General features: G+C 33.9%; 7 protein-coding genes across 12 annotated transcripts in view; 5 read left to right on the top strand and 2 right to left on the bottom strand.

The window, feature by feature from the left end:
- Positions 1-3,192, top strand: part of LOC133174143 (mediator of RNA polymerase II transcription subunit 22-like) — an 11,030-nt gene extending 7,838 nt beyond the window's left edge. The window contains exon 4 of the mRNA XM_061309200.1: positions 2,802-3,192. Coding sequence (XP_061165184.1) covers positions 2,802-3,020 — 219 coding nt within the window. The 3' untranslated portion in view covers positions 3,021-3,192. The remainder of the gene's footprint in view (positions 1-2,801) is intronic.
- A 15,423-nt stretch (positions 3,193-18,615) lies between these two features.
- LOC133174016 (serine/threonine kinase-like domain-containing protein STKLD1) lies at positions 18,616-29,690 on the bottom strand. 2 transcript variants are annotated; one of them, XM_061309057.1, is made up of 20 exons: positions 29,656-29,690; positions 29,486-29,572; positions 28,907-28,951; positions 28,541-28,615; positions 28,249-28,353; positions 27,998-28,068; positions 27,023-27,150; positions 26,296-26,495; positions 25,622-25,689; positions 25,002-25,105; positions 24,628-24,867; positions 24,457-24,518; positions 23,004-23,070; positions 22,741-22,869; positions 22,115-22,243; positions 21,824-21,955; positions 21,460-21,612; positions 19,909-19,991; positions 19,412-19,493; positions 18,616-18,676 (listed from the first exon to the last, which is right to left on the bottom strand). In XM_061309057.1, exons 1-19 carry the CDS (start codon positions 29,680-29,682, stop codon positions 19,419-19,421), a joined length of 1,980 nt encoding a protein of 659 aa, XP_061165041.1. In that variant the 5' UTR covers positions 29,683-29,690; the 3' UTR covers positions 18,616-18,676; positions 19,412-19,418. The 2 variants fall into 2 exon arrangements, with proteins under 2 accessions (XP_061165041.1, XP_061165042.1); XM_061309058.1 differs by lacking the exons at positions 18,616-18,676; positions 19,909-19,991 and adding an exon at positions 21,232-21,311 and having other exon boundaries at positions 19,331-19,493.
- A 1,999-nt stretch (positions 29,691-31,689) lies between these two features.
- LOC133174194 (L-fucono-1,5-lactonase-like) lies at positions 31,690-44,832 on the top strand. The gene is made up of 8 exons (XM_061309262.1): positions 31,690-31,796; positions 38,816-38,977; positions 39,922-39,998; positions 40,403-40,560; positions 42,160-42,207; positions 42,443-42,556; positions 44,349-44,415; positions 44,538-44,832. The coding sequence occupies exons 1-8, from the start codon at positions 31,754-31,756 to the stop codon at positions 44,727-44,729; spliced, it is 861 nt and encodes a 286-aa protein (XP_061165246.1). The 5' UTR covers positions 31,690-31,753; the 3' UTR covers positions 44,730-44,832.
- A 17,479-nt stretch (positions 44,833-62,311) lies between these two features.
- Positions 62,312-74,319, top strand: LOC133174045 (uncharacterized). Its single transcript, XM_061309086.1, has 10 exons — positions 62,312-62,330; positions 62,837-63,005; positions 64,877-64,995; positions 65,184-65,297; positions 67,505-67,678; positions 72,236-72,351; positions 72,476-72,590; positions 72,995-73,003; positions 73,214-73,366; positions 73,634-74,319. Exons 1-10 carry the CDS (start codon positions 62,312-62,314, stop codon positions 74,317-74,319), a joined length of 1,674 nt encoding a protein of 557 aa, XP_061165070.1.
- Positions 74,320-88,938: 14,619 nt separating this feature from the next.
- On the bottom strand, positions 88,939-117,089 carry LOC133174325 (retinoic acid receptor RXR-like). 5 transcript variants are annotated; one of them, XM_061309417.1, is made up of 8 exons: positions 116,976-117,089; positions 99,379-99,784; positions 98,250-98,407; positions 97,146-97,184; positions 95,616-95,764; positions 93,907-94,033; positions 91,725-91,949; positions 88,939-91,588 (listed from the first exon to the last, which is right to left on the bottom strand). In XM_061309417.1, the coding sequence occupies exons 1-8, from the start codon at positions 117,043-117,045 to the stop codon at positions 91,332-91,334; spliced, it is 1,431 nt and encodes a 476-aa protein (XP_061165401.1). In that variant the 5' UTR covers positions 117,046-117,089; the 3' UTR covers positions 88,939-91,331. The 5 variants fall into 5 exon arrangements, with proteins under 5 accessions (XP_061165401.1, XP_061165403.1, XP_061165405.1 ...); XM_061309419.1 differs by lacking the exon at positions 116,976-117,089 and adding an exon at positions 102,075-102,218; XM_061309421.1 differs by lacking the exon at positions 116,976-117,089 and adding an exon at positions 101,715-101,825.
- LOC133174249 (uncharacterized) lies at positions 107,768-109,737 on the top strand. Its single transcript, XM_061309330.1, has 6 exons — positions 107,768-107,985; positions 108,161-108,275; positions 108,379-108,647; positions 108,746-108,966; positions 109,135-109,294; positions 109,574-109,737. Exons 1-6 carry the CDS (start codon positions 107,793-107,795, stop codon positions 109,735-109,737), a joined length of 1,122 nt encoding a protein of 373 aa, XP_061165314.1. The 5' UTR covers positions 107,768-107,792.
- A 7,998-nt stretch (positions 117,090-125,087) lies between the features above and the next one.
- Positions 125,088-126,119, top strand: LOC133174254 (microtubule nucleation factor SSNA1-like). The gene has a single exon (XM_061309334.1). The coding sequence runs from the start codon at positions 125,268-125,270 to the stop codon at positions 125,802-125,804; it is 537 nt and encodes a 178-aa protein (XP_061165318.1). The 5' UTR covers positions 125,088-125,267; the 3' UTR covers positions 125,805-126,119.
- The last annotated feature ends 7,263 nt before the right edge of the window (positions 126,120-133,382 follow it).

The raw sequence follows: 133,382 nt of genomic DNA, 5'->3' as shown, positions 1-133,382 counted from the left end.
AGGTAATGTACATGTGAAATATGAAAGCCCTATCTCTTATTATTCAGAAGTTATGACCAAGGTTAAATTTATTGTGACAGACGGACAGACTGACAAATGGACAGACTGACAAACAAATGAGATTTAATGTCCCCTAGGTCCCTTTTGCGAAAACGGATGACAATAATGCCCTTGCTGTTCATGAGAAGAAGATTTATGATGGAAAAAATCCCCTGCATTTTTCTATGTAAATCATTGGATCCCCATATGTGGCCCCACCCTACCCCAGTGGGTCATAATTTGAACAAATTTGAAGCTACACTAAGTCTATGTAAAGAAAGTTTCAACTTTTTGGGCCCAGTCAGTGGTTCTTTATAAGACTTTTTTAAAATGATACCACCAAATTTTCACTAATTCTTGATTATCCCCCCTTGAAAGAGGGTGTGACCCTTCACTTGAACAAACTTGCATCCCCTTTACCCGAAGATGCTTTGTGGCAGGGTTGGTTGAAATTGGCCCAGCGGTTCTAGTGAAGAAGACAAAAATGTGAAAAGTTTACAGGCGGAGAGATGGATGACAAACAAAATGTGATCAGAAAACCAGAAAAACTCAAGTGAGCTAAAAACTGATGATCACAAGTACTTGGAAAGAGTTACAGTATTTGAAAAGCAGTTTTTTTCATGCATTGTTTTCAGAAGCTGAAAAGGTATGACTTGTATCCATGTTGAAAAAACTTCACATTTCAGAAAACAGTATGATTAAAAATAGTTAATCAAGGTGCTTTGAGTAGCAAAATAAGCTAAACTGGTATAGCTAATTCAACCACAGAGGTTAGTCAATTTTCAAATGCACAACCTTAATTTTCAACTCTTAATCATTCTTAAAATATTTATATCATCATTTCTGATTCAAGGGAGAACTAGAGATATGATCAGAAGTATATCCGTTAACTAATAAACATGTACATGTATATTGTGTTTTTTAAGTCATTAATGTTTGTTTGTTGTTAAATGTCCCTCTTGGGAATTTTTCACTCATACGGAGACAACACCACTTAAAAATAAAGATGTACAAGTCGGATTTGAGGTTAACATTCATTTTAGGAGTTTTCAACAATTAAGACGTAAAGAGATAACTCCTTCCCCTCGCCCTTCCCCTTCCCAGACCCCTGTTTGTTCATGTATGCAAACTAGTCTAATACTTTGGTTTGCCATAAAAAAAATGTGAATATATACAAATAGTTTAATGGTTCATCTCTTTGAATGATTTTCATTCCTAATTCTAGGAGGGTACATGGTTTGACCCAAATTCATGAATGAAATGTCAAGTAATCTTATCCATGTTATCATTGATGCACTTTTATTTAATTTGATGTAGCCATATTATGAACATTTCCAGTTCATTAAGAGAGTGGGGATGACCTCCAGGGGTTCATAACCTTAAACCATTAAATGTACATAACATAATAACACAAGAAACAAAATTATGTATAGTCAAATGGAAAAGTTTTCTACTATTTAGGAGTCACATGGTCATTTGTCATTTCAGGGACAGGGAGTGGCTAGGGAGATTGGACCCCCCCCCCCCCCTGGAATTTGCAGAGTTATTTAAATAGGACTATATACTGATTTACAGAAGCAAATAAAAAATGACAGATGCCCTCCCCCTTTAAAAACATGGACCCCACCATCATTGTTTTTATTTTGTTTGTTTGTTTTTCTTTTTTTGCTCCTCAGGAAATTCTGGGCTGGAATTTTTTTTTACTGGGGTGTGGACCCCCCCTCCCTTCCCCCGGAAAAAAATTCCTGGATCTGTGCCTGTAACTGAATGTAATGTCGACAACGGGAGATAACTCTTCAGAATGTGAAATTCGTCTATTGTGGCATCCGATGATCCACTCTTACATTCAGTGTCTGAGAGAGAAACGAACGACAACTCTGCATAGGAGATTGCCGATGATCTTTGATCCTTTTTAAACTTTAACCTAACCATTTGCATTTCAGTTTATTTTACCCCAATCTATACTTAAACTTGTACTTACCGACTGTCATAGGTCCTGTCAACTTCATGAAATATAATCCAATTAAAACACAAAATGAATTAATTTCCACTGATATACATGTAACAATGCACCATGTGCAATCTAAAGATGATAATGGTAAAACTAGTACTAGTACTGGTAGGGTGACGCAAGCCCAATGTGATGTAGAAATTTTCAAAAAGGTGTTCACATACAGGTACAGTACAAGAACAAATTTTAAATTATCATAACAAACGATGTTTTAACATAACTTTGCCATCTAGGCCTATTTCCAAAAACAGGCAAATTGTGTGTTTGTGTGTTGGGGGGGGGTGACAAAATTGATTGGGTATGGCTTTTCAAGGAGGTTTTTGCCTAATCAAATACTAAAAAAAGTTTGCACACTTTGATAAATTCATCAAAAACGCTTTGTACTAAAATAATATTATTTGTTGTTGAGAAAATAAATTTAAAAAGTTCCACTATGGGCCAAAAATTTATTATCCCCCCCCCCTTTTTTATCAAAACCTAATTTACATCATTAATTAAATTCTGTTATTTCAGACTGGTAATGAATTAAGTATATGAAATGCGTATAAGAGGTTCATGGGTCACATGGTCACCTGAGCATTTTATGCTCGATTTGACGAATACATGTACTGTGTAAATTATAGAATTATTTGGACTTTTTCCTTGGTAAGCCCAATATGAAGGAGTGTGCATTTAGAGGCAAACACCTTAGTGCGGGTATTACTGTCTCATGACAGCATCTAGTTAAAATTGCACTGAATTTTCTGTGCAGGTGAGAGCAGGAGAATCTCTGATGAAGTCTGTGTCTGATCTTAAACAGTTTATGATTCTGAATGACTTTCCTTCTGTGAATGAGTCGATCATCAGGAACGCCAAGAACTGCAAATCTCTACAGCAGGACCTTGATAACAAACTCACCTCACTCAGGGACGAAATGGCCATCGACTTGTTCGAGCTGGAAGATGAATATTACTCATCTGCCTTCAAATGAACCTGTATAACTTATGAAATATGTATACAATGTATTTTTTTGAAAGGACCATCTGTAGTGACCCTTAATATGTTTGTGTATCATGTGGGACTATTTGTGAGTAGAACAAAGATTCCAATTGCTAATAAGATTGATGAAAGATGGAAAAAGTTAGAATAAACCTGTTCACAAACTTTCTCTTTTTGTTTAATCCATGTCTCTGGACAGGCCCTCATCATATCTAGTCCTTTTCAATAATTTATTTAATACATGTATTAGTAATAGTAGCTGAAGAAAACTAGGGACGAATGGATAAACAAGAGGCCTATGGGCTTGAAATTAGTTCAGTATTAAAAAGTATGAATGCATAAGTGGCCCTAAACTACCCCTAAAAAAAGAAGGGTTTGATTTGAACAAACTTGAATCTACACTAAGGATGCTTACACATTTCTCTGATGAACTGTGGCATTTTTTCCTATAAGTTTTAATGTGTCCCCACCATACCCCCAGGGGTAATGATTTAAATCTGAATCTACCCTATCCCCGGGGGGTCATGATTTGATCAAATCTGAATCTATACTACCTGAGGATGCCTTCATATAAATAAGACCAATCATAACTTTGCTGTTCTTGAGAAAAAGATTTTTAAAGATTTTTTTCCTTTATATTCCTATGTAATACATGTACTTTGATCATCCAATGTGGCCCCACCCTACCCCTGGGGGTCATGATATGAACAAACTTGAATCTTCACCACCTGAGGATAATTCCACGTATTATAAGTTTCATCTTTCCTGGCCTAGTGGTTCTCGAGAAGATTTTTAAAAGATGCAATTCATTGTTCACTTATTTGTAATTATCTCCCCTTGAAAGAGCTCGTGGTTCTTCATTTGAACAAACTTGAATCCCCTTCACCCAGTTTGGTTGAAATTGGTCCAGTGGTTCCTGCGAAGAAGTTGAAATTGTGAAAAGATTACAACGACAGACAAAGACAAATTTCGATCAGAAAAGCTCAGTTGAGCCTTCGGCTCGGAGTTAAAAAAGATTTTAAGTGTAATTTAAAGAGAGAGAGAGAGAAAAAATGTTGGGGCTAATCTTTACCAAAAGTTGTTAAGAAACAGCAAACATGATACAGCAATTTCTTTAAGGATATTATTTTTGATTTACATGTTTAAATTGTGAAATTTCCTAAATTATGGGATAAGTAATTGGCAAGAAGAAGAGAAGGCAATCAATCTAATTAAAATCCGACTTCTTAGATCCGCACCGTATACACTCTTCTTACGCAGAGTGTATACAGCGCGGATCTAAGAAGTCTGATTTTAATTAAATTATGAGGGTAATGAAAGCCCAAGTGCCCCTGCTCTTTAAATTACAGGCCCGTAGGAAGCAATTTCACTTTGAGGGGGGCACAACCATACATTTTCAGTTGGGGGGGGGGGGGCACTATCAACTACCAAAATTCTTTGACAAGCAAAAAAAAAAGGTCATCAAACGTTATTATTGAGGGGGCACACGCATATAGTAGCTATATTTTCTATAGTATTCTATATATCGGCAAAATTATTGGGGGGGGGGGGCACCCCCCCCCCGTGCCCCCGGTTCCTACGGCCATGAATTACGCCCTCTGAGTTTTTATTGATTAGATTTTAACAATCCTTATGTTGAGCAGGGTAAAACTGATTCCTTGGTTTTGTATTTTGATCAAATAGGGGATGCCCCATTAATCGCTATCTTTTTAATCATTGTACATCAAATACAAATAAAATACCAGAAAAGAAGGGGACTTTTTTTCTGTAAATACGTATGTTTTTTTACTAGGGTATCACATTAACTTGCTTATATACTTTTTGGTATATATACATGTAGACCTAGATAATTACGGTTCAATGCATGCATTAACGGTATTTTAAAAAAAGTTCATCCCAATAGGTTTGGTAAATAGACAAAATTATTTAAATGAATCCCAAGAAAGGAAGTCATAAAATTTAACCTTATATAGCATCAACTAAATATATCACTGCGTCTCGAAGTGCTGATAATATTTATAATCTACATAAGTTTGAGTCCAAAAGTTTATTTGCAATTAAACCTTCAAAAAATAATTAAGAATTCTAGGATGGAATTTAATTTTATATAGATTTCGATGTTTACTTTTCACTCTTTGAAACTCAACTTACATAGTTGTAGTAGTATTCAAAGAAGAAAATATGCAATTTAACCGTTTCATTGAAATACATGTATTACAATTTTCTTGAAAACATTTTATCTCTGATAGAAGAATCATAATGTTTGCAAAACGAATGAAATTGTTTGTTATACAACAACAACTAAAATAATACAAGTAAAAAAGACTCCAAAACACTAGCCTCTCTCTCTCTCTCTCTCTCTCTCTCTCTCTCTCTCAGTTGCTGATATTAAATTTTTTTGGTCAAAACTAATGAGCAATTTTTCTCTGTATTTATTTATTTTTTTTTTTTACATGCGATGTACAATAACGTAACATCGTTTGTATTGCACGGGGATCTAAAATATGTGTGAGGGTGTGTCTGCGTGAGCGCGCGCGCGCGCGCGCTATATATATACAACCTGACACCCAAGCAGTCCCAGAAAGCTGTTCCCGGGACTGCTCTGGGACTGATTTCTGTCAGCTTGATGGTACTGTGCAATGACATGGATTCGCGGGAAAATCTGCAATTTTGTAATATTTAATGAATTTGATGTTCACATTAATAACAAGTTCACAAATTTATACCGATCCATGCATTCATATTTTTTCTTTGTAACCAGGCCCGTAGAATGAGGGGAGGGTGCCCCCTTTTTTTCTGAGTACAGTATTTTGCTTTAGATGCTGGTCGAGCTCTGGCAAAATCCAGGATTTGGACATTATTTTATTTTTTGCTTGTCAGATAATTTTGGGGAATTGCCCCCCCCCTTTTGAAACCTTTGCTCCGGGCATAGTAACAAAATATTAATGTTCCCGCACACTAAAGAATTCTAATCTCATGACACTTTTGTGCATTTAAAGTGATTTCCCTTTTATCTAAAATTGAATAAACTGAAATCTATAGTTCAATGAACTGTTTAATCAATTCAAGTACATTTTTAACATTATATATATATCCAAGATAAAGTAAGTGGATACTTAATTTGCATGCGTTTTCGCCATTAATCAACTTTGCTCATTAATATTTTGTTGTCTTTGAACTGATAATTTAATTTTCCTGTGACAGAACGAAATGTACCCTATGTTGAAAATGAAATAGATCATCTCAATATTTACACCTTTGAATAATATAAATTTATTTAAAAACATTTTCAATGTTATACTTTCAGGTAAATCAATTATATTTGATTCATCGAGAAACATTTGTTAAAAAAAACACTATTACCCTCTGAATGATGAAACCAAGCCCTCAAGCGTGGCACATTCAACACTGCTAAACGAAACTGCTATTCCAAAAAATATGGACCGCGCAGAATATATGCGCGCACTGTTCGGTGTTATATGTATTTGTATAAACATTCATAATAATATGATATATTTTGCATGTAGATGAAGGTAACATTAAGAGTGCGCCTTGGTTTCTTATAGTGAAAATTTTCCTCAACTACAGTGGACATGCAGTATTTATATACTATTGTATACAGGGTCATTAAATAATAAATATGAACATTTATTTAACCATGCATATGAAGGTATCGAAGGAAACTAGCAAATAAAATACACAAGCTTATTAAAAACTATCATGCATTTTCAATTATCTCTTTTGCTAACATGGATAAACATGTACAAAGTTTGAACTAAGAACCATTAGTAAATGAAACAAATAACAGAAAATATCCAAATAACAATTAAATAACAGAAAATATCCAAATAACAAAAAAAAAAAACAAACAGAAAATATCCAAATAACAGAAAATATCCAGTTCTTCCCCAACACCAAATAAACGTTAAATTCAGAAAACTTTTTCCTAGAGTGCCCGAAGTCTCATCAGAAATGACATGGTTTGCATCGGCTGAAAAAAGTTTGTTTGAAGCCAAGCTCGCCTGCAGATCATAATTTTATTCACCCGTTTTCGCTGGCCATTGACAACAATACTTCTGGACACCACCAGCTGATTTTGAACGGCAGAAATTTCGAAAAATTGGTTATTAAGATTACCTCGAATATTATCGTCCAAGAACATGCATTTGTTCAACAAATTGTCCGGGGATAGAACCAGACATAGGATCACCAGTTCTTGTTTTTGGGCTGAGGTAAGGGCCCAGTACAGGTTGTACTGCTTCAATCGATGTAAGTTGGGTGTGTCCGAAGTGTCCATTTCTAGTAGTGTACACACACATTCAAAATAATACATCAATTTGGCGACAGGTGAATTTGGTACAGAAACAGTTTTTGTGATGTTTCGAACATTAAAGTTCGTCCTGTTGAAGCTTAGAGCCATGTTATATGTAATTTATCCCTTTTTTTAAAACACCCCTTCGTAGTAACTTCTGCAGAATTTAAAGAGAAATAAATGATTCAAATAGGTATATATAAACATATTCATTCTGAAATTGGATCCTTTTTTCAGGGAAACAGGAAGAAAATTTCCGAAGATCGATGTCAATAATTGATAAACGTCGAAGTTGTCATAAAATGCCTCATTAATTTTACAGATTTACGCAATCTATGCGAAACTGAAAATGGTTCATTTTACTTTCTTGGAAACAGGAAGAAGATTTACAAAGAAAGGAACTAATGCTGCTACCTACTCCAGCATGCTAGAGGGTTCACGGCGAGATATTTTTGGCTTGGTGCCGAGGTATATAAGGAGCGTAGGGAGGTTAACCGAGGCCTTTGTAAGAGTATTCTGCTACCCACATGCACTGTAAACGTATTTTTTCCCCACGAAATCGCAATTCTGTTAGAACTGCAGGTGAAAATAACGCAAATTTCTTTACATTTACAAAATACTCTATACATTCATACGAGAAGACTAAAAAAGACGTTAACATTTAGAAATATTCTGTTATCTTGCTCAGCAAAGTACATGTTTATATTTTTTATGCCCCCGTATCGAAGATTTCGGGGGTATATAGTTTTGCCCTGTCCGTCCGTCTGTTTGTCTGTTTGTCCGCAAAAACTTTAACATTGCCCATAACTTTTGATTGGTTGGAGCTATGGCTTTCATATTTCACATGTGTATTCCTTGTGACAAGACCTTTCTTTGGGTACCACCATATTTGACCTTTTGACCTTGACCTTAGAGTTTGACCTAGTTTACAAAATTTTACCCAACTTTAACCTTGGCCATAACTTTTGAACAGTTGGAGCTAGGGCTTTCATACTTCACAAGTTTAATCCTTGTGACAAGACCTTCCTTTGGATATCAACAACTTTGACCCTTTGACGTTGACCTACTTTTGAAAAACTTTAACATTGGCAATAACTTTTGAACAGTTGGTGCTAAGGCTTTCATACTTCACATATGTAATCCTTGTGACAAGACCTTCCTTTGGATACCAACAACTTTGACCCTTTTACCTTGACCTTGGAGATTGACCTACTTTTGAAAAACTTTAACCTTGGCCATAACTTTTAAACAATTGGTGCTAGGGCTTTCATACTTCACATATGTAATCCTTGTGACAAGTCCTTCCTTTGGATACCAGCAACTTTGACCCTTTGACTTGACCTTGGAGTTTGACCTACTTTTGAAAAACTTTAACCTTGGTCATAACTTTTGAACAATTGGTGCTAGGGCTTTCATACTTCACATATGTAATCCCTGTGACAAGTCCTTCCTTTGAATACCAACAACTTTGACCTTGAAGTTTGACCTACTTTTGAAAAACTTTAACCTTGGCCATAACTTGTGAACTGTTGGAGCTAGGGCTTCCATACTTCACATATGTAATCCTTGTGACAAGACCTTCCTTTGGATACCAACAACTTTGACCCTTTGACCTTGACCTTAGAGTTTGACCTGCTTTTGGAAAACTTTAACCTTGGCCATAACTTGTGAACCGTTGGTGCTAGGGATTTCACACTTCACATATGTAATCCTTGTGACAAGACCTTCCTTTGGATACCAACAATTGTAATCCATTGACCTTGACCTTGGAGTTTGACTTATTTTTGGAAAACTTTAACCTTGGTCATAACTTTTGAACGATTGGTGCTTCAGCTTTCATATTTCACCAGTATATTTCTTGTGAGAAGGCCTTTCCTTAGGCACCATTATTTTTTACCATTTGACCTTGACCTTGATGTTTGACTTACTTTTGAAAAACTTTAACCCTTTTCATATCTATTCAATGGTTGCTGCTAGGGCTCTCATATTTCACAGGTATATTCCTCGAGACAAGACCTTACTTTGGTACCAACATATTTGATTTGCATTTGAGAAAGTTTAACCTTTGCTATAAGTTGCCATACGGGGGCATCAGTGTTTCACAAACACATCTTGTTTTTTCAATTTCAATAAACAAGAAAAATTTAGAAAACTATGAAATATGCCTGAGAAACTTTTAACAACTTAAACTATTATTACCCCGCAATCTCAATACGGAGTGCCATATATGTGAAAAAAATTATCAATGTTTTGCAAGGGTTTCTTTTTTAAAAATAAATTTTAAGAAAATTGCGTTGAAATTTACATACATATTTTTACGACTAACCGATTAAGATCGCTTCGACCGAGTAATCGGTAAACCGGTTGCAAATTACCATCCCTAATATATATACAGCAATCAACAACAAGAAGAGATGGAAAATATTCGGTGTACTGAAAGTGATACAAGGAAGAGGAAAGTAAAATATGGCCAAACAGTAACAACAAAAGTGACTGGGAACAGTTTGACCGAGATGTTGATACAATTTTGAATACAACCCTTGCAGGCAGTATTGATAGGAAAATAGAGGCTATGACATCAATTTTATACAACGTAGGCCTCTACAGGTTTGGTGCAGAACAAAGGAAAAGTCAGAAAAAGAGGGAAGGAAGAACAGGAGAGAGAGAGAGAGAGATAAGGAAATAGCTAAGATGAGAAAAGACATGCGGCAGCTTGGTAAGCAGTATATAAGGCTACAGAAGAGGAGAAACCAGCACTATCACAGTTCGAGATAACATCAGGGAACATCTTAAGATAGCAAGAAGAGCAGAGAGAAGCAGGCGTAGAAGGAAACAGCGAGATAGAGCAAGAGCAATGTTCACGTCGTACCCATTCCAGTTTACATCAAGAATGCAAGGGATTAAGGGTCTGGATCACTGAGATCTTCGAAGGAGGACGTGGAGAAGTATTTGAGGGAGATGCACACTGATCCACATAGGGAGGAAGAGCTAGGGGAGTGGGAACAGTCGATACATCCTGAAAAGCCAAATCAACTCATTGATGAATCACAACAAAGCTTAAAGAAGCGGTAGAGTAATCAAGAAAGCCAGAGAGAGCAGCATCAGCACCAGCACCAATGGATTCCATATAAAGATTACAAGAACTGTCAACGGTTGACAACAGTTGGAAACTGATAAGAATTGTTTGGAGGAGAGGCCGATTGGCAGAGAGCTGGTACAGAGCAGAAGGCTGTTTTATTCCCAAAGAAGAGAAATCAGAAGTACTGAAACAATTTAGGACAATATCGCTCCTGAACGTAGAAGGAAAGATATATCTTGCAATTTTAGCTAAGAGAATGTCTAGATACTTGCTTAAAAATCGGTAGATTGATATAGCTTTGCAGAAGGGAGGAGTACCTGGAGTATCAGGATGTATTGAGCACAGATAATCCAGGAAACCAAGGAGTCCAGAGGGGAGTTGGCTGTCATCTGGCTAGATCTAGCAAATGCTTATGGGACAGTACCCCACAAACTTGTCGAATTGACACTCGAAAGGTACCATGTACCAGAGAAGACAAGGGCAGTTTTAAAAGAGTATTTTGATCATCTCCAGCTTAGATTCACAGTACAGGATTACACAACATCATGGCAACGCTTAGAAGTTGGTATAGTCACAGGATGCATCATATAATCTTGTAACATGGGGAGTAACATATAATCAAAAATGTGTCCTTTTGGTAAACCAACAAACTTGGAGAACATATTATCAGCATGCTCAGAGGCTTTGAAAGATGAGAGATACATTCGGAGACATGGGATCTGGGTAGTCTTAGTCAGTATAGCTGACACCTTGGAGAAAAGTATCAAAAGCCAAAGAAAAACAGAGAGGCCTGAGATTTGTCAACTTTGTGAAAGAAGGTTGACAGGACATAAAGTTAGTGTTGAAGAGAGTGGTTAAAATATCAACACAATGAACATGGTCCTGCTGTTATGTCGGAGATTTTTTGTATCTGTACACATGCATTGTGTAAAATTTGAATCTCTGATTTCAGCTCAACTCCAGGGTTCATAATTTAAAAAAAAATAATCTACATGATATCTTAGTTTTGCTTTGCTTATTTATAAGATTTAGTGTGATCTTGCAACACCTTTAAAAGATTTCGTCCTATGTACTCCCTTATAACACTATGATTCCCTTTTGTAGTCTCAACCTATTCTCGAGGGCCCTGATCTGAAAACTTAAATATAAACTACTTGAGGATGCTTGCATATCAGTCTGCCTTATCATGGCTTTGCTATTCATTTGAGGATTTTTTTTTCTTTTTTAGTTCACCTAAGCCGAAGGCTCAAGTGAGCTTTTCTAATCAAAAAGTGTCCGGCGTCCGTCTGTCATCTGTAGTCCATAAACTTTTCACATTTTCGACTTCTTCTCAAGAACCACCGAGCCAATTTCAACCAAACTTGCCACAAAGCATCCTTGGGAGGCGAGGATTTAAGTTTGTTCACGGGAAGTGCCGCACCCTATTTCAGAATTCAGAATTCGTGAAAACTTGGTGGCATCTATTGTTCTGAACTATGGAGAACCACCGAGAAAGACGACGAGAAGCTGGACACATTCCATCGGAAATGCCTTAGGAGGATCTTAAAAATACACTGGCCTGAAAAGATATCTATAATCAACAACTGTATGACAGAACAAGATCCATACCTCTATCAAGGACGATCAAAGGAAGGAGATGGAGATGGATAGGCCACATCCTCCGAATGGAAGCCAGCTCACACATAAGAACAGCTCTCACATGGGCCCCTGAGGGAAAGAGAAGAAGAGGACGGCCAAAGAACACCTGGCGACGCTCCGTTGAGAGAGAAAGGGAAGAACTAGGTTGGAGCAGCTGGAGGGAGGGGCAGGTTGTTGCCAGTGACCGTTGTAAATGGCGTTCTCTCATGCGTCCTCCGGGGCACGGAGAGGATAAGTAAGTAAGTGGTGGCATCTATTAAAAATCTTCTTCATAAGAACCACTGGGCAAGAAAAGTTGAAACTTTTATGAAAGCTTCACTTCATACTCTAGATTCAAGTTTGTTCGTATCATAACCCCCGGATGTAGAGAGGGGCCACAAGAGGGGGTCGAAGTTTTACACAGGAATATACAGGAAGTGTCTTTAAAAATCGTCTTCCCAAGAACAGCAAAGCCATCATGATCAGTCATATTATAATAGAAGTACTGGTGTCCTCAGGTAGTGTAGATTCAAGTTTGTTTCAATTCAAAGCTTTGGGAGAGTCAGGCGTTCAGAATTAAGCTACCTGGAGAAGTTGGATGCTGAATCAGCAATAAAGAAGGTAAGGTGTTTCATCAGATTCAATGAAACTGAATACATAACAGATGTGTAGGGATTGAATACTCAATATATTTAGACATAATTCTCATTTATTACTATAATCATGTAAGGATGGAATGTGTCCTTTTTTGTGACCTTAAATTTTGGTAAGAGTTATCTCCCTGTGTTTTTAATTAAAAAAAAATCAATAAAAAAAAACTTGTCAGGTAAAAAAAAGCGTTTTCAATTGCCATTCTATTTCTAATGTTTAAAGCATCTTTCCACAACAGTACTTATTGCATATTCTTATTATTTGAATTTTTTATTTTTAAAAACTCGCTTGTTCCCAAAAACTTCAGTGCAATATTTGTTAATTAATTACTGCTTAGTTAATTACATTTTTGGAACTTTCTCTCGGTAAATCCTTTTGCTACTGTAAAATGCATTAAATTAGTTTCAGAGTATTATGTACATGATTTTTGATATGTGATATGGACATTTAAGAACAGAGGATTTGGTTCTATTAGGGACGGAAAACCTTAAGGGTAAGAGCAAAAAAGTATTAAAAACACCAGTGGCAAGTATCCAAAGGAATTGATGTTACGTTCTGGGTGTAGGAAATCTGAAGAAGACTGAGAAACCCGGTTCTTATCTATCAGTTGGAACATATGGGAGAATCATGGTGCAAATAGCACATTACCCAGTCCCCATCTCTAGATAGAGAAAATTTAAGTACTGTGTGATATACCCTCAGACAGAGGTGTCTTAATAATCATCCCAGTCATTGACTTAGAGTAAAAGGAAAACCTATATATTCCTTGTAAGAACCTGATCATACACGTTACATAGGAAATATCTTTAAAATCTTCTCAAGAAAACTAAGCCATTATTAGTTTTACAGAAGCAACCTTAGGTATTGTAGAATCAAGTTTGTACAAATTATGACCTCCAGGGATTGGAGGCACAACAGAGGGTCAAAGTTTTGCATTAGGAATATATAGGTGAAATATATGAAGATAACGAACAGTATTCAGGCTCAAAAGTCCATCAAACAATACAAAATAGGAGCAGAGCAAACACGGACCTCCAAACATCAGAGGTGGGATCAGGTGCCATGGAGGAGTGAGCATCCCCTGCCGACCGGTCACACCCGCCGTGTGCTCCTTGTCATGATCGGGAAATAACGGGAAAATCCGTCGACAATTCAGTGTGTAAATAATGGCCTAACAATTTGTATGAAAAACGTCAGTCAGCATTTGACTCAATGATAAATTGTATTTGCTGACAAGGTCATTGTATCGACCATAGAACTTACGAAATGATGACTTTAAACGAAACAGCTGATATTCTTGTTTCATCAACTTGTTTGTCAATAACTTACCTCGTTTTAGAAATTGTACATACGTAGAGCATGCTCTTGCGTATCGAATCAACTGAGAGATATATACCCCGTATGCAGGTGATGAAGGTATATTGCTGCATAAGTAAGGGAAGTTGACGATTGAAAAGTTAAAGTCATCACGTTTATCATAAAGCTTGGTTGTTAGATTACCATTCACGTCTTTTTCAAGTAAAATATCCGAATATGAAACAGATGTGTCAGACTCTGTGGTATCTTTTATCTCAAGCTCACAAGGATATATCGTATCGACATAAGAATGGAAAGAGCCATTGTTAATTGGCAATACGTCGTCAATATATCTAAATGTCGAGTTAAAGGCCACAGCAAGTGTTTTCTTCTTTTCACGTACAAGATTTTGGACAAAGAGCTAGGTTCACTTTATGCATAAAATGGCCCTGTCCTTATATCAATTAATTGACTATCACCCTCTGTCCCATTTAACATATCAGAATAAAGTAGAGACTTAGTGCTTTCATTTCCTATAACAAATCTTTTTTTGAGAATCCAGGTATTGGAAAAAAGGCTTTGAGAAAATGCAATGTTCCTGAATTTTGCAGAAAACATGCGTATTTGACTACCATCAGCAAAGAATATAAAATATGAGCACAGCCCACGATCCAAAAATTAAAACATGTTTTGTGATCTTCAGAAACAGATCTTTCATTATTCAATTGCATATTTTGGATCAGAGGTTGTGCTCTATATGAAATATTGAAAAAATACCTATCTTTTGGCCATTTTTAAGGGAATTTAGAGGAAATGGGGAAAATGACACATTTTATGATGTCATAATGCATTGACTAGAGAGAAAATTACGTCATGTTCAATAGATACACGGTCACCAAGGGTCCAAGTTATAGATACTGCATTTTCAACCAAAAATGAGCAGTTTCGATTTTTCAGAAATTCTCAGGGCCAAAAAAGGCCCTAAGCGGCTCTTGCTCTTTTGCTTCATATGAATACAAAAAAGGTCTGCTAATAACGGGGCGCAATTGGTACCCATGGGAATTCCAATAGATTGTTGGAAGACCTGGGGCCCGTTTTACAAAAGAACTTATGACTAAGACCAAAAACTTGAGTTGATTGTAAAATTTTACAAAATTAATTATTCTCTTTAAAATTGCTAGCGTAAAAGTATCTTTCTACATACTTTTTAAAAAATATTAAAACTATTTAATGTAAATTAGAAAGTTATTAGCAGAATTAAATTTTGGTCTTAGTCGTAAGTTCTTTTGTAAAACGGACCTCTGGTCTCCAAAAACCACATAGATATTGTCAATTAGAAACTCAAGCATCTTTTTAATGTCAACTTCAGAGTACTTGTGTGTACAATCAGAATGTTTTTTAACAAAATAATTTTGCAAATGACCAATGACAAGGTAATTAAATTTACGAGTTCCATTTTTATTGAAAAAGCAGCTGTCAATGATATCAAAAAGCCTGGACTTTAATTTATCGTGGGGAATGGTTGTGTATAAAGTTCAAAAGTCGTACGTTTTTAAGCTGTTGATTTTAGTAAAATCTTGTGATTTCAAATTTTCCAAAAGTTCCTTGGAATTTTTAAGTATCCACATCTAATTTACACCACTTCTTGAATATATTGTTGCACAGTACTCTTGAAGTTTCTCCTTCACTACTGTCAATACCCCAGTGAGGAGTAAAGAAAGGCTTGGTTGAACATTTACTGGAACCCACTATGTATCTTTGTTTGTAAGGATTTCTATGAAGTTTCGGAATCCAATATAAATATGGTAATTGAAATTCATTTTGGTTGTTTGGAATATTAAAAATATTCAAAACTGACATATGATTTTGAAGAATTTCTTCCTTAGAAAGGGAACTATGGGTATAAGTTGAATTACCACTTGTAGAATTAAATCCAAGTTCCTCTAAAATACATTTAATATAATGAGCCTTACAAACAAAGACAGTGTTGTTACCTGCTTTGTCAGCAGGGACCAGTACGTACTGATCATGTAATCTATCTAATTCTTTTTTCACTTCTGGATTATTGAATACAGAAGGATAGCTGGTTCTCATGTTGCCCCTCAATCTTTTTATGCGCGATTTTAACATACATCTGATACATTTAATCCATTCTGACAAAGTGTCAAGGTCTTCTTTTTCATGTCTGGCCCATCGCCTGGCTTAGTCCTCTACAGAATCCATAATATTTATGAAATTCCGACGCCAGTTGAAGGATCAGGGTTCCCTATGTTAAAGACCTTTTAAAATTAGTGATCTAAGGTCCTCATTATTAACTATATTTACGTCACCAGTAATAACGTGTCCATGCAGCAGGACTATAGTTATAGGTATCATCTTGTAAAAATCTTCTGCATAAGAAAATTAAAGCCATGATTAGTCATATTAATATAGAAGCATCCTCAGGTAACTTGTAGATTCAAATTTGTTCAAATTTAGTGTGGGGCCACAATGAGAGATCAGAGTTTCCCACGTAAAACTTTGATCTCTTACTGTAGCCCAACCCTACCCTTGGGAGTATTTATTTGAACAAACTTGGTCATGATTTGAACAAATTTGATTCTGCATTACCTGGGAATGTTTCCATTTAAGTATGAATAGGCCTAATCATGGTTTTGCTGTTCTGAAGAATTTTTTTTCTGTATGTTCCTATGAAAACTTTGAACATTCCATACTGTGGCACTGTTCTAGCCCCATGGATCATGAATTGAACAAACTTTAATCTACACTACCTGAGGATTATGGCTTTGCTGTTCTTGAGAAAGTTTTTCCTATATAATCTTATTTAAAACTTTGTTTATCTATTGTGGCCATGCTCAACTCCTTTGTGTCATGATTTGAAATAATTTGAATGTACACTATGTAATATAGTTTTTAGTTCACCTGAGCCGAAGGCTCAAGTGAGCTTTTCTGATCAAAATTTGTCTGTTGTCTCAGTTGTCGTTGTCATTAACTTTTCACAATTTCATCTTCTTCTCCAGAACCACTGGGCCAATTTCAACCAAACTTGGCACAGAGTATCCTTGGGTAAAGGGGATTCAAGATGGTTCAAGTGAAGGGCCATGCCCTCTTCCAAGGGGAGATAATTACAAAATAGTGAAAAATTAATGGCATCTTTTAAAAATCTTCTTCTCAAGAACCAATGGGCCAGGAAAGAGACTCATGTGGAATCATCGTCAGGTAGTGTAGATTCAAGTTTGTTCAAATCATGACCCCTGGGGATAGGGTGGGGCCACAATGGACGATCAAAGTTTTACATAGGAATATATAGGAAAAAGCTTTAAAAACTTCTTCTCAAGAACAGCAAAGGTATGATTGGTCATATTTATATGGAAGCATCCTCAGGTGGTGTAGATTCAAGTTTGTTCAAATCATGACCCCCGGGGGTAGGGTGGGGCCACAATGGACGATCAAAGTTTTACATAGGAATATATAGAAAAAATCTTTAAAAATCTCTCTCAGAACAACAAAGCCATGATTGATCATATTTATGTGAAAGCATTCTAAGGTGGTGTAGATTCAAATTTGTTCAAATCATGACCCCCCGGAGGTAGGGTGGGGCCACAATGGGTGATCAAAGTTAAACATAGGAGTATATAGGAAAAATCTTCTTCTCAAGAACAGCAAAGCTATGATTGAGCATATTTATATGGAAAAGCATCCTCAGGTGGTGTAGATTCAAGTTTATTCAAATCATGACCCCGGGGGTAGGGTGGGGCCACAATGGACGATCAAAGTTTTACATAGGAATATATAGGAAAAATCTTTAAAAATCTTCTTCTCAAGAACAGCAAAGCTATGATTGGTCATATTTATATGAAAGCATCCTCAGGTAGTGTAGATTCAAGTTTGAACAAATCATGACCCCCCGGAGGTAGGGTGGGGCCACGATAGGCGATCAAAGTTTTACATAGGAGTATATAGAAAAAATCTTTTAAAATCTTCTTCTCAAGAACAGCAAAGCCATGATTAGTCATATATATAAGGAAGCATCCTTGGGTTGTGTAGATTCAAATTTCTTCAAATCATGACCCCCGGGGGTAGGTTGGGGCCACAATGAAAGTTTAAACTTGTAGGAAAAGAAGCCACAGTTAGTCAAAGAAATATGTATCCTTAATTAGTTAGTGTTGATTCAATTTTGTTCAAATCATACTCCCCCCCCCCCCCCCCCTTTAGGTCGGGGCTACTTATGCATTTAAACTTTTCAATACTGAACCGATTTTTGCTTTTTTCCTAGCCACAATGCTCAGGTGAGTGATGTGGCCCATGGGCCTCTTGTCACATTAGTTGCATCTTTTCTGACCCATTGGTTCTGAAGAAGATTTTTAAAATATGCCATTAAATTCTCACTAATTCTTTATCTTCCCTTGACAGAAAGTGTGTTCCTTCATTTTTTTAGCTTAATTTGGCTCAGGTGAGCTAAAAGGTGGGTGTTGAACAAATTATCCATCAGATCCACCTAAATATGAGAAATGATTTTTCTAGCCATAAACTATACTATTTAGTAAGGAAAAAAAACTATATTCCAGCTATAACACACATATTTATCTTTAATAATTATCTTTAATTCAATTTCAAAATTTTTAAACAAAGCTCTTCTTTTCCAAGAGGTTGAAACAGACTAAAATGGCAATGACCACCCAGCTTTCTTAATCTAATAAGAGAATATATAAGCAATACTGAATAACTATTTTTCTTCATCATAATAAGCATAACCAAGTGCTTTAGATATACTATAGATTCATAAATACATGCAAGGAATTTATTATCGCATAATTTTGTGAGAAGCACCTCTTGCAAAATAAAATTACTCGCTTTTATTTTTATGGAACTGAACTCAATGTAAAAACATCTAGGACATCTGTACACTCACGAATTATTATTCTCACGATTTGACGTCTAAGGTCCATTTCACGATATTAAGTTAACTCGCGTAAAATAAGGAATCTACAGTATGTGCAGCACCTGCTAGTAGTTCAGTTACATTTTGTGACAACAAAACTTTTTAGTAAAATTCCCCTAAATGATAAAGTGACTAAAAACTGTACAATTAAGATTTTATTTTTGTAAACATTTAACAGTCAATCTGTATTAGATACATTTTTTTTTGTAAAATTTGTAGAATCATTAAGGCATATCACAGTACAGCATAAATATTACAATAATAAAGACATAACAAATGAGACAAAACATTTAACATAACTAAGTAACAATATCTTTAAGTTGTCTCAAGTCAACTTGTCTTTAAGTTGTATCAAGTCTTTTTTTTTGTTTATAAAAATCTGGAAATGAACCAATCTCATCCCACTGACAATACTGGCATTCTTTATTGTGAATCATTGTAATTCTCTCTGCTCATGATTAACTGTCACAATCAGATATGACATACAGTGGTATTATGCTGAAATTTTCTGTGATGAAGACGACTGTTGCAGCTTTGACAGGGCCTTCTCACAAGGACCCATAATGTCCTAAAATAACAAAAAGGCAAAAGGTTTCATAAAGGCCATGTAGTTAAATACATATTTTGCAGTTTGAAAACAGAAATATATAATAAGAGATAAAAGATAATACTCATAGATATGTAATCTTTTTTGAAAACTTTTTTATTGTTCCATTTTATAACTTTTGTAAATATAGTTTTGATTTATATTGTATAATATGATTGAAAATATCCATTTACAGTATATTATAAATTATTTATTAACCATTTAACTGTATGATCACTAAAAATCAAGTATTTACATGTATCTAGAAAGACACTTTAACATTACTGATTAAAAAAATATTCTCAATTTAAACATTGAATTAATATTAATATCCTAAAAATTAAAACTCAACTTCATAAATTAATTAATTATTGATCACATAAAAAAAATACATTACCCTGTTATCTCTGAAACGTTTAAAAATTTCAGAAAGTAAATCTGGTCCCACATTCAAATGCCTCATTTCTGCCCTTACATCATCTAAGCAACATAGAAACATATAAGCCCTTCACATAGGCAGCAGATATTGAAGTACAACATGCAAAGCTCTGTTAATTCTTGTGTGTAATAAAGCAAAGCTGTTATTCACTTTACAGTGCCAAGTTTTTTTTAGCGCAATATTCTATTGTTACAGTATTCAGTCCACAAATCTGCTGGGGTTATGGACATATTTCTTTTTAACTGTTGTCATACATTCCCTCCCCCCTTTCCATTTTTAAAGAATGACAATTATAAACTTATAATACTATAATAATATGCATTTTTATCAAAAAAAGGGGTTTCTTATATAGGAATGTATGTAAGTCATGTATATTTAAAAAGTTTGGTATTTCTGGTTCTTTTATCAAAAATAATCTGTAACTGTCAGAGAGAAAACAAAAAAATGGCTGTTAGAATCTGTTATACACACAAAAATGATTTAATAATCAAAACTTTTCTCTTGACCACGGACAACACAGATTTAAATTCCTTAACCTTTATCCACAAAAATCATTATCAACATATATATTAAACAAATTTTAAAGTTCATCTGTAATTTTGACAAAACATTTGGTGCATATAATACATGTAAATCCATGGATGTTTGAAATCAATTAATATACAGTAAAACTCAGTTGTAACAAAGTCCTGGGGTCCTGTGAATTTACTTTGCTTTATCCATAGTTCGACATTATATCCATATTATGAATTCATAAAAATATATACATGCATTGCAAATTCGCAATATGCAGGCTTTCCTCTTTATGACTGCTGAATATGTTCAGAGGAGTATAAAATACAAAATCTATCTTGGAGAACAAAAGTTTCTGTTAAATAAAATTTCAAATATAAATACTGAAGACAAAATAATGTCAGTTCAATGTCTTAAATTTTAAGACCTAAAAAAATTTGCTTCAAATTATGTAAATTTCATTATTTTTAACTTCTATGGGATATAAAATCAACTCACTACATCCATAAATTCATTATATCAGAGTTCATTATAACCAAAAAATTTTACAAAATCATTAAGAATTCAACCCATGACCCCCAAAAAACTTCGCTATATTCCCTTAATGGGCCATATCAGCTGTTTGTGCTAAGTGAGTTTTACTGTAGTCTCAAAGCTGTAATCTTGTAAAAATTACTGAACTTAAGATTTTCAAAGCATCGCCATTACACCTCCAACACCAACATAGGCTTACAAGCACCTAGTACATCACAATGGCCAACATCTCACCTCATTCTTAACAAATTTTTGTTGGACTTCCCTCATTATACTTTTAACTTTGAAACTTTGTAAGTCAATACATATTTCATCTATAAGAATAATATCAAATAATTTAAATTATGAATTCTTCATTGGTTTGACATATCCCAAGTAGTATTATAGTATTACAATTTACAGTATAATTTTTTGTTTCATTCACAAGTTATGTCCCCTTTATACAATCCACACCTGACTTACCATATTCAGCTAGTTCCATTACCAAAGTAACAATGCTTGCTACAACTTCAGCATTATCCTTGTGAAGCTCATAAGCTTTAATTATCTTTGGAATCCCTGCAATGTGTCCCCCATCTGGTGCCTCATCTGTCAGAACTCTATAAGCACTCTCCTCTGTAGGGAGATAAAATATGTATGATAAAGTAACAACTTAACAGTTATGCAAAGAATACATAATTATTCTAATGTTCATTTGTGTTTACATAAATATGTCTGTAGCACGTCATACTCCAAATATTAATAAAATTTTAAAAGAAATACATTTACTGTAAAATAATTGTTAATAACAGCAGTATTGCTAGATTATAACAGACAGTGTACTAACCATCAGGTTCTACAAGACTGGCCAAAGCCAGACAGGCATTTTTGACCACCTTGGCATTCTTACAATGTGTATCTATGGCATTGATAAGTAGAGCTACACATTCCAGGTCTCCAATAAAATCAAAATTCTTGTCTGTTGAGATAAAAAAAAAAAAAGAAGTTATTTCAAAACATGATTTTCAAGGCTCTTTGGAAGATAATTTTATGTCTAATTTTAAAATCTAACTTGATGGCAATAGATTTATAAGAAATAAAAATTGAAAATGGTGTTGATTTAGTCATCTACACCCACCATTGAGAGTGAGTGACAGGAGCGCTGCTGATGCTGCCTCTGCGACCTCTGCTGAATTCATGTGAAGTCTGAGGGCTTTACACACTTTGGTCATAGCATCATCATCTGATGCTATCTTTACATTGTTTTCTATGATAAAAAGCAATAAACAATTTTTTTAAAAACTCTAAACATATTTATAGCTATCAAATCATATTAAAAACCTATTCAATATTTTCAAGATTATATTTGTGAAGAAACTTAACACAGGCATGATAAATAATAGTTACTGTAGATTCCTAAATATACGCGAGGAATTAATTATCGCGTAATTACGCGAGAAGCACCACTCGCGAAATAAAATTACTCGCTCTTATTTTTATGGTGCTGAAATCAATGTAAAATCCCTTGATCAACCGTCCACTCGTGAATTATTGTTCTCGCGATTTGACGTTAAAGAGCCATTTCGCGATAATAAGTACTCACGAAAAATAAGGAATCTACAGTATATGATCTACCATGAGTCACATGTACACAATGAGTTACTAGTACATGTATAGGCTTCTATAAAAATAACTGAGAAAACATTATATCCAATTTAAAATGATATAATTGTTGATTGCACTGGAACTGTAGAAAGTATTTACCATTAACAGCGAGGCTCCAGAGGGCATGACAAGCAGTGGAACAGAGTTCTGGGTTAGTGATGTGTTTGTCCAGAGCTGACAACACCCTCTCTATAGCACCATACAAACCAGCTATACTGGCAGCATTATCTGATGTAATACATGTATAAGCCCAACTTTACTGTTTTATGAAGCAAGAGTACATTCTGATCTCGTGAATTTATCTTGGCAACAAAGACGGACAATGGTATTTGAATTTAATGTATGGCTTAAGATTTACCTACCTTGGGCAGCAATTGCCATGAGTAATGTACAAGCCACCTGCTGTAATTCAACACAGTCTTCATGTTCCTATAAAAGAAAAATAAAATAAAAATTGTGGGGTTTTGTGCAATTAAAAAATTAGCAAGAGGTCTGAATGCCTTACGGTCATCTGGGTATAATACAACCATACAAAGGACCCATAGAACAGTAGATAATTATTATAAAATGACACAAAATAGACAGAAACTCAAAAAACAGAGGAGAAGGATCAGGATATTCCAGGATCAGGGAATAAGTTTTCTTAAAGTTGAATAAAAATTCCCATACATGATCAAAATACAGCCTGCCTGATTTCAGAACCCTTTTTTCAGGGGCCATGAATATCACAGTTTTGGAAGAAGCACTCTTGTTCATAATAACCATGTGCATAGTGTCTCTGCAAAATATTCAGGAGCAGAGGGAAGATTTTCAAAATTATAAATTTTCACTATATGATCAATAGAACTCCACCCCAATTCCAGAGCCCATGTCCCAGTAGCCATAAATTTCAGAAGTTTGGAAGTTTCACCCTTGCTCATCATACATGTAACCATGCACTTATTTTGTCTGCTTAAAATCTAAAATCAGAGAAGAAATTTTTTATGTAATTGATGCATTTTCACTATATGATCCTAATAGAGCCCCGCCTTAAGTAACTCAAGAACATCTGGCCCTGGGTCAGTGAATTCATAATTTTGCAAGAGGTATCCTTGCTCATCACTTAGTTTGTCTGTCTAATACCTAAGAGAAGAGAAGAAAATTTTCAAACAATATATGCATTTTCACTATATGATTAATAGAGCCAACCCTAACACCAAAACCTCTGAACCTGGGGCAAAGAATTTCACAATTTTGGAGGAGACTGCTTTTGTTAATCCTTTCTATGCACTTAGTGTGTCTGCTTAATATACAGGTGAGAGAAGATTTTTGAAGAATTTATGCATTTTCCCTATATGATCTATTGAGAATTTGACAATTTGGTAGAGGGCTCAATGCTTATTACAATCATGCCAAAAGTTTGACTGCTTGATGTCCAGGAATAAAGAAGATTTTTAAAGATAGCACTAATTTTTATTGTTTCAGACCCCAGGGGGGCAAGGACCATGAAATATAGTTTTTGTTCCCCTTTACCCATAGATGCCTTATGCCAAAATTGGTTAAAATTGGTACAACAGTTTCAGAGAAGAAGCTGAAAATGTTCAAATGCTGATGCACACCCAACAACAATGATGAAAACAGATAGCAATAAGTCACCTGAGTGACTCAGGTGACCTAAAAATTTATCTTTGCTCCTTACTTTGATATGCAATATGTACTAATATTAAATGTGTAATATTTTTTATGAATATAACATCTAAGTTAAAATAATCTAAGAATGAATTCTACCAGATATCAGCCAGTAGTTCTGATGAAAAAAATTAATAAGACACCAACCTCCATGGCCAAGGGAATAACAGATATTATTTCCGATGTAAATAAGACATCATCTTTGTCAGCTGAAAAATGAAAAAATAAAGGAAAGAAATGAGGTTTGGCTTGACTCCTATAGGAGAAAACAATACAAGTTTTAGTTGTACATTGCATTATTTAAAATCTTATATTTACCTGATATAACAAGAGAGTTGAACAAATTGCATCCAGCTATCTGGATTTCTTTGACTGGAAGATTGTTCCTCATGGCTGCTTTGATCATCCTCTTCCCATTGACATCCATCTGGAAGTTTTCATCTTGTTTAGAAAGCTCCACTATGTATTCTAAAGCCTCTGCAACACAGTCTTCAAAATCCACCATTGTAGCAATGTATTCCAATACTTTTAATATATTTCCTTCTTTTGGTACTGGACCTTCAATACGACATTCAAAAAAATTCATAAACACTTTTTAAACACAGCCATATAAAGCAAAGGAATTTTGCATTTATTCGTCTTGACAATATTATACAGGACAATTTTTGTCTCAGAAGTAATTTGAGGTTTACCTTTCACTCTTTTCCCTGATTTTTGTCTTTTCCTTTTCTCTAACTGAGAAGCATCACTTTTCTCAATACAGCTCTTGACATATACATTTTTCTCCATAAGGTCTCTGATAATTAAAACCCCTTTGGTATTACAATAAATTTACAAGAACGTATCATATTCATGTGAAGAAGATTTTTTTTTTCTGTTAGCTATGAGAATTTGAAACACAAGTAATTGGTATTGCAAAGCTCAACAAACTTAATATATAAGTGAGGCATTGTCTCAAATTTAACGAATGTTCAATAATGTATAGTCTGACTTTTTTACAAATATGGAGTTTTGTTCAATATGCATGTTATGGCATATAAAACAAGACTGCAGTAATATGCATCAGAGATCCATAGAAGAATCATCTATGCAAGTTATTCCCTGGTAGAACTTTTTGTTACTTATCAATGGACTTGCTCCAACAACCTAATAAGCAGGTAATGCTAGATGCACCATCCAAACAAGTTTAATTGGTCCAAGTAAGGCTTATATTTACTTGGGATATGGCATGCTTTATCGGAGTGAGCTTAATATTGAAAAGATTCACCCTCAGACTATGTATGGGTATGTATTCTTAGTACAATATCCTTACTTTGCAGTGGGTCTGTTATTTCTCTTCAGCAAAACTCGAATTAGATTGATTAAATCTCCAGAAAAAGTCTGAAATTGAAAATTTTCCAATTACATTTATTCATAATACTGGCATAATACTGATGTAAAAATATTTAAGTATGCAGTCAAAAATTGTTATCTTGAACTCGATTGGATCAATTTGATAAAACTTTGAGATATCCAGGGGTTTGGGATAATGAGGTTAAAATATGTAAAGAAAATGTGTTTCAGTTGGGACTTCCAACTCACATTGTCAAATCCATGGTATCTGAGATACTGACATTCAAAATAAGAAGTTCAACTGTATTAGTAAACACAAAAAATGCAGCTGAACCTGTCAAGTGATGTATCAAAGAATTGGCTTCATACATAACTTTGTTTTTTTATATTTCTATGCATATTAAGCTAGTATTTGTTTTAGAATAAAGGCACTATGCTACTGGTATATTTTATATAAATTTAGGCTTTTTAAATTTAAGCTTAAGCCTTTTTACTTATTATTATTTTTTGTAATATGTAAAAGAAAACTACCTCAACCCCACCATCTTTTGTGTATCTGAATTTTTTTAAAAAGTACATTTGTCCCTCTTTTTCAAATATTCTAAATGCTAGAGATATTTACTGGTTAAAAGAAATAAACAAAAACCATGGTACCTTAGCAACATCTTCAAATATTTCCTCCAGTTTATATGGGTCCTCCCTGACTTCCCCCAGTCTGGTTACCGCCTCTGCTTCACTCAGAAAGGAAGCTGTCGTTAATTCAAATAAGATACAACCCAGAGACCACACGTCTGTGGATTCACTGAAGTCTGCCCCTTTTTCTGTCAGCTCAGGGGCCAGATAATTTGTCAGCTCTACAAAAGAGAGTCATCTCTATTATGTCATCAGGCTGTTAGAGTGTCACTTCCCTATAATCTTTCAATATTGGAAAGACAAGATAAAAGCTATCAATATTAACTTTGCTAAATAAGTAAATCATGTTCAGCAAACACTCGTATGCATGGGTAAATTGATGCCCATTATGAGATCACTTTTTTTTACCCACACAAAATAATGAAATATTAATAGGCCATACAAAATTATGCACATAGAGATGCAACTTTGATTTTAGTTGTCCATGGTGATTCACTGAAACAATGTTATTCTGCAATATTTTTACATGAAATCAACTTGATGCATTGGGAATCAAAACTTCAAAACAAAGCTTTACTGTACTAGCAAGTATTGTGTCAAATTGGATAACTAGGATTTCTCATGCAAAAATAAAAGATCTCTGCAATCTTGTATCATTCTTTTCTATCATCCTTTAATAGTTCTTTAATTTTTTTCTAAACCTGACAGGACATTAATTGATTATTAGTAATACAGATAGGTATCATACTGCTGGTTCTTCTTGTGCAGGTCCTGGTGTCACACATGACGGACGCCACAGCAAAATCTGCCAGTATTAAAATGTCTTCCTGGAGTAATGGCTCCTCCACTAGGAACACGTTAGTCACTCTCAAATCCCTGAAAGAAAAGATATGAAATGATCCATGATGAATTAAAAAACTCAACTAACAGTCTAGTTTCTTTTCCTAATTGGAATTATTTTTAAACAATTACTTTTAACTTTTCAAAAAAGTGTCTTTATTTTTCATGGGTACCCACATGAAATATATGGCCTTAAATAAAAAAAAGAGTACTAGCAAAGTCATGAAGAGCCCCAAAGTAGATTTATATCAATAAATTTGACCTTTTCACCACATATGAGCAAGTGGCTTTAAAATTTAGACGTATTTTTTTTTTATTTTGTACTGAATATGAAGATTGTACTTTAAAACAATTATTCAAGTCAATGGATCACAAATCTTGAAGTTTGACCTTGATCTCTGACAAAGAGCCTTCATAATCTATATGCATCTTTCTGATAGAAACAGTCTCAAATGTGGTAAACAAGATGTATGAAGTAATTGCATCACAAATGCCAGTCATCAATAATCTTATCCTTAACCTTTTACCAGGTGACCCCAAAAAAGCTTATTTGTCTCTCCACCTATGTAAGAAATAATAAGTTTGAAGGTTAAAATTAATGGTGCCTTCCTCCATCCGTCCTCTTGTAAATACTTAGTACCAAGTCACAGGCAACTGACATTACTTATTTTCTTTTAACAAAAAAAATACCTACTTCCTAATAATTAGTTTCAATATGGACAGACAAACATGATGATAATTAACATATAGGGTATCCACATTTGTGTCCCTTATAAATTATTTGTAAAAGAATCTTTTTCCCCTTCTCCTAGCTGTATACATTTGAAGAAAGCATTGAAATCAACTTATTTTGAGTATGTCAGTAAAAAAAAAAGACAATTACCTGTGTAGTATGTTTTTACTATGAACATATACCAGGGCTTCCATTAGTTGTCCAATGTATTTTTTCACAGTCTGAAATATGTTTTTTATTATAATACTAACAGATATGTATAAATCTTTACTTTCATCTAAATTTCACAAGCTCTCATTTAAAAACATGAAAATAAACTCTACTGAAAATACAAAGATACTTGAGATTAAAATAAAGTTTATTTCATGTAATTTGCAATATATAACAACTATATATGTAACCTCTTCTGGAATGGCCTCCTTATTTTCTCTTGCTCTCTGAACCACATTTCCAAGATGTCCTTTTGGGAAATAATCCATGACAATGATCATATACATAGAAGAATCCTAAAAGTAGAAATATCTGTTACAGGAGACTGTAAATCAACAAAGGAGAATAACAGCACCATCCCAAATGTACGTAATTGACTCTCAATTAAATTCACTGAATAAAGGATAATGTTGGAATGTTAAAGTTTGGGGTTTTTTTATTTTGCAGACAAAAAAAAAAAGATGGCAAAACTTTTCATTATACCTCTTTTTCCCATGTTACAAAGAATTCTTTGTAACCAGATATATAAGGGTGATCCAAAGCTTGCAATGCTACAGCCTGTAATATAATTAATTTCATAAATGAAATATCTATATGGAATATATTGTGTGATATAATAAATGAAAAAATTATTTCATTCAAATAATGAATTCAATTAAGAATATATGTGTACAATGTATCTAAAACAATTATAAGCTAACATGATAAAATTAATATGTCCTTTTTTTTAATCAAAAAGGCAAATGATATTAAAGTTAACTGTGTTGCCTTTAAGAAAAATTGTTCTTATTTACATCATTCATTAAAATATATAACCGATGGTGCACTCAGTAATTAACTTAGTTTTACCTCCCGAAAGGCTAAATTTGCTTGACTTTCATCATGGCATTCAACCTGTCAAAGAATTATTTATAAAATCTAAAACAATTAACATCATTTATTTAAGATTTCTTTTTACAAATCAAGCTACAGTGCATTTAGGTAAGTAGCAATGGTATACACATATTTCATGACATCAAGTGATATTAATCAAAACTAAATATCATTTATACAAAGATGGGTTGGTGTATTAGTAAGCAGTAGAATAGAATAGCAATATTGTGCAAATCCACGTCATTGAAACTGATAGAAACATTTTTTTTCTCAAAAGAATCATTAGAGCATAACTTAATTTCCCCACATTTTATGTTATTACATTAACATAGCCACGTGCACTATACATGATGTATACCAGTGTAAAAAATGCACGGTATGCACCATGTTTATTTTTAGAGCATAAAAGTACAGCACTCCTTTTTTTAAAACTAAAAAATCAAGTGTTCTGACTAAAATGACTGAGCAATGTTGCCACTCCACAGAGGCTTTCATACCTTTATAAACGGATGGAACTTGAAAATATTTAATCTACAACCACAGAACCAGTGATACCTTTTTGATGACATAGGTTTTTCCATCTATTTTACTCTCCACCTTAAGAATAGTGAACTGGACACCTTTGCCAAGCTGTTCCAAAATCTAGATAAAACAAAAATTATTGAGCCATGTTCATAAAACAACACCATATATTCATTTCTAATATGTAAACATAATGCGAGTACCTTGAAGTTCTCCATACTTGACAACATGAAGCTAAGTAAATGCGCATGCGTATGTTATTAAAAACATTTCCCGCGATTTTGTATAAAACTTGAAACTAGTAACATTATAATTCCGGATTTTTTACGCTGTGTAATCATTTAATGCAGTATAGGTTAATTAACTACAATTCTCATTTTATAATATCAAATCATCAGAATAGAATAATTTTCAGGATATTTTTCTATGGGATGTCCCAGATAGACCGATAGAATGAGAATGCGGAACCCCTTCATTCGATCCGTCTCCAGATTATATGTTAGCGTTCGTTATGTATTTCCGATGTAAACAAAATGTGTCTTGTCACATGACAAGTAAGAGCTTTTCAAAAAGCTAGTCTGACCAATAAATCAAAATCTATGCAACGTATAAGCAAGAGAGGTGCTAGAGGTCCGTCAGCAGGGAGCGACATAGTTGCGATACTTCATTACACAAGATGTACAATTGACTTTCTCTTGAAAATCTCATAACCAAATACTACAGATTAACGAATATCTAAGACATGCCACTATGTAATCATTTATCAGTTAGCCCACGGGCTGACAAGTTACGTAGGGATGAAACTCTATGTGCGCTAGAGTAGATTATAATTTTGGGGAAAATAGTTAGATGATTCGTTTTAAAGAAATTCATATTACATGTACTCTCTTTATTCTCTATTGAGAAGTTGACGGCTCGTTTTAATACTCCCCCTCAAGAGGGGGAGTATTAAAACGAGCCATCAACTTCTCAATAGAGAATAGTACTCTCTTACTAGAGGGCGCGCTTCTTCATGCACACTCTCTGGTCAGTGATAGATTGATGAGACGGTCTCTCTTTATAGACTGGTCTGTTTTCCGTCGTTCTCGACGACGAAGTAAATTATGAACAGTTTTAACTGCCTTGTCTTGAAGTGTTTGAGACAAAAATGCTTCAATGCTGCTCTAGAATTCAAAGTAAATGGGCTGTACACATTATAGCTAGAGCAAAACAAGATACAAATAACACCCCACCCCCACCCCCACCGGATGAAACTCACGCGCTGATGGTCATACCATATACATATATACATGTATTATAAATGAGTTTAAAATACATCTTTATGTACAGTTTTAAAATTGTTTAGTTTTTCTTTTTAATCGATTTCAGGACCTTTCTCAGAATTATAATAATGTGCTTTTATATGAAATGAAAAGTTGAAGAGATCATGATGTCTTCTTCATTTTGCCGATTCTTTGCTTAGAACCTTACGGGAGTTTAGCCCATTCCTCTATGGGTACTGACCTACACTCTTGTCACTCACTATCCTTGTTCATCACAAAGCATGAAATGATATGCTACTGGTAGTACTTTCTAAGCTTTTTAAAAAACCTAACCTTGTGACGTACATTATTAATAAATGTAATATTGAAAGAAAAGGTGGAATATAGACTGAATCAAGAAGGGATGCCCCATTTGATTGGAGTAGTTCACTTATCAGCTGCTTATGGGATAAATAGTAAGAATAATCAGCAAATTACTTTAGTGTTGCCTGCCCATATGCAATGTGTTCTTTTAAAAATGAGATAAAATTTACTGTTAATAAAAAATCTGAAGCTTAAGAATCAGGTTAAAAGAATAAACGTTATTTCCATAGAAGTTATCACACCCACTCAATAGAACAATCCAAGAAAAAGGCGCGAAGATCATTTACAGGTGACATTTGGCGCGAAATGATTGTGTCACCCCTTTCGTAGAAAGGCAAATGGACTAATCCAGTAGTTTAGAAACGCAGAAAAAATGTTACACGGACATGCCCGTACAAAGAAACGCAAATAATAAACATGTGCATCCAAAAAACTGAAGGAATAAAACACATTATTATTTTGCATCAGTAATATGATTCTTTCTTCTGCAAACTGTATTTGTTTAAATGCAGGTAACAAAATACAGTGTAAATCAGCTTCCAGAAAATCTAGTTTAGTTTCGGATCTAGGAAAAATTAATCCTTATTCTGCCTGACGCACGTGGCGTCAGGCAATAAGATGAAAACTCACTGATAAGTTCGTCTTATCTGGTTTTAAGATAAACACATGGAGAGAAATGTCTGATATAAATGAAATAGACTGTGTGGATTCCCATTTCCGTAAGTAAGATTTTCAGAGTAGATAAGATATTTGATGCAAACTAAATATCAACACTCAAATCACAATTAATTTGGACTATTTCGAATTTGACGAGTGGACTTCCAATGCTGCGCCTGAATGTATCAGCATTTGTCACTATTTATAAACAGTGTCATTTATTTAATATCCATGTACTCTTTATATGAATTTTTGTCCTATTGTAAGCCAATGAAACCAAATGTTTGCAAAGAGTTTATTAACTGAAAGTTGTGAGTCGTAAAGCTGAATGCGGGACGGTTCGCCCCAAAAGACCATTCGCGCTGAGACGTTTCGCCCCAAGACGGTTCGCGCCGAAGATCAATTAAATTAATTATGTGGCAATTATCACTTGTCAACAGCAATTATTAAATTCTGAATAATTTTTGCACTGTGTTATTTTAATCCAATCCATTGGTTCAATCAATAAAACCAATTCATATGGGATATACTAAAGACTTGACATACTAAAGACTTGACATACTGAAGACCTGATTGAGATAATTTTGCCTGTATGGGGGAAATATTGATAATAGATGATGCTTACCAAAATACAGTTGTAGAGAATAAAAAATGAGAAAAAATTGTCAGACCTGATTTTTTTTCTAGGAATTCCTGTTACTTAAAAAAAGTTATTTCTAAATGACCTGATATTTTTATATGACGTGAGACAACAGCAACTCGTGATTATTTTAATGACATGATGAATTTAAAAAAATGATCTATTTTGGTATAACAGACATAGAAACAAATTAAGGTATGTCACTTGTGAAATTAGTTATATTAAAGATTTTTTGGAGAAGTATATTTTTGATAACTACTTATACAGCAATACTCAAAACCACAAAGAAAATTGGAGTTAGTGTGCATCCCGTTGAGCAAAGGTAAAATGAACTTGACCTTTTTGCACTTTAATTGTAACTTTTGGGTTACTCACTCTAACCTTTATCATATTTTACCAGATGTAATCATGGCATTAATTATAATCTTATTTTAATAAAGTCAGTATTAACCATATATAAAAATATTTATCTTAAAACATCGTAATATATCGTTATAGACAATGTAGATTAAATTTGGCGCGAAACGTCTAAGCGCGAAAGGTCTTTTGGGGCGAATGGTCTCGGCGCGAAACATCAATAGGGGCGAAACGTCCCGTTACCGTAAAGCTGACCGTATAGTGGCTCTCCCGAAGAGCGCCGTAGATCGTATTTTATAATGTACAATACATAATACTCATTTACGTATGAAATAGACAAATCATATTCAAGTAAACAAGTTATTCAATAAATTTGTACAAAATCCTGGAATTTTGTAAAATAAATTGTAATTGAAACATAAACTTTAATAAGCTTCAGTCCAACGTCCTAGTATTGTGCAAAAGTTAATATAATGTTAAGATAATTTTTAGCAATGTTCCGTTACTGTTCCTGCATCGTCGTCCCAAGATAGATAAACATCCTGGTAGCTTACATTGTCCTTAATCCGATTACCAGGTTTGTTTATTTTTACGGAAAAGTCTTACACTTTCATATCCCGATTGGATTATAGGTCAATGCACTCTATCCTAAGTACATTGTAAATGGTTTAGTATGTTTATTTTCTGATTAAAATAATTGTCTCAAACCCTATAGGTTTACACTATCTCAGTGTCTGTACTTAACTGCTTAAGTAGTTAGAATAATCCACAGGAGTTGGCAATTTTATCAATAAAGTCAATAGAAATCACTCGATTGACCAAGCCATGAGCTATGCGTTAGCATAGCGAACAGCAAACAGTTTAAAACAGCAGACAGTTTACTATGCTAATGCATAGCTCTTGATTTGGTCAATCAAGTGATTTCTATTGACTTTATGGATAAAATTGCCAACTCCTGTGAATAATCTGTGTCTCAGGACAAGCCCTTACCAGGTCCGTAGGACAATATCATTTTCATGATAGAACATTCTATCTAGTACTTAAACACCCAATTTTATGTTAACGCCCCCAAAATCCACCTAATTCAAGATCAATAATATACCGCCTGTCAATCATTAAAAAAACAATAGCTTCAGATTTGATTGACGGGCCAGCTACATGGGCTACCTGATCATCTGAGTTTGCATGTTTTGAAAACAATTACCTGGTCACAAGTCACACGCTTTCATGTACCGCGTGAATGGTCGCTTTGTATATACACTATTGTTACAAAAATATCATGTCGCTGTTATTATAATATTGGTTGATAATTTTATTTTTAAAAAATAATTGTGAGTAGATAATTAAACAGTGACTTCGTGATTTTTTTTTCCAATATCCACTGCTGTTTTGTATTTGTTAGCGATATGGCGTCCAAGATAATTGTTGAACTTTTCGAAAAAAAAAATTAGTGGATATTCAAGCCCTCTCTTCCTTCAATAACTGAGATCCAGAGAGAAAAGTTTCTGTAGCAGCACAGACCGATAATTCTTCCGAGCCCCTTATTCAACATGTGCCTTGATTTTAAGAATGTACGTAATGCCCTTGTCGACCTTGCACTTGGGTACACAGAAATTCAATTCGCCGTAATTGGAAACAATCGACCCCCTCCCCCACCATTGAAAATTATAACAAAATACAATGGATGAAAAAAGAAAAGATATTTATACTAATATAAATAAAGTATCTTGTATCTAAAGCCATGAATTACGAAAGATTCTTTTTATATCCAAATCTGTAAACAGGGCATGAGAACACGGACCCTTGGAAATGGCGAATATTTGGACACCATCGTTCGCCAGAAAAGTAAATAATATTCCGATCGTTGTAAATGTCCACACAATAAGTGAAATCTTTTTATTTCAATATTCACACATAATATTTTTTAATAATTTCTTTTATTGTCGATTAAAATATTGATATGATTGCTTTGTAGTTTTCACCCGTTTTTTTTTTTATTTTACGATTTTTAAAAAAAGATGTCTTTTTAATTTTTTTTCTTCAAAAGATATCGACGAAAACGCTAAGTCTACAAATTTTATATTTCAGTGCATAATTTATTTTAAATATTTTCACTCAAAATTGTGCACAAAACGCGTAATGTTGACCCTGGTTACCAAAAGCCGGTCTTCCTGTGTAATGCAGCGTGTATAGGGATTTTTGACATCTTGAGTATTGGGGCTCTCCAGGTAAATAACACCAGTACTACCAAGACCACTCCCCTCCTCAGGTAACCGTACGGTAAAAAAATTGGGTCTTTAAGTAGCTGCAGAACTGTAGAGTTATGGTTTTGTCTGGTCAAAGACTAATATATAAAACCACAACGCTACAGTTCTGCAGCTAGTACTTAAGAGACCCAAGTTCAAGTCAAGCCTTTCTGTTACATTTGGTGATTTATTACATTTTCAACAGTGAAATACTGTAATTTATTTATTGAATAAAAGTGATATTCTGACACAGTGTGAAAGGATATCAAAATGGTATTCTCACAGTGTGAGAGAATATCAGAAGTGCAGCAAAACTCGAGATTTTCCTTCCCTTCATGCAGAGTGTTTTTAAAAAAATCTCCCTGGCCTGTTTTAAGATGGAATGAGTAAATGGACCATTCTGACAGAGACTAAAACTGCCAAAGTTTCTCTAAATATGTTATTAAAAGTCCATGTTTACAATGATTTTCAATCTCTCAATTGCTTAGCTATGAAGTCTCAACCGCTCAACTATGATGTCACAGCCTGATCTCAATATGAATATGGAATTTATTTCAGTACACTCATGAGACAGAATTTTTTTATATTTATTTATTTATATAAGTGCGATTTGGAAATACTTCAGATAAATTTGTAGTCATATTTTTGTGTTTTGATATGTGGGATATCCCCAATTTTCTTTTCATCTTTTAAATGAGGGATGACTAATCTATAGAATATGTGAAAAGCAAAACTTTTTTGGGGCAGTCTTTTTTTTTCAAATGTGCATTCCTGTGTATATTAGGTGGTTTGGTATATAAATATATATTGTATTAAAATCCATGAAAAAGGTCCATATTTTGAAATGGCCCCCATTTCACTACAATAAAGGCATTAGGTAGTTAATTTTGATTTTAATTTTTCTAAGCATGGTATATTCTAATATATATATAAAATTCAAAAAAAAAAATCTTGGGCCCATATTCTACATTTCCAGCTAGCTTGGGCCTCATTAAGGAGAGAGAATGGGGCAGTAAGATAGGTTCATTCACCAGTGGGCAGATTTATGGTGCAGATGGTAGAGCACCCATCTAGAATGCTTAGTATCGTACTAACCTCAGTTATCTTACGTATAGCCTATTGTTTGTGGACAAGTTAAGGAAGTTCTGAATCTTGCAAGGTTTCAGGGACATAACATTTTTTATGCTAGTGTGACAATCAACTTTCAAAAGTAACAATTATCACAAAAAAAGGAATGAATTAGATATGAAGAGTTAGCTTAGGAGAAAGTATCAACAAAAATGCAACACAAGAGGACTAGCTCCTCATAAGTTTTATAAACCTGGTGGTTCACTGAATGTTCAGCAATTTCACCAGGACTGCTTCCTTCATGTGTCCTTAAAAAACAAGAGGCCCATGGGCCACACCGCTCACCTGAGTCAATATGACCCTGCTGTTTTTCATCAGCAGATTTCTTCTCCTATATTTCTCCTATATATTCATATATAAAGCTTTGATCGCCTGTTCTAGGCATACTCTACACCGAGGTGCCATGTTTTGAATGAAATTGAATATAAACCTTCTGAGGATGCTTCTATCTTCATATAACTAATCATGATTTTACTGTTCTTTAAAACATTTTAAATATGTCTAACACCCTACCTGGGGGGGGGGGGGGGGTCATGATTTGAACAAACTTGAATGTACACTACCTGAGGAGGCTTCCATATCAATATGACTGATCATGGCTTTGTTGTTCTTGAGAATGAAGAAGATTTTTAAAGATATTTCCTGTATATGTTCTTTTGTAAAACTTTGATCCCCCATTATGGCCCCACCCTACTACTGGAGGATGCCTTGAACAAGCTTGAATCTACAATATTTGGGGATGATTCCATATCAATATGACTAATTGTGGCTTTGTTGTTCTTGAAAAAGAAGATTTTTAAAGAATTTTCCTATATATTCCTATGTAAAAATTTGATCCCCCATTGTAGCCCAACCCTACCCCCGGGGGTCATGATCTGAATAAATTTGAATCTGCACTACTTGAAGATGATTCCATATCAATATGACTAATTGTGGCTTTGTTGTTCTTGAGAAGAAGATTTTTAAAGATTTTCCCTATATATTCCTATGTAAAAGTTTGATCCCCCATTGTGGCCCCATCCTACCCCTGAGGTAATAATTTGAACAAACTTGAATCTACACTACCTGAGGATGATTCCATATCAATATGACTAATTGTGGCTTTGTTGTTCTTGAGAAGAAGATTTTTAAAGATTTTCCCTATATATTCCTATGTAAAAATTTGATCCCCCATTGTGGCCCCACCCTACCCCCGGGGGTCATGATTTGAACAAACTTGAATCTACACTATGTAATGAAGGTTTCACGTAAGTTTCAACTTTTCTGGCTCAATGGTTCTTGAGAAGAAGATTTTTAAAAGATGACACAAAATTTTCATTAATTCTTAATTATCTCCCCTTAGAAGAGGGCATGGCCCTTCATTTGAACAAACTTGAACCCCCTTCACCCAAGGATGCTTTGTGGCAAGTTTGGTTGAAATTGGCCCAGTGGTTCTGGAGAAGAAGTCGAAAATGTGAAAAGTTTACAGACGGACGGACAGACAGACAGACGGACTACAGACAAAATGTGATCAGAAAAGCTCACTTGAGCTTTCAGCTCAGGTGAGCTAAAAATCTACAGGATCAAATCTTTCAGTGTATTTAACAGCACATTGTCTCCAGCTAAGGCCATAATAAATAAATTCCTAGATTCTCATTCAACATTTTTTAATATTAATAGAGGCAGGCAGGCAGATTTTATTTTATATTTTTTTTATTTCTTCCATTGTACAGATTTTTTGTTGACCTGGTCAATTGGTGCAGATTTATATATTATGCCAAAATATAAGTTAACTAGAGGTCCATCTAAATAATTATATCTGTTTCTACACATCCTCACCAGTCTTTCACAGTCAATGATCCTTATCAATACATATTGTAGCAATTACCATCTTGTCAGCTGTCAAACTCATGCTGACATTCGTGTGATTTAAAATTTAAAACAAAAGTTGAATGGTAAGATGAATACCAATCCCATCAGAGACAAGATGAAGAAAAAAAAGAAATTAAAAAAAAAAAGAAGCATTAATATATTGGTAAACAAAATTGGGATGGACGGGGATGAAAATCTAGGATTTATTTTATTATGGCCCAACAAAAAACTCCTACCTCCACTGTAAAAGAGTTCCATTAAGTTAAGTAATTTAAGTATTATGGGGGCATGGTCTGGTCCAGTGATTTTTTTTTTGCCTTCCTAGCTGTTATATTTGAATAATGTGTATTAAAAAATACATGTATAATTATTTGTATACTATAAATGCACTTAATTTATGTAGTTGTAATATTTTAGCACCTTTCACAGATGGTCTTGTCAAAGAATTCAAGTATAAATAATGAATGATTTTAGCAAATATATATACAAGATAGACTCCAAAATGTGGTAGAAATTTTAATTATTTATACTAAACAGTTGATAAGGAAGTTGATAAGGACGCTAAATTTTGAGTGTGTTAATTTCTGTACTTTTACTGTAACTCATCCCATACTAGCAGTAAAAAAAGGACAAAGAAAGGAAGACTTCACAAATACAAGTCATACATGTATCATTTCTTTCACAGCCATTTTCTTCATATTTTGACCATGCCTTTCTTTTTATACATAACAAGTGCATGTGATTTCTTTCCTGTTCAGGATTAGATAGGAATTATTGCCTGATTTAAGTCACCATATATAATTATCTATATTTTTTCAATATTCTTAATATTATTTACTCTCATAAACTTTCATTTCAGACATATGGGATTTGAAGAAATTCCAGTATCCTTGGCCAACTTCAGCAGAAGAAGCAATATTCCAAAATTTTTCACCCCATGACTTGGAAACAAACCTGACAAAGACTCCGGTCAGACATGCTGTGTTTGTCCAGTGTTTGAATGGGACTCCAGACGAAGCAAGTAATACATTTAATGTAACATAGTCACAGTAAAGGATATATACCACTGATCCTGATAGAAACTGAAGAAGAAAAATTATTGCTTGTGTTTTCTTCAGAATATTCCTTTGAACATATGAAAATATACTGTTGACATACATTCTAACATGTGGGATTAATTTACCCTATGTATGGAATTATAAATTTTCCTCAAAAATTTAATTGTCAAAAAGTATACTTAATTAATGACAATCCAAGAAATCAGCATAATTTTTACCTGTGGATCAAACTGAAATTGTGATTCCCCAAAATTATAATCTGTGGGGGAAAAAAAATGTTTACAGCTTCCCACTTGTAATTTTATGTAATTTCTTTTGCAATAGCTATAATAGTACCTTTTAAATTAAAAGATTTAGTTTATAATTTTGGATAAGATCTAATGAGGATATATCACTTTCAGTCTTCCCATATTCTATATATTTGACTTATACACAGCAAAATGTGCCACGTACGTATCACATACGTTAAACGTATGTGATACATATGTGACTTCACGTACGTATCACATGAAAAAAGCACCACGTACGTTAAACATACGTAACACATACATGTATTCCAACCGCATGTTTCACGTACGTTATGTGAAACGTATGTTGTCACACGCATGTTATCCATACGTTGTACCACGTACGTGAAACGTGCGGTTGGAATACACGTGTTACGTATGTTTCACATATGTGTAACATATGGTATGTGCTACCATACCTTACACTTACGTGGCACAATTAGCTGTGATATGTAACTTTGAATAAAACCAAAGATAGAAACAATGTTAAGCAAATTGAAGGGACCATCTGCTGAGGACAGGATTTTCAAATATAGCCACTGGATTTCGAATAACCGATAATCTTTTACACTTCTGTTTATCCAAATTGTGGATAGAATTGATTTTTTTTAACATTTCAGAATGGGTTATAAGCCAAGCGGCGAAGTATCCATTCATTAAAGGAGTTGTAGCTGGAATAAACCTCACCAGTCATAAGGCAAGTGACTGGAAATAAGCATTTTCTATCTCAAAAAAAGGGGACATGAAACAAAACTTAAAATGAAATTTAATATATCCAAAACAGGGAATCAAAAAAAAAGTTTTATTTGAGTAAGATTGAATTTCAAAAAGGTTGAAAGAATGAGGACTTGGTAACTTGGGTTCTTATGAGCTTTCTTTTTGATTTTTTGAATGCAAGTTGGCTCTTAAAATATCTTTTTATCCCTCGCAACAAAGTTGTGGGGGACGTAGTAACATGTTTGTTACTGTGTGTGTGGGTGAGTGAGTGCGTGCGTAACAAGTAATATTTATAACGGAATCAAAATGTTCTTTTGTGATGGGATGCTCCGCTTTGCAGCACCCTTGTTAAAAATTGTCAGGAAGGGCTTTTGCTGTTTTTAGCTTCCAGAAGTCCTTGATGATATGCAAAAGTATGCCTTGTTTAAGGGAGTTCGCCATATTCTAGATATGGAAAAACCTGACTGGATCATAAGAGAAGATGTTCACACTGGACTGAAGGTGCTAGAAGAGAGGGGAATTCCCTATGACTTACTCCTAAGGTATTATGTTTATTCAACATTCATAATTACTTGCTTGAAAGGGAGGACATTCAATTTGTAGAATTTTATTTATTTTTTATTAAGCTTATTATACCTCACTTAACAAAAGTTTATTGGGTATAAAGATGGACAATAAACTTTTATAAACTAAATGGTCAAGGTTATGCAGGTGAGCTTTGTGACCCATAAGCCTATTTTTTAATATCTCTATCTAACAGTAAAAAACAGTTAAAGACCACAGCTTTTGAACTATTTGGAAGTCAATATTTTGTAAATATCAAGGTTTATTGCTTAAGGTAAGGGCAAAGAGGTAAAGAAAAAATCAGATACAATTTCTAATGTTTCACAAATATGTCTTGTTTTTTAAACAGAAAACATTAATACGAGGGTTGTTCGGAAAGTTCGTGGACTACCGTCATAACTTTTTTACGTAACGTCATATTTTATCCAAATTTGGAAGAAATATTTCAACAGTAAATTCAAATGATGTGTATTAAAATTTTTTAAAATATCTTGATTTATTTCAAACTGATTTAGACTTAAAAAATGCAAAAATCGGATCACGGAGCAGGTCAAAATTTTGTAATTTACAATCAAGAAACTAAATAATATCTGAGATCAAATCTTCTGTAAAATGACACAAAAACGGAAAAATTCTACACGTTCAAATTAAGAATTGCTTCATCGTTTCTGATTCCAAATTATGACTTAATATTTTGCTTCGTTAAAAAGAAATCAGTTTCAGAAGATAGGTAGTCCTCATTGAAAATGGCAAAAAAGATGATGTTGTAGAACGTCACGGAGCAGCAGTTAACCATACAATTTTGTGTTGTACTCTAGAAAACTCCAGAAAAAAACTCTGAAAATGCCGGAGGAAGTAGGAAATATGTCAAAAGCGAGCAATGCATGTGTGTGTACATGGTATAAGGGGTATTTGAATGATAGACTACTCTGCTTAGACGATGGTAATTGCTAAGAAAACAGATTATCTATAAAAATCTTATCAAAAACATTGAAAGTTAGTAATGTCATGCTAAGAGTTTGGCGTTTTACAGATGCTGATCTTGTGAAAGCACACTTAAGCAGTGAAAAAAGTATAATATTGACAAACAAAATAATGCTACTGGAACAATTGTTAGCAAATTAGATTTCAGGTGGTAGAGAAACATTTTGAATGAGTGCACTGGTATTGGGCAATACTGTGAAATGTATAGGGATAGTATTTTTGAGAACCTCATGTCGGTATGTTTTTGACGTTACATTGTTGTTGAGTTTGCTCCGTGGGTACAAAACATGTTGATTTTAAAACTATATAACATGAATTCTATCAAATCACATGGAGTGAAACTTCACACTTAAAAAAATAAATATTTTTACATATGATAATGTGCTCATTTTAAATTTCTTGAAGTAGTATATCAAAGATTGGCATAGTTTACAAACTTTCCGAACAACCCTCATATTGTTATTCAATTAGAAATAGAATTATTTTTAAAATGTTAAAATATACATGTAGTGTATACTGATTTTATTCATTCTTTCATTTAAAGAATATAATTCATAATTTTTGATTGGTTTCAAAATCATTTTCTGTTACAGGCCTCCTCTTCTGAAATATATACCCAGTGTTGTATCAAAGTTTCCAAGGTAATATACCCGTGGTTTTTCTGAGAGAAAAAAATACCATAAAAAATTGAATACCATTTTTCAAAACAATCTACTTTCTGGTGGAATTATGTTTTTCATTTTAAATCATAGATTTATTCAATGGTTTATAGTCATCATCACAATGACTATGTACATATAAAGAATATTTTACTATGTCAGAAAAAATAGATTGGCATGACTTATAAAAGTCAGTTTTGTTCATTCACTTTCTCAGGTTAAAATTTGTTGTTGATCACATTGCAAAGCCTTACGTAAAGGACAAAAAGATTGATGGATGGAGAGAGGAGATTGCTGATATAGCAAAATATCCAAATGTCTACTGCAAATTGTAAGTTGTTGATTTATCATAGTCAAGCTGGGATAGCAAAATATCCAAAATGTCTACTGCAAATTGTAAGTCATTGATTACCGTATATACTCGCCTATAAGTCGGTCCGCCTATAAGTCGGTTGTATTTTTTAAGCTTAAATTAGAGGGATTGACCCACTAAAATACCATTCTTTTAATAACTCGCGTATAAGTCGGATAAAGAGTTTTAGACCAAGTTTAACTCCCAAAAAGCCGACTTATAAGCGAGTATATACGGTAATCATAATCAAACCAAGATGGCAAAATATCCAAATGTCTACTGCAAATTGTAAGTCATTAATTAATCATAATCAAGGTGAGTTAGCAAAATATCCAAAATGTCTACTGCAAATTGTAAGTCATTGATTAATCATAATCAAGTTGAGATAGCAAAATATCCAAATATCTACTGCAAAATGTAACTTTTCAATTAATCAAAACCAAGATGACATAGCAAAATATCCAAATGTGTATGGCAAATTGTAAGTCATTGATTAATCATAACCAAGTTGAGATAGCAAAGTATCCAAATATCTACTGCAAATTGTAAGTCATTGATTAATCATAATCAAGCTGAGTTAGCAAAATATCCAAAAGTATAATGCAAATTGTAAGTCACTGATTAATTATACTCAGGCTAAGATAGCAAAATATCCAAATGATAACTGCCAATTGTAAGTCATGATAAATCATAATCAAGCTAAGATCACTGATCTTAAAAAAAAAAATGTCAACTTCAAGCTGTAAGTTATGATTAATATCATAGCCAAGCTCTAAAATATCCACATTTATTTAATTTTCAACAGTAATAAAAATGATATTTTTCACTGTTAGGAATATCAAAAGTGTGGCAAAACTCGAGATTTACCTTCTCTTCACCAACTGGCAAAAGTGTTATTAAAAAAGTTTTCCCTTTTACAAGATAGTGGTAGCAAATAAACCATTCTGACACTGACTAAAAATGGCAAAGTTTCTCCACATTGTTGTAGAGCCTATGTTTACAATTTTTCAATCTCGCAATCGCTTAGCTATAATGTCTTACAACTCTTCAGATACAGTGTATGACATCACAGCCTTTTATACTGCATTATGAAAAGAGAGGCAAAAGGGAAAAAAGGAATAAAAAGAAAATTTAATGTCTTGTAGAAGGATATGGAATTTATTTCACTTGTGGTACAGGGTTTTGATATTTTCACCAGTGCAAAGCACAACTGAAAATATAAAAAAAAAAAATTCTGTCCGATTTGTGAAAAAAATTCCATATCCAAGTACAAAACATTGAATATTTTCTATGTCTACTGCAAACTGTAAGTTCATGGTAAATCTTGAGGCTAATATTATCAGTAATGATATACCTGTATATTGGTATGGGAAGGTTATTAGAATTCTTTGTAGCTTTATATTTGGATAGTCATAAGCACCTGTGCAAGAGAGAAACATTTGTTTTTGCCTATCTGGGAAAATTGTAATAAATCAAAATAAAAGTCTTGATGTACTGATTTTTAATAAGTTAATACTTTAAGTCAAGTACATGTACCACTCAGTTGCATGTTAATTTGCTAATTTTGTTTTAACTACAATAATATCTGTATTTAAAGAGAGGTTGCAATCAGCAATTTTTTTAAATTATCTTTTCACGTACCCAATTCTGTTATTCGAGTTAAAACATGAATTTGTGTCTCTTGTTTATGAAAAATTTGATAAAAGGGAATATATTTAATATAGATATCATCATTTCATGGTGAGTAATTCTGTTATTGAATACTTTTTAGATCTGGTCTTGTAACAGAAGCAGACTGGAACTGCTGGAAAGCTGGGGATTTCCAACCATATATTGATGTAATTATACTTTTGTTTTTAAAAAGTTGTTAAAAGATTCAAATTATTTCATTGAGAACTAAATGTTACATAAAGCATTACGTAATATACTGGTAAAGTATTAGTGAAATTTGTATTTTCAGCATGTCCTGGCTTGCTTTGGAGTTGATAGATGTATGTTTGGATCTGACTGGCCAGTGTGCAATCTTGCCAAAGCTGACTATAAAACAGTGTTTGATTTGCTGCAAAGTCTTCTTTCTTCCATGACTTTTGAAGACAAGAAAAAGATTTTCAAATTGAATGCAGCCGCGTTTTACAAGCTGGACTTGAATTAGTGTATTAAAATGAAGCATTATTTAAACATTATCAGCAAGTTTTCACATAATTACACAATACATGTGTAAATAACTATGCAATTATTAAATGATTTTATATGTATACAGATTGTTTATCTTTAACAAAAATAAATCACTTTGATAGTTTCATTTCGAATTCATGAAGAAAAAAATGCAATTGAAGCATTTTGTCTTGAATTACTAATATACATGATCAACTTTGCCCCCAGACAAAGCTTACTGTAATCATGCATACAGTTTACTTCTTTTTAACTTAATGGACACCAAAGGTAAACTAGTCTCGTTCTGCTTTTGTGACTTTACCTGGCACTGTCCATGAAGTTAGGCCAAAGAAAACAAGTTTTTGAATTTACCACCGTAGTCCAAACAGCCCTATATAGCCTTTGAATATCAGTTTAAAAAATTCGCATTCCGACGTCCATTATTGAGATCGTGGTAAAATACGTCTATTGTGTAGGGTAATATCAGCTAGATATAGTCAGCATTTCGTAAATTCTATGATCATTATAATGGCCCTGTTAGATACAACCTATCATTTGGTCGTATTTTGACTGACATATTTCATACCAATTGTTATACCTTTGGGTTTTTTTTTTACTAATTCCGTCTATCTTATCAATACATGGGGCCCAGGACGGATGTGACTGGTCGATAGGGGATGCTTACTCCTCCTAGACACCTGATCCCACCTCTGGAATTTTCAGGCGTCCGTGTTGCATGCCCTGTTCACAAATTTATATTGTTTGTAGGTTTTTGAGATCGATTACTGTTCATTATTTTCACCAATGAAATATGGAGAGAACGAAGGGTAACCAAGCTCAAAAGTCAATTGAAACGATACAAATCTGGAGCAGAGCAAACACTGACCTCTAAAAGCATCAGACGTGGAATCAGGTGCCATGGAGGAGTAAGCATCCCCTGTCTGCCGGTCACACTCCTCGTCATAATCGAGCAAACGGAAAAAATCCTTAGAAAATTCAGTGTGTAAATAATGGCCTAACAATTAGCATTAGAAATGTCAGTCAGCATATGACTTAATGATAGATTGTATTTTCTGACAAGGTAATTGTATTGACCATAACACTTGCGAAATGTTGACTTCAAACGAGACTGTTGATATCCTTGTTTCACCAACTTGTTTGTAATTAGCTTGCCTCGTTTTAGAAAGTTTCTTAAGTAGAGCATGCTCTCGGGTATCGAATCAATTGGGAGACATAAACTCCATATACAGGTGGTAAGGGTATATTGCAACATAAATAAGGGAAGTTGACGATAGAAAAGTTTAAGCCGTTACGTTTTTCACACAGTTTTGTTGTTAGGTTACCATTAACATCTTTTTTTTGCAAAATATCCAAAAAAAGAAACAGATGTGTCAGACTCTATGGTATCTTTTATTTCAAGTTCTCTCGGATATATCGAGTCAACATACATGTATGAATGAAACTTTTTCATTTTCAACAATTCCCTCCTTGTTGGCATATTCAGCAGAAGTCTGTCCCCTTTTTGTGTCCTAATAATACATTGAAGTTATTTAAACGTTTAAAGACATGATAACAATATTTACAAGACAAATATTTCACTTTGGAGAAGTCGGTTCTTCTCTACTGAAAGATTTTTTCAACAGCCAGTTTAGTTAATTCACTCTTCTTCAGGTTTAAATTAGTTGTTGATCACATTGCAAAGTCATACGTAAATAAATAAAAAAGATTGAGGGATGGAGAGAGGAGACAGCCAAGACGGCAAAATATCCAAATGTCTACTGCAAATATTAAGTCAATGATTAATTATAATCAAACTGACACAGCAAAACATCCAAATATCTACTGGAGATGGTAAATTATTGATTAATCATAATCAAACTGAAATTATATATATATATATATATATATATATATATATATATATATATATATATATATATATATATATATATATATATATATATTTATAATAAAAGTAAATGAATTATGGGTGATTTTTTTTTTTTAATAAAAATGACACCAAATTGAAAATTTCTGAAAAAATTCAACTACCCATAACATATTTTTCACTTATATCATCATATTGTACATGCATATTTTAGTTAAAATTCCTTAAGTTGCAACAGAATAGACAATTGGATAAAAAAAAGTTTCAGAATTTTCATTAAATAGTAAACCTTTTTTTGAAAAAAGAAAATATCACTATATCCTAAAAGACTTTCTAAAATACATAATCAAAAGAAATTATATTATTTTATGCTTCAAAATGGTATCAGGGAGGATATAAATAATTAGATCTTAACCTTGATTGAGTTTCTTCTCTTCTATTGGAAAATTTTTTTGATTGTTATTTTACATTATTTTTTCAATTCTGGTTTGAAAAGTTTTAATATGAAAGAAATATACGAAACAATAAAATTCCCCCAAATTCTTTTTTTTTTTTTTTTTTTTTTTTTTTTTTTTTTTTTGTTGTTGTTGTCCATTTAAGTAAGTTCTTTAAATTTAAGCCAAAAGAGAATTTGGACATACAAGTTTTCTTACAAAAAATACTAGATTTTGAAGTGACCCATGTTACATTATTGTGTTGCACGCCTGATAACTGATATCCGACTTTATTTAACATTCTCTTAAAAATTATAACAAACTATAAGCTAGTCTATGAATCAGTTCGTCATTTTGATATTTTTTATCATTTACGGCAAGGTTTTCATTTTTTCAAGACTTCAAAACATGATTATTTGCAATGTGTAATATATATACATTGTATTTAAAAATATGTGTTAAGTGATGAAAACTATTCTCTAAATTGACTGTAAAATGTCTGTAATTAGTTGATAGACATAATGTTTTGAACATCAAATAGTATCATACATTTTTTTTTTCAAATTATTTTTTTTGGTAAAGAAAGATGAAGATCATTGTTAATTATAAAACAGTTTTTATGTCAAAAAACTAGCTAAACATACATTTAGAAGATAAAATATATTTTATAGTATATCTTCCTTCACAGGACAAACACTGTAAGCAACTGATGTCAACCAGAAACATTCTACTCATCAATTTTTTCTTTATATTTATTCATATTTGATCAGTAATAATTCTTACATATTTGTTGCACTCCTGATCAAGAGCACGGGAGTCTTTAAAGTAGAATTGTGAAACGAAAATTACATCAGAACTTGTTCTGTTGTTTAAGTGAAGTTGAAGTGGAATTATTTGAACTTTATACCGATTTTTCAGTGTGTTTATTTTTCACATTCTTAAAAGAAATCAAAGAAAAGATAAAAACACATCTGAATTGATAAAATTGAAAAAGAGAAGGATTTTAATAATAAAACTGTCAATAATTTAGTACTAAATTATTCAAATAGATCATTATTAATTAAAGAATATTTCTTAGCATGAGTAGAAGTCTTTTCTTAATATAACTTGAATCTTTGAAAAAAATGTGTTGCACTCCTGACCATATAAATATAGATCTGAAACACAGACAGACCCTGTAATTGATAAATCAATTTGGTAAAAATGTTCTTTGTGTCTTTATTTTCCAAAATAAAAAATCAGAGAATCATATACTGATAAAAGTTTTTCCATGCTGGGGAACAAAACATCAAATGTTGCACTCCTGACATTATTGGGTATGCACAGATACTTGACGCTCATTAATGCTGCTTGTGATTTATATAGCATTTTTAATTTTTTAAATTGTATATCAGTTATATTGCTTTACACTTTGAAAATATTTGTTTTAACTGATTGTCTTTCAGATTTTTAAAATCAATGTATTTTTGGCAGCACTACATTTTTTCTGTTGCACTCCTGACATGGTATAACATTTTTTCAACATCAACCATGACTACAATTTGGTCAAACAAAAGTTGCTACAGTCTACATTTAAAGCTCAATTATTTGAATATTATCAGGAAAGTTTTTGTTTTTACCTTAAACCATTATTATTTAATTCACAGATCTTCAAAAAATATTGAATTTTCAAAATGTCACAAAAAAGGTGTTGCACTCCTGACATTTTTGGGCATAACTTTTTTGTGAATTGAGATATCAATGAGATATTTGGTAGTATTTAGAACTATCTAAAGACATATGCTGAGACATAGAAATTTATTACCATTGCCTGTACTTTTAGTGCAGGTTGAAAAATATGGGTTTGGTCATATTTTTTTTTTAATTCACCCTTATAGGAAAATACATCTTTAAAAATAAATGGATTTGCATGTATTAATTTTCACTGATTTTTAATGTTCCATTTTATTTATGTGTTTAAGTGCTTCATGTCAAATTCATGAAGGACGAAAATTCAAACAAAGCATTCTGTCTCGCAGATGGAATTTCCATCCTGCACAGTTAAAACATTGGTATTTAAGACTTTAGAAACGCTTTAAATCACTCACTTCCAGGTGAAAAGATAACAAAGAGAATAAATAATATGGACTATTGCTAACAGTTATGTATTTACAAGGACAGTTAGTACTCTTTTTGTTATTAATATTATTAAGATGCATATCCTTCCTTGCTTTGTAAATTTGGATTACAGTTAGTCAAAATTGACTTCATATTTTGGTGACAATGTTCTGTGATTCCAATAATATTTTCTGAAACAAATAAGACCAGAAACAAGTAAGGACTCCATGTAACTGGAAATAAATCACCCAAAATCAAAAACAGAAGCGACAACAAACAAATTTAAAATTATAGCACTATTGATAAATAGATATTTAATAGTTACGGAATTTATGCAATTGTGTTAGGCGTGTGTTGTAAAAAAAAAAATACCTTCAAGTTTATTATAACAATTAAACAGATTTCATATCATTAACAGAGGACAAAATCTGCCCTCATATCCATTCATTTATTGTTCACTACTCGGGAGAAAATGCAAGTTGTCATTTCTTCCTCATGCAGATTTGTTGTTTGGAGGACTTAAATTCTGTTTCTGCTATGGCAATATTGACGAACTAATTAAGTACAGTGTGTGTCACAAAGACACACAACACATCTTCATACCTGTTTTCCAAAGATAAAATTATCGTTTCATTAAATCTATTTATTTATTTATTTATTTATTTTATTTTATTTTATTTTTTTTTTTTTTTTGGCCTCTATTTTAGTATGTTACTTTTTACAAGGTTAAAAGATTTAGTCACAGTAACATTTAATTCTCCATTTCTATCTCATTCTGTGTCTATTTATTATTGCGACATTTAATAGAACAATAGAAATAGTTCGTGCATGGATTTCTACCGTTTCCTCCAGATCAGTGGTTTCCTATGGAAATTCTACACTTTTGCATGTTTAAAGTGTATTAAGAACTTTAAAACTTAGATACGACATTTTCAGATATGTTTGGCAGAGATTTTAAGTCATAAATTAAAATTGTATATTGTGGACAGCATGTCGGTTATCCACGAACCTTTAACTTGAAAAAGGATGATTTTGTATTATATAATACTATATTTACTTCCACCAGCAGGTATGCTTTTTAAAAATAGAATGTTTTGTTCTCACATGATCATTTTGAAAACATTTTGAAAACAACAATAGCATAATTACAAAACAACAATCATGACAATGTGGCACCGCTAATATAGTATAATAGTGCGTAATAAAATAAGGAGAACTAGTTCTATTTGACGTACGATCTGTCTAATTAAATGATTAAATGAATTAGTATTTTTAGGTCACCTGAGTCACTCAGGTGACCTATTGCTATCCGTTTTTGACCGGTGTCGCATAATATTTGGTCCGCCTCGTTTAAAGGTCCGGGGGGACCTAATACGATAACATATAAGGTCCGCCTTTTATAAGAAAAGGTCCGGCCCGTATAAGAAAAGGTCCGCCGAAGTTTAAAGGTCCGGGTGGTGCAAAAATGTTTTAATCTTGACTTAAACACATAAAATTAAAGAGAGTTTGTTTACATCATATGGAGAAAGATTAAGGATTTACCCTTGCTGTTGTGTTTATTTTTTTGTACAATATATCTCTTAGGGCAGGAATTGCTACTCCATGTTTAGTGTGCTTTTAGCAATACCGTTTAGGGCAATGATTTAAAAAAATGTCGCATTTATTGGATTTGTGTTTGTTTTCCCCCAGCATTTGCTTTGTGTAAATTAGGACGATTAAAGGTGTGAAATCTGCCGGTGTGTATAGGCAATAAAACAATGGGGGTGTGAAGTATACCTGACAGGTACTCGCAGGTAGAGCCCGCGGCAGATAGCAATGACAATGTAATGGTCATGTGTTTGCTTTAAAACAATAGATATGAATTCTCTATTTTAATAAATTATGCTGAAGAACAAATTATAATACTGTTATGATATTCATGCGTACACATCAAAATTGTGATATAATTATATATAGTCTATTTTTATTACAATATTTAAAGAAATTTCTTATTCCAAGTGTAGAGTTTAATACTAAGACCAATAAAAAATAAAATTATGTATATGCTTCCCTTTAGTTTTAACAATTAACTTGTTTTCAGTTTATAATATTTTGCCCTTTATTTGTGGATAGGGTAATATATAGCCTAATGTTGTATTCGATCTATATTTACTGCAGAAACAAAATACATGTAATGTTAAAGCTTAAAACAGGTAACTCAATGTTGAAGACATATACATCAGATTTAAAGTATAATCATGGTTTGGATTTAATTCTTTCTTATAAAAACATCACTCTTCCTCGTCATAATGAACTACATATGAAATAATGTTTCATTTTTGTATTTTTTATTTGCCAAAAGAAAAAGAAAGAAAAAGAAATTACACATTTTACTGTGACTATAATAGACAGACTGTGGGATAATCTAGCAGGCTGTATTGCATGACCGATTAAAATTTGAAATCATTATTGTAAAATATTTTCTTTTATTACTGACATGAAGCATTTTGGGCAAAGTTGAATGTCCAGTTCTATATACAAGTCATTTATGTATCTCACGTCTGTATGAACGGGGGAAGGGGGAGGGAACATCAGTTGATCCTCTTCCTTTTTTGCGTATCAAAGAATTTCTATTTTCTACATTAATTTGTGCAATAACACCCCCCCCCCCCAAATGCACCCAGAAATATACTGACTGACTGTTTCTGGGGACGTTGTCAAGCGTGCGTCACATTTCCCATTTCAAGCTACATGATATGTACATACTCCAGAGTCATACTCCATACTCTCCGGGAACTACTTTCCCTACGAATAATGATATGGAGTAATACTGAGCTGTCTGGAGCTTGATTGAGAGTGATCTCCCGTGTAGAATTTTCTACGCGGTGAAAACCAATAAAGTGTATTGTTTAGTACCACTACACCTGCTCAAGAGTTTTTGAAAAATTCTTTACGAAAGCTAGGAACCTTGCCAATGTCCTTAAATTATCTTTTTCGAAGTCCTCAATCATTCTCCGTGGTAACCATGGAGGAAATAATACAATCGGTCTCATGCAGTCATGACAGAATTTTTGAAGTTCGATTTTCATAAATGCTATACATTGCACGTATGTTGTTTCGGATATTACCTAACAATTTACAGGCGCGGATCAAGAATTTTTCCAGAGGGGGGGGGGGGGGGGGGTCCATGCCAGTCAAAAAAATTTCTAACCCAAAAATTTCTTGACAGGGAAGGAAAAAAAAACGTAAAATCCAATTCCATTTCCAAAACGTGAAAAACACGTATATCGTGGTGGTGATGGTAGGGTCCACGTTTTCTAAGGGGGTCCAAAGTCATTTTTTATTTACTTCAGTATATACTTTTAATAACTCTGCAAATTCCAGATGGGGGGTCCTCCCGACTCCCCCCCCCCCCCCCCAGATCCGCGCATGTTATATGAATAATTTCGGGTATTGGCTGGAGAAATTTCCGGTAATACATTGCATCTCAGGTGAGGAAGAGGGGGAGGGGTGGCAATAATTTCCATCTGCTCCTTGCGTATCAAGTACGTAGAAAATAAACACCATCTGGTGTATTACAGATTTCTTTTTACTTGCCACACAGGGCATTTACCACATACATTATGTACGTAGTGTTGATGAACCCCTTTCGTATCTTTAAGGTGATTATTTTCCCAATTTATTGTATGAATACAGAAACAAATACTCCCTCTTTTTCATGCTATATGAATCAAAGTCTATAGATACGGATACAGTACAACTAATTATCATTCTAACATAACATTTTTGTGATATACATGGATAATAAATCTGAACATATCTTTTGATCGTATGTGGTGGATATATTCTAGATAAATATACATTGTACTATACCATTATATATTCAGATTCGTCACTGCCTTTTATAAAAGAATCGTCCTACGATTTTCCAAGACCTTGACATAAAATAAGAGGCCCATGGGCCACAATGCTCACCTGAGTCAATAAGGCCCTGCTGTTTTTCATCAGCAAATTTATTCTAACATATCTTCCAATGTAAAACATTAATCCCTATTGTGACTCCACCCTACCCCAGGTGTCATGATTTTTATAGATATAGCGATAGCCGCACCCTACCCCTCGGGGTCATGATTTAAACAAACTTGAATTTACACTACCTAAAGATACTTCTATATCAATGTGACTAAACTTTGTTGTTCCTGAAAAAAAGGTTTTAGATTTTTTCCCCTATACATTCACATGCTAAACCCTGATAGTGCATTGTGGCCCATCCTACCCCTAGGGGGTCATGGTTTGATTGATTGATTGATTAGGGTTTAACGCCGAGTCGGCTATATTTCAGGTATATTCCGGCGGAAAATTAATTTTATATTACCGGTTATCATGGTTTAAACAAATTTGAATCTACAATACCTGAGGATGTTTCCATATCAATCTGACTAAAGATGGCTTTGCTGTTCTTGTAGAGAAGATTTTTCGATATATATATCCTATGTAAAACTTTGATCCCCCATTGTGACCCCACCCTTCCCCCGGGGTCATGATTTGAACAAACGTACATCTACACTAACTGATGATGCTTCCATATTAATATGACTAATCATGACATTGTTGTTCTTAAGAAGAAGATTTTTGAAGACTTTTTCCTAGATATTCCTATGTAAAACCTTAATCCCCCGTTTTGATCTATCTATTACAAAGAGAAAATTATAGACAGGGTTCTTTTCTGTAGCATGAAAAATAGAGAAAGGGCAGGGCGGACCTTAAAACGCAGTATAATAAAAGGTCCGCCCTCTGTTTTTCAGATATCGTACTATTACAAGGCGAATATTTTGAACAGGATTTATTTTCGTAGCATACAAACTAGAGAAAGAGGCAGGGCGGACCTTAAAACGCAGTAAAATAAAAGGTCCGCCCTCTGTTTTTCAGATATTTTACCATTAGAAAGCAAACATTTTGGACAGGGTTTATTTCCGTAAAATAAAAACTAGTCAAAATGACAGGGCGGACCTTAAAACGCAGTATAATAAAAGGTCCGCCCTCTGTTTTTCAGATATCGTACTATTACAAGGCGAAAATTTTGAACAGGGTTTATTTTCGTAGCATAAAAATTAGAGAAAGAAGCAGAGCGGACCTTAAAACGCAGTATAATAGAAGGTCCGCCCTCTGTTTTTCAGATATTGTACTATTACAAGGCGAAAATTTTGAACAGGGTTTATTTTCGTAGCATAAAAATTAGAGAAAGAAGCAGAGCGAACCTTTAAACGCATTATAATAAAAGGTCCGCCCTCTATATCTCAGATATCTTACTATTACAAGGCGAAAATTTTGAACAGGGTTTATTTTCGTAGCATACAAACTAGAGAAAGAGACAGGGCAAACCTTAAAACGCAGTATATTTAAAGGTCCGCCCTCTATAATTCTGATGTCTTTCTGTTAGAAAGCAAACATTTTGGACAGGGTTTATTTCCGTAAAATAAAAACTAGTCAAAATGACAGGGCGGACCTTAAAACGCAGTATAATAAAAGGTCCGCCCTCTATATTTTAGATATGTTATTATAACAAGGCGAAAATTTTGAACAGGGTTTATTTTCGTAGCATAAACACTAGAGAAAGAGGCAGGGCGAACCTTAAAACGCAGTATAATAAAAGGTTCGCCCTCTGTTTTTCAGATATTGTACTGTTACAAGGCGAAAATTTTGAACAGGGTTTATTTTCGTAGCATACAAACTAGAGAAAGAGACAGGGCGGACCTTAAAACGCAGTATATTTAAAAGTCCGCCCTCTATAATTCAGATGTCTTACTGTTAGAAAGAAAACATTTTGGACAGAGTTTATTTCCGTAAAATAAAAACTAGTCAAAATGGCAGGGCGGACCTTAAAACGCAGTATAATAAAAGGTCCGCCCTCTGTTTTTCAGATATTGTACTGTTACAAGGCGAAAATTTTGAACAGGGTTTATTTTCGTAGCATACAAACTAGAGAAAGGGAGAGGGCGGACCTTAAAACGCAGTATAATAAAAGGTCCGCCCTCTATATTTTAGATATCTTACTATTACAAGGCGAATATTTTGAACAGAGTTTATTAAAAGTTATCGTAGCGAAAAAAAAAAAAAACTCGTTGAAATGGCAGGGCGGACCTTAAAACGCAGTATAATAAAAGGTCCGCCCTCTGTTTTTCTTTTTTCCCACATACATGTATCTCGCTTACAAAGCAAAAATTATGGAAATGCTGTAAGTTCCTATTGTTTTTTTTTTTTTCTTTGTTGGTTCGTGTGTTTTTCCAGGGTAAAGAGATAATTAGGTTTTTAATTTTAGGATGGACGCTAAATTAACTTAGAAAACTCTTGGAATGGCCTAATTGTGCATAAGAATTGCATATATACTACATGTTGTAGTGTACTTTTTTTCATTTAATATGCAGACAAAAAGACAAAACTTTAATGACAATTAATTATCCACTCTATGTACGTTTGCAGGAGATGTGTCTACTGTATTGTATATCTATATGCAACCATAAACATCTGTCTGAAGGGACCAAGGATATATATTATTATTTAATTAGTAATGTTGATGACGTGCAACAAGAGAACTATAACCCCCATCACACACACATAAATAAAAAAGAAATAGCCGCTAAAAGTAAATCTAATTTAAACCAAAATCAAAATAAATATAAAAAATATTAACAAAAGAACACGACTTGGTGGTGTTTTATGAATTTTTATATCAGTCACGATCTCAACAGACACTTTCCTTTTTATTTTAGGGGGAAATACATGTCAAGTTGCTCTGTAAAACCCCTCTGTAAATAGTATGGGTGGATAAGATTCTCCCTAGTAAGAAGTTGGAAAAGGAGAAAATTCTGTACTGAAGCGTACTGAGTATTTCCTATGGTGGATAATAAAGCCGGGGTTGTTTCTTTCAAGCTCGCTGCATGTCATTTCCGAAATTTTGCATTGCATTTCCGACATTTTTTGTTTTCATTTTACAATACAATCAACACTAAGTCTAGTAAAAATACAAAGTTTAGTAATAAAATGCAATAATTTCAATAATAAAACAATCAATTTTTGATCACCAAATTTTAATGCCCACTGAATTATATGTGTTTGAAAGCACCGAAAAACAGAATCCCCTCAACTTTGATTACCTTATTCCCTCAAACATAGTTTCTGTGTGTCATAAATTCTGTCTTAACCTTTCTGATCTCAAATTCAGTCTGCTTATCTTGATTTGAAAAGATGAACAAAAATTCACAACTTACACTTACATGTGTCCGAGGATAAAATCATCATAAGATTCTTTTAAATATAAGCAGATTGAACTTATTATTTGGAAATCAATGAATTATTCTTGATTTATTCTTTAATTTTTTTATAAGGGAAATTTCAATTTTGTTTTCATTTCCGGAAAAGTACTTTATGATGATAAATGTCAGAGATGAAAATTTTAAAACGTCAGAAATGAAAACTACAAAAATGTAGGGAATGAAATAAACAATATTTAAAAAAAAAATTCCGGAAATAAAATCCTATGCTAGGCTCATTTTCCAAAAGGGGGAGGGGTCTTTAAACTCAAGCTCGTTTTTCCGGGAAAAAATATTAATGCGGGAGGAAAATCTACAACATCAGTATTTTTTAAACTATTTGACATGCATTAGCATAATTTTGCTATACCCCACCCACCAAATGTACAACAACACCATTTAAAATCTTTTCCATTTGTGGGGGGGGGGGGTGTTTTATTGCTTAAAATGTTCAACTCGATTGACTTTGGTTTGATTTTGCCAATTAATGCACATCTTCCTTAACCAGTGTTAACCCCGGGGTAATATCAAGTAGAATGAAATAATCGTTAGTCTTTAACTGGATAAGAAACGATGGTTATAAAAACACGGAGGATATGCGACTTCAAGTTTCGTCAGGTGAGACAATAGGCCTACCCCCAAAAGCACAGACATGTTGTTTTAACAACAACGGGATAGGCTAGTACACCGTAACACAAGTCCCTGTCACAGTGACCCTCCAATTATTTTATAGTTAGGTACAATATGAATCGTAAGAATTACGCATAATTATTATTAATAATATAATGAAATATCTTTCGAAAGATCTGAAAATTCTTTTTGGGAAGTGGAAGTCGAACGTTGTTAGGAAAGAGACTGTAATGAAATGATCATTTTTGGACTTACGAACACCATATACTGAACAATGTGCCAGTGAAGGTATGCGTATTATATATATGTATTTTTTTTTAATTTTGCAATGATAATATTGATATCACTTAAACTATAAAAGACACAGTCATGTCGTACATGATTTTTTGCATCTTTATATTTTTTGTTTTGTGCACTACCTGGGAGGTATGTACTACGATAAGGAGCTAACAGTTAATCAGTGCTAACATCAAATTTTGAATAATTTTTTGATAGATAATTTGAGGTTTTGTACTGAGATATATCATAGTATTAGAAATATAATTAATTAAAATTGGCTAACGAAATCCAGCAACTAGCGAGATATCGCAAGACTTAATCCTTTTAGTATATATACAATGTACATATATGTACGTCCCTGGAACTCCATTTTGCTGGGAGGGACACTTTTATAACAACTATACCTTAAATAATTTAAAAAGATTAATAAATCAAATTAATTTCGAATCAATAAAGGAGAAAAATCTGCATATTAAACCGAAGGCGGACCTTTTATTATAGAGGCAGGCCGGACCTTATATGTTATCGTATTAGGTCCCCTCGGACCTTTAAACGAGGCGGACCAAATATTATGCGACACCGGCGTCGTCCGTCGTGCGTTAACATTTAAACATTTTCAGCTTCTTCTCTGAAACCGCTCAACTAATTTCAACTAATTTTGGCATATAGCATCTATGGGTGAAGGGGGACAAAAATGTGAATTTCATGGTCTCTGCCCCCCTGGGGCCTGAGGGGTGGGGCTAAAACCACCAAAATTAATGCAATCTTTAAAAATCTTCTTCTTTACTCCTGGACATCAAGCAGTCAAACTGTTGACATGATTGTAATAAGCATTGAGCCCTCTACCAAAATTGTGAAATTCATGGCCCTAGGGTCAGGGGTTCTGGTGCTAGGGCGGGGCTATATAGATCATATAGTGAAAGTGCATTATTTCTTTGAAATCTTCTCTATTCCTGGGTATTATTGAAACAAAATGAAAACATAGTTATGATAAGCAAGAGTGACTCTACCAAAATTGTGAAATTCATGGCCCCAGGGTCAGGGGTTCTGGTGCTAGGGTGGGGTTTATATAGATCATATAGTGAAAGTGCATTGTTTCTTTGAAAATCTTCTTCTCTACTCCTGGGTATTATTGAAACAAATTGAATACATACATGTAGTTATGATAAGCAAGTGTGACGCTACCAAAATTGTGAAATTCATAGCCCCAGGGTCAGGGGTTCTGGTGCTAGGGCGGGGCTATATAGATCATATAGTGAAAGTGCATTATTCTTTGAAAATCTTCTTCTCTACTCCTGGGTATTATTGAAACAAATTGAATACATACATGTAGTTATGATAAGCAAGTGTGACTCTACCAAAATGGTGAAATTCATGGCCCCAGGGTCAGGGGTTCTGGTGCTAGGGCGGGGCTATATAGATCATATAGTGAAAATGCATTGTTTCTTTGAAAATCTTCTTCTCTACTCCTGGGTATATTTAAACAAATTAAATACATAGTTATGATAAGCAAGAGTAACTCTACCAAAATTGTGAAATTCATGGCCCCAGGGTCAGGGGTTCTGGTGCTAGGGCGGGGCTATATAGATAATATAGTGAAAGTGCATTGTTTCTTTGAAAATCTTCTTCTCTACTCCTGGGTATTATTGAAACAAATTGAATACATAGTTATGATAAGCAAGAGTGACTCTACCAAAATTGTGAAATTCATAGCCCCAGGGTCAGGGGTTCTGGTGCTAGGGCGGGGCTATATAGATCATATAGTGAAAGTGCATTATTTCTTTGAAAATCTTTTTCTCTACTCCTGGGTATTATTTAAACAAATTAAATACATAGTTATGATAAGCAAGGATGCCTCTTCCAAAATTGTGAAATTCATGGCCCCAGGGTCAGGGGTTCTGGTGCTAGGGTGGGGCTCTATTTATTATATAGTGAAAATGCATTAATGCTTTAAAAATCTTCTTCTCTGCTCCTGGGTATTGTTATGATAAGCAAGGATGCCTCTTCCAAAATTTTGATATTCATGGCCCCAGGGACAGGGGTTCTGGTGCTAGGGTGGGGTCATTTATTATACATATAATTATTTCTTTAAAAACCTTCTTCTCTGCCCCTGGGTATTATTTACACAAACTATAATTAGTACATTGTTATGATACACAAGGATGCCTCTTCCAAAATTGAGAATTGCATGGCCCCAGGGTCAGGGGTTCTGGTGAAAAGGGGGGTGGGGGGCTCTAATGATTATACAGTGAAAAAGCAAAATTTCTCTGAAAATATCCTTTTCTGCCTCTGGTTAGAAAGCACAGAAACTAAGTGTATAGTTATGATGAGCAAGAGTGCTTCTTCCAGAGTAGTGAATTGCATGACCCCTGGGTCAGATGTGCTGGTGTGAGGATAGGGCTCTTGATAATATAGTGAAAATGCATTAATTCTATTAAATAATCTTATCTGCTCCTTAGTTTTAAGCAGATAAACAAAGTGATCACTTATGATGAGCAAACTTCTGGTCCCAGGGTGAGAGGCTCTGGTGTTGATGGGGAGGGGGGGGGGGGCTCTATTGATAATAGAATGAATCTGTAGAAAAAATGCATTTTTTCTTTAAAAATCTTCTCTGCACCTGGGCATATCAGAGGCAAAAAGAGTAAAAGTTTTAATAGGGAAGGGTATTTTTACCAGATTTTTGAACATCTGGACCATTTGGTCAAGTGTTCTGGTCCCGGCTAGGGCTCTATTAATTTGTAATCTACTGAGAGGAGTTATTCCCCTTTGCCATTTACTTTTGATAATTAATCACTGTAAATAATGTACTTGAAAGGTAAATAGAATAAGAGAATTATGCAAGAATTTTTATTGTATAATACAAAAAGTACTTTCATAGTTTTAATGATCAAGTAGACTTGTAAGTAATAGATAAATAAAAATGAGACAAAAATAACTTGTCTTATTAAATGTTCATCAAAGACCAAGAGAGGCCAATGTAAAAGATTTCAACAAGGAATTAAGATAGTACAGAAGCACTGATAGTTTGTTAATTTACTGTATGGTGATAGTGTTAAATGGGGAACATATTAGAACCTAATTTATGAACTGTAAATGAATGGTAGACTCATTACTTTTTTGATCCTGATCACTCTATTTTTCTTGCTTTTGGGCAAAAAAGCTTCACCATTCAGCTCATTTTATACTCTATGGATTCTCTAAATTGTTGTGTTGTACTCAGGTGACCCTTAAGGCCCTTGGGCCTCTTGTTTATAATTCTGCCTTAATTGATCTTCCATGTTTAAAAATATGCACACATGCATTTAATTATCTAACATCACGTGTCGGAATATAAAGTGTAGGATATGAAAAGTATATCCAGTGAATGATATCAGCTGGATACAGGGATTAGGCATATGTGATAAATAAATTAAATTTTGTACATTTATGATTTATTTATATGATTTCCCATTAACTATTTATTTTACTATTTTTTGTATTCTTATACGGAGTGCATGTATAAAGGTTGCAATCAAAGCAAAAAATTACATTGCCCAGTTATATGCGGAGTTTGTATTTTTTCTACAATGTAATAATAGAAAATTTTACATAGCACAAAAAACATTTTATAATTTAAGGAAAATGTTTACTCAGATGAATAAAAATATCCACTGATAAGAATGAAAACCGCATCTTTTACATTGTAGACCTATAAACCTATATGATTATAGTATTATTATTTACTTTCAAGTTTCAAGTTTTTATTTAAGACAAAGACCCCAACTGGGGTATATGAATACAAATGATACAACAAAATAACATACAAGCATGAATGCATGAATGAGTGGCACTAATATACATGTATAGTTCAAAACATCAAAGTATAGTTCTAAGGCCTCGCTAGTATTAAATAAATCTATATGTATTACAACATAATTTAAACAGCAGTTTTGTTATTATTAATTTATTACTTTGAAATAACTACGTCAATGACCTACTTTTCATGCTAGTGCCCCCTGAGTATTTCTCGGAAATACGTCATTTTTTTTAACACTATGACCAATATTTTCTTTATTAACAAAATATAACCAGAAACAAAACTCCTTGGATAATGAAATATAACGAAAATGGAGTAGTTTTTCTCAATACAAAAAACAATAAGAGTTTGAGCAATTAAATTTTACCAGGCCGAATTTCCTCCTGAATTTTACCAATTTTAATCTAACTGTATATTGCCCTTACTCTGCTGGTATTAAATTTATATCAGGTCAGTGATAGAATCCTTGACATATATTGTCTGGAATAGCTTTGGTTAATAATTTTCATATTCTTCATTGCATGTTATACAATAATTTAAAATAATACTTGGGCTATAACACACATAATGTTTGCAAAATGATATTATAAAAACAAAGAATCTTAATTTTCAGAATAATATTTCAAGAGAAAAAATTAGTTTAAAAAATGATTTTTTTTCTTTAAATTAAGTCTGAATTTCCTCTGCATCAATATAAATTTTCCAGTGTTCTTGCATATTTTCTTCAAATACAGTTGAACTTCGGTATCTCGAACACGAATATCTCGAATACCATGGATATGTCGAAGTTATTGGGAAGTCCTTACCACGTATTTCATAAGTATTTTACCTCGATATCTCGAAGTTTTTTCTTCGTCCCATCGAGTTCGAGATAACGAGGTTTGATTGTAGTAAAACATTAAAATTTAATATTAATAATGGTTTATGAAACTGTCATTTTGTTCATATACAATAATTTGTAATTTAAGGCTTTGTACACCATATCAATCTGTTTCTGTCAACTAAAACCCTGAGTCAACGTCATCTTTAGATAGCAATTCATTTCCGGCTCATTTAGTGATTTCCATTCACAATACGTGTGCCTATACACTTCACTTGCTGGAATATGCAGTTATTTAACACTTGCTGGTATATGCAGTTATTTAACAATTATTTTTTTAAATCATAATGAATATACTGAGTGGAGGTAAATGCAAAAGCCAAAATGATACTTTGCATTATTCAAGATGTGATGGTTGCAACATTGCAATAAAAATACACTATGAAAGACGGACGTGTTATTGTAAACAATCTGAAATATATAATTACATATTTAAAGAGAAGAAAGTACGCAAACGATCGTACTACGATCCGTTGCGTATGTTAAAAAGATAAATGAGCCATACAACACTTGACTTTAACATGTCTTCCATATTTGGAGTTGGGTGGCTTCAAAAATCGCACGATGTAAACTGTTGTTACTGCTGCTGATGACAGCAACAAAATGGTTTTAATAGAATATGTACATGTGGCTATTTCATTAAACTTGATTATCATGAAATCCTTATTTATAATTTTTTTTACAGCTGTACATCTTTCATACTTCCATTTATTTACATTATCACTATATCCTTATTTTTTCTTACACACCTGACTGACTGACTGACTGTACATGTATATTTGTTTCTGAAACATGTTGTTTCCCAAAAGTAGTATACACCTGTACATTTCCGCTCTCCACTGGAAGCTGGACAGACAGCAAATATGGAACAATACAGTTTTCCGGGAGTATTATGTTTATGTCACAGAAGGGGTACGGTACGGGGGCCACGAGCTCCAACTGGACATGTGCCGCTGTTAGTGGATCGAAATATCTGGCAAGGTAACTGATTCTTTTCTTGATACAAATGTCCTAAGGCCTGGTCAAAACCTTTCTTTTTAATGCAAATAGCTTTTTAAACCTGATAAAAATAAAGGAAGGGAAAAGAATTAGTAGCTTCCTTGAAAAATTCAGACAAAAAGTTCTTTACTATCAGCATTGTTAGTGAGAACAACGTCTTTCACTTCTAAGTCAGGTGACTCATAACAACTGATTACATTTGGATCTTGGGTATATTATGTGATTCTTGATAAAGGACTTCAAAAACATGCATTTAAACGAATAATATGATTTTTTTCGTCACAAATTTGTAGTTTTAGTGCATTTAATGCTGTAGTGTTTTTGTTATCCATTAAAACTGTATTTTGAGTAATATTCATTTCTGCTGTAAACAATGCTAGTATTTATAGTAAGGAATGTACACAATAGAAGGAAAATGAAATTTGAAGATAAGGAACAGAGGTCATTCTTAAAAGTCCATTTAAACAATACAAATTCTGAGTCGAGCAGACACTGATCTCCTAAAACGGAGGTGGGATCAGGTACCATGCAGTAGTAAGCATCCCCTGTCGACTGGTCACGCTCGCCGTGTGTTTCTTGTCATGATAGGGTAAACAGAAAATCCGTGGACAATTCAGTGTGAAAATAATGGCTTCAAGACCCTCAATACACCAATGAAAAATGTTTTGGTGGCTCTGAGAAAATTATATCATATAAAGATATGAATATGGAGTTTATCTATTTAATTTTCAAATTTGTCATTTACCCCCAGGAAAAATATTCAAAGACAATGGAGTGTCGGTGAACTGAAATAACTGTTGCTTACTTAAATGGGTAATATGCATGAAAATTAGGGCTGTGCAGTAATATCGATATTCCGGTATATTGTGATTCATTAACAAAAAATATCGTATTGCGATACATTTTTCCAGTACCGATATACCGGCAAACTGCTTGGGCTTTAGATTTCTTAAGTAAAATATGAAATTTAGTATGTCGGAAACGTTTTCAATCGTGCCAAACAGTACCAAACGGTAAGGTTGCTGTTGTATGGTTGCATTTCGTTCCAAAACTGTAGTAAAATCAACAAAAAAATTTTGCAACAATTTATTTATACTAGTTTTACACACGTTGCTTATAGATGGAGGTTAATGAAATAAGAAAAAGAACATTTTTACTGTCTTTGAAAATATTGCAATACACATCGAAATACAATTCAAAATATTGCAATATATCGCAATACGAAATTTTCAGCCGATACCCAGCCCTAAATTGCAAATAAAGTGTTCAATTAATTCAACTAGTCCAAATGAAATGTTAAGAATGCTTGAATTGATTACAAATTGAATAATAAACTTTAAATTTTAATTCATTTCATGTTAAATCTAAGAGCAGATCAATCTAACTGCATAAAAATACCATGACTTAGAACTCTTTAGTGTGTAGTGTATAGAGGGTACTTAACATTTTGTATGAAAGACGTCAGAATATATTTGCAATCAATGTCATTGTATCGACAATAGAATTCGCAAAATGTTGAACGTTAAACGAGATTGTTGATATCCTGGTATCATCAACTTATTTTGTCAATAGCTTGCCTTGTTTTAAAAATTACTCGTAGAACATGCTCTGGCCAATCGAATCAACTGGGAGACATAAACTCCAAATGCAGGTGATAACGGTATATTGCTACATAAATAAGAGAAGTTGTCGATAGAAAAGTTTAAGTCATCGTGTTCTTCATAAAGTTTGATTCTTAGTTTGACGTCAGACTTTTGAGCTTGAGTTCTGTTCCTTATCTCCATACATTTCATCATTGTCTTTCTCTAGTAAAACATCCAAATATGAAACAGACCTAAAACTTCTTTTGATAGAACGACGACCACAGTATCTCTAACGTATGGATCCATAGGAACTCTTCATCTGTACCTGTATCTATGTATGGATATCACTATGGTTACGCAACATTCTTATTATTACTATCAGCAAACAGGTAAAAACAATTTATATAATTTATAAATTTATTTAAGAAGTATTTTTAAATATTCAAATTACATAAAGAATATTCTTTGAAAATTTTTCACAAGGAATATTTTCTTATTGTTTTTAGTTGTTTTCCGTCATTTTCTTTCTCTGCTAATTATTATTCAACATATCCAATGAAAAATTCTTAAATCTTAGAGGACAGCGTCGATCTGGGGCGAATGAAAGGAAGTGTGTCTGATTCTTATACGATTTCTGACGTGTGCACAACAACTGCTCCGGTAGAACTATTCCAAGTTCTAGTTAAACAAGGTACCCAGTTTAACACTATCGCCATAAATTTTCCAATGCTGGCAAAGCATGAAATGAAAAGGGTGAAGATAACGAACAGTTATCAAATTCATAAATCCAGTACAAAATTCGAAGAGGGCAAAACACGGACCTCTTGAAAAAAAACCCAGTTGGGATCAGGTGACAAGGAGGAGAAAATCCCCTATCGGCCTGTCACACCATCCGTGAACCCTCTGTATTGATCAGGGAAACTAAGTATTGTCAAAATGATATGAAACAATTACCTTACAATTGGCGGGAAACAGGTCAGTCAAAATACGACCCAACGATAGGTTGTATTTGCAAAGAAGATTATTATAATGATCCAGAATTTGGGAAAAGCTGACTTTAAACGAGATAGTTTTGAAGACAAAAATCCCTGTAACATCAAGTTGTTTGTCAGTAGCCTCCATCGGTGTAAAAATTGATTGTACTCAGAAAATGCTCTTTAGTATCAAATCAGTTTGAAGACATAAAAACCATATGCAGGTGTTTGTGGAACAGTACAACATAAATATAGAAAGTTGACGATGGAAAAACTCAAGTAATTCCATTTGTCATAAAGTTTATTGTTAGGTTACCATTAACGTCTTTTTCTAGTAAAATATCCAAATATGAAACAGATTTGTCAGTCTCTGTGGTATCTTTATTTGGAGTTCACTGGGATATAGAGTCGATTCGACATATGAATGTAAGTAACTATTGTTAATTGATACCAGGTAATACGTCGTCGATAAATCTAAATGTCGAGTTGAAGGCCACAGCAAGTCATTTCGTTTCTCATACGGTTAAGTTGTTAGTTGGTCATTAACATCTGTAGTCAGTAAAACATCAAAGTAAGAAGCACATGTGACAGACTCTTGTGTATCTTTAATTTCCAGTTCAATGGGATATATCGAGTGAATGAAAATAACTATCATTAATTGCATGATAAAACGTCGTTGATTTATCGAAATGTTGAATTGAAAGCATTAGAAAGAGTGTTCTACTGTACAAAAAAAAAAAAAACATATTCGAGAAGGTGTATATTTAAAATGTGGATACTTAAAAACCTTAAGAAAATTTGAAATCACAAGATTTTACCAAAACCAATAGCATCAAAAGGAATGACTTTTCAACACTTTATACAACCAGGGTTTTTCACATCATAAACAAAGTTCTGCTTCTTCAATAAAAATGGAACACGTAAATTTGCATATCTTGTCATTGGTCATATGCAAATGTATTTTGTTTTTTTAAAAAAACATTCTGATTCTATACAGAATTACTCTGCGGTTTTTCATCAAAAAGATGCTCGAATTTTTCATTGACAATATCTATGTAATCTTTGGAGAACAGGTCTTTTAACAATCAGTTAGAATTCCCATAGGTCCTAATTGTATCCCATTATTAGCAGACCTGTTTTTGTACTTCTATGGAGCAGATTTTATTCAAGAACATTTTACATGAAAAGAAGTCTCTTACTGTGGCATTCAATTCGACATTTAGATAAAGCAACGACGTTCATCTTCATGCCAATTTTGATTCGATATATCCCATTGAACTCGAAATAAAAGACACCACAGAGTATGGTACATCTGTTTCATATTTTGATGTTAACGTTTTAGAAAAAGACATTGATGGCAAACTAACAACTATACCTTTCTATTAACGTGATAACTTTAACATTTCTATCGTTAACTTGGTCTCCATGACTACATAGATACTGTCAATGAGGTACTCCAGCATCTTTAAGATCACATGCCAAATGTTTTGGCGATCGGCAACGATTCTGTGTGCGATCATACAACTAAAAAATATGATAAACATGCGATCGTGCAGTTTGAAATTCATTTAACACCTTTAATGAAATATAGTAAGAGATGGGCTGAAAGTCTGTCCAAACAGAACATGACACCGAACATTCAATTTCAGAGTACTTGTGTTTGGATTCAGAATTTTTTACAAAGTAATCCAGTAGATGACCAATCACAAGATATGAACATTTGCAAGTTCCATTTTTATTGCAGAAGCATCTCAAATTTCTGATTTTGTTTGTTTGTTTGTTTGTTTTTTTTTTTTTTTTTTTTTTTTTTTTTTTTTTTTTGCGTTAGAGTACAGCTTGTCAACATAAGGTATACATGTGATATGAAATTCTGTTTCCGGTGAGAAATTTGTTGACTAATTCATTTTTTTTTTTTTTTGGCCAGGGTCCGAAGAGAACGCTATGACGACATGCCCCACACCATTACTTGGCTCATTTACATACACTTATTACGACAGTTCTACATCTTGTGGGACGACCTCGGAGTGGGACGGATGTACAGACACTTCGCGTATTAAACTCAACTACACGCTTTGTAGCAAGGTCGTAGCTTACTCAGGTATGTGTTGAAGAAATTCATTGATGACCTTCTCTCTTTTTTCATGCATGTAGCATTTTTTTTAGGGTGGGGGTGTTTTTGTTTGTTTAAATGTCCACGTCTCAACGAGGATTTTTCATTTATATTAGTACGCCACCATTTGCCCGTGGATGGCTCCGAGGCCATAAAACTTAGATGAGCTCACTTTTGATCTCAGTCTCACTTTTCCACTAATAATTCCTTTTGTGAAAGTGAAACTGAGATCAATAGTGAGCTCATCTAAGTTTTATGGCCCCGGAGCCTGTTCTCGGCACTTATTGTCATTAAGCAGTGAGAAAAACTTTTTTATGCAAGCACCTACTGTGATGTATGTACGGGACCTTGGCCAGCCAATCTAGGAATAAAAATTCTATAGAATATTAATGACAAAAGATTCCTCTCAGAAAAGAATTTTAAAAATCTAGTTTGATATTGACCATCTAAAACTCGTAATAATATGTGTTCTTTGTTCTTCTTCCTTTGTACACATCATTCATTGAGATGTACAAGTAAATATATAATTGAATATGACGACCTAAAAGTGCTTATTTTAAGAGGTCCAAACTTCAGGGAGCCCCATCTTTCAAATGGCAACAGAACTTCAGGGAACCCAGATATTTCAAATGGCGCCAGAATTTCATTTATATCATGAATTCTGAAGAGGTTATCCCAGACTTTGTAATTAATACAAAGGGGAAGACCTCGACACTTTGAAAGGATGATTGATTGATTATTGCTTAACGCCGAGTCGGCAATATTTCAGCCATTTTTCGGCGGAATTGAAAGGATGAAGAGTAATAGGTACATATTGAAGTCTCTAAGTAGACAATTAAAAAAAGAAATATATACCACATATACATCTGTCTTAAAAGACTGTGATTTTTAAAAAAAAAAAAATAAGAAAGCTTACATAAAAAGTTTAGATGTAATGTTCCAAGCTGACAAAGCTGCAGCAACGTACGTAATCTTTGTTTGTAAGGCTCTTTATTACAACTGCACATTAGAAGAACTTGGCTTTTACTCCACATCTGGTAATCCAACTCACACTAATGATTCCCTTTCAAATGCTGAAATTCTTCAAAATCATGTTTCAGTTTAAAATACTTTAAACATCCCATTCCATGGGAATTGATTTGAGTAGCCGTACTTGTACTGGATTTCAAAACTTCATACAAATCCTAACAAACCAAGGTACACTGCAGGGTCCTGTTCATGTTCTACCAAGCCTCTTTCTGTAATCCTCACAAGAATATTAACTGCTTTGAAGGAGAGACTTCAGACCTACTGTGATTCAACATATTCAACAAGTGCTGTAAATCAAATGTATTCCCAACAAGAGGCCCAAGGGCCTTAACGGTCACCTGAGTACAACAATTTAGAGAATCTATAAACTGAAAAATGAAGCTTTTTTTCCAAAAGCAAGAAAAATAGTACGATTAAGATCAACAAAATAATTGGTCTAGTATCTATCTATCTGTCCCCCATTTATCACTATAACCATGCAGACTTTTCACAAAATATCTATTTTTAACCCCATATTATTACCTCTCACATTGGCCTCACTTGGCCTTTTAAGAACATTTAAAAAGATAAGTTTTTTTTTGTTTCATTTTTATTCATCTATTATTTCCAAGTGTACTTGATCATTAAATCTAGGAAAGTACTTTTTGTATTATACAATTAATGTTCTTGCATAATTCTCTTATTCTATTAACCTTTCAACATTATCCACAGTGATTAATTATCAAAGGTGAATGGCAAAGGGGAATAACTTCACTCAGTAGAATACAAATTAATAGAGCCCTGGCCAGGACCAGAACACTTGACCAAATGGTCCAGATGTTTAAAATTCTGGTAAAAATACCCTTGCTTATTAAAACTTTTACTCTGTTTGCCTCCAATATGCCCAGGAGCAGAGAAAATTTTCAAAGAAATAATGCATTTTTACTATTTAACACAGCCCTACCCTAACACCATTACCCATGACCCAGGGTCATGAAATTTAAAAATTTAGAAGAGGTACCCTCATCATCATAACTATGCAATTAGTTGAAGATTTTCACTATATTATCAATAGAGCCCCCCCCCCCCCCTCCCAGAGAAACAACAGAATCCCTGGGACCACAAGTTTTAAAAATTTTGTAAAAGCATCCTTGCTCATCATAACTATACACTTGTTTCTTTGCTTTATAACCAGGAGTAGAAAAAATATTTTGAAAGAAATTATGAATTTTCACTATATAATCAGTAGAGCCCCCCCCCCTTTCACAAGAACCCCTTACCCTGGGGCCGTGAATTTCACAATTTTGGAAGAGGCATTCTTGCTTATCATAACCATGCACTTCCTTTGTTTAAATAATAACCAGGAGCAGAGAAGATTTTCAAAGAATTGATGCATTTTCACTATATAATCAATAGAGCCCCGCTCTAACAGCAGAACCCCTGATCCTGGGGCCATGAAATTCACAATTTCTGAAGAAGCACTCTTGCTCATCATAAATATGGTTTTAGTTTTTTTAACACCCATGAGCAGAGAAGAAGATATTCATTAGAAGATATGTCAGTTTTGAATATTTTTAAAATTCCAAACAATCAAAATGAATTTGAATTACCATATTTATATTGGATTCCGAAACTTCCAAAAAATCCTTACAAACAAAGATACATAGCTGGTTCCAGTAAATGTTCAACCAAGCCTCTTTCTTTACTCCTCACTAAGATATTAACAGTGGTGAAGGAGAAACTTCAAGAGTACTGTGCAACAATATATTCGAGAAGTGGTGTAAATCAGATGTGGATACTTAAAAATTCCAAGGAACTTTTGGAAAATTTGAAATCACAAGATTTTACCAAAATCAACAGCTTAAAAACTTACGACTTTTCTACTTTATACACAACCATTCCCCCACGATAAATTAAAGTCCAGGTTTTTTGATATCATTGACAGCTGCTTTTTCAATAAAAATGGAACTCGTAAATATACTTACCTTGTCATTGGTCATTTGCAAAATTATTTTGTTAAAAAACATTCTGATTGTACACACAAGTACTCTGAAGTTGACATTAAAAAGATGCTTGAGTTTCTGATTAACAATATGATTGACAATATCTATGTGGTTTTTGGAGACCAGGTCTTCCAACAATCTATTGGAATTCCCATGGGTACCAATTGCGCCCCGTTATTAGCAGACCTTTTTTTGCATTCATATGAAGCAGAATTTGTCCAAAATCTTGTACGTGAAAAGAAGAAAACACTTGCTGTGGCCTTCAACTCGACATTTAGATATATCGACGATGTATTGTCAATTAACAATGGCTATTTCCATTCTTATGTCGATACGATATATCCTGGTGAGCTTGAGATAAAAGATACCACAGAGTCTGACACATCTGTTTCATATTTGGATATTTTACTTGAAAAAGACGTGAATGGTAATCTAACAACCAAGCTTTATGATAAACGTGATGACTTTAACTTTTCAATCGTCAACTTCCCTTACTTATGCAGCAATATACCTTCATCACCTGCATACGGGGTATATATCTCTCAGTTGATTCGATACGCAAGAGCATGCTCTACATATGTACAATTTCTAAAACGAGGTAAATTATTGACAAATAAGTTGATGAAACAAGAATATCAGCTGTCTCGTTTAAAGTCATCATTTCGTAAGTTCTATGGTCGATACAATGACCTTGTCAGCAAAAACAATTTATCATTGAGTCAAATGCTGACTGACGTTTTTCATACTAGTTGTTAGGCCATTGTTTACACACTGAATTGTCGACGGATTTTTCCGTTATTTTCCAATCATGACAAGGAGCACACGGCGGGTGTGACCGGTCGGCAGGGGATGCTCACTCCTCCATGGCACCTGATCCCACCTCTGATGTTTAGAGGTCCGTGTTTGCTCTGCTCCTATTTTGTATTGTTTAATGGACTTTTGAGCTTGAATACTGTTCGTTATCTCCATATATTTCATTCACGCACGCCGACGGACGAAAACGGATAGCAATAGGTCACCTGAGTAAACTCAGGTGACCTAAAAATTCAAAAGAATTCTTTAAAAAAAAAATAAGATAACATTTTTTCAAACTCAACAGCATCATAACGTTCGATTTTTCAACTTTAGACGATCGTTCCTCAAGATAACTTAAAAACCAGTCTCGTTTAGTCAGTATTTCGCAGATTCTTTGGTCATTGTAATTACATGTGCCTCTTTTGTAAACACAAACTATCGTTGGGTGGAATTTTGATTGACATGGTTTATACCAATTGCTGACTCGGCGTTTAATTTTAAACAATTTACCAATCATACTTGTTCTGACTTAGGGATTACTCTGTTTACATCACAGCCGCTGTGACCTGTCTACAGGGGATGCCATTTCCTCCCAGGCACCTGATTCCAACTCCATTTCATTCTACTCCTTGTGTTTCCGGGAATCCGCGTTTTTTGTCCGTTTCTCGATTTTTATTGCTTACAGGAAATACGAGATTGATCACTTTCCATTATTTTCATCTTTTATTCACTGTTACAGCTGGAGGTGAGCTTGGCTGTGTAGTAAACATTCAGTCCGGTAGTACTTACTATGTAGGGTTGTATAACTTTGATTCAACGGTAGATGGTGCAGCAACAAGAAGATATACTTGTCTGGTAATTCTAAATATTGTAATTCGAGTAAAATGTATTTGTAGATATGTTCAATGTAACATTGATCCCTTTCATTTTTTACTAGTTACATAAAATCATATTTTGTGCTTTCCATCATCCAATGTAGGCCATGTCTTCTGGAACTTACGTCAATATCTCTCAGTCACCTGACCACTGCCAAACGTCACAGTCTGCTCACGTGTTACCAACATCGGGAGCTTTACTGAGTTTGTTGCAAACAGGTACAGAATACAAGACAACTTAATTCAATGTACAGTCTAAAGAACTCAAGAATTTTTGGATAAAACTTGTTCAATTGGGGGCATGCGGGTGCATACACAAAATCCCAAAACAAGGAGTATCTTTGACATCGTTGAAGCATTAATAAACACAGAAATTTTTAACCTACTGCACTAGTAAAATAGGGGTCAACAAAATAAAATTAAAATTCTACAAAATTTTTTGTGGGACTGTATACATGTTGCAATGTTATGGCATACTGCCTTCAAGGATTAAGAGAGAGCTCATATTCTTGAGAAAAATATTGCAGATGACCACTTCCAAGTTTTAAAATGTTCTATCAACAAATAAAACAACTGAATTCATATTTCCTTTTTTCTTTTACTAGCATTTTTTATTTTTTCAGTTTCCTGTGGTAAGTAAATAAAATTCATATACTATTTTCTAGTATAAATCAAAAAGCAAAACGCCAAGAAAAAAAGTATCAAAAAGGAAATTAATAAAGAACTAAATGTATGTTTGAACCCTGTTTTGAAGAACCCCTTTTCATTGAGAATTTTTTATCATGACATTAAGGCGGTATGTGCAAATTCTTTATTTTTCTATTTTATGCTATCGTCCACAGCTCCAACTTCTTTAGCTGAGGCTAACAATACCTTAGCGATTGTTTTGTCTGTCCTGGCCGTTTTGTTTGTTATCTATGTGGTCATCGTCGTATCCCTGTATTGCTATAGACGAATCTACTGGAAGAGAAGGATGGACAGGAAACCTATTTTAAGTAAGTGGATGTGACGTCTGCATTGCTCTATCGTAATTTCGTGTGGCCTTTAGTAGTACACTTAAAAACAACCACAAGAAAAAGTGAGGTTATTTCATGAGGACATCTGAATTGTCAGAAATATTAGTTTTTTCCAAACGAAAAATATGCAGAAATGGAGAACAAATCTTAAATATGGTAACAATTAAGTTAATGTTATAAAAAATACCTTAGAAAAGCACTTGCATAAAGAGGAGTGAAGGTCTTGTGATGAATATCTCTTTCCAGTTCCAAAGGAACTGCCGACTGGTGGACATGAACTTTTGGCAGAGTCCGAGACAACAACTGATGTTAACGCTGCCATCAGGCGGGAAGGAACACACGTCTCCGTTCTAGATGGTGGAGGGCAACCTCAGACACGACTGATGGAAGACAGAATGAAACAAATGGTACCTATACCTAATGCCAATGTCCGTCCTCTATCAAGATTTTATCTCAGTAAGAAGGTTCCGAGAATCGATAAACTTCAAAGCTACCGACACAAAGAGATGCACAAAGTTTCTCAAGTCTTCAGTCGCAACAGTAGTCAGCAAACTATTTATCGTCCGACGGTAGCTAGCAGACAATCCTCAATGTCACGAGCCAAGACGTTACATCGAGGTTCCACACAAACATTGACAAATGGTAGTCTTTATTCGGGGACGCTTCCCTCATTGAGGAGCTCCTCTAGTGTGAGACTTTCCATTTACAGTTTATCCAGCAAACAAGATGCCAAGTCATCGGTGTCGTCTGGTTTTGGAAGTGATGATGGTAGAACTATATCTCCGGATCCAGAAATTCAGAACCAGAACAGAAATAAGACATTGTCTAGAGCCAGCAAATCAACGTACAATAAGGTGCGTCCTGTATCACATGATCAAAATACTGAACCCCAAGTACCTAGTTTGTACAATTTTGTGATGGCTGAAGGATAGTTTCCAATAGGATTATTTTTTTAATTTAATTTTCTCGTTTTAGAAATAATATTATTATGTAATATTCGTTATTATTTGTGTACACAATTAAAGAAGGAAAACTTTGTTATGACATGTGACCTCTAGAACATGTGCATTGTAATAGGAACAAAATTAAATAAATAACAATTCCTCAATCGGCTTCCACTATCCAACGAACAGAATAAATCCTATTTTTTCGGGGTTTGTTAAAGACATTAAATTATGCCATGATATTTCAGAAAATACTGCTAACATTTAATAAAACTTGGTTGATATTGGCAATATACAGATTTGTAAATTATTGAGTAAATATTTTAAATTTTAGCATATAGTCATATACATGTATATGAAATATATGGAGATAACGAACAGTATTCAAGCTCAAAAGTCCATTAATCAATACAAAAAGGAGCAGAGCAAACACGGACCTCCAAACATCAGAGGTGGGATCAGGTGCCATGGAGGAGTGAGCATCCCCTGCCGACCGGTCACACCCGCCGTGTGCTCCTTGTCATGATCGGGAAATAACGGAAAAATCCGTCGACAATTCAGTGTGTAAATAATGGCCTAACAATTAGTATGAAAAACGTCAGTCAGCATTTGACTCAATGATAAATTGTATTTGCTGACAAGGTCATTGTATCGACCATAGAACTTACGAAATGATGACTTTAAACGAGACAGCTGATATTCTTGTTTCATCAACTTATTTGTCAATAATTTACCTCGTTTTAGAAATTGTACATACGTAGAGCATGCTCTTGCGTATCGAATCAACTGAGAGATATATACCCCGTATGCAGGTGATGAAGGTATATTGCTGCATAAGTAAGGGAAGTTGACGATTGAAAAGTTAAAGTCATCACGTTTATCATAAAGCTTGGTTGTTAGATTACCATTCACGTCTTTTTCAAGTAAATATCCAAATATGAAACAGATGTGTCAGACTCTGTGGTATCTTTTATCTCAAGCTCACCAGGATATATCGTATCGACATAAGAATGGAAATAGCCATTGTTAATTGACAATACATCCTCGATATATCTAAAAGTCGAGTTGAAGGCCACAGCAAGTGTTTTCTTCTTTTCACGTACAAGATTTTGGACAAATTCTGCTTCATATGAATGCAAAAAAGGTCTACTAATAACGGGGCGCAATTGGTACCCATGGGAATTCCAATAGATTGTTGGAAGACCTGGTCTCCAAAAACCACATAGATATTGTCAATCAGAAACTCAAGCATCTTTTTAATGTCAACTTCAGAGTGAACAATCAGAATGTTTTTTAACAAAATAATTTTGCAAATGACCAATGACAAGGTAAGTATATTTACGAGTTCCATTTTTATTGAAAAAGCAGCTGTCAATGATATCAAAAAGCCTAGACTTTAATTTATCGTGGGGAATGGTTGTGTACAAAGTAGAAAAGTCGTAAGTTTTTAAGCTGTTGATTTTGGTAAAATCTTGTGATTTCAAATTTTCCAAAAGTTCCTTGGAATTTTTAAGTATCCACATCTGATTTACACCACTTCTCGAATATATTGTTGCACAGTACTCTTGAAGTTTCTCCTTCACCACTGTTAATATCTTAGTGAGGAGTAAAGATAGAGGCTTGGTTGAACATTTACTGGAACCCGCTATGTATCTTTGTTTGTAAGGATTTTTCTGAAGTTTCGGAATCCAATATAAATATGGTAATTTAAATTCATTTTGGTTGTTTGGAGTATTAAAAATATTCAAAACTGAAGATATGCATGAAGCTTTATGGTATTAGAGAATTGTTCTTTTATTTTTCTGACGAGTTTTCATAATCATTGCTATAATGAGATTTAGAAAAGGATCCTGAATCGACAAAACTATAAATACCGATAAATAAATGCATAAAATTATCACGTGAGTTAACTGTTTGATCATCATCATAAATCCAAAACAAAACCAAAAAACAAACAACAAACAGACGTTTCTCGTATTTACATTTTACCTGATCATATTGCTTCAATAAAAAAAACGCTGTTTTAATTTAGTAGTTAGAAACTGTACTTTGGAAGCCCAACCTATCATATTACTAATTAAGCCACAAATAGTGTGAAGGCAGTTCAGTCACGTGATGAGCAAATGGTTTTATGGAGATATAAAATCTCTTTCCTTATTTGTAGGTTTATCTCAAAGACATATTTGAAAATATTTTAGTCTAAACAGATGTATGTAATTAAAACAATTATGGATATTGTATACTATGTAGTATTTATGACATCAGAGAACTTATCTCGATAACACTTATATTAATCAAATATGTCATCTTTATGTGATGTATACATAACAATAATTTGTAATTTATCAACATAAACGTACAGAATAATTGGTAAACAATAACTGCTAAAGTTTAAAGTCGTAGATGAAACCAGTTTTATGTCTCACAATCGGCGCCTCGTTGATTTTGAGCGCAACCTTTTTAATGAGAGATATAGCCCTTACATCTATGTATTCAAACATTTTGATCAGGAACTTGTAGTCCCCCACAGAAAGCAGACCATTCTTTTCCAGGTAAACAAAGTCCCTTCTGATGGTGGTGTACTCGTGACGGGTAAATCGACAATATCTCGTGAGATAGTTCTTCCACCGCCGGAAGTTCTGCCCACCATTCATACTTCCGGCTAAATAGGCTGTTGTTAGCGTCTCCTTCAAGTTGTTATGGAGATCGAGTTTGGTATTTTTACAGAGGTGAGACCTGTAATGCATGTATAAGATTATTTTAGTGTAGAAATTTTCAAAACAATAAAAGCGTTGGAGTAAAGCCCGTTTAGTTTGCGAATGAATGATCATTGATAGCAATACGCTGTAACTAATGTGACTAAATTAATTGCAGCTGTATAGAGTTCCGGTGTCAATTGAGACAAAAAACTGCTTTATCGATTAAGTGACCGCTTTCTGATATCATATCTATAATACAGGTTGTTGTTCCTTCTAGAGGATAAACAGATAAATGTACCTTAATCTGCAAACTCTCATATTTAATGAGAAAGGGAGAAAAATTTGCATCGATTTATTTTAAGATAGGGTTTCTTAAATACAGCACGCCAAACAGGCATTTGTCAACCAATCGATTACTGTTATCGGAAGACTGTTCAAAACAGCCAAATTTAAATCTTTTTAATTAGATGGTATGCTACAATGTTAGAGTGGCAAAAGGTTCTCCATCTCGGAAATGTTCAGGTGAATAAAGTGTACCATACCAACTATGAATTTCATAGCTCTTTTGTTATGAAAGTCCATTGGCCCCATGCACGGTCAGAGGTTCTAGTATTTGAGTGGAGCTCATTTCCCTTACAAAACTGTTATGTTTGCTGCAGACCTGCAGCAAGTCTGCTGCAAGTTTGCAGCAAACAAAATTGTTCGCAGGAAGAAAAATTTCTCGTTCGCAGATGATTGCCGCTAGCTGCGATCTTGCGGCAAACATTGCAGCAATTGCTGTAAGCTTGCAGCAAATTCGCAGGAACTCAACATTGCAAGAAACATACACGCCAATCTGTTGTTCGCAGCAAGTTTGCAGAAAACATTCAACAAATTGAATGTTTGCAGCAAGTTCGCAAGAACAGTAAACAACTCAAATCAGCCAATGAAATGTAGATTGTACTGGGGTCAACACAGAATTCGCCATTTTGAACATGTTGAAATGTTTGAATTGAAGTTGTATATGTATCAGCATTTAGTAAGGAATATGTACCATTTTGAATGGTTACAAAAGCATAATTCTGGATGTAGGTGTACATGGCATACACAACATTGATAAGATCTGATTTTGTTTTATTTTGATATGAAACAATTATCTCTTTAAAGAATCTTTAAGTAACTGATGTACTTGCTAGGTCAAATCTTAATTTATTTATAAATTTTAATCTTTATTTTAATATCACATTTGTATGTTTCGTTAAATGTATTAAAGGTTCCAAATCAATTATTATAAAGGTTTATTTGTTTTCAAATAAATTGGTATTAACCGGAAAATTTTATTGTTAAGAAATGTGGAAAGGTACACGTATGAAATCTCAACCTCTCTAATGTCTCCAGCAAGTTTGCAGCAATGTTTGCTGCAGACTTGCAGCAAATGTTTGCGGGAAGGCAATATTTTTTGCAAGGGTGATCATATAAATGCTTTTAAAATCTTATCTCTACCCAAGTATATATAGCAGTCAAACTAAGCGCATGGTTATGACAAACAAGGGTACCTCTTCCAGTGTGAGAAATTCATGGCCCTTGGGTAAGGGTTTTTCTTAGAGCGGGGCTCTTTTGAGCATATAGTGACATTTCATTAATTCTTTGCATGAAAATCTTTTTCTCTGCTCCGGGGAATTTACCACATAAACAGATGCATGTTTATGTTGAGCAGGGGTGCCTCTACCTTAATTGTGAAGTTAATGGCCCTGGCTCAAGGGTTCTAGTGATAAGGTGGGGTTCTATTGATCATGCAGTGAAAACGTCAGTTCCTCTAAAAATCTTCCCTTCTCCTGGGTACCAAATTCAAAGTTGTAATGAGCAAAAATGTTTTACCAGATTTGTGAAAATCGTGACCACTGGGTCAAGGGTTCTGGTGCTAGGCAGGGCTATAGTGATCCTGTAGAGATATTTCACTCTACTTTGAGAGAAATTATTTCCGTTTGATTGTTTACCTATGATAATTAATAACTGTATATAATATAAGTGATAAAAATATTTAATAAAATAATTATACAAGGTTTTTAGGGTAATAATGTTTAGGTAGACTTGTGAATAATAAATAACTATCATTAGACTAAAATACCTTACTTTTTGTTTTGTAAATGTCATTTAAAGATCAAAGGGGACCAAGGAAAGAGGTCTGTACCGGGTTTTAACACTGAATTTTCATTCTGAAGCACTCTGGGGTTGTAAATATGGTTGATAATTGCGAATGGGAAAATCGTCAGCAATGGCATTTACAATCAAGTAAATAGATCTACTTTCAGAGTTGTTGAAGATTTCCAAATTTACTACATGTACTTTGCTTTTGCCCTCTCTCTCTCATGTTAAAGCAACATATCTTCCTTTATCGGTTTATTTTTCTTTGTTATAAAATTGTTAAATTGTCATTTTATTGATTCTTTATAGGGTTGTATTATACTCAGATGACCATTAAGACCCTCATTTGGTTTTTTTTAATGTGTACTTATTGTGAGAACTTGAGAAATTTGATAATACAAGAAAGATGACCTACATCTGACAAGCCTTCGTCTTTAAGTCATTAAATAACTAACTCATTAGATATCAGATATAAACAATGCTGTATATGGATATATGATATCGATCAGTATATATTGCTGTGTTTAGAATAATCACAATTTTAAAGGGGTCTCTAATTCTACGTATCCTTTGCTTCTTTGAGCTATCATCACTGAAACATGAGATTTGTTTGTAACTTTGTGTCTAGGTTAACGAGTAGTATTGTACATGTACTTTGGATAAGAAATTCATATAATAAGAACAGTGTCGAATACTGGCACAGAGAAATTCACATTATTCAAACTATTTAATAACTGGTGTATATTTAATTGTCCTGTAGTTTTTTTTTAAATATACTTATCTATATTCTTAGTGAACTTTTTTAAATATTGGTTAATGGAAAAATCAGGTTCACTCTTAGCTACCGTAAAAGTATGATTACTAGTAAATCAAAGGGACACAGAATTCCTGGTCGATTATTTCGTAGTTTGATGTATTTTTACTAAAGAATACAATTAAACGCACAAAAAAGGTTTGTGTAATGTATCAGGTACACAGGCTTTATATACTATAATCCCTATACCGGATATTAAGGACTGAAACCTATAAATGCCTTTCTGATGTCCACAAAATAACAGAGACAAGTTAATCTCACTTACATGGCTTTTCTTTACTGCTACCCTGGCCTGGTCGACAAACGTCGCTCTGTTTCCCGGCAAACCGCAGCTTTCTGGTGAAGCCGAAATGAAGAGAATAACCGCTGTAAAATGATTGTCAGCTTTAGAAAAGCCGCTGTAAAATGATTGTCAGTTTTATATCCTAATTTTTTTTCTTTTCGTGCTTTATGATTAATAAACATGAAGAATCTGATTATACTGTACCTTTATTGGCTGTTAAAATAAAGGACCACAAACTCGCTCTTTAATGGGAGAAAATCAAAAAATAGTGACCACAACAAAACACATACATCTACAACGGAATGCATGTTGGGTCTCCTACCGGTAAGTGAAGTATTTCCGACAAAAATCATTAAAAAGGGTTCACTCCTCATTCACTTCTTGAAATCATAAAGACTATTTTATTTAAGTACTATGCGCAACATCTGATAAAGAAAACTCTCCAGATTTAAGAAGTATGAAATGAAATGACTATTGAAATCTGGCCAAAACCGTAGGAAAAGATTTGAAGCAATGAGAAAAAAAAACATAAAGAAGTGATTCACAACGTAATGGAATTTATTAACATATATTAACCTATTCTTCAAATAAGTGACTTGAAGATGTATCAAAACTTAGCTTCTAATTGCCCTTTGACCTTGACCTTTGAAATCTGACCTTAGATTAAGTATAAGTGAAACACATTTGGTCAATAAAAACATATTTTTAAGCTTGAATTCATTCCAGTTCAGATTTCCAAAATTAACGGCCAGACCCCATTCCAGTATCTGTTTGTTTAATGATCTTGCCTGACTAGAAATATGACCACGAGTCGAGATGGGATGACATGCAAATCCTTGGTCATAGGCAACAACAGATTGTGTTGGAATTTACTTTTGTAACCGTTTTTTCCTTTTTCACATTTAAAGAATTAGATGACATTAGAATTCTATTGAAAATATTAGATTCTTTTATCTGGTTCTATAAAACTTCCATGGAGTATTACGCATTGCTGAATCAGAGACATGGCGATCTAAACACTGACGCTTAAAGGGGGAACAGACAGTGAATAATTTGCCAAAAAAGTCGATCAACATTATCCCCTCTTCATGTAGTTAATATTTCATGAGATGTACTTCAGCTGACATATGTAATTCATGACAGACGTTTTGTAATAAAAGAAATGATAGGCTCGTTCTAGGTATCTTTAAATGATCAAGCCCATTGATTAAAATCTATGCACCAAATCAGTTAAATATCTAAGTTTATAATTGTTAATTCAAATATTTTGAAGCTGTGAGCGTTTGTATAAATATATGATTGATATTTTTTTCACCTGCTGTATTAAGTAGGATTTATTTCACCCAGTTCAAGCTGGGAGGGACAATAAAAAATCGAGTGTCAACATATCGATGGAATTTCAATTTCCCATAAACAAGAATATTATTCAAATGAAGACAAAATGCTTTTTCGTGATCATATAAATTGACTTTGAACACAAATAAAACTTTATTTTTAAAAAAAATGCGTTTGAATATCATTTGTATACATGATTCATAAACCTATGTCATTAAGGTGTCATAATAAAACACGTGAAAAACTAACCAACGAGAACATGTATCTACAGTCTTAACATGCTTTTTGTAATTAGTTTATGGTATCGTTTTTATCATTAGAAAATATTGATCAAATTTATTTTATTGATAAACATTTTCTTTCGATTTAATCAGTGGTCGTACTTACCTAATGGTGCATGATCCAATACACAAAAGATTACTTGAGAGATTGCGCCCGATCCGCGCGGGAAGAGCAACCTGAGCCACTCTGATTATCCAATGTGACTTTATTATTCCAGATAAGATTTTCGGGCCGATCGCCGACTTCAGGAGGGACTTTTAAAAAAAAGTACACAAGAGGTTATCAAAAGGGATTTTATAGATCGTTTAAAGAAGTTATTATCGAACTTTAAGGCAGGTCTAAGTGGCGATTTTGACATATACTAGCTTTTTATCTTGGTGATGTAAAAAGATTAAATCTATAAATCAAAATCTGCTATCCGCCTAGCTTCAAGACATTTCACAGCTTTCAAAGAGTATGAATGTATTTCAATATGATATCGCCAAACTATAACTACAGTGCCGGATTTGATAAAAATTGAATTGACAAGGTGTTGCCAGTATTGCACAGTTGAGAGTTCTGCTGTAAGGTGAGGAATCCCACTGCAGCACGTGGGGACTGCCATTAGGCCGAGACCGTATAAACTGAGGCCCTATGTCGCAGTAGAAATCCTAAGGTGAAAAAATAAGTGTTGTTCTTGGGGGGGGGGGGGGGAGGAGGAGGAGGGTTCAGTTTGCTCTGACATCAAAGGTCAAGGTCATATATGGGTCTGTAATGGTACATGATAGACCCTCTGCCAAACATATAAAACCAAGACATAATGATTGAACATTGTATGAGTGTTTTTCTATAAAAGCGATTGATTGATTGTAGTTTTATGTTCTTTGCAAGATTATTTCACTCATATAGAGATGTGAAGGACTTTAAATATAGACCTTTAATCGTTAGGACAAAACAGCACTTTTACTTTGAAAATTCTTTCGACAAAAATTATTCTATGGTTTAAAAAATATATATAAGTCTATGATGAGTCTGTAGCTCTACTGGTGTGTACTTGATGTATCTTATTATAGTCCTCTTATGTATCAAGTCTTATTGAAATCTGACTAAAACTGTAGAAACTGTAATAGAAATTTCTATTTCTAGTAACCTTGGCAACACTGACAACATCGTTTGACAAAATCAAAAACTAATTAACAAAATTATGCATCTTAATCTATTCACTTGTGTACCAAGTAACATTGAAATCAGATCAAAACTGTAGGAGTATTGTTTTGAAAGAATTTCACAGAATTTTTTATTTATAGTAACCATGGCACCATCGTTTGTCGAAATCAAAATCCGATATTCAGAATAATGTATCTATGTAAAGTGTACTTTTGAATCTAGTCTTATTGAAATTTGACCAAAATGTAAGAGTAGTGTTTTGAAAGAATTTCACGGAAATTCCTATTTTTAGTAACCATGGCTACACCGTTTGACGAAATCAAAAAATTATGAACTTAATTATTATCTTAGTACAGTATACTTGTGTAAAAAATCTTACCGAAATCGGACCAAAATTGTAGGAGGAGTATAACGCTTTGAAAGAATTTCACAGAAATTCCTAGTTTTAGAAACCATGGCAACACCGTTTGACGAAATCAAAACCCCAAAACAGAATTATGTTTCTTAGTATAGTGTACTTTTGTACCAAGTCATACTGAAATTGGACCAAATCTTTAGGAGGAGTAACTTTTGAAAAATTGTTTACAGGCAGATGTGGACAGCTAGACGGACGGAAGATCTGGTCTCTGATCAAAAGAGTTAACAAGATTTTTTTTTTTTGAGAATTTAACCCAAACCATAAAAAAAACATGTTTGTTTTTTTTGGTTAGAGATCAACCTTAAGAACGCTCTATACACTGCACACTAAAAGAGTTCTAATGGTATTTTTATACAGTTAGGGCGATCTGTCCATAGTTCTAAAGTGAAATAGATCAATTGACATCTTAAGTTTTAATACTCAATTTATAATCAATTCGGAACAAGGAAACTTGAGAGAACTGTATATGGTCACAAAGAAGCTCTCCAACAAGTTCCAGCAGACAGACAAGCAAGTGAAGGACAAGAACGGGAAACCTTTCATAACAACAGAAGAACAATGAAGAAGTGAGTAGAACACTTTGGAGAGCTATTAAATAGACCAACACCAGAAACACCTCCGGACATACAACCAGCCGATACAGACCTCCAGATCAACTGCGACAAGCCAACAAAGACAGATCAAGAGAGCAATTACCAAACTTAAGAATGGAAAATCGGCAAGTCCTGACGAGATACTAGCAGAATCCATTAAAGCTGATACAGAGACAGCTGTTGACATCCTATACAACCTCTTCAAGAAGATCTGGGAGGAAGAGAACATTCCGAAGGAATGGAAGGAAGGCATCCTTATTAAGCTGTCAAAGATGGGAGATCTGAGGGACTGCAGTAATTACCGGGGAATAATGCTCCTCTCAGTGCCTGACAAGGTCCTCAACAGGATACTTCTCGAGAGGATGAAGGAGGCAGTGGACCCAAAAATCCGTGACCAGCAGGCTAGTTTTAGATACAACATGTGCTGACCAGATAGCCAGTCTGCGCATAATCATTGAACATTCACTTGAATGGGAGTCCCCCTCCCCCCTCTGTATCAACTTCATCGACTATGAGAAAGCATTCGACAGCGTGGACAGAGACAATGTGGAAGATACTGAGGCACCATGGAGTACCCGAGAAGCTCGTCTCCCTGATTCGAAACACCTACCAAGGCATGATATGCAGAGTTGCCCATGCTGGCCAGATGTCCGAGAGTTTCGAGGTCAAGACAGGAGTTCGACAAGAATGTTTGCTGGCACCATTTCTCTTTCTCTTGGCCATTGACTGGATCATGAGGACTACCACATCAAGCAGGAACAATGGTACACAGTGGACACTCCTGACGCAACTTGAAAATCTAGACTTTGCCGATGACCTGGTTCTCTTTTCGCTCAACCACAGTCAGGTGCAGGATAAAACAACTCGCCTTGCATCAACATCAGCATGAACGGGACTCGAGATCAACTTGAAGAAAACAGAATTGATGAAGATAAACACCACTGCCCAAACACCAGTCACAGTTGGTGGTGAGCCCATCAGAGAAGTTGAGTCCTTCTTCTACCTGGGAAGTGTGGTGGACAGACAAGGTGGCACAGACCTTAACATCAAGTCAAGAATTGGCAAGGCAAGAACTGCATTTACCATGCAAAAGAACATCTGGGCCTCAAAGAACATCCGCATTACTACCAAACTGCGGATCCTCAACTCTAATGTAAAGTCCGTCCTATTGTATGGTGCAGAGACGTGGAGGTTGACCAAAGCAACCCTGTAGAAGATCCAGACATTTTACAACATCTGTCTCAGGCGCATCTTCAACATCCTATGGCCTGAAAGGATCACAAATGAAGAACTATGGAAGAGAGCAGGGCAGGAACCAATGGACGTACAAATCAGACAGAGGAAGTGGGGCTGGATTGGACACACGCTAAGGAAAGGAAATCATCATTCAGCATCAAACGCCAGACCCTGACATGGAATCAACAAGGCTAAATAAAGAAGGGACGTCCAAGAAACACCTGGAGGCCTGACTCGGAGTCAGAGCTAAAGACACAGGACATGACCTGGCAGGATGCAGTAAAAGCAGCCCAGAATCGAGTTCGTTGGAGCACTGTCGTCGATGGCCTATGTTCCTCATGGAACGACAGTAGGTTGTAATCAATTCAAGTTTTCTAAACATTTTATTTGGCCTATATGAAATTGAACACTTTATTTATGTATACTTTTTTCATTTAAATAAGCAACAGTGATTTCAGTTCATCAACACTTCGTCGTCTTTGAATAGTTTTCCTTTGGGTAAATGGCAGGTACCGTATGTTCAAAATTAAATAGATAAACTCCCTATGCACATCTTTATATTTTCCTCAGCATACAAAAAAATCATATGTGTATAGAGCGTCCATAACCATTACAACATTACTCCTCATTTTAAATTTTGTTTGTGATATTATGACCCTTGAATAACTGGACTTCAAGTATTTCTCGGAAAGATACGAATGTTGCGTCAAAAAGTATATTTTTAAGGTAGAGTTTGTTCTTGCACCATGTTTTTTAAGCAAGAAATGTATATTTTTGCATACTTTGAGGATATAATTTCAAATATATGGAGCAAAAACCGTCTTATATGGTAAAATCATAGTATAAAGAAATGATCTTTTTGCCCTCTGTGGTGTACGCATGTTATTTCAAGGACAAATGTTTAATACTTGTATAAGATTGTTGCAAATAGTGGCTATTTTTCATAGAGTATACATAAAAGTTAATTGAAATATCAATAAAAAAAATGCTATTATTGAGATTTATTTTTTGTTGAACCATAGGTATTTCGCACGCTTTGTTCGTCCATCTTTATCAACACGGTAAATACTCGTGTTTATAGTATAATCTTCGATAAAGAGTCTCTAATCATAAACTGAAAGCATAAAAATCATCATTGACTTTTAATCAATTTCAACTTTCTTTTTCCCGTACTTTACAGCTCTAATAGAATCATGTAGAAAATAAAGTATTTTCATGGAATTCAGTTTGAAAACGTGAAAAGTAATCCCGATGCCTATATTTAATTTAATATTATTTTAAAGAAGAGGCCAAGAACATACAAATTACCGTTTTCTGAGAGACTCTACGCAATCTGGATACATTTCCTTTGTCTGATATGGAAAAAACTCCCGTATGCATGACTGGTTTTCTTCATTTTTCATTGAAAATGACAGTTTAAAATATGATTTTTTGTCTTGTTTACCTACAAATTATGCCCCGAAACACCTTATTTGACCAAGCTAAAGTTATAAAGCATCATTTAAGGAATTTATTTCTCAAATTTGAGAAATCTGTAGGTACCTTTCATTTACTAGATCTTGAACTTAATGTGGAAAATCTCTCCAATCTTGTAATACTTCCAAAGCGCCTCGGTTGAGAAGCTAGATATTCTCTAGTGATGTGGTCTACCAAAATCAACCAACTTTCCTGTGCAAGCATTATGAAACAGGATACGTATAATTAACTATTTATAACAGTACATAATACTCTTTATATGGAATAATGATTTAAAACCTTTGTATTAAACAAATTCTGAGTGGATAACAGCGTTGGAACATATCTTGCACTGGAAATGTTTCTACATGACGTGTCATCATCCAGGAAGTTGAGGTTCCGTGACATTAACATGCAGTATAATGATAAATCAACATGTTTTTGATAAATTTCAGTGATGGACGCGTCATTTATTTACGTACCAAATATAGTCGACAGAATCCATGTACTCGGTATATGCACATACTCGACAGGATAGTGACCCCATTCCAGAAGGACATTGACTCGTCGTCGATGTTTGCAACAGTTAGCACTGTCACCGCAATCTAATAGACACTACTATTTCCAATATTTTTAAACCGCGTCCCATCAAGACGTAATTATCAGTTTGCTCATTGAAGCCCCCAGTGGGTCCAGGGCAAAGCCCTGGTGGGGGTTCGGAGGCGAAGCCCCCCCCCCCCCCCCCGAAGCTGACTAATTCTTATATATTAAAGGGTTTTTCCCCTTCATTTTAGGATAATGGACATATAAGGTCTACATACAAACAAGAGGCCCAGGGGCCACATCGCTCACCAGAGCACTGTGGCTAGGAAACAAACAAAAATCAGTTTAGTATTGAAAAGCTTAAATGCATAGTGGTCCCGACCTACCCCTAAAAAGGGGGGGGTATGATTTGAACAAATTGAATCTACACTAAGGATGCTTACATATTATTTGACGGTGACCTTTTTTTACCTACAAGTTTGAACTTTCACTGTGGCCCCACCCTACCCCCGGATTCAACAAACTTGAATCTACATCACCTGAAGATGCTTTCACATTAATATGACCAATCATTGCTTTGCTGTTCTTGAGAAGAAGATTTTTAAAGATTTTTACTACATATTCCTATGTAAAACTTTGATCGTCCACTGTGGCCCCACCCTACTCCCGAGGGTCATGATTTTCACAAACTTGAATCTACAGTACCTGACAATGATTCCACATTAGTTCCATCTTTTCTGGCCCAGATGTTCTTGAGAAGAAGATTTTTAAAGGATGTTATTAATTTTTCATTAATTTTCAATTATCTCCCCTTGGAGGAGGGCGTGACCCTTCATTTGAACAAACTTGAATCCCCTTCACCCAAGGATACTCTTTGTCAAGTTTGGTTGAAATTGGCCCAGAAGTTCTGGAGAAGAAGATGAAAATGTGAAAAGTCAATAACGTTAACGACGACGACAGACAACGGACAAATTTTGATCAGAAAAGCTCACTTGAGCCTTCGGCTCAGGTGAGCTAAAAATTCAAATGGGAGGGGAGTTCCATCTTTGATTATACCTACTACCCGGAGTATTCTTCAGACCATTCTTTTTAAGTTTGAGAATTCCGTGTTAGCATCTAAGTTTAATTTACTTTGTTAGTCAACATTCGCAAATATTAGTGTTGCTACAAGGAAAATGCATCTTTTAATAGAATAAGGAACCATTTTGAGGGAAGTTTGTTTTCCATCTGTGCTTTATAGCAAGTCGAAATTTGTTTATCTTCAAACTGCATACTCTATAACACTGACTCATTTTACACAGGTTGACCTCAAGTCATTTTCTCCGTCTCCCCATCATGGCATTGACTATAAAAAACATTCTGAGAGTATTTCGTAAGCAATACTTAGTCCTCTACTTGTTCGTCAAAAATTATCGAGAGAAACGATATGCATTTGATATGCAACTCATCAAAATGGACTCCCATCAAAAATCAGTTCAATATATATACAAGCATCTAGAAAAAAAAAGTCTGGAAAACCTGGTGGAACAGAATGACTGACCTACAGTCCCCTCCGGTTACACGAATAAAGTACTGATAATGACAATTGGATTATTAGTGGCCAAACCGGAGGAACTATAGGCTTCCTGTCCATCTGTCTGTCAACTGGCTGCAGTAGAAATGAAAAGTTTTGAACAAGATTTCATTTAGACATATTGTATTTTTATGTAAAATAACGATTTCATCTACATAAATGAATAATGTACAATATATACATATGATCTGATAAAAAGTTAGCACTTAACAGTAAAACTATCAACAAACCTTAGGACATCATATGTCCCCATTACGATCCTACAAAACCTGATCTCCCAAAAATAATTCTATAAAAGAAAACCAAAGTTTCTATAATAAAATACCGTAAATCCTCAAAAGCATGCGGAGTATAAAAATTTGTAACAATTCTAGGTACAATTTCGAACTTTCCCCCTAATGTTTTACCTAAAAATAAACTTCAATAAGTATATTCTAAACAAACTTATCAAATCAGCTTTTTATTATATATTTGATACTACTTTCCAAAATCAAGTAATACGATACCATATGTCTTGAGATTTGAGTAAAGGTGCGCAAAATTCAAATTATTATACATGAATTAACAATTTAACACTCATATGCAAATAAGCTGGACAAAAATCACACACATTGATAGTGACAGTCAGTAAATTCAGTCTCTCAAACATAGCACTATATTCCACTAAATAATAAAGTCTCTTGATAATCATCTCATTAGAAATTATCCTCGTAATGTGTATCAACAGGGAGAATTATACCAATGTATGTACCATAACAGTAAAATCTATAGCAAACCCACTTTATGCAAATATCTGTTTATTACCTCCAAATAACAAATTAATGATATAAACACTGGACATAAATCATTTTGACAGCTGCATGTGGTTTACCATAACTGTTTTACTGAAATGTTACAATGGTAAGATTCCAACATTGTCAAGCATTACTCATGAATATACACAATGTGTCAGGGACAAAGGGACAACTGGAAACTGATATAAAGTCCTTCACAAATCACATCTCCTTTGATATCTGGGCAAGTCTGACTTAATCATCAGAATAAAACAGTAAGTGAGAAATCATACAATTAATCTCCATTTTGTCATACAGAGTACATAAAATCATTTAAACCATGTGCTTTTATGTTGATACATACGGTACATAGAATTGTGGAAATGAACACCAGCTATAACCTTTCTCAGTGTTACAAAACCTCTATTTAAAACACGATGAATTCCTTTTGAAAGAAATTGGAGGAATAAGATGTAGAAAATGCCCCTAGTATATAAAATCATTATTTTAATGCAATGTTTTCAACATTCACAGAATAAAAATGGCGCAATATTTTTTGTCTATGGTAATTCTATGTGGTGTTTAAATCTCAATTATGCTATGCCTTTTTAACTATCAAGTTTTATATTTTTTCATACAACTATGTTTTATAATATTGTATTTACAATATGAAGTGATTCCTCATTCCATGTTTAATTTTCTTTCATAGTTAACTCAAAATTCTATATTTTAACTTGAACCAGCTTGTGAAAGATACTTTTAACATAATGGAGCAAATATCCTCTCACTAAAAAAAAAAATAAAAGCAACAATACCTTGACCAATAGTGGGCATTTTCTCTTCTTATTCCTCCATGTTCTAAACACCAATCATTTAATGCAGATATCTTACATAAGAGAATATTTTGAACCACACATAAATCATACAATTTCTTGCCAAACCTTGCATTCCAAATGACAAATGAAAAAAAGATTTCAACAATTATCATATTTCTATGGAATAAAGTCACAATTCGTAATTTTCAAATTATAACTGCATTTTTAACAAGATTATATATGACATCTACAATAAATACCATCTTGTCTGTGTATTCTTAATGAATCTGGTTGATTTATTTCAGAAGATGCATTTTATTCATTCATTCATTCATTTAGGAGGCAGTCCTATGCTCCATATGGAGTCAACAGATATATATGTCAATTTATTTAGGAGAATACATGAAAACAAGCTTCAATAAAATGCTACATAAACCAATCTTACAAAAAAATCCCAGCTGCAAATATGTTTGACAATTTTCCTAAATTAGGAATACTTGTCAAAAGGACACGAATCATATGTATATGTGTATCGATACGACTTTAATGATGTTTCATCTTGAATTACCTCTGAATATCATAAATAATCACAGCTATATCATGTTTAATACATTTTGATTTTAAGATATAAAAAAAATACACTTGTTTTCATGATACTTAATTGTATAATTTTGAAGTTGGTAAATATTATAGTTTTAGCACTATATATAGCCTGACACCGGGGGAGAGTCTAACTGAAAGCATCAGACATAAACTGATCCTGTACATAAACTGAGTCTGCCAGAGTTGAATTTATAAACAGGCCCATCAGAAGTAATTCATGGTTTAAACACTAGAGTTGCCGTGACAATATTTACGAGAAAATGTCTCCTCATCCTTAACTTGCTCCATAGGGACATGGCACTCCCTAATCAGGTGCTGCTTGGGGATGGACTCTCCAACATCTCTAGGAGGAAAGTGTCTATTGGAGTATCACCTATTAATTTGAAAAAGAATAAGTGTTCCAAACACTTGAGCCCTATGCTTCTAAGTGCAGGCAACCGAAGCAGTAGTTTGGCAAATCGCCCAGGTTCATCAGGGTAGTGCGTTTTACAGTATTCTTCAAGTGAAGCATACACTTTTTCTCTCAGCTGTTCTACCTCAGAAACAGCAGAAAGGCCTTTAGCATCTATACAAAGAAAGTGCAAAATTAGACAAATTTCTCAAGTGATTTGACAAACTTTCATGAAATATACATGTAAGTTTTAAAATTGATATTACAATTATTGTTCTTAAATCTTAACCAGTGAAACCAAGATTCTGACCTGGGTTAAACAGAACAATAGCTCGCAAGCATCCCAGCTCTGTTTTATCCATTTTCATTTCTCGCATTTTAGCAACCAGCTCTGTGAGGACACGATCAAAAATGGTTCCAACACCAGCTTGGTGAGCACTACTTCTGTGTACATGAAGGCCAGTGGCTAGCAGTATACCATCCTTAACAACAATCGATCGATGTGAAAAACCAGCTATCAGTAGCTCATTCCAACCTGTAAATAGTGTACTGCCATTTATAAACAAGATTTGTTTCCCTTTAATAATATATCATGAGAAATCAAGATCTTTAATTTGCATTCCACCTTCTGGTGTATTGTCGTTAATTATTAAGTTTTCTTATAATTCCACCTTAACCAAAGTTGTTTTGAGAAAAACAATCACACACACATAATTTTGAAGATTCAGATAAAAGAATCTGGGGAAATAAGACGAGCCATGTGCCCGCACCCATTTTTCAGCTATGCAAGAACATTTATTGGAAAAAATCTCTCAATTGTTTGAATTTACTTAAGCATTTTAATGTTTACAGTAGTTCTCAAAATGATATTTATATTCTAAACAAGCTAAACAGTTGACTTTCATTTACTGTCACAAGTGTCCAACATGGGTAGGGACTTCTATTAATTAATCTGCATAAGTGTTAACACTTATTGTGGAGATATTATAAAAATGTTAACATTGTATATAATAATAGTGGTGATCTAGAAGCGCTTGTAGTAAAAATAAATAAAAACAGGAATAAAAGTATTCAAATATCTATTATAATTTTTATCCGGCATTTTAAATAATTTACTGTAAATGAGTTCATCACTACATATATATATATATAATTTCCAGTGAAAAAAATGTTATTCCTATAGACATTTTTTATAAAGTAAAACAAAATTAACACCCTCCCCAAAAAATAAAAAAATCATGACTCGAACACTTTCCTCAATAAACGTCCCTTTAAAGAGCTCCTCGCTAACCACTATACCACAGAGTCACACATACATACCCATTTAAATAGCATACAGTTCTCTATATTTAGCAAGCGTATTTGGACTTAGAATTTTTTAAGACCATGGTGAAAATAAGTAAGTAAGTAACTAAGTTAACTTAATTTTTTTATGTAGAGTGGGTCTTCATACCAAATTTTTGCAAGTGTAAAAAGCAACATCTTTCCATTGCCTTTCATTAATCATTCTCAAAAAAATGGTACGATGACCCACTCTATTTAAAAAATGTAGTTATATCATCCAATTTATGTCAGTTTTTGTGAAAATTAAGCGTGATGCCATTTTTTTGTGTTAATCAGAATCATTTTCGCTGTTACAATATTCAGGTTTTGTCAAATTTGTATGCAAATGGTAATAAGCATTACATTAATTCAACAAAAAGTGAATTTTTTAAAAAATGAATTTACTGATTTTTTATCGATAGTTATGTAGGCATACGGCTCGGCTTATCCCCCCAGTTTCTTTATATGAAATTTTACAATCAAGTAAATCTACGCAAAATAAAAAAAAATACATAATCATTTGTAAGCAGCTTTGTACAAACTCTGCAAAATGAGTACAACATAATGTGTAAATTCTGCAACCATTTGATTTTTGTAAAATTTGCAGTTCAAATCAAATTATTTTTATCAGTAAAGGGAATGAAAAGGCAAAAAATTTTATATAATTCACAACAACACGAAGCAATTTTTCCTCTGTCATCTGGGAATGGTAAGTATACATGTATTTCTTGCACTGGGAAAAATGCCACAAAATAAACAGTTTAGGATTTCCCCTTTCCAGCATTATAATTGCTTATTGTGCATGTGTTCATCGACCAACATATTATTTAGGCTAGCTTTCTGTATTAATCTTCAAGTAATAATATATTTCTGGTAATAGGGTTAATTTAAATGTATAAACTCTATATAAAGAGGCTTTTTTTTTCTTTTCTGGCACAGTGGATAAGACATCTCTTTCATCATTAAATAATTATCTCTATTTGGAAAGGAAAAAAGAAGATAAAAATGCAAATGTCATGAATATATCCACTGGACTAACTTTTGGAAAGCTAACTTGTGCTTTTGGATCAGGTGAGCTAAATATTCAAAAGTGTATCTGACAAATTACTATGTTAATTTCAGAACCGCTTTCAATTGACACAGACTCGTATTGAGAGTCCCTGACCTACCTGCCCTCAGTAGAATAACCTGGTCGTCTAGAGGCAGTTCGGTGAAATGAGGTATTCTTTTGGCCCACTCCACCAGTGTGAACAGTTGCTTGTCTGCTGCCTGACATATATTCGTTACTGCATCTTTCTGCAACAGAAAAATTTCTCTTTGAATTATGTGCTCCAAACTTTATTCTTTGCAATGCTTTAACAATAAAACAAGATTTACTGAAATAAAACAAGAGACTGCATATAAACACTTTAACCATCATTTGGTACTGTGTTTTCAATAAGGCAGACATGTGATATATTAGGCCTAAAAAAATTAATAACTTGGTTCTCAGGCCCGCCCGCATCTCATTCAACGATGCGCATTACCCATTTTTATCCTTAAATGAATAAAATAAAATTTCTCTCATGCGCTTGTGTGGTGCCAAAAAAAAATCCGGAATTCCCGACCACATTTTGACTGCATTTTAGAAATCAGTAAAACGTTTGAGAAACATCAAGATGATCCAAACTACTGACCTAGTTAAAAATCGCAAACATGGCCGTCGAGTTAACAGGATAAGGCATCAAGATTAAGTTTAGTCATGATGGCATGGATTTCAGTGCAAATTCATAAGGGAATGACTGTAATACTTTCACGGTACAAAGTGGGTTTCTGAAGGATTTACCATGGTAGAACTCGATCAAAGATGGCTACCTTAACCTCTGAACTTGGACGTCAGCAAGATTCGCAGATTTCAATTAGTGTGGGTAAAACACTGACTGATAAATTTGACAATGTTTAATAAAATCATAAGTGCTATTCATAGTGCTGAAACACTTAGATTAGTTGTGTTACATAAGCAATTGACCAGATGCATCACTAAAAGTGTTGGGTTCTGTAAGTTTAACACGTCTGGGTTTTTTAACACATCGTTTCATTACACAAATCATCAGAATGTAGAAGATGTAAGAGAAAAGAGAAAGAAGCAGGAAATAAATTGTCTTGATTTCTACACTCGATGTTGAAGCACTGTTGATTAAAAGTTGCTAGTTTTGAAATTATTAAAAAAAAAAATCAAAATTCCCGCGTCTGTTTTTTATGAGATAAAAAGGAAAAAAAATGCCTCCCTCCCGCATTTATTTTTGTTGAGAAAACTGGCCTGAGAACCAAGTTATTTTTTTTTTTTGGCCTTAAATGTATATTTTCTAAAACTTTTAAAATAAAACAAATTAAAAAATAATGTCTCATATTGTGTTTTGACCAAGTTTTCTGAATTCTGTTTCCCTTTCTTCAACTTGATTACATTGATGGATAAAAGAAATGGATGGGATATACTGGAACTTGGAGAAATGCTGAAATTGTTTTGAAACAATCTATTTACTTTAGAGATAGGAAACAAAGTTCCTCCCCTTATCTTGTGATAACTGCTTTGAAGACACACTAAATGATGCAACTGCTTCTATCAGTAACCAAAGCATGTATCTTGTTTATTCAGAAATCATCAGAGTTCAGTCGGCTACATGCCACTGTCTCTAACCTGTCAACTACTCTCATTTATACTATCTGTCAATGTCTTAGTTTGGATAAAATTCCTCAAGTTTTGTGATAATTTTACAAAGTCAATGTGTGAAAAATCTAAAACATTAAAATACACTCAATGACATCTAGCAGATGATTTTATTGAGAGAAAAAAAAACCCACTTGGTTCATAGGTCAAAATGAATAAACTAGTTGTCACCTGAGCATCTATATATGTGTCTGTCTTTGGTTCCACTGCTAATTCAGCTTCCAAGACTTTCTCTACAGGCATGTCTGAGTTAGCACTGCTTGTGCTCTCGACTTCTCCTTCGCCCTTCTCCTTAACTCTCTGTCTCTCCTCCTGGACAGCTGTCAACAAAACAAAGATTCTGTATTCAAGAGGCTGACTTTGTTAAGAAAAGGTAGTATTGCTCACCTAAACCAATCTAGCTGTTAAACTACACATGTATTAAAGCTGTCAGAAGACTCAGATTTTGAGAATTCAAAAGATGTCTGTGTTGGAATATGAACACTGGACTTCTTTTCAGTTTGAAGCTTACTTTGAGACAGATTTGGTGACGTGCAGTGCTGTTTGGAATCAAAGATGAAAAATTGTGAACTTTTGTTAGACTATGATTTTTTTATACCACTCAGAAGCTTTTTGGGTAAGTGAGCAATGTCTACTATAAATCCATGCATGGTGTTTGACACAAATATTGATACAGCCAAAGTATGGTGTGTGTACTTGTTTGAACTACAGATCTAAGCCCAGTAATACATTGCATGCTGTTACCACTACAATGGATCTGTTCACTGTCCAGATTTCACAGGATCTGAATATCATTGCCTGAGAAATGACAGTCTCTGCAAGATTTCTTCAAAGTCCAAATAACATTCTCTAATATTTCAAGAGGGTAACTAGCTTTTTAGTAATTTTTGAATTATGCAGAAGATAAAAAGAAATCATGCACTTGCAAGCAACACTGCATCTGGTGTACAGTAAAAACAGCCTTTAGCTAAATGTAATGACAATCAATCCAAAGGATCATTTCAATGAAATCTTAAATAAATTATTCGTTCAATGATTGATTTCATCCATTAAAGCATAATAACAACCTAACAGAAGTCAGTAAGTCCTAACAATAATTCTTGAGATTTGTAAGACATTTTTTTTTTTATCAATCAGGCATGCAGAAGTGGTAAATAGGTGAAATTAGACCAATCACAGCCCTGGAAAAGTTTTGAATGGACCAATCAGGGAACACCAATTCTAAGGTCACTGGAAAGAAAAGTTAACAGATAATAGTGTATTAAGTAACCCTTCCACACAGAGTCGTCACTACAGTAGTTTAGTACTAGACATGTAAATATATGCTTGGCAATACATGCCCTAAAAACTTTCCAAGTCTCAAAACATTTTCAAGGAAATTTCATTTTTGCACAAGTTTCTATTCCTGTCTTTTCCTGTAAAACTTAATTAAATCTAATGAACAGGCAGAAGATAGGGGAAAAGTGAATTTAATTTTGAATGTTCTAAAAGCAAAGCTTTAAGCTGGCATTCTTAAAGTGCCTGGAAAGCTCTATTTGTGAAGACTTTATGAAACACAGTTTGACTTCAGTGGAAAAACATTTCAAAAGAGGATTTTAAATTCATTGCAGAGAGATGGAGATATTTAAATGCCAATGCCAAACACATGTACCGTTGGTAATTTCTCCCCTCCCTTCTACCCTATTTACCACTCCTACGTACATGATCCTTGGCGCCCTGCATCGGTGCTGCATTTAACATCTGTAATATCAACATGAAGCAAATGTGAAATAACACAAAACCCTACACAGACCACAAACATAATCTGGGGAACAGATGTCATATGAATGACACAAAATAAGTGTGCCATATCTGTCTCCTGTCCTTAAGGCAAACAGATTCAAACAATTTTACTTTATTTACCTGACTTTGATGATTAAAGTCTTATATTCCCCAAAATAAATATGTGTTACAAAGTTACAATATTTCACCAACACACATGCAAATGACAAGACGAACACTAATGAAGTATGACACAGTTCTACAGACAATGTTTTCCTCTGTACTTAGACAACCTTCCAAACCTAATGATACAAATGTGCTGTGTACCAGTCTGTTAGTGATTGTCAAGGTGAATACTGATGCATACTGTACAGGGTTAAAAAATAGAACACTCTATAGCATGTAGTTTAGTTTAATGTGGACAAATTTTCATGTCTTTTCATCATTCAAAAAACTTAGCACTTTGCCATACCATTTTTTTTTTTTTTTTGCAAATTGCAATAATTTTTGTTCAGTATGGTATGTTTACAAATATTGTTGTGTTTGACATTTAAGAAAATTTTTCTACTCCCTAGACCCCTAAATTGTAACTGAAATATATATATATATTTTAAATAGAACTTTACTTCTTTCCTCTAGAACAAATTAGCTTGCATAAAGTGTAAAAAGAAAAAAAAAAGAAAAAGTAATTCAAATATTAATTGTCAACATATTTGTGTGTGCAAAAATACATAAACATAATCAAAGTATACATGATCACACTGTAAGATAATCTATCTCTGTAAGTATATATATTTTTTTCAAATTCATTCTTTAAGTTTGCACACTTTCAAAATTCATTAGTAACTAACTCTTAAGCTGTGCATCACCCAACCTCATTTATTTTGAGCTGACAAATTAACTGAACTTAAACATTTTAATACAGCCACAAGTTTTGCATGCAGTTTGTATCAGTGGATTTTAAGGAATTAATATATATACAAGCTATCTGTGAATACTACGCTTCCAAAGACTATCTGTCCCAGTTGACAATGAGCTGCATACCTTCTCTTTTCATTCCCATGTTTAGACACTTCATGTAGCGGCAGTACTGGCATCGGTTTCTCTGCCTCTTGTCTATAATACAGTTGCGATCATCCCGACAAGCATATGTCAAGTCTTTTCGCACTGTTCTTTTGAAAAATCCTTTGCAACCTTCACAACTAAAAGTAAACATAAATTGATCTAAAAATCATCACCAGAAGAAAATCCATATGTTAAATTATATCTGTTTTTTTTTACCAATTGCAACTTCTCCTACTTTGCTTCAGTCTTTACCAAAACCCACAAGTCTAAGAAGATGAGGCCAGTAAAATATGCTGGGGGGCAGTAAAACTGAAAATAATTTTGATGGGCTTTCGGGGATTTTTAAAAAGCCGGTATTTTTGCCAAATTTTTGCTTTAAAATCCCCGACCAATGAAAAAAAATCAAACTTTTCATTAACCTCCTTCTTCTAATCTATTTAGCAGTACTACATGAGTTATTTATTCCTTAAAAAAAAAATCCTCTTTTTATCTTAATTTCCTCCATTCCTCTGTTTATGCCAAATTCATGTGGGTACTTTCATTGACTCAATCATCTGAAGAGTAAGTGTTATGTGATTTATTACAGGAACACAAAAAATATATTTACAATTCATTTGAAATATTTAATCAATGCAAATAAAAACTTAATTTTGGAGGAGCTAGTCTCATTTCTTTCCTAAAAACAGCACTTTTAAACTTTAGATATACATGTACTTTCAATCACAACAGTGTTGACTCATATGTTTACATTCTCATTAGAAAAGAAGTTGTGACTGATACACAAAAAGACAACATTTAAAGAAAGTTAAAAATTAGATAATTGTCATTGATAATAAAGATTAAAGAACACTTTATCTGATAATGAAAATGTGTGTGTTTGTTGGGTGGGTGGGGGGTGGGGTTGGGGAGGAGCTCCTAATATCCCAAGGGAGCTGTAGTTTTCATAGACTGGCAGGTCCTCCAGGCCAGTGGTGGAAATTAGTTTTGGTAAAGACTGCTGCCTGTTTTGTGCTCTTGGTTCAAACTATTATAAAAGTTGATCAAAACTTGTGTAATATTATCAAATATGTTGTTTGGGTTGTAGAAACTGAAAATATTGAAAATATACCTGTAGACTCCATAATGTTTCCCTGAAGCTCTGTCTCCACATATAGCACAGATATGTTTACTGTTGAGATTACTGTGTGGCATGTGTGGGTTTGTTCCCGGGGGTGAGGCTGCAGACCCAGGAGAACCAATGGACATCATGGAGGGGGATGTTACTGAAGAAGAAGGCGAGTGCAAACCCGGTGACATCATGGGCTGGGACCCAGGGGAGGCCTGTGACTGGGACATAGGGTGTTGAATTCCATAGGGATAAAATGAGGGTGAAACTAGTGAGTTTATATCTGGCTTAATGTCTGGTGGGGAACCCATCTGTGCCATGGAGCTGATTCCCATTGAGGGAGACATCCCCATGTTGATACTGGCAGCTGTTGACATGCTTGAATTGCTGCTTACCCCATCTAGAGAATCTGGAAAAAACAATTACACACTAACTTTACAATATGCTCATTTTATATTTTGCATTTTTAATTCATATACATATGCATTCATAAAAGGTGTGATATAAATAATTATTCTAACTAGGGCACAACAAATCACAGCATTCCCTTGCAAAAGAGAACATTTCTAAGAGATCTGTTTCTTACAACACACCCACCATTCCATATTGGAATGTGAGCTGAGATACCAAGATTAATCCTGAAAACATAAATGCCTATGCATGGTTGCTATTGTCAAAACATATATCATGATTACATGGTTTATTTCTTTCTTTATATTTAATGAAACATGTCATATAATCTCTTACACTTTAAAAATTTATGACATATTTACCTTGGATACTTCCATTAACTGATTAAAGTAAGCAGTTAAGGTGAAATATCCCTCTGCTCTAAATTTCACCATTTTTTTTTTTAAATTCACAACATTGATTTTCATCAGCTACAATAGCATTAGATTCAAATGGAAAATAGTTTATAGTATAAACCGTTGCTTACTTTTTCAAAAATGAATATTGTGAATATTGTGTCTACCTAATCATGGTATGATGAAAACACAAGACAGTAAATAGAAAGATCAATTATATTATCTCAACATAAAATTAAAAATATGAGGTATATATGAAAATGATATTTACTGTCATACATGTTTATTAGAAAATATAATGAAGCGTTGCTTTTTAAATAAGAATATCACATTGTTTTCTGTGCTTGTAAAAAAAAATGTATCCAAATACAAGTGTTATCTTTCCATCAGCAAGATTTATCTTTCTTAAAAATATCTTTTAAGGGAAAAAAAATTATTAATTATGAAAATTCTGCATTTAATATATGATAAATTACTGAAGCATTTAAAAAATTTATTGAGAGATAGAAATATCTCAAATTAAGTTTAACGGTTTAAAAGACCTGAGTGCAAATGTTTTAGGTCAACTATTATAAATAACCATCAAAAATATTGGCAAAAGAAAATATAAACCAATATTTGTAACATAATTTTTATTCGATGGAATTGACTTTAATATGGTCCTTATTATTAAACTCTGATAAGACAATTCATAGGACAGCTTGGAAGAATTTCTTTGAAAAGTTATCTCTCTTATCAGAGGAACATTTCACCTAAGTTTCGTGTTGAGGAAAGACCACTTCCAATCCGATTGCACAACTCAATATTCACATTTACAAAAAGGACAATAATATTGTTAAAATACTGAAGCTTTTGTTTACTTTGTTTAACTTTTTAGTTTTTCTGTATATTTCTGTGATTGCAATACAAAAATTATGAAAAACAATTTAGAATAACAATAAATATTCAATTCAGCAAGGCAGCAAATGCTATTGATCCCGATTGAAATTATGTCACTTCCGTAATGCACACACTCACCCACATGCACATTACTATATCCCCTCCACCTTCATAGCTAGGGGATAATAAAACAATATAGCATTCACCTAGCAATTTTACACACCGTAGCAAGAAATTTTCAATTTGCCACTTGTTTTGGTTGGACAATAGACATAAATGTTTACACGTCATATCATGATGTTATGCAATTCTTTGAAAGCATGCAACTATATCCCTTTGAGCTAAATGTATAATGAAATATTTGTCTACAACTTCTTCATATGTGTGAGTTACGTATAATATGTGTAAACAACGGAAATTATTTCCTTAAAAAGTCATATTCTTTCTGTATGACTGATAATCAATTTGTCAAACTGTCACATTACTACAGGTAAATAAATGTCTTTAACACTTCGTATTTACATAAAACATGAATAACATTGAAATATTTGTATATTTGATTTAACGCATTGAATAAGCTTTCGGAAAAAATGACGTAAGCTATAAATGAGGGTAAAAATCGATTATTATTTTCTAATTTATCAAACATGGCACCTATGCTTGTTCCCCGGAATGTTTAAACGGAGTTCATTCAGAGGGCATGAGACGCGAGGCATCATGACCTAGCCAGATTTAAAACCGAGCAATATTTCTCCCATCTTGTCCCGTGTTTACACAAAAAATGATGATAAAAAATTATACTCAAAACACTAGACCTTTTTAGTTCTTATATAAACAATTTGAGCTAAGGCAAAAAATGTTCCTGATGAACCCTTCTACAGGTACGCTCAACCCCAAATATTTCAAAATGGCGGCTAGTTTAGCTAATGTTTATTTCTTGTACTGGGTGCGATTATCGAATGTTTTGCACATGACAAACACTGTAAATGCTCAAACGTCAACATGTATACATACCCATTTCTGATGGATCCATGCTTATATGTATCGCTTCAAATAATAATAATAACAGCACTAAATCAATCGTTTTGCAACATAGCCACAGACCTCATTACACTGAAATTTATCTGACCCACTTTACCACATATTGCGATATACGGAGTTTCCCATAATGCAATGGGGTTTGAAATTCGTTCTGGCATTATCCAAGCATAATGTACTCTTTTACTAAGGATTTATATGGAAAATCTATTGAAACTTAAAATTCTAACTCACTGGTGAAAGACACATCACAGTTTATTAATTTTAACGAAGTCATCTCTGTTTATTTGGAATGTGGTATCAACTGGGATCAGAGGTCAAGGTTTACATGAGGTGACGTAAACACTTGGAGAGCCATCGCTCGAAGAAGTCAGTCACCTGTTATACATGTTACAACCCATGTTATACGTTTAGCACTTGGCATGTTTGTAGAAAGTAAACAATAAAACATTACAATTGATTGACTCAGCAGTAAAAAAAATCTGAACAAACCTATTTAAAAAAAAAATCAAGCGAGGCTTTATTTAAAAACATTGAACTAGATCTATCTGACATGTATGCATGTCAACATACATGTACAATGTACATTAACTTACTGTACATAACTCTTAGTCATCCAATAAGATCTCTCACAAACACATCTAAACCTAGAACGTGTACAAGAGGCCCATGGGTCACAACGCTCGCATGAGTCAATATTTCTCATCATGACCATTGAATACATTGATAAAAAACGAAACCCCTTATTAGATTACCAAATTAAACTCCAAATCTTCTAATTTTAAATAATGATTTTAAAAAGAACTTTGAATCGAGTTCCCCAATCGAACGTTTGCTCAAGTACCCATGATCAGGACAAATTATATATATATATATATATATATATATATATATATATATATATATATATATATATATATATATATATATATATATATATATATATATATATAGACAACCTATGTCTAAATGTGAAACTCAAAACACCACCAATGTACTAAATGGGAAGAATTGCTCTTCATTATATGTTGTATTCTGTCTGTTATCTTATCTGTAATTATACGTTATATGTTTATGCCCATTGGGCCCTGATTTGGTAATAAATCCTATTCTATTCTATTCTATTCTATATACATCTTCACGACATGGAATGCTTAACTATTATTTCATATCCTTCCTTTATAAGAAGAAACCTTCTTTTTTTTTTTATAGATTTAACTCTATCATCAGTCCCATGTTATATTGACCCTTATTAATTGTAACCCCCCCCCCCCTCAGCCCAGAGAGATTAGCTTCAAAAAATTGATTCTACACTGCATGGACATTCGTGTATCTTTGTATGCCTAAAAATGTTGTCCCCGAGAAACTTTTCTTTTTCCTTCATACATTTATGACCAAATATAACGTTAATTAAATTGACCCTCTAATGTGGCCTCGCCCTATTGTTCTCCAGAAGAGGATTTTTATGCTCTTAAAGCTTTGAGTTACAAATGTGGCCCCATCCTGCCCAAGAATCATGAATGGAACAAATTGGAATCCACATGTTACGTCAAGTGTCTGTGAATTCAAATACACGCAAATACTTGCATATTAAAATATGCATAATTAAGACCCTGCTGTTCTTGAGAAGAAGATTATTAAAAATTGTTTCTCGAATATTTCTTCATAAAATAATAACCGTGACCCCATCCTTGCTTGCAGATGAATACAATTATTTTTGTTCAGCTAAGTTTTGAGAAGATTTTAAAGGACTTTCGCCATACCTTTGCTCCCAGATAACATGACTATGTTGGGCCAACATTGGCTGTGGGTTGTAAGGTTGGCATCGGTTTAACAACGTTGGGCCAATGTTGGCCCGATGTTATGACTGACTGAAACAATGGGCTAATACTTAGGTTGGCCTCGGTACGCTGTGCCAACGTTGGGCCAACGTTGGCTTAATGTCATGTTGTACGTTTTATAAAATAATTAATAAGGCAGCGTTGGACCGACATCGGCCCAATGCGGAAACAAACTCTAATTCTGTTTAATTAAATTACATTTTTAGTAGTGTATTATATCATTATATTATGTTTTCTTCTTGTTGCTGCATCAAACCCTTGAATGTTTATGTCGGATCCGAATTTCAGAAGTAATATAAGGGTATATACAAATTATACGAAGGGAATGATCGAGTCAAGCCACGACAAAACCAACATTGGGCCAACATTGGTCGAATAATCAAAATGTTTATGATACGTGCAGATTAATTATAATGTATTGAATATAATGGGTTTTGTTTAATGCAAAACCAATATCTTCAATTTTATCACGTTTACATTTCGTATCAAATATTATTTATATATAATCATTTCTGATTACGTGATATGATATAAATATATATATATATATACATTTTGAAATATGATTTAAATCAACACAATAATCAATTTCTGAATTTGAACTTAATTATATATAATTATATTCCCAGGCTAAATTTTTCTTAGAAAGACAATCCTCACAAAAAATGGATTCCTTGCTGCGGTTATTTTTGTTCTAATTTTAGAAACGTTTAGAAACGTGTCTTCAAGATACATTTAGGTCACTTCAAAACTTTCCTTGGCTCTCCTTCTCAGCAGGACACTGGCCAGGCCTGGCCAGTTGCTTTGGCAACAGAGCTCTATTACACAATTTCCCTGCTACTTGATACTGTGTCAGCAAGTTCCCACCACTGCCGCGTGTTCAGTAGACAAAGACGTATGTGCTTTCACTGTTTGGATTTTGATATTTTGTTCACAATTGTTACTTCTACCTGGGTACCCAGGTACCGCTTCTAGCTGAATATCACCACAATGTAAGTATGCATTTTTACACATGCTTTCATGTAAACTTATAAAATGAAATGGTTAATATATCAGTGTCATGCGGCCTCTTTTGATGAACAAGCTTAAAAGTTATAGGAATTTAGACTTTCAAATTACTTTTAATTAATATATATATACAGCCTGCAAATATTAATTAAACAGTTTAATAAAACCTACCATACATACATGTACCTTTACTGAAAGTAAAGATTACAAGGTTTCAATCCACGATATTTTTAACAATTCTTTTTGGGACCCCTTATTTTCTATTTTCAAATGTTCTACAAAATATTTAACAGTTTAACATTTTTATTGTATGTTTTCTTCTGCTTTTAAATAGTTTAAAATAGTAGGAAGAGTATTAATAAAAATGCATCGGGTTTAAGTAATATTTTTGGCTCGGGTTCAAGATGCAGGAGTGATGGTAACATTTTTTTCTTGCAGATTCGAGAGTACTAGATTCTATAAACATTTGCAAAACATAGACCTGTCTATTAACTGGAAAATATATTTGTTTTTTTTTTTTTTTTTGTTTGGTTGGTTTTTAAAGACCCTGTTTTTAACCAATTAAAATGGCTGATAAAATTGAGTCTTACTGGACAGTAAGGAGGGGGGTGTTATCACGGATATCCGATCATCTGTCTGATTTACAAAATGAATCAGTACTTCATGAGGAATCACAGGCTTCAGATCAAAATATGAGTTTAGAAAGGCTAAGTAACAGACATAATTCAGGGGTACCACACACTCATTTTCGAGATAGTAATGTGGTACAGAGTAGTAATGAACTGGTTGACATGGCTGGTACATGTAATACAACATGTAGTGATTTTGAACCAACTGATGAAACTCAAGAGCAAACGAATGAAAATTTTGATGTTAATGAATCAGAAAGAGAAAATCTTGAGCATATGTTTCATTCACAAAACATAATTAGTGAATCCTCTGATGATAGTGAATCTGATATTGAACCGGAGGAAAAACCTTTTTCCCAAAAACTAGGAGAGTGGGCCACAACTTTCCAAATACCAAACATTGCATTGTTGTATTTGCTGACTCTTTTGAGACAGTATTTTCCCACATTACCAAAGGATCCCAGAACTCTGTTGCATACACAAGTAACATATGATGTGTCAGATTTAGCAGGAGGACAGTACTATCACTTTGGTATTTTGTCTAGTTTATCACAGAAAGCTGAACCACACTTGTATTTATTGGATGATGGATTCTGCTTTTCACTTCAAATAAATATTGATGGTTTGCCACTTTTCAAGAGTACAAGTGATCAATTTTGGCCAATATTGGGGAAAATACAAAACTTATGTGACAATACACCCTTTATTATTGGTCTGTTTTCTGGACAAAGCAAACCAAGTAATTTGAATGATTACTTGCAAAAATTTGTGGATGAATTCAAAGAACTAAATGATAATGGTTTTGACATTAATGGCAAACATTTCAATGTGATATTGGACTCGGTCATTTGTGATGCACCTGCAAGAGCCTTTGTTAAATGTATCAAGGGTCATTCTGGATACTCGGGATGTGATAAGTGTACTCAGTGTGGTGTATATTTGGGAAAAATGACTTTTCCTGAAACTAATGCACCTTTGAGAACTGATGCTTCATTTAATGCATTCGAAGATGAGGACCATCACAAAGGCATATCACCTCTAGTAGAATTGAATATGGATATGGTTTCTCAATTTCCCCAAGATTACATGCATTTAGTTTGTCTTGGAGTTGTTAAGCGTATGCTGCTTTTGTGGAAAAAGGGTCCTCTAAGATATAGGTTAGGCTCTCAAGATCTAAATCAAATATCTGATTCAATGCTTTCTTTGAAAAATTATGTTCCCTGTGAATTTTCTCGCAAACCCCGTTCCTTAGATGTTCTTGACCGCTGGAAGGCAACAGAGTTTAGACAATTTTTATTATATACTGGCCCATTAGTCCTCCTGAACGTTGTTCATCAAAACATATACAAAAATTTTTTGCTCCTCTTTGTTGCAATGCATATATTGTTGAATGAGAGTTTATGCAATATATACAATGTATATGCTCATGACCTTCTTGTTGCCTTTGTTTCCCACTTTGGTCAGATGTACGGTAATGACATGTTGGTTTATAATGTTCATGGACTGGTTCATTTATCAAATGACGCTGCAAAGTATGGTAGTCTTGATAATGTGTCATCATTCCCATTTGAAAATTTCTTAGGAAAGTTAAAACGCATGGTTCGTAAACCATCATTTGCTCTGCAGCAAATAATTCGTAGACTTTCTGAACAGAAAAATATGAATACATCTAACAAAAGAGAAAAGGAATACCCAATTCTCAGAAAAGAGCATGTATTAGGACCAGTGCCAGATGTTCTTGCAAATGGCATTCAGTACAGAACACTGGAAACTAGCAATTACAGCATAAAACTTAATGCTAAAGATTGTTGTGTTCGTGTAAATGGAAAAATAGTTCTTGTCAAGAATATAGTATTAAAAGATGCTGATGTTTTTATAGTGTATTGTGCATTTAGGAAAACAGAGGACTTTTTTGACACCCCTGTGTCATCAAATTTACTTGGAATTCAGATAGTGTATGATTTGGAAGTTCACACCTGTGTTGCAAAGCTGACAGAAATTCAATCAAAGTGTGTGTTGTTTCCACATAACAGAAAATTTTTAGCAATCCCTTATACCAGCAATATTTGGTAAATAGGTTATGATGGCAGATTCGCAATGTTTAAAAACAGGGTCACAAAATGGAAATTTAAAAAACTCAAAATAATTTTGAAAATATGCATAAACAAATGTTTATGTATCATCATTATAAAGTAAATAAATTTTATGATAGGTCTATGTATGCTGTTGTGGAGTTCACAGATGGCCTTGAAGTAGATGTCATCCCATGTTCATGGCTGACAGAGAACAAAAAAAAAGCTTATTGGCCAATGTGGAGGAATTCGGATAAAATCCATGCTGCAGTGAAGCGCTGCACAATACCAGGGGCAGACTACATGTGCCTTGATGTTAGAGTGCTTTATGAATCTGGTAAGTTATATGGTTTCTTTTAATATATGCTTCAACTTTTTAATGATTATGAAATTTATGTAATTTTTTTTATTAAGTGCACATTTAATTTAATTTGTAATTAATTAGTTAAGTTTTAAAATGTTTATTTGATGTAGTGATATAGTGTTACATATCCTTTTGTTTTATTTTCAAGACAACTTTGACAAAGCCAGGGGAAAACTATCAAATGCAGTATTGACATCAAGTTTAGAAACAACTGACATAGATGATGCAATCAGAGAAGAAAAGGTCCAGAAAAGAAAAAAAAGGTAAACTGTTCATATTTCAGCAGAGGCCATCTTGATCAATATATAAAGGAATAGGAAAAAATATTTATTCTTTTAATAATTATACTGATGATCTGGATTTTAGGCCTAATCCAAAGTATAATGATTTATCATCAACGGAGAGTGAGGGGGAAGATATTCCAGCTCCATTAAGAAGATCCCCACGAAAAAAGGCAAACTCTTTCCCAGAATTACCACCTCTCCCTGTATTACCCCCATTACCATCACCATTACCACAACGTAAGGAACCAACGTTGACAGAACCATCAAAGCAGCCCTCTGGAGTAAGATCCCCTCACCTGTCTTCACCTGCCTCCCCCACACTTATTCAGAAAGCACAGCCAAGAGTAACAGGTAAATCTTTGAAAAAATTATTTAGAACTCTTTGCAATATAAAGCAGGTGTTCATTATTATCAAAATATGATAACATGTATTATATATGTCTTTCTAGCAACTGAAATCAAGATCATATCCATCTTAGAAGAAATAAAAGGACAGGTTCGATTTAACACAAAACTTTTGCAAAACATCCAAACAAAAGTTGATGTCCCTTTCCCAGTGGGAGGAAATGAGCCAGAATTAGACCTTGGCATAGATTTTCCTCTGAAAAACCTCGAGGACCTGGACAGCTTAGAGGAGAAGTTGGAAAATGTGGATATTGTCAAAGCATTGGTAAGTGGCCAATTTATGAATTTATACTTTAAAAACAAGAAACTCATTGTCATTGTTTTGTACCTACATGTAATACATTTACCTGTATGTGTTATTATGTTTTCTCTTAGTTTTAAAAAAAAATATATATGAATAGATAATTCTACTGAAATCAATTTTTATTTTCAGCTGTCAAATCTTTGCTCCATCGGAGGTGACTCACTCCAGTCCAATGTAAGGAGACTCCTATCCTTTCTTCTAAAGAATGAACTGGCTCTGCAACTTAATTGGAAAGGGAAAGGGAAAAAAAGAGGATTTTCGACTCTGAAGTTGAAGAATGTTGTGCTGAGTAAGTTTTTCCCTCATTTGAATATGGTCAAGGCTAAGTATTGAATCAAACCAAATGGTTTTTATTCTATTAATAATTTTTTGGTGACATTTCCTGAAAAGACCAGATTATAAATAACATGTACATGAGCAAATTATAGTTTTATAAGGTGTTCCATATAAAGTACATTTTTGTGTAAATTTATTGTAACAATAGACATGGTCTGGTAAAATAAAACATCTGTGTTCGTGAGATGCATTTTAATACAATGAAATAAGAAAACATATTCATTATTAACAGAGGCTGTCAGGAAGAACAGATTTTGTGCTCAGGCAACAGATGATGACATCGAAAAGCTTATCAAAGACTGGCTGAGATATGCTGCAGATCGTGATGGGGGAAGAAAGAAGAGAGAAGAAAAAAAGAGGAACAATGCCAGGGAGGCCGAGGGAGAAACAGAATAAAACAAATGTTTCATTAATGATAAATAAATAAGATTTATACATCTATTTACATCTTATTTATTCATTTCATAATTTCATGTCATAGCATTAGGCTAGAAAGTATTTATTCAGTTTTTGCAGTTAACTTAATTGTTCTTTTATAGATATGGTTAGCAATACACAAAAATGACTTTAGTTTTTATTTGATTTTATAACCAAGTTTTTTTAAATGTGTTGCAGAAATATCTATACCTTGCAGTATAATTCAGAATGTAGTCTGTATATCAAAATTATGAAGTTTAATATATAAGCTATGGTAAGCAACAACATGTAATAAGTTAAAAAAAAATATATGCATGGGCCAACATTGGGCCAACATAAGAAAAAATGAGATGGGCCAATGTTGGGCCAACATTAATCCAACATTAATTAAAAGATTTGAGAAAAATTCAATGTTGGTCCATCATTGGTTTTTGGTTGGCATGAAAGTCAAAAATGTTGGGCCATCGTTGCACCAACATATTGGCCCATCGTTGGGCCGATTAGCAAAATTACATTGGGCCAACGCAAGTTTGCCAACGTTGGCCCAACAAAAAAGGTTTTGTTGGGCCAACGTTGGCCCAATACAGGCATGTTATCTGGGCTCCCTATTGTGACGCCATCTTAGCCCCAGGGTTCATAAATTGAACAAACTTGACTCTGCACTATCTAAGGAAGAATTCGCACAAAGTTTTGTCTTCATTTGAACTAACTTTGAGTCCCCTTCCAAGGATACTTTGTGTCAAGTTCGGTTTAAAATATAACCCAGGAATTTTCTGAAAAACTTACAGACAACACACGACATACAGACACCGGATACTCTTTAATCTAAAAAAAAAAAAAAAAGCCATCAAGTTGGGTAAACTTAATAATATTTCTATGAAAGGTGTTGTTGGTTGTCATTACAAGGTCGTATTTGTATCGATTTATCCAAATATCTGACACTTTTTTTCCCATTCACGTTTTTTTATTCATTTATTATTGTTTACAGGCAGACAAAAGTTATCTTTTCTTTTTTTTCCCAATAATTGTTAAATCAATAAAAAAAAAAATAACAAAGAAATACTAAAGTAATTCAATATTTATGCTGACCCACTATTGTTTTTTTCTCCTTGAAAAGTTGCGTTTTCTCAATCAAACATTTCAAATTAAAATTGATCAATCTTTCCGTTAAATGTTTATAAAATCTAAATCGAGTTTTACATATAATTTACTGAAACCTTAATAAAATAATTTTAGCCATAACCTTTCCTGTGAACAATTTACAGCTGATTTAAAGTATAACCGTTTAATTAAATCATTTCTTTCAAATTGCACCGGAAAACATCAATCGAAACTGCAAAGAAAAAGAAATCCCGGAACTTGTAAGCGTGTTAAAAAAAAAGCGGTCATTAAAATATGTACATTCATGACAAATATCGCCAGAAAAGCTTTTTAATTTATTTATATTTTTATTTTATTTATTTATTTTTATTTCTTTACAATTTGTCCGAGTGGAATTACTTCAAATTTATATTTGTAATGTATTAATAGATTTCCTGAAAGATTTTATCTTAATTCCGTTTCGTGCAAAAAAAGTTTTTCCAAAACATCTTGTTTAATATTGCTGTAAAGCGCAGTCAAGATAATTTTTATGCAAACTATCCTATTTATAATGACGATCCTCTTTCACAGATGTTCACTTGCAAAATTGAAAGAAATCGATAAAGAGATTCCACAAAAATAAATGAATGTCATGTCGCCCTAACAATTTTCTCTCGCTCCCATTCATTTTCCGGTATATACTTACGATGATGTTGCCGAAAAATATTTTTCAAACGATCCGAATAGCGGGGATCCAATCTATACATGGGGAGGATCAAGGGGTGCTAGCACACTTGTTGCTTCATGTTCTTTGTATACTGGAAGCGGCGGGCACCTGTCTGGAGACGATGCCTTCTAAATTTGTTGAATGCAGCTGACAATAACAAACACCTTGCATTGAAGCAGGAAAAAAAAATCGATAGCAACTAGACGGCTTTAAGATCTACTTAATTGTTTTTGTATCAACTAAGAGGAGGGTTTCATATAATTTAAAACATCTATTTAAAAAAAATCCTTTAGTGATTGAAAAATAAAACAGCAAATTTACTGTGCCAATAAGGAAGTTAAAAGGTCGACTGAGGTTTGAGAAACCTAGATTTCATGTATATATCGCGAAAAATAATTTATATAAAACTCTAAGTCTTTATATATACAAGTCAGTTGCATCTTTTCTACTTTCTGTGGTTTTCAATCTGAAGGATTGGGGTTTTCAATTAAAAAAAACTTTATCATTTGAATTTTATTTAAATATTAAAATACAAAATTAAAATGAATTTAACAAAGGGACAAAAAAACAGTAAAAATCCCTCCACAGTTAAATAATCCGAATTGGGAGGGAAGAGTCCCTGTTGCACAACCATCAAATATACAGACAATGAGGGATGATGGCGCAATTAAAAGGGTTTGATTATTACTCCCAGAAAGTGACGGAAAAGTGCCGCACACCGATCTACAAAGGAAGATGTCACCATCACGTTGACTATGGCATCGAAAATCCATACTTCCCGCCTACATCATTGAAATACATAGAACTTAAAAAGAGCATTAGAGGCAACCCAGTGGTAATAAATTCACTCGACATAGAAATGGTCTACATTAAGTGATAATGCAAGGAAGATTTAGCTCAACATTTTATGATACTAAAGATGGATATAAAGACGTGATACCTTCTACAATAGATTTCCAAAAGCACCTGTTTTCTACGCGTGACACGTGAATGAGGGATTGTTTTCACATGTTATAGAAATTTTTCGTTTATTCGTATCATCTATGCCTTAAAATTTCAATACATGTACTATACAAAGCAATGAAGCCACGCTGCAAAAACTCCATGTACAGGATAAATCATTCGACATTCACTGATTCCACATTCACCCCTTTTTTTCGAGGGGGGAATTGTTGTTTGATCGTGTGTGTGTGAGAGTATGTGTATATGTGTGTGGTTATTCCCAGAGGCACCTGAAGCGTGGATTACCCCCCCCCCCCTTCCCCCAACAAATAAAATATAAGGAGTATTTATTTTCTCGAAAATATGTGATTCTCCGTCAATTTTATCTGTGTGGTGTTATTCTGTGCAATTGGTTTCTACTTTTGTTTAGGTTTAAAAATTGGCCATATACGATATATACCGTATATAGCCATACAGATAGAATTGACGGAGAAATCACAAATTTTCGAGAAAATAAAGACTCTTATATTTTATTAGTTAGTTGGGGGGGGGGGGGTGATCCACGCTTCAGGTGCCTGTGGATATTCTGCGGACATTTTATTCTCCTCTCACTGAGTATATCCAGCTTTGCAATAGGGAATTCAGACTGCATTCATGAAGACTTCTGAATTAGTACCTCTGGCAGTTTGGAGTGATATTCGTTACTACAAATAGGCAGTTACTATAAATGAAATATTGTCATTTTTCTGTCTAAAGAAACACAAATGACGTCAGTAGCCGGTTAGTACATTCTCAAGTTATTAATTTTTATCGATTGTTTGGATTTTCACACTGGCACTTGACGTCTTGAACATTTCTCTTCATGAATAAAAAAAAATCCTTACCATTGCGATTATTATTATTAATTTTTTCATTTATGAAGAAAAATATTTTCAGTAGTGGTGACATGCTTATTATTTCGACACAACCCACCTATTAGCACTGGCAAAGTCGTTAAATTTAAAAAGTCTTGACGAACGGAAAAACTTCCGGGGCTCTAAGTAATCATCTTTACACTTCAGTGACTCTGAACAATCTATCTAAGTGTAATATCTTTACACTTCCGGGGCTCTGAATAATCTGTCTCAGTGTAATATCTCTACACTTCCGGGGCTCTGAATAATCTGTCTAAGTGTAATATCTCTACACTTCCGGGGCTCTGAATAATCTGTCTCAATGTAAAATCTTTACACTTCTCAATGTAATATCTTTACACTTCCAGGGTTCTGAATAATCTGTCTCAGTGTGATATCTTTACACTTCTCAATGTAATATCTTAACACTTCCAGGGTTCTGAATAATCTCTCTCAGTGTGATATCTTTACACTTCCAGGATTCTGAATAATCTGTGTAAGTGTAATATCTTTACACTTCCAGGACTCTGAATAATCTGTCTCAGTGTAATATCTTTACACTTCCAGGACTCTGAATAATCTGTCTCAGTGTAATATCTTTACACTTCCAGGACTCTGAATAATCTGTCTCAGTGTAATATCTTTACACTCCAGGATCCTGAATGATCTCTCAGTGTAATATCTTTAAACTTCCAGGGCTCTTAATAATTTGTCTGAGTGTAATATCTTTACACTTCTCAGTGTAATATTTTTACACTTCCAGGGCTCTGAATAATCTGTCTCAGTGTAATATCTTTACACTTCCAGGACCCTGAATAATCTGTCTCAGTTTAATATTTTTACACTTCCAGGGCTCTGAATAATCTGTCTCAGTGTAATATCTTTACACTTCCAGGACTCAAGTGTTAATCAGGCAGATATTCCGTAGTCAAATTAAGTATAAAAACAAAGGCCTAACAATACTATTGGTATGAAATATGTAAGTCAAAATACGACCCAATGACAGGTTACATTTGCTAATAAGATCATATTACATGTATAACGACCATAGAATCCACGAAAGACGAGGCCGCCGAAATCCCGGTCTTTACACCCAAGGCTCCAAACGGCCTGTCCCAGAGGACACGGGGTTCTCAATGATATGTTTCAGATCTTACAGAGGATTCTAAAAGATCTATCTCAGAGAATCATTTTTTAAAACTTTTAGGTCTCTCAATGATCTATATCAAAAGACCATCTTAACACATTCAGTCCTATTTACACTTCCAGAGGTTTTAAATGATCCACTTTTCATTTCCATGGTTCGGAACCATTTTACTGGTGACGCTAGAACAACGTTGCAACGATACATTCATAATCAGATTTGATAGTCTTAGGACCACTTTCTGACTTCAAGGCACACAATGCAATTTTTGATGAGAGATGACAAAATGACCGTCTTAGTTTTAGTTGTATATGTAGGTACAACCAATTATTTACTCAGTGTTATATGATCATTAGACAAAGTAGAGGCCTCATGTATACATTTCTTGTTTCTGGCTCATATATCAATTTTACAAGATCGATTCCAGAGTCTTAAGATTTTTTTTCTATTTTTTCGTCGACTGGAAAAGACCAACAGAGAAGACTACCTTACACAATAAATTAGAATGCCTTCACGAAACACGAGAAACCTATATAGCTATCTAATTTACAATACATTGTACCTAATGCCTCCGTCCTACTTTCTGTCAACTTCATTTATCTTCAGGAATAGAAAAGAACAACTGAAACCAATTTATGCCTATCCACGTATACTTTTCTGTATATAATCTCTCGTCAGTGATCAGATTCCAGACTTTCATCCTGAAGCCCCGAATTATCTCCTGGTAATGGTTAGATTGAAAGTAAAAATATCTTCGGAAATAAATCATTAAGAATATATCTCAACGGATGTTAACGTAAAAGCATATACCGCCTCCTACGCTTTGATCAGAATTATTTGGCTTGTCACAAATGTATTAATCAATATCAATTTATAGGATAACCATTCCTTGGCAACATATAACCAAATATTTTATAAACTGTTATTGTCGTGATAAAAATTCAACTTTCGTTTAATGATGCCATTCCGAATAATCATTCGTAAAAACTACACCATTAGGACCTTTAGCCAAGGGTGACAAACGAAGTCAATAGGCCAAATCCAATAGATAAGGTGTCAAATGAAATATTCATGTAGATAGCCAGAAAGAATGTGCCTTTATACCAATTGTTCGCAAAACAATCCATTGTACCAGCACGAGATAGAGAATGAGATGGAGGAGGGGGGAGTTATGACTTTTGACTTAAAAAAAGACAAATTTCAGGAATGTTTAATGTCGATGACAAGGGTGTATGTTGCAGCACTCTCAAATGAAGCATTTTAAACTTAATTGTAATAAGTTACAGTACTGTGTTACCCACTGTAAATCATTCAAAAAAGGTTTTAAAGGTTGGAGAGTGCATTCCAAATTTACATATTATGCAAAAATTTTACCTCCACAACAGCATGCTACATATCATATCGGTAAATGATGTAGATGCTCAAAGTTCTAGTTTTACTGGGGACCCATAAAATTGATCTCTTATAAATCCACATCTGGTTCCAGTTTCCGGGTCCGAGTGTTAATTATGAAAACTTCGTTAGACTGGATTAACTGATTGATCCGTCTGGATGAAGTAACATGGCGGACTACACTTAAAGGCGATAAAACGGACTGGGGCATGTAAAAACAAGACAAATTACATAACCTGATATAAAAGGCTGTCATACACATGGTAGTATCGGCATATTTTCCTTTAATTAAATACCCTATATAACCAATACATTCATGGAGAAATTCCAACACCGAAGTCCATTTATATATAAGTGGAAAGCGACGTCCTGAGAATTAATTAATAAATCATTGTCAGTTTATCAATAAGCTGGTCTGGTAATTAAATTTTTATTTTAAAATGTCAATCTTTCTTCCTCTAGCGTCCAATTCTCCTGGACGTCCATTTCCTCAATGTAACAATAGAAGATTGCTTTAATCGTTTAGTTATTCAAATTGTATGAGCGACTACGGGACGGAGTTCACAAACCTTGCATGCCCCCTGAACATGGCATTGATCGCTGTCCAGTTCGTATAAACAACTCGCCACATTATATACATGCGGCCCGTCTGCCGCATACTTTTGGCTAAGTTTAGTCTTACTGATTGAAATATTTAAGGTATTTGCAAATTTTATTTTATTCTTTTTTCAAAGTTTCAAGTGCAAAAAAAAGTCAAAATGTACCTAAATAAGAAAAATCATATTTAAATACAAATTAAATTGCACTAGTCAGTAATTATACAAGTATTGGTATACACATGGATTTTGACCACTACAACCCCATATTGACTTTAAAGTGATATATCTGTGAATCCTTAAGTAATCCTTGGACCGAAAAATGGAAATAAGGGTTTATCTCTATTGAGCTTAAATTTGAAATGACAGACGACAGAATTTACTTAGCAAGGTTATAACAAGCAAATTAATTAAAAAGTATTTTTAAATAATATTTTTTTTACCTGTTATTGGGGGAATCCACAGTCCATGCAGACTACTTTCCGTTTCTATAGGTTTGAAATTAGCAACCATATTAGATTTACATGGAGCATCTGAAGTAATGAACAAGACGAACTTAATAGCCCTAGTAAGTAATGTAAACATGTAAGCCTCATTTTGATTGGCTAACCCTTGCCTTGGGTTCGAGAAGTACGAATTTTCCCGAAAACTTCTGTAATCGGACTCAGAAAACTTGTGTTTTTATCTTGCATATGTGAAAGATTATCAGTTTCACCTAGTGTCTAAATATATCTTAATTTGCTGCTGTGAAAAGGCATTGCGTAGATTTTGCAGATAATACAGAAAAAATATGTATTTTATTTTTCAAAGGACGAAATTTAGATATTTCCCATGTGTCTTTTTTAACATACGGATGTTGGGGATCTTTCCTTGATAAGATATTCAATTTTTCAAGCTAAAATACTGATTCACAAAAAGCATGGGAGTAAGTTGACTGTCCCAATCTTAACACTGTACATACATATTTATAACAAAGTAAGTTTTAAAACACTTTTATTTATATCAAATAAATCTTAACTCCGCTGTATTTGTATATTTATATCAAATTAAATATTAGCACATATTCATCTAAAATGAAACACTGTACATGTATATTTACATTAAATTGAATCCCAACACGGTACACGTATATGTTTATTTCAAATTAAATCTTTACGCTGGACATATATATTTATATCATCTTACATAACTTCATTCATTGAATAGCGAAACTAATTCAAATACGACTTCTATACAGCTGGATTTTGTAACTGTTTCAAACGCAACAGACACGTCCTCCACCTCTCTCTCTCTCTCTCTCTCTCTCTCTCTCTCTCTCTCTCAGTAAATTAACTTTAATTGAATTCAAATAGAATGATAATTTCATACTTTTCAAAATTATGAAAAAAAAAAGAAAAGAAATTCAACTGCAAACCATAGTGTTTTTAAACAAATTTATTGATTCATCACATTTTTATTTACTTTTTTAAATTAATTTTAAAGGTTTATGTAAAGTATATTTTTTGGAGGTCATTTGAAGCATGCTAGATGAATAGATTATTAATGACTACATGCGCATGTTTCACTGTCCTCAAACAACCCTTGAATATAAACATACATATGACAATTATCTTTTTTTACCTTTAAGGCTCAATTTAAGAAGAAAAATACAGGTGTCACACTCATATTTCTTATTCTTTAATTTTGTTGATATCAAATTAAAGGATTGGCCAACGTTTTACTGAAGTCTGAAAAGCGGCAGTTGAAACATAAGAAATGACATTACTGTCCTGGATTCAATGATTTCTGCAATTTACCCGATTTAGGAGGCTCAGCACGTCACTGGAAATAAAAACTACATTTGTAACACATACAAAGTATATATAAATTAGAGAAAGTAAAGGTATAGAAAATGCTTCCAAATGTACATGTGTAGTAAAACTATTTAAACCCCCATCATGATTTAATTTACCATTTCTGTAGTCAGTACATTTTTATTCGTATTTTGAACTTTTGGATGAAGCTGAAAAACAAAAAGATGATGGAAGTCGAGCGTGGAAAACGCTACATGTGAACCGATGAAACTGCAAAGTTCGCAATACAGTGTGACACAAGTATATTTTAAGCTCGACATCGTAGACAATATACACGTATAAACTACCGACGAAATTGTAATAGTAGATCTCTAGCTAGATAATATTCAACAAAAAATATACCATGTATTTCATTTAATTTTACAATCAATGGTTCGATAATGAGAAAAGACCGTCGAAGGTAAACGTCAATTGACGTTGCAACTTCAATTGAGGTATGAAGACGGTATGCCACGTGTTTTACAATAACAATGAAACTTATCTATGGTTAAGAGTATGTGTATGTGCTCAAATCCTCAAACTGTCATTTTTCTTCAATTTTGCCAAATTTTTATCAACCTTATGGATCTACGATTTGAAATCATTCAAGATTACAACTCATTTGAGTACGTTTAAGAATTTGAGTATACCGTCCTAGACGCACGTACACAAGCAAAAATATTAGTTTGCCGCCACATCGCAACAGCAGATTGACAACGCTCTGTAGATTTTTGGGGAATAAAACGCGATAGAATTATTGAAAATTTCATTATGCATTTGATAGTGTGTTAGAAAAACAGCATCAGGTAACATTTATCGTTTAAATTACCATGTGCATATCACAACTGAATTGGTCATGGCGCTTGGCATATCAAGCCTATTTTTTTCTGGGTGCATTTTGTCAATTTATTTCGCACTCCGTGTCCCATTTCTTTTTATAGAAGAAACGATGATCACTTTTATTCATTCATTTTGCATATGTCTTTTTGGCGTCTTCATTTTTTAAAAAAAGTATTATACTATATACTGATAAGATTGAGTATACTTATTCATCATTGCCACAAAATGTAATCATTTACAACATTCGGATACATGTAGATGGTCAAGAAATCAGTCTTCAGTCTATTCCCACTTTTTAAAAGTCACAATTTCTTCGTGTTTCCACACACCACAAGTTTAAGATTAATTGTTTTTATAGCGTTTGATTTATAGCAATTTAAGGCTAATTATATGTCACCCTGGGATTGCCTTTATTTTATACTTTTTGGAAATACATGTATATTTCGCAGTTTTGCATTAACGAAAATCCATATGACAGGCACATTACCGAAACAAATTCTTATCAGTACCAAAATTATTCTATATCATTACCAAAACTTGCATTGGTTAATTTTCGAATCACTGTAGAGCATTTCCGAATATCTCACTTTTAAAATGCATCTAAAGAAACATATTTACAGCTGATTTTAGACTGGATTAAAACGATTATAGTCCTCAATATGAAAGCTCACATACATTTCTGTAGACAGTCATAAGCAAACCTAATACCGGTAAGTGATTGATTTTCTCCAGAATCATAATCTGAGATACATAAACACAAGACAGGCCAGTAGCAACGTTAATTAAAAAACAGAAGTCTATATAGACTGTAGCTATACTGGTTTATACTTGTAACAACGGAATAGAAAAGTAGCATTTGCACTTGAAACTATGCAACAGCAATAAATAGAATAATGATCCTTGGTTTAGTCTCTTAATTTCTTGTGGCAAGATTTATTGCAATCAGATAAAAACTGTAGGAGGATTAGCCTTATGAAAGAATTTCAACAATTTCTATTTTTAGTAACCATGACAATACCGCTCACCAAAATCAAAAACCGATATATAGAGAATTATGTACCTCAGTGTCGTCTACACGTGTGTGCAGTTATATTGAAAACAAACCAAACTGTAGGAGAAGTAGCATTTTGAATGTATTTTACAAAAATTTCTACTTTTAATAGCCATGACAACACATTATTCGTAATCAAAAACTGATATACAGAAGTATTTATCTGAGTTTGAAATCTCCTTGTGTGCCAAGATATTTCAAAATCATGCTAAAACTGTAGGATAAGTAGCGTTTTGAAAGTATTTCAGAGAAAATTCTATTTTTAGTAAACATGGCAACACCGTTCATCAGAATCAAAAACCAATGCAGAGAATTGTGTATCTTTGTGTAGTCTACTTGTGTACCAAGTTATATTGAAATCAGACTAAAAACTATAGGAGGAGTAGCGTTTTGGCACACTTTCCACTCTACTGCAATAAACAGTGTGTGTGAAGGGGGGGGGGGGCGTTTGAAGCAAAAACCCTTTTTTTAATAACAGTGGAAAAATAATTTTTTGGTAAAATAACCGCGTTTTCAAAATTTTTGGTAATGCAATGCAGCCATATATTTCGTATACTATTTCTGTGGAATATTCTTTTAGAGGGAATACATAAGAATGAAAGAAAGAGATCAATAAATGTAGAAAAAGAAAATATACCTAAAATGTTAGATTTTAAAATTTTATCTGACATAATTCTTTATTTGATTCGAAAATAACTTTACAGGTTAGTAAATGCATTTAAATCTATATTTAATAGACAAATTTTACGTTACGTTTGTTTATTAAACAGGATGTGTTTGTGAAAACTGATGCCCCCGTATGGCAACTTATAGCGAAGATTAAACTTTCTCAAATGCAAATCAAATATGTTGGTACCCAAAGTAAGGTCTTGTCTACCTGTGAACTATGAAAGCCCTAGCAACAATCATTGAAAAGATATGGAAAAAGTTAAAGTTTTTCAAAAGTAAGTCAAACATCAAAGTCAAGGTCAAATAGACAAAATTAATGGTACCCAAAGAAATGCATTCTCACAAGAAATATACAAGTGAAATATGAAAGCCTTAGCATCAACCGTTCAAAAGTTATGGCCAAGGTTAAAGTTTTTCAAAAGTAGGTCAAACTCCATGGTCAAAGGGTCAAAGTTGTTGGTATCCAAAGTAAAATCTTGTCACAAGGATTACATATGTGAAGTATGAAAGCCCTAGCACACCTGTTCAAACATTTATGGCCAAGGTTAAAGTTTTCCAAAAGGAGGTCAAACTCCAAGGTCAAAGGGTCAATGTTGTTGTATCCAAAGGAAGGTCTTGTCACAAGGATTACATATGTGAAGTATGAAAGCCCTAGCACAAATCATTCGAAAGTTATGGACAAGGTTAAAGTTTTTCAAAAGTAGGTCAAACTCCTTAGTCAAGGCCAAAGGGTCAAAGTTGTTAGTATCCAAAGGAAGGGTTTTATCTCAAGGATTACACAAGAGAAATATGAAAGCCCTGGCACGAACTGTTCAAAAGTTAGGGCCAAGGTTAAAGTTGGGTAAAAGTTTGCAAAACTAGGTCAATTCCAAGGTCAAGATCAAAAGGTCAAATAAGATATTACCCAAAGAAAGGGTAATATTTCATAAGAAATATACATGTGAAATATGAAACCCATAGCTCTAACCAATCAAAAGTTATGGACAAGGTTAAAGTTTTTGTCAAACAGACAGACGGACGGACAGAGCAAAAAGTATATGCCTCCGAATATTCGATTACGGGGGCATAAAAAGAATTTACCTATGACAATGGTCCAAAATATCCTCAGTCAACACATTGATTAAAAGTAAATTTAAAAATATTTATATTACACAATCCTTTGTTTGAATAAGTTTGTCACCTATTTCCTACATAAAATTTTACCCGATTTAAAAAAAAGCCGGAATAAGAGGAATAAACCCGTTAACAATAACTAATGGGCTACTCGTGTTAGCATTGGCCCCCTTATTTCACGCAGTTGTCTACATTTTGGCCTTTAGACTGTACATTCACAAATAGTACTTTATGTACTGTTATAATGATTTTAATTACATTAAAGTCATCAACCATAAGAGTGAATAAACAAATTGCCCCCAAAAATGTTCTAGGATAGGAAAGCCCAGTTTTTTCATAGGTGAGCAATGCCTTACAGTAGCGGATAAAAAACGAAGGCTCTTTATGGGAAATGGAGGGGCTTTCTTTGTATAATTAATAGAAGTCGCAACCTTGGAAAATATTGAATAAAAAGATTCTCAAAAGAGTACAACAAGAGGAAACAGAGGAGAAATCTTACTTCTATTTACAAACTATCTTGTTCGCCACTCTGACATCCGTACTTCTTTCTTTCTTTCTTTTTTTAAACGCTCTCTTGACATTTTTTTTTTTTATAGATATTTTGTGCTTTTGTTTGCCGCGATAGAATCTGACTATAAGCTCAGCCGACTTGACTTCGTTTCATGTAACCTTGTAATGCACATGTTTGTTAGAAAACTTGACATATTTCTTTCGGAAGCGCAGCTAAGTATTACCTGAATATGATATATATAAGGCGCATTTGTCATAGAAACTGTATACGAAGGGTTTTGAAAATCAACACTCTAGGCTTCATATTAAAGTAAATCTTTGTGGAAGATTTTTAGCATGTTACTCTATGTATCTGACCGATATATTCCAACAAACACAAATGTGTTTCGATAAACATTCCTAAGTGTAAATTTCTCTTTTAGAAAATACACAAATATCACATTTTTAAAGAATTATTAAAGAATGGAAATGATCGATGGAAGAACGACCTTTTTAAAAAAAAAAATTGAATACTTCTTACAATGCCAAGAGACATGATAAGCACTATACCACTACATCACCGTGATTTACGTGATCCCTATGTACCTATACACATGTATTAAGGATCAAGTAAAATCAGGCATGGTTTGTTACCGGCTCCTTTGTGCCACACTGGTGCACGATTAAAACCGGGTTATGGGGAACGGAATGTTAGGTTTATATTATGTCTCCATGTAACTTTTTTAAAGTACTATGTAACATTTCTTAGTATTAAAGAGAGGCCCATTCGCTTTGTTCCGAAGGCACCGCATCTTGTTATCAGAAAAATAAACTTTATGTGAATGTGATTATGTACAAACTACGAAAAGATCATTTAGAGAGACAAATTTATGCATATTTTAAAAATCTCAGATGGTAAGAAATTAAAGTAGACTGCAAGGAGACACAAAACACCGAGTAATGTCTCTCAGTTTTCGTAATCTCAGATTTTGATTTATATCATGAAAATTCCCACTTTTTCTGTGATGGAAAAAAAAAACGTGGAGCACGGACATTATATAAAAAAATTAACTTAGAGACCCCCCCCAAAAAAAAAATCAGTTTTATATGTTAATAAGTAAGTAAGTAATTTATAGTTAATAGTGACATATACATGTTTGGTCATGATGCACGGTTACAATGACCCATCTTAAGGTTAATCTTAGTGTTTCATTTCCTAGCTCATCTCAAAAGGTATCAATACCAACCTAGCTCATCTCAAAAGGTATCAATACCAACCTAGCTCATCTTAAAAGGTATCCATACCAAGTTAGCTCATCTCAAAAGGTATCCATACCAACTTATCTCATCCCAAAAGGTATCAATACCAACCTAGCTCATCTCAAAAGGTATCCATACCAACTTAGCTCATCTCAAAAGGTATCCAAACCAACCTAGCTCATCCTATAAGGTATCCATACCAACCTAGAAGGTATCATGAATCCGTGGTTACTCAGTAAAATGCACGCTTTAAATCCAATCCCACATACATGCTTTGTCGACGCCCTTTACGCGGATACAGTCGAGCCTCGTGATTCCGGACGATTGTGAAGATAAACTTCCGGATTTATGGAGTGTCCGGATTACTGAGACGTACTTTTATAATTGGTTAATATAAATTTTAATTCTGTTTCCCACAAAGTGAATTGTTCGATTATTGACGTCCGTATTACCGAGGCTCCATTGTATTTGTCCATGCAATATTTAAAATACGTACATGTGAACATGTTTTGTCTTTTATTTCTAGTACTGACACACGTTTTCAGTTAGTTCGCAACAGTGATTAAAATATTCGATATAAATATTTAAAATAATCTTTATGTATTCAAATAAAAATATTTTTTAAAAAACTTTCAATTTATTTTGTATATAAGATTTACTTATCCGGAAATAAAATTTAGTTATTGACGTAAATACAATGACAGATAAGTAAAGGATTTAATTTCTTTTGAAATCATGTTTTTTCTATTCACACCCATATTCCACTTTACAAAGAAATTCATACTCATGAAAATGAAAGTTATGAAAACATGATACTTATATCATATACTCATACTTACGTATTTATACATTGTATTCAAATTTAAGGGAGAAAGTAAAAGGACGAGTGGACAGAGAAAAAAGGGGTTAAGCTGTCTTTAATCCAAAAGTTTACCATTTTTCCTTCGAGAACACATACGTATGTATTCATACTTTGAAAGTAAATTCACGTTTTTCAATTACAGTGACACCTGGGTATAAAATAAATACTCATATTCTGTAACAGTAATGGAGTTATACAAATATTTGATTTTTACGTCCCGAGGAGGATACAATTAAAATCTTGTGCTGACAAAATCAAACGTTCGTTAATAAAGCAATCACAATGGATTTGTTTGTTTGGTGCTTGAGACCTGTAGCTTTTAACCGTCCCAAGCAACTTGAAAAGGGGGGCTTTAAGGAGCTGAATGAAGATTGTATCGCTCCGTCTATGAGGGTGTTTAGTTTGTCAACTTAAATGGTTATATACGGTGATAAGAACTGAACCTTAAACATAGTATAGATAAGCGATGTTCAAAAGCACAATACAACAATTGCCACAATAGCTATTTTCTGGACAGATGCTAAGGCGACCATACCGTGATAAGAATGTTTATAGTCTCATTTTAATGGATCCGTAAAAATTAATTGTTCAGGACAAATTATATTTCAAAGTAGGAAAAATGACCTCACAGCAAAGAAAGAAGAGAGACAAGAATGTTAAACCAATCAAAGAAGATGCTTTTCTCCAGAAGTACAACATGGAATTGCTCAAGTGCATTGACGACATGAAAATGAAGAGGGATGAAGTTAACAGGAGTATTTTAACTCTCTCTGATGAACAACAGAAACTGGAGAGCGATGTTCTTCATCTTACCGCTCAACTTGCCCGAGTGAATGAGAGTCTGTGTAAGAAAATGAAGCAGCAGGGGGAATGTGACGAACTGATATCGGAGTACAACGAAGCCTTTCACAGACTTCTTTACGGACAGCAGACGTTACTAGCTAACGTCAGAAGATCGGTGAACACAGTCGCTCCAAGCGTGATTCTGGAGGAGAGTGAGGCGGCATCCCTGTCCTCGCGCCAAGCCGCACGCTCCTCAAAGATGAGTTTTAGCACGCGCGGAGACACAAGAGCAGACGGACGTAAGGACTCGCGGCGAGATTCTCGGACCGATGTAAGCCATCAAGAATCTAGAGCAGAGTCCACGATACAGTGAAGGGTGAACAAATTTCAAAGTACATTACACGAATGAAGTGATTTTAATTAGATTGATTTCAGAAAAGTAATTGTGTACGACGAGAGGAAACGAGAATGTTCCGACATTACTATGTAGGTCATTTCGAGTTCTCATTTTCAGAGCTATTGGATCGTTGATGGATTATACATGTATCGTATATAAATATATGTCAAATGATAAATCTAAATATGTCAAGAGAAAGGTGGCTCCACCTTTTTAAATGCATTCTTGTTGTTGACTTTTGTCAATATTTAAACGTATTGTCTGGAATTACTAGTGAAGACAAACGAAACAAATGGATATTATTTATTATTTGGTCAATTGGTCAAAATAAAATATTCACGCGGTAACAAAATCGTTCCACGTGTAATTGGGAAATATCCATCCATTTTGTTAACGACTTCTTATTCTTTTTTGTTTTAATTTCATTCACATAAATGTATATACTACAGACACGAGAAAATATAAATATATTCATTTAGGAGACGGGGGTGGGGTGGGGGTTATATACAACCATAAAAAGTCCATACATGTCCTGTTCATCTTAGAACTATTGACTAAAATGGTGAAACTTCTGAGCCGAATAAGGACGAAGAACTTTCAGTTTGTATGTTGATTTTTATACCCCTTCTGTTATATGTGAGGTAATACAATGTTTCGTTCATCAGTGCTTTATTGTGTCGTGATTTGGCATGTTTGGGAGTTAGTTCAGTCTTATTAACTGTTGCCCAACTGTTTTTCAGATTTTAACAGAATTTTTTTTACATATCCTATTACTTTGATTCCGTAATTGTGGTCCTACCCTAATCCTTTGTTTTCTATATACTGCCATGTTAAAAACGTGAGTCCCTATTCAAGCTATTGCCTTCTGCGATTTTTTGCTGCCGCCATCTTGTTCGTCCAATCCGGCACATGTTCACAACAGTGCTATTGTGATCCACTCTTTCCCCGCGACCGCGAGTTGAACAAACGTGAATATTCACTGCCTGGTGATGGTTGTTACTAATATGACTAATTGTAGCTTTACTATTATTGAGGAGATTTTTAAAAGAATTTCCCCATATGTTCCATTGTAAAACTTGAACCCCTTTTGTGTTCAGGTCGTAGCCCAGGGGTTCATGAATTGAACAAACTTGAATTTGTACTACACTACATACATGTAAAGTTCACATAATGTTTCTTCTGTACCAGTGGTTTTTGAGAAGAAGATTTTCCCTTAAATACTGTCATTTAATCTCTGGCCTCCTGTTTAGGTCCACCCCTGTCTGTGGCCCATGTTTTGAAGAAACTTGAATTTTCACTACCTGGGGATGTTTTTTTTAAACGATGTATCTTTTAAGAAGATTTTTTAGAGTTTTTTCCTTATATCTTCCAATTCAAAACTTTGACCCATCATGTGACTCCACCCTAGCCCTGGGAACTATGAATTCAACAAACTTGAATCTACACTATATAAGGAAGCTTTCATGTACCGGTATCTTTTTCTGGATCAGTGAAATTTTAAAATTTCCAGATAAAAATTTGTCCCCCATCTGTGGCACAATCCTAGCCCATGGGCTATATTTAAAAAAAAACTACACCGGGGGGGGGGGGTTATCATGAAATTCACAACTTTTGTTCCCCTTCATCCGTACAATGTAGATGTTATATGCAAAATTTGATTGAAATTGGTTTAGCGGTTTTCAGGGAAGAAGCTGAAAAAGTTTACAACCGACACACAACAACGGATAGCAATAGGTCACCCAAGTGACCAAAAAAAAGTAGTATTCAATTATCAGAATAGCGTAAACTAAGATATTTTATCAGAAACGATGGACGTTGGTGCAAGTTTACGTTTAGAAAGTGAAAGATAAAGACAAAGATCTGCGCATATACATGTATTGCGACGTTCTAATGTAAAACATTAAGGTCATTATGTTTCGCATTGCACAGGTGTTATGTACAAAAGTTATAAATCAGACACGAAATATAGCCTTAATTTGAAATCATTAAATCTCCATTAGACCTAATAAATATTCAGAGTCATGTTCACCTGTCGTGGGCCCACAGCTGTAGGATATCATCGAACACTGTGATTTATCAGACTATATATGTATGAGGATAAGTATAGTAGGGGGCAGAGGGTACTTAAGGAGAAGAAAACATTGGGTTTAAAGCAAAAGGTTAAGAGAGAATCCAACAGTGAACTATCGGAAGAAATACAACCCGTTTTCTCAGTCCATCTCAATACTCATATCAGGAGATAAATATATCCCCCTTTCTCAACTTACATTGCAAAGTCTATAAGTTAAAATAACTTTTCATTTGTTGAACATGCTTTTAAAAGAATTGATGTATTTCAATAACAGAGGTTTTAGTAAATGTGTACATGCACATGTACTGCATGCAAACAGTCTCTTTGTTCTATACCCTCTGAAGCGTTGATCAGCCAAGGAGAGGCCGGACATATTTAACTAAATTTTCACTATGCATTCAGACTGTACACTTAATTCTCAAACTCTCTTTGTATTTCAAATTTTGTTTCCAGCAGACATATATATTTCATGAATAAACACACATAAACAGGCAAAAAGTACTAGGTTGTTATTTAATTACTATGAATTTCATTGATTTAGTTAAAACAAGAGGTCCACGGGCCTTATAGGTCACATGAGTATCATGTAACACCTTTCCAAAAATTGAACTTGGTTCGTGTTTTAAACCAGAGGCTATGAAATTCACAATTTTGAAAGAGACACCATTGTTCATCATACCTATACAGTTAGCATGCTTACTTTGATTACTTAATACCCAGAGGCAGAGCAGAGGAACAGAAAAATGGATTTCCACTATATAATCAGTAGTGCCCCACCCCACAGGAACCCCTCAACCTGGGGCCACACATTTCACAATTTCAGAAAAGGCACCCTTGCTCATCATAAATGTTTGATTAAAGGGGATGGGACACAGATTTGAAGAGCATATTTTCTAAAATTTAAATAATAATATCATGATTTATATGTTGCTAGAGCATTTCACACCGAAATATATTAAAATCATGTTTAGAAACTCTTTTTATTGGGAAAGTATTAAAACTACAAATTTCAGTATGTATTTGATTGACACATATCCTTGAACTTTCACAAAGGAAACTTTATCCACAATACTTAAGAAAAGAAGAAATTCTGTTGTGTATTAATGAAAAATATAAAAACTATAATCCAGGAAGTTCAGAGTAGATATGTGAGAAAGCAAATCCAACTCACCAGTGTTGTCAGTCCGTGCTCCGTGATGTGTGCAGACTAAACAAACTGAACACATCCAGTAAAACGTAAACACTAACAATAACAGAGCTTGTGCCCTGTTTACAAACACAGGTGTTTGATGTGATGTTATGAAGAATGTCACCGTCATTCAATTCTAAGAATATTCACGTAAGATCAATTCATTAAAAATATATTTTTGAATAAACATAGAAATTTAAAATATAAACTATGCAGCTGTGTCCAAGCCCTTTTAATACCAAAGAGCAGATTTCAAAGCATTTATTCATTTTCAGTATATAATCATTAAAGCTCAACCCCCAAACCCCCAACCACGTGGTACCCCTGACCCAGGGGCCATGAAATTTACAATTTTGGAAGAGGCACCCTTCCTCATCATAACTATGTACATGTACATAATTCATTTATTTAATACCCAGGAGAAGAGGAGAAGAATTTTAAGAATTAATGCATTTTCACTATATAATCAATAGAGCCCTGCCCTAACACCAAAACACCTGACCCAAAGGCCATGAAATTCAAAATTTTGGAAGAGGCACTCTAACTTTCTACATAGTTCATCAGCTTAATACCCAGGAGCAGAGGAGAATATTTTCAAAGAATGCATTATCACTATATAATCAATAGAGGCCCCCCCCCCCCCAACACCAGAACTCCTGACCCAAGGGTCTTGAAATTCACAATTCTGGAAGAAGCACTCTTCCTCACCATAACTATGTACTTAGATCATCGGCATAATACCCAGGAGCAGAGGAAAAGATTTTCAAAGAATTATGCATTTTCACTATATAATCAATAGTGCCCCGCCCTAACACCAGAACCCATGACCCGAAGACCATGAAATTCACAATATTGAAAAAGACATCCTTTCTGATTATAACTATGTAATAGTTCATTGGTTTGATACCTAGGAGCATAGAAGAAGATTTTCAAAGAATTAATGCATTTTCACTATATAATCAATAGAGCTCCGCCCTAACACCAGAATCCCTGACCCAGGGGCCATGAAATTTACAATTTTGGAAGAGGCACCCTTCCTCATCATCACTGTGTACATAGACCATCGGCTTAATACTCTGGAGCAGAGGAGAAGATTTTTTAAGAAATAATGCATTTTCACTATATAATCAATAGAGCTCCGTCCTAACACCAGAACCCCTGACCCAGGGGCCATGAAATTCACAATTTTGGAAGAGGCACCCTTCCTCATCATAACTGTGTACATAGATCATCGGCTTAATACTCAGGAGCAGAGGAGAAGATTTTTTAAGAAATAATGCATTTTCACTATATATTCAACAGAGCCCCACCCTAGCACCAGAACCCCTGACCCTGGGGCCATGAGTATCACAATTTTGGTAGAGGGTTCAATGCTTATTACAATCATGCCAACAGTTTGACTGCTTGATGTCCAGGAGTAAAGAAGAAGATTTTTAAAGATTGCATTTATTTTAGTGGTTTTTGCCCCACCCCTCAGGCCCCTGGGGGGCAGGGGCTATGAATTTCACAATTTTTGTTCCACTTTACCCATAGATGCTATATGCAAAAATTGGTTGAAATTGGTTGAGCGGTTTCAGAGAAGAAGCTGAAAATGTTCAAATGTTGACGGACGACGGACGACGCACGCCGACGGACTAAAACAGATAGCAATAGGTCACCTGAGTAAACTCAGGTGACCTAAAAACATATTTAGATCATATGGGTATCTTAATTTAATTAGAACAGATTTTTAATTATTTTCTGGTAATTTTCATAAACAAATGGCCTAAAATTCATTCTTTTTGAATATAGGCGAAATGCTATGTTTCGGGGTCAATTATTATGGTACATGTAGGTCCTATTTTTTTGCCAAGCTTGTTATTTTAGTATTTTTCTTAACCTATGTTGGGAGTTTCAAGATATAATAGGGATATAAAAACAATGATATATCTTGGGAGATATTTTACTCTGAATTTACATTAGGCAGCCTTTATTTTCAATGTAAAGTTTTGATTCAGCGTTAACTTTAATTTTTAGAAATTCTCAGGACGAAATATTATATCAAATGAACCTTGTCCTTTGCCAAATATGCCGTTCATGGGAAGTCCATATTTCAGGTGGCCTATATGGGGCAAAAAGGTTTTTTAAAAAATCACATTTTTTAATTATACAAGCTCAAATTTTCCAGTCATCTTCTGATATTGTGGAAATTTTTCATGAAAAAAGGCCTAAAATTGATTTTTTTTTTTTACAAGTTCTTAAGTACTTGAAGAAGAAGACCTGGTCTTCAAATACTAGATAATTATTGTCAATGATAAACTCAAGAGTCCTTTTAATATCAACCTAAGTACTTAGGTACTTTGATATTAAAAGGACGCTTGAGTTTATCATTGACAATATCTAGTATTTGAAGACCAACAATCTTTTGGAATTTCTATGGGTACTTATTGTGCCTCGTTATAAGCAGACTTTTTTAGATTCTTATGAAGCAGATTTAATATTAAAAACTTCGACATGAAAAGAATTCTCTTGCTATGGCCTTCCGGTCGACATTAAGATTTTAGCAATAATTAACTATATTCATTTTCATTCACGTTGACTCGATATATTTTCCAGTGAATTCAAAGTAAAAGATACCACAGAATCTGACACATCTTTTTCATATTAAGGTGTTTTACTAGAGTAAGACATTGATGGCAAACTAACTAAACTTTACGATATGCAATGATATGATATGACATGCTGAAAGACAAAGTGATACATAAAGTTTTTTTCATAAACACAGGGAAATTAGAATGCTGTACGACGCGTAATTCAGTGGCGGATCCAGGAATCTTGAAAAGGGGGGCCCGACTAGTTTTGGGTCGGGGTAGGCGCCCACAGCCACACCAAAAAAATTGATTTATTAAATCTTGTATATTTTGGACACAAAAGGGGAAGGGCGCGGGTCCCCCCCCCTCTAAATCCGCCAGTGACATTGAAACCAATGCGGAACCAACATAAAAGTAACAACCGGAACCGAAATTATGATTTTAAGGAAGGCGAAATACCCGGAATAATACCGGTTACATCCGCCGTGTGCTCTTTGTCTAGATTCGTAGACAATTCAGTGTGAAAATACGAGTAATGGCCTAACATAGTGAAAAAGATGAAGATAACAAACAATGATTGATCTCCAGAAAATCTACAAACAATACGAGGGTCGTTCAGTGTTTCATAGTAAATGGTGATCTATTTAATTTTATTTTTTCACAGTTGAAATGTTCATTTAAAGAGCTCCTAATCACAGAAAACCCCATGATTTTTCCTATTGTCCTCGCAAAGAAATTCACTTTTAAAGTAACATGGTCACTACACTGAGCTGAAAACTGTTTAAAATGATCTCTGCCAAGAAGATGAAAATGAGAGCGTATGTGAAAACTGTGCTTCTTTACATAAATCGTCGAAAAAACTCATATCAAAGATATGATTTTTATAGATGGAAAGAATAGTCTTTAACGCTGTAAAGTTTTCAGATTGATTCAGAGATTCAAAAGTAACAAGCATTCTGAGAGTATTGCATTAGCAATACTAGTCCTACCGGCAAGTGTAATCTGGTTCCCGTTAAAAATTGAAAATGCCATAATTCCGTCAAAAATCAATGAAGCGGAATAAAATTCACACTTGATCTATAACTCATCAAGGTAAAGTCACATACCAATAATCAGCTCAATATCTGCAAGCGTTTAGAAAAAAAATGCAGAAAACCCTGAAAAATTGAAAAGGTCGTAATTCCGTCAAAAATCATTGAAGCGGAACGAAATGCAAACTTGATCTGTGATTCATCAAGATACACTTATATACCAAAAATCAGCTCAATATCTACAAGCGGTTAGAAAAAAAGTGCGGAAAACGAAGTAGGACAGACTGACAGACAGACAGAGGGACAGCTAGACAGACGGACAGACAAACAGACAGACGGACAGACTCAGAGGAAACCTATAGTCCCCTCCGGTTTCACCTGTAGGGGACTAAAAAAAGGAGAGTTAAAATATTAAAGTCAAACTGGTCGTTTGAAATTTGTAGGGATACCCAAAATTATCGATGCAATGTGCAACAAGATATCTGAAAATGTCAGATTTACATCCAAAAACATTGCTAGAACACTTAGCATTTCATCGTCATTACATTTTAAAGAACTCTGAAAACGGAAATGAATATAATAATATTTCTATCAGGTATGTGCCTTATTTTCTTAAAATTGCCTAAGAGAAAAATACTTATTTAATGTTCCAACGGTCTACCTAAAAACAAATATTTTAACAAAATAGAAGGT

Source organism: Saccostrea echinata, unplaced genomic scaffold, assembly GCF_033153115.1.
Source record: "Saccostrea echinata isolate AGI-Se365-2 ecotype Australia unplaced genomic scaffold, CSIRO_AGI_Sech_v1 ptg000057l, whole genome shotgun sequence".
NCBI classification, from domain to species: domain Eukaryota; kingdom Metazoa; phylum Mollusca; class Bivalvia; order Ostreida; family Ostreidae; genus Saccostrea; species Saccostrea echinata.
Note: the sequence above shows the minus strand (reverse complement) of the source record. Positions and strands in the feature narration are given on the sequence as shown.

What these genes read in the sequence shown, in the direction of transcription:
- LOC133174249 (XM_061309330.1), top strand. Translation starts at nt 107,793, where the DNA reads ATGTATGCTGTTGTGGAGTTCACAGATGGCCTTGAAGTAGATGTCATC. An exon ending in TAGAGTGCTTTATGAATCTG is followed by an intron (nt 107,986 to 108,160) that starts GTAAGTTATATG and finishes TTTATTTTCAAG; the next exon opens with ACAACTTTGACAAAGCCAGG. An exon ending in GTCCAGAAAAGAAAAAAAAG is followed by an intron (nt 108,276 to 108,378) that starts GTAAACTGTTCA and finishes TCTGGATTTTAG; the next exon opens with GCCTAATCCAAAGTATAATG.
- LOC133174194 (XM_061309262.1), top strand. Translation starts at nt 31,754, where the DNA reads ATGTCTGATATAAATGAAATAGACTGTGTGGATTCCCATTTCC. An exon ending in CCCTATGACTTACTCCTAAG is followed by an intron (nt 40,561 to 42,159) that starts GTATTATGTTTA and finishes TTTCTGTTACAG; the next exon opens with GCCTCCTCTTCTGAAATATA. An exon ending in ATTTCCAACCATATATTGAT is followed by an intron (nt 44,416 to 44,537) that starts GTAATTATACTT and finishes TTGTATTTTCAG; the next exon opens with CATGTCCTGGCTTGCTTTGG.
- LOC133174325 (XM_061309417.1), bottom strand. Translation starts at nt 117,045, where the DNA reads ATGGTTGCTAATTTCAAACCTATAGAAACGGAAAGTAGTCTGCATGGA. An exon ending in TGCAGGGCGCCAAGGATCAT is followed by an intron (nt 95,765 to 97,145) that starts GTACGTAGGAGT and finishes TTTTGTTGACAG; the next exon opens with CTGTCCAGGAGGAGAGACAG. An exon ending in GGTTATTCTACTGAGGGCAG is followed by an intron (nt 91,950 to 93,906) that starts GTAGGTCAGGGA and finishes CACTATTTACAG; the next exon opens with GTTGGAATGAGCTACTGATA.
- LOC133174016 (XM_061309057.1), bottom strand. Translation starts at nt 29,682, where the DNA reads ATGTTGTCAAGTATGGAGAACTTCAAG. An exon ending in TTGTAACATGGGAAAAAGAG is followed by an intron (nt 28,354 to 28,540) that starts GTATAATGAAAA and finishes TTCTACTTTTAG; the next exon opens with GATTCTTCTATGTATATGAT. An exon ending in ATCAGGGAAAAGAGTGAAAG is followed by an intron (nt 24,868 to 25,001) that starts GTAAACCTCAAA and finishes GTCGTATTGAAG; the next exon opens with GTCCAGTACCAAAAGAAGGA.
- LOC133174045 (XM_061309086.1), top strand. An exon ending in TTATTACTATCAGCAAACAG is followed by an intron (nt 64,996 to 65,183) that starts GTAAAAACAATT and finishes CTTAAATCTTAG; the next exon opens with AGGACAGCGTCGATCTGGGG. An exon ending in CAAGGTCGTAGCTTACTCAG is followed by an intron (nt 67,679 to 72,235) that starts GTATGTGTTGAA and finishes TCACTGTTACAG; the next exon opens with CTGGAGGTGAGCTTGGCTGT.
- LOC133174254 (XM_061309334.1), top strand. Translation starts at nt 125,268, where the DNA reads ATGACCTCACAGCAAAGAAAGAAGAGAGACAAGAATGTTAAACCAATC.